The 108,337-nt window shown below is 44.6% G+C and overlaps 12 protein-coding genes and 3 long non-coding RNA genes across 17 annotated transcripts; 9 read left to right on the top strand and 6 right to left on the bottom strand.

The window, feature by feature from the left end:
- Positions 1–14,253: 14,253 nt before the first annotated feature.
- Positions 14,254–44,805, bottom strand: LOC5514923 (protein TALPID3). The gene is made up of 31 exons (XM_048729732.1): positions 44,275–44,805; positions 43,481–43,809; positions 43,095–43,170; positions 42,718–42,787; positions 42,491–42,653; positions 41,728–41,883; positions 40,463–41,123; positions 39,963–40,199; positions 39,559–39,739; positions 30,767–30,878; positions 30,449–30,496; positions 29,234–29,287; positions 29,002–29,053; positions 28,699–28,858; positions 28,034–28,103; positions 27,337–27,543; positions 27,027–27,260; positions 26,007–26,208; positions 25,682–25,878; positions 24,394–24,477; positions 23,935–24,027; positions 23,428–23,621; positions 23,016–23,152; positions 22,301–22,458; positions 21,577–21,819; positions 21,045–21,232; positions 17,999–18,191; positions 17,321–17,429; positions 16,261–16,424; positions 15,148–15,292; positions 14,254–14,937 (listed from the first exon to the last, which is right to left on the bottom strand). Exons 1-31 carry the CDS (start codon positions 44,690–44,692, stop codon positions 14,345–14,347), a joined length of 5,928 nt encoding a protein of 1,975 aa, XP_048585689.1. The 5' UTR covers positions 44,693–44,805; the 3' UTR covers positions 14,254–14,344.
- LOC116619580 lies at positions 16,898–22,141 on the top strand. Its single transcript, XR_004296753.1, has 3 exons — positions 16,898–17,029; positions 17,330–17,419; positions 21,903–22,141. It is a non-coding gene; the product is annotated as an uncharacterized LOC116619580 (long non-coding RNA).
- LOC5514965 (probable E3 ubiquitin-protein ligase IRF2BPL) lies at positions 32,548–35,391 on the bottom strand. Its single transcript, XM_032384496.2, has one exon. The coding sequence runs from the start codon at positions 35,005–35,007 to the stop codon at positions 33,178–33,180; it is 1,830 nt and encodes a 609-aa protein (XP_032240387.2). The 5' UTR covers positions 35,008–35,391; the 3' UTR covers positions 32,548–33,177.
- A 49-nt stretch (positions 44,806–44,854) lies between the features above and the next one.
- LOC125556788 (UV-stimulated scaffold protein A-like) lies at positions 44,855–48,076 on the top strand. The gene is made up of 2 exons (XM_048729729.1): positions 44,855–45,663; positions 45,880–48,076. The coding sequence occupies exons 1-2, from the start codon at positions 44,961–44,963 to the stop codon at positions 47,625–47,627; spliced, it is 2,451 nt and encodes an 816-aa protein (XP_048585686.1). The 5' UTR covers positions 44,855–44,960; the 3' UTR covers positions 47,628–48,076.
- A 138-nt stretch (positions 48,077–48,214) lies between these two features.
- LOC116619579 lies at positions 48,215–54,933 on the top strand. 2 transcript variants are annotated; one of them, XM_032384495.2, is made up of 7 exons: positions 48,215–48,958; positions 49,613–50,544; positions 51,078–51,197; positions 51,534–51,638; positions 52,224–52,402; positions 53,086–53,394; positions 54,512–54,933. In XM_032384495.2, the coding sequence occupies exons 2-7, from the start codon at positions 49,638–49,640 to the stop codon at positions 54,695–54,697; spliced, it is 1,806 nt and encodes a 601-aa protein (XP_032240386.2). In that variant the 5' UTR covers positions 48,215–48,958; positions 49,613–49,637; the 3' UTR covers positions 54,698–54,933. The 2 variants fall into 2 exon arrangements, with proteins under 2 accessions (XP_032240386.2, XP_048585688.1); XM_048729731.1 differs by lacking the exon at positions 51,534–51,638.
- Positions 52,413–52,944, top strand: LOC125568212. The gene is made up of 2 exons (XR_007312132.1): positions 52,413–52,534; positions 52,578–52,944. It is a non-coding gene; the product is annotated as an uncharacterized LOC125568212 (long non-coding RNA).
- Positions 54,934–55,885: 952 nt separating the features above from the next.
- On the top strand, positions 55,886–61,760 carry LOC5514924 (ganglioside GM2 activator). The gene is made up of 6 exons (XM_001635033.3): positions 55,886–56,042; positions 57,038–57,217; positions 57,577–57,714; positions 58,231–58,429; positions 60,738–60,921; positions 61,560–61,760. Exons 1-6 carry the CDS (start codon positions 55,964–55,966, stop codon positions 61,683–61,685), a joined length of 906 nt encoding a protein of 301 aa, XP_001635083.3. The 5' UTR covers positions 55,886–55,963; the 3' UTR covers positions 61,686–61,760.
- A 1,230-nt stretch (positions 61,761–62,990) lies between these two features.
- LOC116619635 (glutathione peroxidase 3) lies at positions 62,991–64,800 on the top strand. Its single transcript, XM_032384592.2, has 2 exons — positions 62,991–63,509; positions 64,178–64,800. Exons 1-2 carry the CDS (start codon positions 63,054–63,056, stop codon positions 64,433–64,435), a joined length of 714 nt encoding a protein of 237 aa, XP_032240483.2. The 5' UTR covers positions 62,991–63,053; the 3' UTR covers positions 64,436–64,800.
- A 1,825-nt stretch (positions 64,801–66,625) lies between these two features.
- LOC5514925 (WD repeat and SOCS box-containing protein 1) lies at positions 66,626–68,208 on the bottom strand. Its single transcript, XM_001635077.3, has one exon. It carries the CDS (start codon positions 68,120–68,122, stop codon positions 66,767–66,769), a length of 1,356 nt encoding a protein of 451 aa, XP_001635127.2. The 5' UTR covers positions 68,123–68,208; the 3' UTR covers positions 66,626–66,766.
- A 2,804-nt stretch (positions 68,209–71,012) lies between these two features.
- Positions 71,013–86,084, top strand: LOC5514926 (retinol dehydrogenase 7). The gene is made up of 4 exons (XM_001635035.3): positions 71,013–71,515; positions 83,902–84,084; positions 84,285–84,524; positions 84,993–86,084. Exons 1-4 carry the CDS (start codon positions 71,086–71,088, stop codon positions 85,211–85,213), a joined length of 1,074 nt encoding a protein of 357 aa, XP_001635085.2. The 5' UTR covers positions 71,013–71,085; the 3' UTR covers positions 85,214–86,084.
- Positions 86,085–87,675: 1,591 nt separating this feature from the next.
- On the bottom strand, positions 87,676–90,833 carry LOC116619601. Its single transcript, XM_032384536.2, has 3 exons — positions 90,730–90,833; positions 88,779–90,560; positions 87,676–88,641 (listed from the first exon to the last, which is right to left on the bottom strand). Exons 1-3 carry the CDS (start codon positions 90,735–90,737, stop codon positions 87,735–87,737), a joined length of 2,697 nt encoding a protein of 898 aa, XP_032240427.2. The 5' UTR covers positions 90,738–90,833; the 3' UTR covers positions 87,676–87,734.
- Positions 90,834–91,113: 280 nt separating this feature from the next.
- LOC5514969 (glyoxylate reductase/hydroxypyruvate reductase) lies at positions 91,114–92,960 on the top strand. The gene is made up of 3 exons (XM_032384547.2): positions 91,114–91,548; positions 91,900–92,062; positions 92,455–92,960. Exons 1-3 carry the CDS (start codon positions 91,147–91,149, stop codon positions 92,853–92,855), a joined length of 966 nt encoding a protein of 321 aa, XP_032240438.2. The 5' UTR covers positions 91,114–91,146; the 3' UTR covers positions 92,856–92,960.
- Positions 92,961–93,099: 139 nt separating this feature from the next.
- LOC5514928 (DNA-dependent metalloprotease SPRTN) lies at positions 93,100–99,483 on the bottom strand. 2 transcript variants are annotated; one of them, XM_032384537.2, is made up of 7 exons: positions 99,348–99,483; positions 98,822–99,098; positions 96,986–97,094; positions 95,113–95,157; positions 94,552–94,626; positions 94,423–94,446; positions 93,100–94,335 (listed from the first exon to the last, which is right to left on the bottom strand). In XM_032384537.2, the coding sequence occupies exons 2-7, from the start codon at positions 99,061–99,063 to the stop codon at positions 93,361–93,363; spliced, it is 1,470 nt and encodes a 489-aa protein (XP_032240428.2). In that variant the 5' UTR covers positions 99,064–99,098; positions 99,348–99,483; the 3' UTR covers positions 93,100–93,360. The 2 variants fall into 2 exon arrangements, with proteins under 2 accessions (XP_032240428.2, XP_048586025.1); XM_048730068.1 differs by having other exon boundaries at positions 98,822–99,483.
- Positions 99,484–100,373: 890 nt separating this feature from the next.
- Positions 100,374–104,821, bottom strand: LOC116613577. The gene is made up of 6 exons (XM_048730069.1): positions 103,787–104,821; positions 102,797–103,028; positions 102,393–102,594; positions 101,589–101,639; positions 101,348–101,416; positions 100,374–101,042 (listed from the first exon to the last, which is right to left on the bottom strand). Exons 1-6 carry the CDS (start codon positions 104,001–104,003, stop codon positions 100,809–100,811), a joined length of 1,005 nt encoding a protein of 334 aa, XP_048586026.1. The 5' UTR covers positions 104,004–104,821; the 3' UTR covers positions 100,374–100,808.
- On the top strand, positions 100,915–103,354 carry LOC116610159. Its single transcript, XR_007312208.1, has 2 exons — positions 100,915–101,056; positions 101,241–103,354. It is a non-coding gene; the product is annotated as an uncharacterized LOC116610159 (long non-coding RNA).
- Positions 104,822–108,337: the final 3,516 nt, after the last annotated feature.

Here is a 108,337-nt window from a genome sequence, read left to right on the forward strand (position 1 = left end):
AGGTGTACCAAAAATGTTTTTAGAAGCAAACATAATTATTGGCTGTTGTTGCATGTCTTTGCTATTAAAGGACTTATTGCTCTTAATGAAGGGTGCTACGGAAATCAGACCTCCCAGACAAATTCCTGAAGTAATTCTTATCAAACGTCCAATACATACTTCCCAGCGATTTCCATGCCTTTTCGAGATATTTAGAATATAATTACATGTGGGGGGGGGGGGGGGGGGGGGGGGGACTGGGGGCTTTCATAGAAACGAGTGGGAGACGCGAATCGCCCCTCCGGGCCTCCCAGCCCCATCTTAGGCTTGGGAGGGGCGCTGGCCTCCTCCCACCCCCCCCCCCCCAACCCCCTCCCCCCCCCCCCCTCCCCCCCAGCCCCATTCCAGTCTGGGGACTTTTCTTTCAGTGGCACCGAAACGCGTTTCGGGTAGATTAATAATTGCTGATTATTAATCTATGTCGGGGCCACTTCGCGTAGATGGATAATTAGCAGAAGTAAATCTACGCAAAACACACTCCGCGTAGATAAATAATTAGCAATGGTTAGCAATCATTAATCCGCTGTCTATCGACAGCAGCGCGACTGGGTCCTTTGATAGAAACGAGTGGGAACCTTGCAATTAGACCCCCGTCTGTCCTGTGGTATACCGAGCGTTCGAAGGATGAAGTGCGGAAAAGATTACTGCGGGTGGCTAAAGGTCGGCCATGTAAACACGTGCGGCCAGAGGTGCATGGACACCTACTGCAAGGTGCACCTCCAAAGGCTACATAAGGGCAGCCTCCTCCCCGTGCCGTGCAGGGTCTGCGGCATAGGGACGCAGTCGGAGACGCGGTTGTGCCGCCCCTGCGGAGCGAATCGTGAAGGGCAGAGGATGCGCGGCATCGAGAGGCGCGCTCGGGAATGGTTCGCACTCGTCCTGTCTGACATCGCAGCCCGCGGTACGGGCAATTAGAGACTGGTGGCACAAGGCATACCCAAACACTCGACCTGTCTGACATCGCAGCCTGCGGTACGGGCAATTAGAGACTGGGTGGCACAAGGTATACCCAAACATGGACGCTTACATAGAGGAGATTCTCAATAGCATGCCTGACAAAGAGGCGCCCGCCGTACTGGCAGGGCTGGTCCAGAACATCCTGGACGAGGGCATCCCCGAGGGTGCTAAGCGCAAGCTGCTTAAGCCGCTCATGCCGGCGAACTCGCGGCCAGAGGAAGTCTGGCGCGAGTTCGACCCGTTGCTGCTGAACGGCGGCAAGAGGGCCCAGAGGGCTTAGACCCCGAGGGGTACTATTCTCTCTTCGTCGGCGGCGCCCATCTTCGGTTCCCAAGCGTGGATGCTACTCTTCGGGGCCAAGACATAAGCGCCGGTGTTTACCAGGAGATACGAGATCTTGGTGGAGCAGGTGTCATTGCTCTAAAGCCGGTTATGCTGGGGCCTGACGCTAATGACGACGGCTCGGTGTGGTGGGTCTCGAACGAGCGAGGGTCTCTGAGGGCAAACGCAGTGCTGCCACTGGTGCTCGAGATGGTAGACCCCGACCGGCGTTACAGACTCTTCACGGTCGTTGGTAAGGCCCCCGCAGAGCCATTGGCGCCAATCACGGAGGAGGAAGGGCGCTCGGAGCACAAGATTGGTGAGTCGTTAGTCAAAAGAGGGGACCAAATCACAGTCGGCGCCCTGGAAGGTATCGATGCGGTATTTCGGAGAATGGACGAGAGTACCTCGTCTACGTGAGATACGAGCTTCGCCCTTTACCTGAGCAAAATGGGGAGCCTGGACCAATGTTTGAGCGAGAGGGGGGTGACGCCTTCGCTAACTGTGTTGTGAGTTATGTTGCCGACTTCTTGAGGAATCGCGGCACCTCGCGCTCCCTCGGTCTAACCAAGACACGAGGCAAGATCCTCGAGCGATATGACAAGATGCTGGCCACTACGGGATGCACCAAAGAAGACCTCTTTGAGATGGAAAAGAAGCTCGAGGTAAAGCTAGTAGCCCTGGGCAACGTTATTTGGGACTCGGGAAAGTACAAGACTAAGGCGAGGGTCACTATCCCTTGCCACAACAACCACGCCTGGGCGGAGCTTCCGACCGAACCACCTACGATCACGAGCGTCCACGGCCTAGACTTCGAGGCTGAGGAGGAGCTTCGTTCGTTATGTCAGGAGAAGGCAGCGCTTCGCGCTACCAGTGCCGCAACAAAAACGCGCGAGGCAAAAGTGCGAGAGGTGCTCATTCGCTTTATAAACAGGGCGATCCCCAGAAGCACGTGGATCTGGCTGTGCGGGCGCGTCATAGTCACGCACGAAGGCAAACTGTACCGATCGAGACAGGACGGAGCGGCTATAGACAGGGCGTTAACAGACGAGACAGGATATGACCCTCAATGGCTCCCTGATGATCACACAGCCTAGCAAGAGTACACTAAAGCTACGCACTCGATGGGCGGCGCAATAGGGTATCGCTTCAAGAAGTGGACCCAAAGAGAGAACATCAGGCCAACGCCTCTTAAATACAGGGACGTCTGGCGAGCGGCGCAGGTCCAAAGTGTGGAATAGCAAGGAAAACTTAGGGGCGCAGCCTCATGCGCACATCGACATGCGTGCGGCGTACCTAGGATGCGAGGACAGTGTCTTCGGCGGCGCCTCGGACGCCATTGGTTTGGTACGGAAATACGGCTCCCTACGAACGTGTAACGTATCGCGGATGTTGTGGGACGGCCATTGAGCGAGGTTCTTCAACTAACCGGGACCATTCAGCTGACCGAGTGGGCGTTCTCTGAGGCCTGCAGCCCATACACTTCCGGGAGGGTAGGGCAGCACTTGGAACAAAACGAGGGCTGGATCACAACGCCAGAGCTCAAAGACCTGTTAGACTCGGGTGAACTCGTCATGGCCACGGCGAGGGAGGTGTTGTATAGCGTCGGAAAAAAGGAATCCATCAAGTTCCCCCACTCCATCGCGTGCCGCCCCGGCGGCGAAGACTCGCAGTACCCTGACGGTCGAGGTCTCGCTGTCCGTTTCGTAGGCAAGTGCGCTCGCCATGGCGACGAGTCCTCGATCGTAGCCCGCGACCGTGAAGAAGCCGCGTATCTGACATACCTCCTTACGGGCACCGACCACTTACTTAACTTCGAGCATGCCGAAGGGGCTCATCTGATCCAATACAAAGACGGTGTCCGGCGCTCACAATGGTACCATATCAGGGCCTTCGTCTTGGCGTACAAAAACATAGCGTTGCGACGCATGTTGAGGCGGATCCCTCGCGAAGACGTCCTCCGAGTGTGCACAGATGCCATATACGCAAAGGCGGTGCCCAGTGGTGTAAAGCTCGTGGAGCGAAATCCGAGGTATGGAGAGTGGCTCCATAAGAAGCCTGGGTACGAGTGGCGACCCGAAGCGGCTTGGGGTCCGAAGAAGTCGGGGAGCTTGGCCAGGGAGCCAAGCACTGCGCCGTGTCTGCCGTGCGATCTAGTGGCCGCAACCTCTGCAAAGATGTATCTAGCCGGCCAAGGAGGATCGGGGAAGACCGAGTGGGCGGTGAGCATGTTCCGCGGCCGCAACGTTGTGGTGCTCACCCCCTCGCCCACGACCATCGCAACAACCCGCGCCTCGCGGTGAAGGCTCAAACCTACCACCACTACCTCTGCATACCAGCGGAGAGGCCGATAGAGGAGTGGAGACCTTCCGAGCTGGGGCACAAACTCGGCCGTCTCGCAGAAGTAATCATCATTGACGAGTGCTGTAAGGTACAGACTAAAGTGCTACGCGCCATCCTAGGGTATCTCGCCACGCGGCCGTGTCAGATAGTGTGTTGTGGCGACTATCGGCAGGTCCCGCCCTGGGGAGATAAAGAGGGGCCTCACGATATGCTCAAGGAGTGGGCACAAGGGAACATCCGCTGGTTCGAGTCCGACTACCGCTGCCTGTGTGAAGACTGCGGAAAGCCGTACAGTACATGCGACTGCGGCTCTGCCGCGCCCTCCTCCAGGCTTCACGACATAAAGGGCCGGATTTGGTGTCAGCCAGATTCCCAACAGCTTGAGGTGTTTCGAGAGGAGTGGGATGGGGTGGCGTTCGACGCGGCGATCGAGCAGGCCCACCCAAGCGATATGTGGGTGTGCTCGACCAACAAGATGGGGGCTCTTGTTCAGCAGCGATTGGTAGAGCACCACAGGAAAAGCTACCCCCGATTGCCAGCAACCATCCGCTTTGACCCCGATCCTAGCATCGCGCATCGTTATCGCAAGCAAGGGCGGCCGGTGCCCGTGCCAGGCAAAAGGGGTGAGAAGGTCGACGCGTACAAAGGCACGGTAGTCGAGGTTCCTCTCGACGCGGTCCTTAACGGGCTTCCCCTCGAGTGGAAATACGCGGGCTGGGGGACAGTCCACCGGGTGCAGGGCAAGACTATCCAGACTCCAAGACGTTTGTTTATCATAGACCACAGTTTAGAGGGCTGGATCACGAATGCTGTATACACCGGCATCTCCCGCGTGCGGCGCGCCGACCAGATAGTCCGCGTGATCCCCCCCCCCCCCCGATAACACCCCCGGTGCCTTGGTTCCCACAGGACTGCAGGCTACGCCCAGTGAAGAGCGCATTATAGCGCGAATCAAGCGATACGCTATAGACAACAAGCAAAAGGGTCGCACAAAGTACACGGGACCGCACCACGTTCTGACGGTAGACCACGTACTCGGCATGATTGCTGCATGCTGCTGCATGATTGGTCTGTGGTACTCAGCTTCTGCTTCAGGGGTACACCAAGAGTCATCCCCAATGCGTCAGTATCGACCGGCTGGACGACAGTCAGGGTCACTACAAGTGGAATGTCAGACTCACGTGCCTTAGCTGCACAAGCGCTGATCACGCTAGCGTCACGCTACGCAACTGCGAACGCGTGAAGCCGTGCTTAGAGTACGCCGTGTAATACAAAACTGGCTGTCCGGGCTCCATGACCCTCTTTAGTATTGGGTATGCCTTGCTTGTCCACCACGGGTCCGTCGCTCGCCGTCGGCCCTTGTCCTGAAGGTCTTCCTCGTTTACGGCGATGTACACCTCCGTTCCGACCTCTAAAGGGGGCTTTTCGGCTTTGAGAGGCACGCGCCTCAGCTTTATGGCGTCTTTAGGCGAAAAGCCAGTCATGCGAGTCTTCGTTGCGTTTATGTCCGAGATGACGATTGCCAAAGCAGTAACCCACTCGCTGTTTTTTTCTCGCCGGATGCAAGCTCCTTCGAGTACTGCGCACGAAATAGGCGCTGTGCCAGCCAGCGATGGAAAGACTCGGCGAAAGCTTGGCTCCTGTGGTGCCCTGGCTCAGCCCGTCGGACCTCCACCCCGTGGTCTGTTAGGAGCTTTGTGGTAGCACCCTTGAACTCAGTGCCGTCATCAACCATGAGGACTTTAGGCCATGTGAGAGGTCCCTCTGCATAGATGTCAGCGAGTTCGCGGGAGACGACGGCCGCGCTCTTAGTCCTCAGTGGGCGGGCGGCTTATATCGTGAAGCAACGTCAACGACAGTCAGGGCATACTTGTACCCGCGGTCGGTTGGCAAGAATAGCAGGTCCGACTGGTGGATACGGTTTGGTATCTGTTCCGAGAAGTGGGCGTAGGTAGTCGGAGGAGGGGGTGTCTGTGTGTAGCGATGGGGCTGCGAGCTTACCCACTTGCGCACTCGATCTATGGAGATTGAGCCCTTAGGAAGTTTGGCATGCAGAGCGGTCACTCCCTGGAAGCCACCTCTGGCGTAGTATATAGGACGAAGGAACGCATCGAGTTCTTCGTCGGACATGCGCTTCGCCGCCATTACGTGTCGGCAATGTACTGCAACAGGTGTATCAGTCTCAAACAGGCGGTTGCCGTCTGCTCGGGTAGTGCCGAGGTGGTCTTTCTGAGGTCGTTAGGCCCTCAGAGAACGACATTGGCGAGCCTCTTAACGCACTCCCTGTCTGCGCGCCACAACTCGAGGCTTCGGTTAGCAATTTCACCAAAGCTACATAACCCACCCATCGACGGCACCTTCGGTGTCGCTCGCTTAGCAGCGGCTGCTACCTCGTGCATAGCACTCCACAACTGGTCTGCAATCATCATATACGTATACGTATACGTATACGCATGCGCATACGCGCAGTATGGAAAAAGGCCGCCTAGATGCAGCGCCGGAACGGCTGCTTCACCGCAGCAAGCGGCTAGCTGTGTAGCCGATGGCGAGAGCGCCGGCGCCAATGTACGCCAACTCGGCGTTTTTCTGCGTTTTGCTGGGGATGTAGTAGTCGGACAGCTCAGGAGCCGGTGTTCACATGACGTGCTACGTGTAACGCACCGACGGCTAAAGCCATCAAACGACCGCAGCGTAGAGAAGGCTTCCGCACAATGTGCGGAGCTCGTTGTTGATGATGTAGTCGGACACTAGGTCATTGTGAAGATCGACCACACTGTCTATCGGCAGCGCCATGCCTACTAGCTTGGTCGTACGCTTCAGAAAGCTGTCTGCCAGGGCGTCTGCAGTCCGGCCTGCTAGAGCGGTCTCGTATCGCTTCTTGTACTTCCTCACCTCCTAGGCGCTCATGCGTTTGACGTCGTCGTGAGTCAGGGCCTTGCCTACCATTTCTCTCGACTTCCCCGAGGCTACGAGAATCGCGATTTTCTCCCTCGCGTCTGCTACCTCAGTTTGCTCACCTCCGGTTGCCGTTCCGGCAGGGCCGGCGGCGCCCCCCTCAAGAAGACTCTCAAAGTATTCGTCGCTCATCGTGCACCCCTGCCGTGGCTAAGGTGCAACACGTGTGATCAATGCGTTATGCCCTAGGGCATACGTGGGCGGTGGTTTACTGCGCTTACCGTTCAACTAGGGCGATGACATAAGGGTGACGCAAGCAAAACTCTAACTTCGAGAACTTTTTCGACTTGAGGGTCTTCATGTACTCTATCATCTTCTCTTCTGAGAGCTCCGCGCCGTAGTCATGCAGGATAGCTTTCATGTCCGCCTTGCTCGGGGCATAGAAGACCACCAAGGCCGCGATGTTCTCACGGAACGGCTTCGTGATGCTGGTGAGCTGCTGCGTGACCCACACGCTAATACCCACGTGGCGCGCGCTGAACGCCAAGTTGACGAGCTGGTCAGAGCGCCTCTTTACGTCTTTCGAGGCCGCAAAGTCGTCCAGTATGATTAGCGTATTAGTGCCTTCGAAGACAGCGGAGACAAACCTCAGCAGTATGTCGATCTGACCCGCCTCAGGTGTGATGACAAACAGACGATTGTCGCCCACGCCGAAGCCGTCGTATGTTTTGTTGTAGACAAAGGTAGGGCACATGAGTACGATGTAGTCAAACATGCCCCGGAAAGGGCCGCGCAGCCGGTCCACTATGAATCGGGTCTTCCCGCATGACGACGGGCCCACAATGAGAGCGTTAAATGGGATGTTTTTCGGGTCCATACCGCGCTGCCGCAGCGCTTCGCGCACTTCGTGTCTGTGCTCAGTATTGTATGGACTCTAGCTTTCCGTTCATAAGGTTCATTTGGGCGTCGGCCACCACAAACACGTGACAGTTTACGGTACCCGTGCCGCTTGCCGTGCGTTTTATCCCGAGGTGCACACCGTCGCGGGTATTGACCAATCGGAGACCACCCCCATGGATAGCACTGTCGTCCGTCGTTCGAAGGTAGATCCACAGAGCAAACTTGTTATCGCCATAGAACGACTCAGGGCCGACCGCCGGGGCGGCAGGTGCTCCGCTGTGCCCCTCGGGGAGGGGCGGACGAACTGCCTTTTCGCCTCCCTCCAGAAATCCGTGAGTCGCAGCCCCTGGCTGAAGACCTTGTTTGGCATGCCGTCGATTGTAACGCGAACGCTCTTGATGTCGGTGTAAACGAACTTCTCAGAGTCGCGAGCCCCTGCCGTGTATGGCTCCACAAAGAGGAGCAACAGACCACTCATAGACCTTCGGGGCAGGTTGACACTCTCGTTGATTATGCTGTCCGTCCCTTTGCTAATCGCGAAGGTCTTGTGGAGGTTCACTTGCTCGTAGAAGAACGTTGTGCCGTTTTGGTAGGCGGCGGCTGCAGACCGGGCGAGGTTGTCGTCCCTCAGGCTTTCGTATTCCAGCTCTAGATTTTTTATGCCATAGGATAATTTGGTAGCATCGCTTCCGACTACTACCTGGTCAACCGTTGCGAGCGTGATCTCGAAGAGCAGCGCCTCGGAGAGCGCCCTTGGGTACAGTACGCCGTGGTCCATCAGCAGAGAATGGTCTAGTGGGATGGTGTACTTCGCCCCGTAAGCTGCGTTTAGAGCGTTCTCCTTGGCGTTACTAGTCGCTTTATCGCCAGCCTTGGAGCGAAGCTTGCGCATGTTTTCTGACTGTATGCCCTGCTCCAGGCGGTCCTCTCTCCCGATCTTTGACAGGTGAAGCTCCTCATACGTCTTGAAGACATCGTAGTGGTTGGTGTCCTGGAGCGTTTCTCCTGCAAACGTGATTTTCAGGCAGCTCACGAGATTTCGACCGACGTTGTTCACGACGGTATTATTTGCTTGGCCTGAGATGGAGAGATCGAAACCGACCCTCAAGGAGCCAGGCACGGGCGTGACGCCTTCCGATAGCTTTTTGACCGCCACATATAGCGTTGAGAGTGACCCGGTGAACAATTCTTTCGGCTTTCAACCCCAGAGGAGGTCTGGGTGTTCGTTGGGGGTCAAGTTTATCGCTGACTGACATTCCTATTACGTATATTATATATACATAAAGTACGAAGCAGCGTGGCTATGGTGCGGACTGTTAGACATGTCTAATATAGCGTAGCACGAGTTATGCGCACGCATCATGGGTGATGTTGACGTTGACATTGACGATACCTTACCTGGTGTGTCCGCCGATCGCGGAGCGGGGGACGACGAGACGACGCCCCGGGTCCCGTTTGACCCCGACGATGGGGAGTCGATCCCAATGACGAGCACGTCATCGCGTATGCGCGAAGCGCAACGCAAACGAGCGCTGAAACCTCGTTCACCACAGAGGGTGCAGCGACAAGACTCGGTCTCCAGTCCCTTAGGGAGAAATACCCAGACCCTAACGAGAATCTGATACGGTTCCAGTCAGACCGGAGGGGAAAGACGCTAATACAGCTTCGCAACCTCGACAAAGGAGGTTGGACTAAACCAAGACAGCTGTTCAATGAGAACGGGGGCGTTCGACAGGACGTTGCAAAGCTGAAAGGCTTCAAGCTGGCGATGGGGTCCGTGGCAGAGATAGACGCGGTCATCCAGGAGAACACAGAACGAGTCCTAGAGCTGCAAGGGGTGGTAGCCACAGACAGGGAGACCATCGACGACCCTAACACGTCAGAGAGTCGCCACCAAGAGGCCCTTGAGCGCAACGAGGAGAGGCTATCCGAGATTGACGAACTAGAACGCGAAAACCGAGAGCTCGAGAACCAAAAGCCGCTAAGATAGCGCATCAAAGCCATTTTCAAAAAGTACGCTTTACCGTCACCGCTTTCGGGTTGGCCGTAGCGACGACGATCGCGGGCATTGTGACATCGCTCGGCAAGTCGCTCTCCTCCGTGGCCAAAGGGGTCGGTAACGGTCTTAAGGCTATCGGGAAAAAGCTAGGCGAGCTTCTACCTGGGCTAGTAGGCAGCATCGCGAACTTCGTGTTTAAGGCTGCAGGAGAAGCGGTGAAATTCCTTGGCGAAAATGCGTGGCTGCTGATTCTAGCCGTAGCCGCGTTCTTGGTTCGTCGAATGCAAAGCAATCATCGGAACAAGTAATACGCCGCGGCCACCGCGAGTGCCGACAACCCCGCCTTGAGGGCGGTGTGGTCACCTTTTTCGCCCGGTCCGAGCGCGCTTGCCGTTCCGGCGGCAGTCATGCTATGCGCAGCATGCATACGTGGAGAGGGGGCAGGCGCCGCGCCCTCTGCGTGCACTTTCGCAGGGGCGGAAGCCTTTCTTCGCACCTCGCGGTCGATCCCCGGATCAGTCACGTGTTGCACCCTAGGATACCCACCGGCCATGTTATGAGCACCGACTGGCTTTGTCTCGGTGTTGATCGCGTTTGCGCCGAGCGTCATGGAGTCTGTGGCTTTCTGCAGCTTATTGTTGTAGCCCACGACGCTTTGCGTGTTTATCACCAGATCGCTCGGCATCAGCCACACTCCTGGTGCGACCGCAAGACTCAGTCTCACCTTGGCCTCCTGCACGGCTAACTGGTACCTTTGCACGCTTTGAGCGATGTCGTTTTCTACGATCGCCTCTTTAAGCAGCTTCGTGAACTCCGCCTGCGCCTCCATGGCCGGCCCACCGGCCCCCGCAATAAAGGAACGGACGTTTACCTGCGCGCCAAGCACTGTGTAGACGAACGCCTCGACCGAGCGATCGAGTCTTCCTAGCCCTGCTTTTGTCAGCCCCTCACTTTTGGGAGGCGCAAACCAGCTATATTGCACGCCCCCGTGGTCGTCGTTGCGTATGAAACCCACCTGCTTCGCACTATTGTCCGTCCCACCTTCGTCGCTAAACAGATTCCGGCAGTGCTCGCTGTTTAACAGCTGGTATAATCTCGAGCGGGAGCATCAGATAACGACTAAAGCCGCCCTCCCGCCCGTCGCTACTCTGCCAGCCAGGCACCACACGGCCGAGTCCATCGTGGAAACGATCAACCGCGCTGAAAGCAAGATTCTGACCGCGAAGCTGGATCCCCTCAGCGGGAAGATCGCGCTCATGTCCAATGGCGTTGCGTTCTTGAATGCCGAGCTTTGCGCACTATTTGGCCTAGAGGCTAAAGACGATCAGTTGGGGGAGCGGGGCCTCGCACTGCCCTTGGGGGGGGGGGGGTGCCCCCACTTAAGGTGGCTTTGCCGAAAATAGAGGCCCTCTACATCTGCTGCGATATCGTAGACCGCACGCAATGCCTCTCCTTAGGCGAGCCTTCAAACGTTCCCGCTTGCCTAGAAACCCGCGGTAGGCCACACGAGAAAGTCGTCTATGGACCCGACATCCCCGTTTGTGCCGCAACATCTTCCTCTGAGTTTGTCTCGAGTATCCAAATATGGATCAGGGATGACCGCGGTAGACGGGTGGACTTTAAGGGCAACTCTGTTCGCCTTGTATTAGAGCTAACCTAAGTCCGACATAACAAGCATGGCAAACAGCGACGTTAGCAGTGGTGCCATATACCCCTCGCTTCCCAGTGTTTGCCCCCCGAAGGGTACGCACATGACGCCTGCCGTTTCGGCAAGCATCGGCGGCGACGTGCAAAGCTTCCGACTCCAGAAAATATGTGACACTCAGGCGGTTCTAGACAACGAGATAACGCATCATCGACAGGTGCGGAAGAAGTATAAGCGCGCCTTTGCCGTTACCCGTGCTGTGTCTGTGGCATCCGGCATCGCTGCAGGGGCGCTTTCCAGTGCCGGGGTGGGGGTCTCTTTGAGTGAGATAGGGGTTCTGGTCGGCGGTCCGCTGGCAGGGGTCGCAGGGCTGGTCGGTGTCGTGGGCGCGGGCGCGGGGGTAGTCTCTAGGGGTCTTACGAGCAAGGTGGCTAAACACGAAGACACGATGGTTTTAGCGGATAGTAAGAAAAACTCGATCAGCGAGCTGGTCTCTAAGGCTTTGCAAGACGGGCATATCTCAGACGAAGAGTTTCGGCTAATACTTCGGGAAAAAGAGAGATACTACGCGCTCAAGGCCGCTATCAGAGCTCGACACGGCCTCGCACCGCGTGAGAAAAAAAGCAGGAAAGGGCCCTCCCCGGAGACCCGCAAAAAGATGAAAAAGAGGCTGCGAGAAATTCGCGAGGAGTTCGGGAGCGAGGTGTTCGAGTAAAACTCAGGTTTAAACGCCACGCCAGCGACTTTGAATTTACGGCCGAAAAACTCCGCGATCCGCGATCCGTAGGCTGGCGGTACAATCCACGTTCCTCGTTTTCACAGCCCTCAGGTCCTATCACAAGACGCTAGCGTCCCCGACATAGATTAATGATTGCTAACCATTGCTAATTATCCATCTACGCGAAGTGGTCCCGACGTAGATTAGTAATTGCCAATTATTTATCTACGCGAAGTGGTCCCGACGTAGATTAATAATCAGCAATTATTAATCTACGCGAAACGCTTTTCGGTGCCACTGAAAGTCCCCAGCCTGGAATGGGGCTGGGGGAGGGGGTGGGGGGGTGGGGGGGTGGGTGGGAGGAGGCCAGCGCCCCTCACAAGCCTAAGATGGGGCTGGGAGGCCCGGAGGGGCGATTCGCGTCTCCCACTCGTTTCTATGAAAGCCCCCAGTCCCCCCCATGTGTGTTTTTCGGCTTGGAGACGGTAAAACCATGCAAGCTCGTAATCGTTTAATAATTTTAAAACCAGGTGGGTATATGTGCTCAGAGTTCACTCAGATTAAGTAAAATAACAGTTTTAGCTATGCTGTGAGTCTCGGCTTTTAACTTATGACTGGATGTACCAAAAATGTGAAATTTAGTGAGTTAGAACTTTTTCTCATGTGATTCATTTTCTTCAAAATATCGCCAAAATTTGATTCCTTAAAGACTTCTTAGGAAGTAAATTTGCTAACATGAGATAAGTTGACCCTTATACTTTATTATCATGATATTTTTTTGTTTAAAAAGTGTAACAGGCGAGCATACTATCTTATGTTAAAAATGTAATAAAACTTTGCAAAACATCGCCTTCATCAAAGCGTGGGCTGTTGTCATGACAAATGGCAGAAAATGGCGTCGCATGGAATCGAGGACGCCGGACAGTGGCTTATGCAAATGAGCATCTGTTCCGTAGACTGACTGAGATTTTGTTTGTTTTCACCAGAGCACGCGCATGCGCATACGTCAGCACTGTCTGGTAAGCCTTATCCCAACCTTTACCCTAAATAACAAATATGATCAACAGAATCATGGCGACTTAGGTCCTATTCATACGTCGCGTTCCTGCCGAGCCAGATCTAATTGTATACTTGTATCAACACCATACATTCGGTTCAACGTTGATTCAGACGTCGCAATAAATAGGTCGCGCTCGCAATAGGTTGTAAGTATGTAATAAAAGTTGACTTGATAGGGTAATTCTTTTGTACAAAATGAAAAAAAAGTATATATTTGATTCGGCACATCAGAAGCTCGACGTTTGCATTCGGGTCGTACTTTTGCCGTGCAACACGACTTGTGCAGCCGCGCTGGGTGCCGTAGCGAACCCGATTCTGCCGTGCCGAACTTATGATTTAGACGTCGAACTATTCATGTGCCGACACGGGCGTACGCAGGATTCTAACAAGTTGCAGTCAAAGCATTCAGAAGCTGAATGAAAGCGTGACCCCTTATACCGCATCCCCGTGAAGATTTCATAGCTCCCGCTTTTGGGTTTGAAATTGGCGTCAATGCGTCACACTTTGGGAATATTACTACATGATCCTCTGTCATCCTCGATCTGAAATAGGACTACAGTCGTCGCGTGGCACTGAACGACATAACAATATGTTTGGAAATCATCTGTAGACTACCATGATTAAGAAAATTATATTTTTTATTCTCACCATATATATAAAACTACGTACATAAAAATGAAAAGAGATTTTTCCCCTCGTTATGCAAATAATATCACCATTTTTTTTTTTGCAGTCCAGTGACTGCAGGCCTAAAGGCTGCGTACGCCCCTGGCCAATCAAGACAATTAGATTAGGCACGGAAAAACCGCGACATATGAATCGGGCGTAACTCCCCGCTACTAGCAGAGGTTTCTTCCTTCTTTAGCAATGGATATGTTTTAGATTTGTATGTAAATTTGAAAGATTGGTGTTTTTTTAAATATACGTCATCAACACGCCTTCATTACCTTTACGGTCGCCAAAAAGTGAGTTATTTCTTATTGAAAGGCTGTAAAAAAATATCCCTTTTATTTCCATAATACACCAAAAACACAAGTTTTTGGTGTATTGTATTCATTGTTCTGGTACGAGATCGCGACAGTTTGGGCTTTTTGATTCTATTCCTTTTATTTCCATGATACCTTTGACTGCGTACCCCCCCTTCTCATTAATTCGTGCGTACGCGCATGCATATCCACTTTATACCTTTATAGTAGGGATTTCCATCCAAGGACAGTTAAGAATTCGACACTATTGAGACCAGTTGAATTTCAAGGACTTGTTTGAGCCCTGCACGGCATAGTCAATAATGTACATTGAGCTACTTAGTTTGATTACCGGTGATTTTGTCTGTGGTTCGTACGGGTAGGTTCGCTATCTAAAGAAAAGAAACTAATCAACGTGAAAAATCAAAGCTTTTATTTTCATTTGCATTATAGTGTCAATCTTTCGAGTCCGTGCCAGTGGGCGAAGGTGCCTTCATCGTTTCCTAGAAATTACCCCCGGAAATTGAGGACACATCACCGAATGTATCCTCGTTACTAGGCCCTCCGAGTTCACTGTTAACTGGGCTCTCACTGACGTCCATCAAGGGAATAGTAACCTGGATACGCGTTGGTGGGGCCTGGGGTGAGTCCACATCCACGTCATCGGTAGGAGTGGTTACCATGGCGACATTGCCTTGTGTTGATTGCTCCGCGGCTGGAAGGTCGTCTCCCTCGGTTCCGCTTGCGACGCGTATGATCTTGGGTCTGGCTGCCACTGTATTCTTCTTGGTCGGCCTGTGTAGGTCGGACGTGTGGAGTGAACGACTCGATGTGTCGTCCTCACTCTTCCCAGGGCGTGGAAGAGGTACAGGGTCTGTCTCAACCGACGTCTGTTTCGGTGATTGCCTTTTGAAGGGGCCTCGACGGGGACGAACCACCAGTTGTTCAGGGCTTGTCTGGGGCACGGGGACAGTTTTGAGTTGTCTATTACTGGCTTCTTGGCGTCGACTGCGCGGGGTTTCGCCAGGTGATGGTGCACTTAACGGTACCTGGGTAGGCTGTACCTCTCCGGGGGATACATCACTAGTACCTGCAACTAACGAACAGCAAAACCAATTACTATAAACTAATTACTATATACTAATTGACTCCGTTAACTATGCCTTTTTATCAGTACTTTGGAGCTCAAATGAAAACGAAGGATAGTATATTTGATAACTGCACCGTGAGGCGCAAACCTTACACTGGAGGTCGCACATGGTTGTAAAAAGAGGCTAAATTTGGGTGTGCGATCTAGTGTTCGTACCTTGATCAGAGGGTCTGTCCCGAGGTGATATGTCAGTGGGTACCTCACCCTCACTCTCTAGGGCGCGTGCGCCTTGCGGTTGACAGGTAGAGGGTGGGGCTAAGATCAATTCACCCTCGCTTGGTGTTACATCAGCCAGAGAGTCCTAAAGAGATAAATGTATTCAACGTGAACATGTCTTATGATACGATGATTTTCGATTAATATATTATAATCAATCCAGATTCAATAAAACAAGCTTGAATATCAAATCAATGTGATCTGGTCACAGCAGGACTTGCTAGATATGGGCGCTGCTTTCACTGGCAAATAGCGGTTTTAAATGGAAAATTTGCAAAATCTTAGGATTTTTGCATACAATATCTATGCCTGCCCCCTCCCCTTCATAAATTCCAGCTACGCAACCGCATTTTCTTTCCTTCCCTCTCAAGTTGTTATTCAAGATTTATTCTGTTTCTTACGAGTGTGATACAATTTTTAGCCATACATTTCACTAGAAAAGCTATGGATGGAGGAGGAGAAAAAGCTATGTATCAGGGGGGGGACATACAAAGCAGATACGGGGTAGATAAGAGGGTTGGTACATACGGGATACAGGTTGAGGAGAGGGAATGTTGAAAAAGAGAAGGAGGATGTTGAGGAGGTAGAGAAGGAGCGACGGGGAAGGTCGAAAGGTTTAAAGGTCAACGCGAGGGAGAGGAGATCGAGGAAGAGAGATCTTGGTGAGGAGGATGAAGGTGTAATTGAAACCACGATCTTTTAATTTCTGTTTTTGAAGTGCCAAGGAATCGATAGCGTATCCATTTCTTCTCCTTCTCAACCTCCATCGCAACCTCCTCAAGGACGCATTCCATCGCAAAACATTGTCCGAACAAAAACAGACTTCTTTCATTTGGAAGTCAATATTTTATTGTATACTCAGAACATAGCCCCCTCCTGTTTTAGGTGAAAAAAGGCCATGACGGCATCGGAAATGCCGTGTGTATGCGCCTGGGATTTATTCGTTTGGGATTTATTCCCCGCGGATAATCCTTCTAATGTCTCCCAAAACAAATGCCCTATGCATTTGTCCACCCTTTACCCATACTTGTTGGTGTGTAATGTATACTCTACCTCTTTGATGTCAGTTGTATCGCGGAGGGTGCTGGCCATGCTCGTCGGCTCAGAAGCGTCACTGCTGGTGCTTGAGCCCTCTTTTACGCGGGTCAGCGCCCCTTCCTCTTTCCCGCGCTGCAGTAACCCACGTAAAGCAACACGGATGAGTTCATTGCGACTGTCTGCAAAGAAAATAAAAAGCGACACGGATAAGCTCATCACGACGGACTGTAAAGGAAAGCACGTTCATGATTGGGGAAAGTTCTGACGGAAGCTTATATTTAAAATAAATCATCCCCACATTATTACTAAGGTAGTAGCCGGCGGGACCCCCGAGCTTTTAGAGGAGCCGAATGCGCCACTTTTTCGAGGTAACATGTAGTACAACACAGCTTCTAAAATAAATAATGTATTTGATCCAGTAAGTACCTGGGTTTTGCATCTTTTCCATCAAGTATCTACCAAGCGGCGAGTGCCGGTCTAGTGGAATACGCCGCTTGCACCGCGGCCTGGCGTCCCCAGACATTCTCCCCACCCCTACCCTCTCTCGCGGCGCAACTTATACAACGCTCCAAGAGACACTAGAGCGCAGGCGCAGTATGGCGGTGTGCTACACACATGATGGTCATGCGCGCGCAGGTCATTATTTATTGTGACGTCACAAAACGCTCGTTTTACATCTAACTCTTAGCGCATCTCTCCGATTCTGATCGCGCGGACCTGTAGAGATGTGTTACGTACTATTCGACCAAGGCCCGGTTCCTGGAAGCTCAGTTAGAAGTCATAGGTAAAAAAATCTGCACTTTGTCCTCAGATAAACATATCTGTAGCTAAATTCTATTCCGGAAACGGTTGATAGTTATCAAAACGGCGCTCGGATTGGATCGTTGTTTACACCGTAGAGAATGACTTCAAAAACTCAGTTTTAAGCAATTTGTCTCTCTTTCTTACAAAGTCAACCATCAAAGGAACCAGACAAATGCTGGGAATAATTCTTCTCGTTTACAAATCAATGCACCGTACTCCAGTACGGTGAGAATATGAGGTCAATTCCTTAAATTCATCAAATTCTCCTTACCCTCATCAGGCCCCAGCATGGCTGCATCCCACTCCTCCTCAACCTTAGAAAGAAGGCCTGGGGCCACAGCGAATTCCCCCTCACTGAACTGATTAGCATGTACGTAGGGCTACAGAAAAGGATTAAACACTCAATGAATTAAACTACGAATCAAATCACTTGTAGGAGAAAGCAAAACACTTAAGGAAACAAGTGTTTACACAGCACCGCGCGCCTCGTGACTACACAGCATTTTGATCATGAGACGACGGATATTACTGTGGTGTATTAGAGTACATGCCACGGAAAACTATGAGAGATGTGTTTACGATTGACAAGTAAACTTTTATAAAGGTGCGGTAATACGAGCAACCAAATAATCCCGCCTTCAACCAATTACAAGCTTCAGAGATGTGGCTCGAGATGTGTTGACGTCAATTTCCTGCGAGTCAAGTTGGTTCGCTGTAGTTATACGCGCAACATTTAAAAGCATTGTTGTAAAAAGTAGAACGAACAATTTTGAGACAAGTTGAATGACATGAGACAAGTTGGAAGATTTTGTTGCTCGTATAACAGTACCTTAAAGCTGGTGTTGCCCTTACCCTAGCCTGTATAAGGCGGCTGTTGCCCTAAACATAACCTGTACAAGGTTGATGCTGCCCTAAACTGTATAAAGGGGTGTGTTTCGCAAACCCTAACCTGTATAAGCTGTCCTTCAGACATGTCTTCATCTGTCGCAGTCGTTGTTGAAGTCGCTTCAAATGTAGAGGTGCTTGTTGTTATGGAGGACGGGCTAGGTGACGCCTTTGGCTTGGATGACGTGCTTGGCTCACTTTGGAGAGGGGGAGGGGTCTGTACCGAAGGCTCTGGGCTTGGTGTCGGACTCGAAACTCTGTTCAATTACAAAGTTATAAGTATAAAGGATCACCCACAAATTCCAGAGATCAAGTTAAAAATAATAAGTTCTTTCAAGAGATCAAGTTGAAAATAATAAGTTTCTTCAAGAGATCAAGTTGGAAATAACAAGTTTCTTCAAGAGATCAAGTTGAAAATAACAAGTTTCTTCAAGAGATCAAGTTAAAAATAATAAGTTTGTTATTGTGCGAGTCGTGCATACACATACAAGAAAAACATATACAAAGAAGGCCAATCACGCCGCTATTTTACGCTCCCGCTCAAAAACGAGTCACAAAAAGCATCTATTTCCATCGACTTATCCAAGCAAATCAAACAACGTCAAAAACGTAACAGACTTCATTCGTAGCTAGTTATTTTGAAGTTTCCTTGTAGTCCGGCGGATATGTGTTTGAATTGCGCACTTTTTGCTAAAGCTACCAATTTTAGCATAGTGATGGCTTTTAATACCCTTTACAAGATAGGCTTTAGAGCCAACCTCAGATCGGCTTTATTTTCTGATTAATAAGGAGTATTGATTTGGCCGCCATTTTGAACCGAGAGTAAACGACCTTTTTCAAAAAAGTAAATAAACTTGCAAAGTTTGATAAAGTTTTGCCACTAGACGACTAAAATGAAAGTCACAAAATGTATTTAAACCCAAAATTGCTGAAAACAACCGCATATTTTTCATTCTTGGAACTTTCAAGGAGATAGTCACCTTCAACCGGAAGTAGTCGATAGTAAAACCTCGGACGTTTATTTCACCCCGCGCTCTCTAGCAAAAGGCACCAATTTTATTGCAGTTGTAGTTTGAAATAACCTTTATAAGATAAGCTATGGAGCCAAGATAAAATCGGCTTTTATCACCGATTAATATGGTTGATTAAAATTGCCGCCATTTTGAACCGGATGTTTGAAAGCACAGAAATGCACATCTTGTTTAAAAGTCTACGACTAACATATTCATGAAATCCATTTGATAAAGTTGTGGAAAAGGCAAAACTGATTAGGTTTCTGCTATTAATTTTACCGTTTTTTTAAACAGGAAGTAGTTTCCAAACCTGTTTCTGTACACTCTAATCAAACTAGCTTAATGCATATACGAATTAGCAATGAAGCATTATTTTTAATGGAATTGCACAAATGATAAATGACAGTTGTATTTTGCATGTGCATTAAATTGATTATCAATATTAAGAAAATATTTTCCTGCTATGTGAGCCTAAAGTTAGTTAAATCTCAGGCTGGGCGTTCTTAAAAAATAGATTCTTATAAAACAAAAAGATTGTGGTTTATATACGTCGGTCTAACGTAATTACAAGCTCCGATGAGAACTGCTATCTTCATTTAATGCAGTTCAGATATCTTACAGCCTTATCGTTACACGATTCAGTGGAGCTGCAAAGGGCTGAACATTGCTGGCTTGGGTGTAAGTGCAGCGTGCTGGGCACCCTGTCTTTTATCAAATAGCTCTTGGTTCTTTATCTAATAGTTATTTGGCTTCTTGGCACGCCTTGGAAAGCCTTAGTAGCGTTTGTCCAAAGCGGCTGGCAACTATTGTCCATTCTGCTAAAAAGACGGAAGTACTGGGGCAGGGAGGAGTGCTTTGCCCCCAACAATGTTCTGCTTGATTGGCAGCTTTCGTGGTGTGTTGTATGATAGCTACCTTCGTCAGTGAATGACATCAAATGCTGTTCCTTTCTGCACGAAGAGCTGCATTCTTGCCTTGTCTACTTTCGACTCTCTGTACTTGTTCGGTCGTATAAAAGCAGTGGAAAGCGCTCAAGTGTTGTCAAACATTCTGTCTTTTATCTCGACTGACCTAAAGGCTAACTTTCGAAAAGCCTCTGTGGCTTCGGGGAATACAGCAAGTACTGTCTTTTCCCCCTATCCGCACAACAGGATAAGTATCACGCCAGTAAATGCGTGAAATTCTACCAGTATTCATTGGCGAGATACTCCTTTCACTTTTCTGTAGAATAAGGAAGAAAGGCAAGGAGAGTGATAAGCGCGCACCCGAGGCCACCAGTTAAACGGTTCCTACAGTTACAAACTGTTCATCTTGTAGCACTTGCACATATTCATGTATGCGGTCGTTCACAGACGTTGAAGTCAATAGGTGGAGCGGCCCGCTCACCGGGTTCTTGGAATCCCCACCAGGCTTGTCACATAAGCAGTTTCTTTCGTCTTTTTTCTTTTCTCTTGATCCAGCTATTGAGTGTATATTTGGTATACTTGTGCTGGCTACATGTGGCTTTTCTATCATTTGACGACTTTTAGTGAGTATCGACGCGTGATTTTCACTTCCCGAAAATTATTGGCCATTTTAATAGCGCAAGATAATCCGTGATTTAATCAGATTTTTTTGGCTCCATAGCCTATCTTGTAAAGATTCCCCGAAACTACTCCTGAAATAAGTTTTTTTTTTTTTTGTTAAAAGGCAAGTGAAGCAAGCGTGCCGTTATTTATTCTTGACTTCTTCCGGTTCAAAATCCCTGTCACCGTAAAAGTTACAAAAATAAAAAATTACTTTCAGAAATTCCTTGGTATTAGGCATTCTTTGATGTATATTTTATTCGTCTATGAGTTAGTTTAAAGCCGAATTGAGCTTGGCTCTATAGCCTATCTTGTAAGGGTTATTTAAAGCTACCACTATGCTAAAATTGGTAACTTTAGCAAAAAGTGCGCAATTCAAGGTAAAATCTGCACATATCCGCCGGACTATTGCGTATAAACCATTGTATTTTCAATGATAAACAATAACAAAGAAATGGTTGATCAGCATTCTTTAAAGTTCGCATATGCGCGCTTAGAAAGTAGGTGAGGTAAAGCATGTACGCATACTCACTTGCTTGGCTCAGGTGGAGGGGGCGGAGTCTGCACTGTTGCTTGCGGGGTGGACACAGGAGTTCCCATGGCAGAGACCTCTGGCTCCTCTAACGAGGGCTCGGGTGTAGACCGACTACCAGGAGGGGTCTGGGTACCAGTCGATGGTGTCATCAGGGGTGTTCCCACAGGAGAGTGCACTTCAGAAGTCTGGTGCCCAGTGAAATAGAATAACCAAATAAGAGAATATCAATGACGTTTAGTTCTGAATGAATGAATGGTAAGCAAGCGTGCAAAAAAGGGCGCGGAGCTAAGGCCGTGAGAAATGCGTGGAAAAATATGGCATTCTTTCCTCCCAAACATTCCATACTTCTGCTATTTCCCATCCCCAGCCAACAGGAGCACCAAAACATCACATACCTCTCCCATCACCTCTCTCCGAAGGACCTCCCAAGCATCACATACCTCTCCCATCACCTCTCTCCGAAGGACCTCCCAGCATCACATAACTCTCCCATCACCTCCCCCAAAAGGACCTCCTAAGCATCACATACCCGTGATTCCTCTGCTGGTTGTGGTGGCATTTCTTTCGGTGGAGGTGTTGGTTCTGTTTCCATGGAGTCCATCTCTTGGCTCATACTGGACTGTGATGGAGTGAGGGCGGGGGTGACCAGTGCATCTGGCGACTCGCTTATCTCGGACTCGGGCGGAGTGTAGACAGGTGTGGGGATGGGTGTGGTCACAGGGGTTCCCTTAGGGAAGGAGTTGTTGGATGCCATCTCTTCCACTTCTTCTGTCTAAGAATCAGAAAGAAAGTAAGGCGATACATGATGATGCACCATTTAGTGCTTAATAAATTAACTTTTTCTTTTATTATTAGGTTTTAACATCACCAAGGGACAAGAGTTCCCTGTGACGCCACAACTCTTACCCGTCACAGGAAGCCTAATCAGAAATCAGGGTAAAAACGCAAGGGCCTAGGCTGATTTTAGTAGATTGAAACGTTGTAAAAAAACACCTTAGACTTGTAATATTCATTCTGTGAGGTGCAACTAATCGTTTTCCATACACTTGATAATGGCTATCAAATAAAGCAGTAAAAACTTTAAAATACAAAAACCTGTTATTTTGCAAAACTTTATTTGGCATCATTTAAGACATTCCATCTCCCAAATGGAATCTAAACTAGCCCAGATTAAGGTTTGCTGTGACAATGTTGATTCTAACATGCATTTAGTTGATTAACGGATGTCAGATCCCTTTTAACACGATACTCACCTTTGGAGTGCCTACGGTTGCTGATGGTGCTGGGTACCCAAGGGTCGCTATAATCTGATCGGTAATGACATCCTTGATGAGATGAGCGACCAAGTCTCGGTCCACAGGTAGCCCAGCATTAACAAACAGCTGTAAGCCATCCAGTCCTATAGTTGCAGCTAAAATGATGTGGTTTTATTTAGATACTGGTTTTGATTGGGTGATTTTGAGAAGTTTTTGTTTATTTTGATACTAGTTAGATAAATGTTTGTGCTTAGATAATGGTTTTGGATTGATTTATTTTGATAAAAGTTTACACTTAGAGGCTTAATTAAAAAAATTGACAATCCACCAAGTATTTCGGTTACAACAATCAATAGAATATAAGATAATTTGCACACTTAAACAGCCTCTGTCCGCCGCCATTTTGTCATCCTAGCAAAGAACTAAGCGTGAAAAAGCATCCATTTCCATCGGCTAATTTGAGAAAACCAAAGCGATGTTTTTTACTGAATTTGATACGTAAAGTGTAAAACTTTTTAGATAGTTATTTCGAGGTTTTAGTACATTATGTGCCTTCAAATATTAAATGAAAACAATAACAAAGGTGTGACTGACAAGGGCACTTTAACTGCCATAATAATATGGTGATGCGATTGTAAAAGAAAGGAATAAGGCAAGGCACCCTGAGAAAGTTTACCTGAGAGGCTTTCAAAGAAAGTTTAGAACTTCTTACCAAGTACTTCACCATCTTCAGACTCTGACACCACACTACTATCAGGGGTGAGGTCAGAAGGTTTGGTTACTGTCGTCGGGTCTGGTAAGGGTTTGTTCATCTCACTGACAATCCTGGCAAGCAGCTCTTGCTCAATCCTGAAAGTAAAGGAATGGTCCCTTCTTAGCATGCGTATATCAAGGGTTGAAAGCAGGCAGATAGTTTAAAGAGCATAATGGTAGCATAAGAAATACACAAGGCGCAGCTGAATCAAAGTTATCAGATGTACTTTAAACTATCCATGTTTTTATTTTATTTCTGGCAATATTTTATAACCTTCAATAAATTTTAAGGGGAAGTTATACTTCATCGTGCCTTCAAGCAAATTTTTTGAAGGCCTGCTCTACCCTAAATCACTCAAGTGAGAGCTCACCACTCTGCAGCTCTGTCCTCGATAGCCTCACTAACACGATGATCACTATCCATGACACCAGACACAACAGGAACAGTCAAGCTAGGTTGCTCAGGGGGGAACACTGGCCCATGGTACAGTCTGGGCGGCTCCAAGTGACCTTTGATTGTCAAGGGGTTGTCTGGAGTGGGAATTCTGCTGATATCATCATCATCCTGGAATCATGAATAACCAGTTTTAGGCATTTTGCCCTCCTTTGATGTAAATGATGTAAGCAATATCGGTTAATGTTAGAATAAGGGAAGGGAAGGCAAAAATGAGATCAGTGGTAATCAAGAGGCAAGGGAAGGGAAAGATGAGTCAATATAAAGGTGATTTTAGGAAATGATGAGGTAAGTTACAGATGTGGTGACACGAGAACATATAAGAAATGTGGGCAAGGCTGCGATTTAGTGGTAAGAGCTATGATGAAATAATCCACATCAAGATTTGCAATAAAAGCTAGATTAAAAAACTTGTCGTACTCACACTTAGCTCTTCTGTGGGTGCTGTATCTCTGACTGCAATAAAGTTCTGCATCTCCATGTATTCAGACTCATCAGGCCTTGTGATAGGTGGATCCTGAGGAACGACCAATAATTTAAAAAATGAAATGGCTTGTATGGAAAGGAATGGGTCTGAAGAAGTACAATACGAATCTAATGTGCAAAAGGTGGCTATGTGTGCTAGTGCAGTGGCCTTGAACTAATAATGTTCAACTTTAAGTTGTTTTTCTAATTTTCTTACTTTTATATAAGCATTTCAGTATAATTCAAGCTTGATATGGCATATTAGACTCAGGTCTTGTGTGGGCCACTAATAATTCACTTACATTTTATCTAATGGATACGTACAATAACTGTCAAAGCCTCACTTTTGTGCTCATAGTACACAGGTATCCACCAATCTTAGCTCATGTTGACTGGTGTTGTCTTCCAGGATACTCACCAACTTCACCTCAGCCTGACGGGGTGTGGTGGCACTGCTGACACTTGACTCAGTCAAACTGTCAATATCAACTTTAGGTAGCACCTGTCGAAGATTATATATGATTTGATTTTATGATGGTGTTTGCTCAAATCTAACCAGATTCAATATATGCACGAATCATTTCCATAAACACCAAGTGATCGTGGTATGGTGTGTTTTACTGACCTGTACCCTCCCCCTACCAAACGATACTCTTGACCTCCCAATCTTCCTGTATCCTTCACCCTCCATACCCATGACCTCCCAATCTTCCTGTACCCTTCACCCTCCATACCCTTGACCTCCCAATCTTCCTGTATCCTTCACCCTCCATACCCTTGACCTCCCAATCTTCCTGTATCCTTCACCCTCCATACCCTTGACCTTCCAATCTTCCTGTACCCCTCACCCACCATAACCTTGACCTACAAACCTTCCTGTACCCTTCACCCTCCATACCCTTGACCTTCCAATTTTCCTGTACCCTTCACCCTCCATAACCTTGACCTCCCAATCTTCCTGTACCCTTCACCCACCATACCCTTGACCTCCCAATCTTCCTGTACCCCTCACCCACCATACCCTTGACCTCCCAATCTTCCTGTACCCTTCACCCTCCATACCCTTGACCTTCCAATCTTCCTGTACCCTTCACCCACCATACCCTTGACCTTCCAATCTTCCTGTACCTTTCACCCTCCATAACCTTGACCTCCCAATCTTCCTGTACCCTTTACCCACCATACCCTTGACCTTCCAATCTTCCTTTACCCTTCAACTTCCATACCCTTGACCTTCCAATCTTCCTGTACCCTTCACCCTCCATACCCTTCCAATCTTCCTGTACCCTTCACCCTCCATACCCTTGACCTTCCAATCTTCCTGTACCCTTCACCCACCATACCCTTGACCTTCCAATCTTCCTGTACCTTTCACCCTCCATAACCTTGACCTCCCAATCTTCCTGTACCCTTTACCCACCATACCCTTGACCTTCCAATCTTCCTTTACCCTTCAACTTCCATACCCTTGACCTTCCAATCTTCCTGTACCCTTCACCCTCCATACCCTTCCAATCTTCCTGTACCCTTCACCCTCCATACCCTTGACCTCCCAATCTTCCTGTACCCATAACCTTATATACCCATGACCTCCCAATCTTCATGTACCCTTCACCCTCCATACCCTTGACCTCCCTTGTCTTCCCCTACCCCCACTATAAACTCTGCAACCTTCCCCTTCTACACCCTGCTTTCCTTTGGCCTACCTGAACTCCAAGGCCGCTCTTTTTTGTCTTTTTTGTTCCTTTTCTATGTTTGTGACACTGCTCACCAGCCCCCTCTTCCTTGACTGTTATCACAGCCACATTAGATGAAGCAGGCATTGAAACAGGAGGCTTTGGTGTCGAGGCTGGAGGAGCTTCAGAAATCGTAGAATCCATGGCATTAGATGTATTTCTTTCTGCTGAATAAAAATGCTTACTGTTGTTTTGTGTTTATTCATTCAAATTTGAAAGGTAACCTTCCAGTTAAGGGGAAAAATATTTCATCGCGCAAGGAATTTAAAAACAATATTGTGAGCAAATAACTCACCAGTGAATGAAGTCAGTGGCAAACGTAGGGAAGGATCTCTGTTGGGTTTCCCTAGAGGAACAGCCATAGGCACCAGATGTCCCACCACAGGAGCTTTGCTTGCCGTTGGTACATCATGAATGCTTGCATTTACAGAAGGGTGGAAATAAAATTTATCTTTGTTGACTGGAAGCTCTTTGATTCTTTCCTGCTTAGGCATTTCCTGTACAACCAAAAATATCACATAAAAAACTAAATACTATCCAATAAAAAAAGCTGGCTTCTTTTCAGAAAGTATTTAAGGGGCACAGCCTAATGCATATTACTTGAAGAAAAGGGCAAGATCTTTATCACCAAAGCAGTGATAGTTCAAAGTTCCTATTTTAGAGACAAGTCAGCCACCCCTTCACTAGACACATCAAGTCAGCCACCCCTTGTCCAATACTCTGACAAATTTATGCATGGGATTGTTCCCTTCCATTGTTCTACCTTGTTCTCTAATACACCCAAGTGGCCTCAATTGTTTCAGGCAATGCTATGCATAAATTTGTCAGATTATTAGGTGCAGTAACAGTTAAATTGCTAGGGACAATGTTTTTTACATCGGTACAGACTTCTCAGAAAAAGATAATAATACTAAACTATACTAGAGCTCATTAGAAAAAAATCTGCTTGTAGCTGCATGAAGAACAAAACGGAAACTTCCATTGACCTTTCTACAGCCACTACACAGACACCATAAGCCACAAGTCAGGGGTCGCCATGTGTGAAACTACACTTTATAAGACAGGCCAGAGATTACCATAAGAAGTGAAACTACCCATTATAAGTTAGACCAGGGATCACCAAAGCCCGTGAAACTACTCTTTATAATAAGACAACAGAGATCACCGAAAGACATGAGACTACCCTTTAGGCGAGAGATCACCACAAGACATGGCACCAACGATTCATTAGAAGTAGAAGTAATGTCAACCAGTTTGCAGATAGTATACCTGAAAATCACAACCATTTTAAATGCTATACATATCACATGCATACTTGCACTGTTGGCTCGATAACTTCCCCCCTAACTCCAAGCAGAGCTTTGGTAAGAGCTGCAGTCTTGTCAGGGATGGGTGACTGGTAGTGCAGGTAGGGGGCCTTGGAAGTGGTACGATGCGGATGGTAGGGTTGTCGACCATACACACTGGTCAGGTATGTGTCCTTGGCAGTAGTGGAGAGGGTACTACTGACTGGCTGTGTGCTTTGACTGCTTTTGGAGCTTGCTGTCACCTAAAAAGTCAAAGCATTACCATATTAGAGACTCCGGCTTTTGCCTAAAAAGGGACCTTGGATTACTGTTGAGTACCTTGTTAAGTTTAGGTTTTGATCGTGGCTTGTTTTCTTTTCCTGGCATTTTCTTGGGTGGTGGTTTGTTGGCTAGAACAGGCGGCTTTTTACTCACTGCTTTCACATGAAGTGCCCCTCTGCCTGGTCTCTGTTGTGGCTTACTAATTTTTCTATCTTCAGCTGCTTGTTTGTTTTCACTTCGTTGGTTCTCCATTAATACTTCTCTCTATATCAAGACAAGACAAGGTTCAGAGGACATGTTGTTCGTCCCTAAAAAAAACCCAATAAATTCTATTACTGCTGAAGTGGCACAAGAAACTAAAGGTTATGGGATGCCACTAAACACAGGGAGTAGAGAAAAGGGGAATACCTAACATCATCCTGTTTGTTTTTAGACTAGCTAAATCTAACACACTTGTTTTCATGCAATTGTTTCATGCAACTTCAAACCCCAAATGTGCTTAAAGTATTTGATAGATTAAACTGATATTCACTAAACCCTCTGAATGCACACTAGCGCATCTTAAGTTGGAAAAGCAAACACACAGTTTGGCATATATCAGCTCAACACAAAGGATTCAAATAGAGGGACAATGAAATCACACAAGTAAAAACTAATGGAAAAACTAAACGATTAAAAAGATGTCAAGTAGATAAAAAGGATGTCAAATATCTTCTGCTGCTGTATATAGAGAGCAATATTGTTCTTTTTTTACCTGTACAGTTGCTGTAAGTTCTTCAATTTTCTTGTCCACATCTTTTCTGATTCGAATAATCTCAGCTACACTATAGAAACATGCATTAATCTTAATTGCCATTTGTTAACAGCATGTATATTATTGCAAGAACCAACCAGGCAGAACAAAACCAATGCTCTTAATCATCATGTATAGGAATAAAATAAGGACAATAATAACATGTGCGTTCTCATTCATGAAAGGGAACAAAATAACAACAATACCTGTGTTCTTATTCATGCATGGGAATAAAATAAGGACAACGCATGTGTTCTCATTCAAGAATGGGAATGAAATGAGGACAATACCTGTGTTCTCATTCAAGAATGGGAATGAAATAAGGACAACACCTGTGTTCTCATTCAAGAATGGGAATGAAATAAGGACAATACCTGTCTTCTTATTCAAGAATGGGAATGAAATAAGGACAGCACATGTGTTCTCATTCAAGAATGGGAATGAAATAAGGACAATACCTGTGATCTCATTCAAGAATGGGAATGAAATAAGGACAACACATGTGTTCTCATTCAAGAATGGGAATGAAATAAGGACAACACATGTGTTCTCATTCAAGAATGGGAAAGAAATAAGGACAATACCTGTGTTCTCATTCATGGATTGTAATGAAATGAGGATGATACCTGTGTTCAGAGTTGTGCATATCATCTACTATGTGGTATAGCATCTCTTCATCCCTTTGCCGCAGCACTGCTGCCAGATTAGACTCAAGATGCTTCCTTCTAGTTTGTACATCTCGCAGAATGTGCTCAGCATCAGCAAGGTGCTGAACCTTTGGGCGTGCTAGGAAATTCGATTTTGTATTTAGTAGATTGATTTTACAAGTGAAAGGTCAAGATTATAGAATAACAATAAAAAAGCAATTATAGAAGAAAAACAAAAGAGATATAAATAAGTTTCATCACATGGCATACACTGTGACTTACATTCATAAGTTATGGGGTCTAAGGGCTCTTTAGTGGCGCTACTCTCTGTCAGCTGCAAATAAAAATATCACATACTATGAAGCTCCAGTCTGCAAAGCTCCATATTTATTCTGTTACACTAAACTGCTTAACAAAGACAGCTGTTATTGAGGAAATATTCTGAATCTGAAAGGTGCCCTCAATAAAGTATTACACTGTACCTGACTTACAGCAACAAAATCACCAAACTCACCAAATAAGCATCAAGAGGAGAGGGTCTAGAGGTGCAATGCGATGAAGCTACATCCTGAAAGGCGTAGAAAACCATAACATTTCCCCATCCAGGCTAATGTAGCACACCTATTCCACCCTAAATGTCCAATGTAACACACCTAGTCCACCCTTACTGTCTAATGCGACACACCTAGTCCACCCTTACTGTCCAATGTGACACACCTAGTCCACCCTTACTGTCCAATGCGACACACCTAGTCCACCCTTACTGTCCAATGTAACACACCTAGTCCACCCTTACTGTCCAATGTGACACACATAGTCCACCCTTACTGTCCAATGTAGCACACCTATTCCACCCTAAATGTCCAATGTAACACACCTAGTCCACCCTTACTGTCCAATGCAACACACCTAGTCCACCCTTACTGTCCAATGTAACACACCTACTCCACCCTTACTGTCCAATATGACACACCTAGTCCACCCTTACTGTCCAATGTGACACACCTAGTCCACCCTTACTGTCCAATATGACACACCTACTCCACCCTTACTGTCCAATGTAACACACCTAGTCCACCCTTACTGTCCAATGTGACACACCTAGTCCACCCTTACTGTCCAATGTGACACACCTACTCCACCCTTACTGTCCAATGTGACACACCTAGTCCACCCTTACTGTCCAATGCGACACACCTATTCCACCCTTACTGTCCAATGTGACACACCTAGTCCACCCTTACCGTCCAATGTAACACACCTAGTCCACCCTTACTGTCCAATGTGACACACCTAGTCCACCCTTACTGTCCAATGTGACACACATAGTCCACCCTTACTGTCCAATGTGACACACCTAGTCCACCCTTACTGTCCAATGTAACACACCTAGTCCACCCTTACTGTCCAATGTAACAAACATAGTCCACCCTTACTGTCCAATGTAACACACCTAGTCCACCCTTACTGTCCAATGTGACACACCTAGTCCACCATCATTGTCTAATGTGACACACCTACTCCACCCTTTGGCATAGTTTAGACACTGTTCTTGTTATGTAACATTCCAAATGCAAACATTTTAATTGTTTCATCACCATTTGCATGCTTTTCAATTTGGAAAAGCACATAGAAAAAAACAGCTACTAAAAACTTGGCTTTACTGTCCAATGTGGCAGGTCTACCTCTAATAAGGCACCCCTGTTCCAAACCCCTATCCATCACCTACCTCTTCATATCTCATTGTTTTCAAATCAGTTTTTAGCTTGTCAGCTTCCTTAAATCGCAACAATAACAAAGCATTTTTTAGTAATAAACCCGCAAGCCCCTCCTTCACTCCCTCAATTAGTAGATTAATTCTTTTTCAGTAATTCAATATTGTATCAATATTTGCAGTGTTCTAAACTAAGAAATTATGGACAAAACCATTGTTGTTAATTTTTCTACACTTCTTATGTTTTTATATTCCAGAACAAGTTTCCTATTCTCATCCCCTCAAGTTGACCCACTCTCTATGCCGACATGAATTTATTGTTGCAATCCTTACATGCATAACAGTCTTTAGGTCCTTGCTTATCCTAGTGAGGTTATCCAGCATTGCTTGTGTCTCTGCTGTCGGTCGTACCGTAGCTTGCTGGGGGGTGACAGAAGGCCATCTCCTAGGTCAGCCAAAATAGCATAAAACTTTAAAAAAGAAAATGTACTAGCCCTCTCTACACACATCATCAAATACGTATCGGCAGAGTTATAAACCCCTCTACACACATGATTAAATGTTACCAGATCATGAACTAGACCCTCCTACAGATATTATCATTGATTACCAGAACATGAGTATAGTTTTTCTACTATGACCATAGTAGCAAAGTATCATATTAGAGCGTTTAAGTAAAACTCTCTTCAACAACTCATATAAATAAAGTACATGAGAAAGACTCTCTGCAACAACCCACATACTCATGTATTTGCTTATGTATTTACTCATGTATAATATACAATTACGTTCAATATGCAACCTGAATTTTTAGGTCATTTTCCAAAAAAAAAAAGAAAACTGTATTTGTCAAATGTCGTAGATGAAAAATATGTTGAAAAATATTCAAAACTGGTAAAAAGTCAATAAATACAAGTGTGCTAGAGGCATAGATAAACACGAAAACAGTATTTTTCCATGAGAAAGACCCCGTGCAACAAATCACAACCTTGTTGTGCCTGACCTAATATTACATCCTATACCACTAAGCTCCTTCTGTTGTACCATAGTACAATAGTAGACGAAGAGAAAATACAATTTCAATTAAAATAAGAAAACTTAAAATTACAATACAAAAACCCATACTTTGGAACCAAAGTAGAGAAAGGTAAACAATTTCCGTTAAAAAAAGTCCATGAAACCCCTACTATAGTATCAAAGCAGAGAAAGATGTATTTTCATGACTAGATGAAAGAAATCATGTGAAAGATGTACTTCTATGACTGCATTGAAAGAAATCATGTGGAAAATGTATTTCTACAACTGGATTAAAGGGGTATGTAAAAGGTGAGTTTGTCGGTGACTGACTGACAGGATGAGGTAAAAGATGTAGTCTGTGAATGGTATGTAATAACCATAAAAATAATCAAACTGTAAGTTAGGCCACAATGGTGTACTCGGAATCATGTGGAAAATGTATTTCTACAACTGGATTAAAGGGGTATGTAAAAGGTGAGTTTGTCGGTGACTGACTGACAGGATGAGGTAAAAGATGTAGTCTGTGAATGGTATGTAATAACCATAAAAATAATCAAACTGTAAGTTAGGCCACAATGGTGTACTCATTTACTGTTATTTACCACACAACAACCAAATTCAAGTACTTGAACGTAAAGTATTCTTATATCTACATTCCCCTTCCCCATTTTTTCTACCCTACCTTTTTCCTTTCTAAAATTTTATTAAAATAATTAAGTCCAAAATTCTACAGCAAAAGGTTAAAAAAACCTTTTTAAACCATGTGCAAAAGTGAATATTCAAAAATATATGTTGTATTTGGATGCTTTTTTGCATGTGCACATACTAGCATATTTTGATTACATAATATATTCTATAAGGACCAAGTTAACTAATTAGCAATGTGACATCGGAAAAAACAACAACAAAGAACCTGTTAGATAACCAAGCATAACTAGATGTTTCTTGGGAATGCAGAGCGTGGGGTGCAAGTGGAATGCAAATTCCAAATAAGTGGAAAGACCAAAAACCCTTCCTGGGTTCAATAAACAATGTTTTTTTTTCTAACATTATTGGAACTTGCAAGTATTGCCAGGGTTTCTTGTAAGACACACAGACAAAATGAATTTTTTATTCGTTTTCAGTCAAATGTGCTTTTTGTTTGAAAGTAATGTCTGATCTTTGATGAAAGGATAATTTTTTTTTTCCTGTTGCTGTCGGGAAGAGGGGAGGGGAGTTGGGTTCAAACTCATGCTAAGCTATCTACTTTCAGACACAGTTCTATTGCTATTTCCAAACTGCAACAATGATATACATAATCACACAATAACACACACCATACAATCATCTTTTATGGGATTATTCTAAGTAGCTCTAGTTCTCACTAGGGAGCATCTCAAAGATGTTTTATGATGGTTGTTTAGAAATGAAAACACACTTACCCCTAAAACTTAAGCCTACTCAGCTTTTTTATGCAAGAGAAGAAAAATATAGAAAAGGAAGCAGTAGAAACAGTAAACAATGGTCAATGTGGACAAAATATGTTCCATTCTTGCCATCTGGTTTCAAGAGCGTAAAAAATGTTTACTCTTTCCCATCAAACCCATGGCACACTGACAAGCATGCATACAAACCAAGTAAAAGATCACTTTTTAAAACAAGGAATTCAATTAAGAGTTAAATTTGCATTCCAAATTTGCAACATACATGCTAACTAACCAGAGGATTACCATGACAACTAATCTACTTTACTGACTGTCTTTTTCTTTTTTTACAATGAATTCTGTTCCAAGGATTGTCTGGATTTCTCCTTGCATGAATGCCCAAGGCAAGTTGCTCCCTTGTAGAGGGCAGCGCTCCCCACTGGGACAAAACACCTCTGTCCCTGCTCCCTGCTTTTTAATGCTATCCCGCGAACAAGGAAAACAGAACTTGTGGTGCATGATTGAAGGACACTGGACAAAGTGTGTGTCTTCCAACTTGTCACGGCATAGACTACACCGGAGGATACTCTGCCCAGATGATCCCTTCTCTTTCTCTTTGCCATCTCCATCATTAGGAAGACCACTTTGAGTTTCAGCAGATTTTGAAAGGGGTCCAGTAGGAGGTCTAGGTGAGCGACTGTGAGGGGACATGTGACCAGCACTTACAAGGTTATTCCCTCTTCCCTCATCCCGCGGAGCCCCTGCAACCTCAAAGTGACTACCTCGCATTACAGAGTTATTAATGGGAGACTTGGACTGAGCACGCACATGTACCTCACTTGGGGGTAACTGCATGCTGGCGACTTTTGAGATGGGCGTGGTGACCATGGGAGAAACAGATGCAGATGGTATGGAGCTGACTGGAGTGCCAGGGGGGGCTGACATGGCAGTCATCACGAGCTTTCCCCCATCAACTTGGTTCTGTACCCAAGCAGGGTGCTGGTGCATTGTCTCCTCCCGCCCAGGGTGACCCATTCTATTCCCAGAGGTGATTTCATACTCCTCAAGATCCATGGTTCCTTTTCTCTTACGCCCATACATGGTTCCAGGCCTGGGGTTGAAGCTTAGGTTCACGTTAGGCAGAGGGTATTCAGAATCAAGCTGAGGTCTTGGTAGAAGCTCTTGTTTAACTGGCTCCTTGAAATAACGTACTGACTCAGGGAGCAAATCTGCCAGCATTCGCCAATCCCCTGTACCTCTGTCCTTTTCATATTCCAGGTATTTCACTCCAGAGGTATGCGTCCTGCCAATGTCTTTGTGAAGCTCTGAATGCATTTTTTTAACAACCCCAGCAACACTCTGAAAAACACATCCTGAACCGCGTGGGTACTCAATAAATATCTTGAGCTCAAATTCCAGGCCAGGCTTGTTATTGACATCAAAAACAAATATCCTTCCAATAGAGGTGTGATCCTTTTTGAAGCGAATATCAAAGGGTACAGACCTGTTAAGCAAACTTAAAGTAGCATGGGCCTGCATGTGTTCCTGCCTCGGGGAGTCCAAGGGGATGTGAGGGGGCGGTGCCAGGGGGCCGACAAGAGGTCCTGGATGAGGACGGGACACGATAGGAGTACCGTTAATCAGCGCATGACGTGCATCATCAGAGAAAGTAGACCCTCTTCGATCATCCTTTATACCTGGTACCATGCGAGAGCCGGGCGCTGATTTTGGGTCTGTTGAAGTTAGCTTATGATGTACAGTCGCGGAGTTATTAATTTCCAAACTATCCTCTGTTGTTTGCGACGCGTATTTACTGTAAGCCTGTCTCTGTTCGGCGCTTAAATAGTTCGCCCCGCCATTGTTGACGCTCTGATGCGCGCCGCGAGACGAAGGTGGTGGGCTCGGGGTCGAAGACACGGAAGATCCTGTCGAGTTCAGTCTGTCGTTCTTAACTCCGTGTTGAGCGTTCCGCTCGCTCTTTTCCCAGTTTTTTCGCAGTAGTCTGCTGTAGTGTATGATGTCTTCAATTCGTTCAGCCCCCTCGTAGTTACAACAACCCCGGCAGATAGGTTCGGAGAAATCGTGTAAGATAGCCCATGGTGAATGAGGCAAATCGCACAGAAAGCAGTGCTGCCTTTGGAATCGCGACGCCATCACTGCGAAATTTCGTACTAATCACTGTCAAAATCTCTTCATAAGAACATCATAATCGCTCCGAAATTTTACACAAAGTTCTTGTGTCGACGGCGGGCATGTATATTTCGATATATAACGTGTCTCGTTCTCCTTGGTAGTCGACGAATGCTATTTGTTTGAACACTGCGAAATTCGGTCAAGAAAAGCATGGAGCGGTGGGGCTAGCCAATGACTGCTACGTGCAGCTTTGAGGGAAATGTAAGCGGAATATAATCTCGGCAATCCAAGTAGATGACGCGAAATGTGAGCCGTATAGCACACCCGACCGAGCGAGCGGGGAAAACTAAATTTAGTGTTGGGGTGTGAATTAGCATACGAGAGAGAGCCTGCAGCAGCGACGTCAAGCCGACAAATCACACACGCTTCCGATTACGTCACACGTGATCACAATACACGCGGAAGATTACGAGTTCACCCTGCTTTCGAGCGCAAAGAAATTACACAGTTTTGCAATTGAAATCATCGACAGTCCACAGAATATCGTTAACATTAATAGACGCTTTAAACTTGAAATTCAATGAACCAGTTCGGAAGGAAGCAGACGAAGTTATTTTTTTACTGATGTCATTGTGTGATTGTTTCGTGTCAGACAATCGGGTAAACATGGCTACCACGTGACCAAAAATACTTTGGTCTCCTTGCTTATAAATGTACATAAATTACAAAAAAAACGGCGTGAAATCAACAAGATAGAAGCTTGAGTTTTAAAGTGGGGTGTGTAGCACCAGTTAAGGTCAAAGCAAGGTAGACAAGGGGCTATTATTTTTCAGTGAAATAGGATAACGACTTGTCTGTCGGCGACTCGATTCTTAACGCCGAAGGGCGGTGCAGTATTGCTCAATCCTATGAGCACTGCTTCCATTATCAATGGAATGTCGAATGACGTCAGAAGCAATAAATATACACGCTGTTATCATCACAGACGACTGGTTGGCTGGGGGAACGTAAAGTCTGGCGTATACCAAATTACAGTGCTTTACAAACAGGTCTTTGCAAAAGCACTTTTTATACGTATCCAAAAATACGCGACAGGATTTCGCGCACGGATGGGAAATTATAAACACGCTGTAACTAAGTTTCACTCTTTTCTTTCTGCGAACGAGAGGACAATATGTGCTAAGAGTCCATGACTACCAGGGCCCTACCAGCCATAATAAATCCCCTTCGAAATATATTTATAATACTCGCAAAGTGTTTGCTCGATCTATACTCGCGAAGTTGGTCTAGACATTATTGCCAAACACTAGTAGATATGCTTGCCGTTAGGCAGATACAGTGCTTTCACGCACATCTCGCGAGGCTCCTGAGGTAAACGGCATAGGGAGATGAAGGGAGATGTAGGGGGATGGGGCTATATAACATGGAGGGGGATGGGGCTATACGCCATATATTTGCCTCTATGATACAGGTCACGTTGTATCGACGTAAAGTAAGGAATCTTAGTTCTGTAAAAGAGTAAGCTGTGCAACCATTTGGCTTCATCGACAAATCAAGGTTATTATTCGCTTCAGCCCTTGAGTGTTGTTGCGTCATAATACCATCGCGAAAATCATGAAATTACAAAAAAAGATTTAGTGGATTATGTAATCGGAGTAAAAGCTGTAAAAATCTATGTGATTTCCAAGATGTGTAATAAAAGCGAGGGAGGATTTTCGAACATGCAGTGAGCGGAAGGGGACCTTGGTCTGTTTCTACGTGGGTATTGGATTTGAGGGAAGGTCATGACTTTTGACCCAAGTACACATTGCAAAATATGAGCTATGAAAGACTTTGTTCCCTAAAACAAGGAGCGGGAGTCGCAGTAGGCTTCTTTTCAGAAAAACCGCGCGCCACGTAAACACGGCTGGAAACCAAGTCTAAAGCCGCAGACGTGTGTATTGAATATTTATAGAACGGCGAATTGAACATTTTACACTCGCTTATAAACACAGTGCTATCGTAGCCAGGGAATATGGTACGCTTAGTTTAGTTTAGTTTATTGGCTTTGTCACACAAAAAAAAATACTACGGTTTACAATAGGAAATAAACAAGATAAAGAAAATAAGAAACAATGTGACGGGAGAAGAAAACAGGGCGTAAGCCCCAATTGAAATTCTTTCCCAACAAATTACAAACAATAAGAATTCTAAAACGAAAATAAAAATTGAATTACATAAATTTAAGATCTATGAAATTATGGCTTGTAAGGGTTGCAATATATACAGCCCTCAATGTAAAATAGGAAGGTTTTCGGAGCACGCCTTTTAAGCACTTCCCAGAGCCTCGAGTGATCATAATAAAGCTGATATACTGTGTTTTTATAAATGCGTTCCAGAGCGTGTCAGACAGATCAAGAGGCTACGTGCTCGAACACCACCCGACCACTTCTCCCACAAACACAAACACGACAGCTGTAGAGTGGAGGCAAAGGGGCATAGCCCCTCGAATTGTTTGCCGTGCGACGAATGGCTCAATGGATCAATTACACCATTTGATGACGCAAACGCCATCGATTTCATGAACACAACGAGCGGTGCGGTTATTAAAAAAACGTATCCGCAATCATTTAAATTTTAAAACTTATTTGATAAATAACACCAAAATTTGAAAATAAAAATTTTGTTTAGTCGGCCATCTGCGGCTACAGGCTTGACAAAATTCCATAGTGAGTAGAGCTCCATAATTGCCAACCTTGAAAGCTCAAAAACCGAGAGACTGTGCTTCAAATACAATAACTATATAAGAAATTCTCAATAAATTCTCCCGGGAGATAACACAGTAAATGTTATAGGAAGTATCGATCTTTTTGCCGGAAGATGAAGGGTAAACACCGGGAGTCTCTCGTGAAAACCGGGTGAGTTGACACGTATGGAGCTCTTACATTTTTGATTTTCTCTTGATAGAAAATATTGGAGCGATTCAATTTATACAATCTATGCTTTGTTAGGTATGTATAAATTGAGAACACCCTGTCCATTGAGGTTGTACGGGCCACGCCCTGTGTAGTCAGGTTCTATTAGCCACGCCCGGTGTAGCGAGGTTGTACTTGCCACGCCCGGTATAGCGAGGTCCTACAAGCCACGCCCGGCATGGTCTAGCATGTTGACATTGAGGGCGTTCCATGTCTCGGATGACATTGCAATCCTGCCAGCATTCATAGCTAGTTGACACGACAGACCTTAGAGCGGGATCATCTCGGATCACTTCCTCGATAACAAATCTCGTAAACGGACTTAGTTGATACGAGTCACGTGCGGCTCTGCTGACGCAGTGTTCGCTTATTGCGTTAAAAGGGCCAGAGCCCGTATAGGCCGTGGACTATCCGTGTGGTGGTGGGGAAACCAACCAAACAAACCTCGTGATGGTACAGAACATCTCGCAATCCCACGACCACGCAGACATGGCGTGGGGAAATCTGAGCCGTGAAACAGGATACGAGCTAGACAGGGGAGATACTTAGGAACGTGATATCCACAGTGGTGACGAGAACCGGAACTGGGATAGGTGGGGTATCTGTAAAATATAGACCGGACATTCGCGGACCGGACTTCGCTGACCGGGGTTTTTTTTTTAGATTTTCCGTAAAAAAATAGATTTTATATAAAATTTTAAAATATAATACAATAATTACTTTGTGTAATGGATAGTTTCCGAAATGCGTGACACTTTGATCCTAATAAAATAAGAATACCATATATATTAAGAGACCCCAGAAATCCCAAAGTTAGAGTTGATTTGGATAAATATTCGCTTAGTTATGGGCAGCCAATAATATCAAGTAAAACACGTGGGATTGAGTGCTTTAATCATTAAAACTGTAACAAAGATTAAAGATCTACTTTTTGAATTTGTGAACTGTGAGGCAGGGAACTGAGCTGTCAGTCGGTCTCGTGCAAAACAAGAGGTGTTAACGTGACGTCACAAACTACGCGCTTGTAGAACGCGCGTGAAACAGAAACCAACACGAGACATACAAGAACAACCCATGTTCCGTATTACTGTACCATCGGCCGTCAGTAAACGGAGGAGTTTCCGGAGTTTGGAGACGGGAAACGAAGTAAAGTGCGCGATATCGGTGTTTCCGTTCCGTAGATTATTTCGCGAGTTGATTGTCTCCTGGTCAATAAACATAATGGGAAAAAGTGCCCACATATAAGGCCACGATGTCATCAAAAGAGCATAAAAACGATATGACCTCCTACTGTAGGCGAGGATCAGTCTAGGCGAGGGACAACGAACAAGCAACGAGTATCTGGTGCCTATCGTATACCCTGAAGCCTCCACAGCACTTCCGAATTTAAACAAAGTTCAACCAGTAAGGGGTGGACTATTAAAAATTTGGGAGGGGGAGGGGGGTTGCAATTCCAAAATATAAACGTACATGGCCGATTTTTCAAAAAAATGCAGAACTCCGGGCCCACGAAAAAAAACATGCACAAAAAAATGCCACCCCCTCCCCAAATTTTTAATGGTCTACCCCTAATCCAACAAAAACAATTGCAAAGTCTTTTCTCTGTTGTCTCTCTCACCTTAACATATCTTGTCGCGAGTCATTGGCATCCAGCCGTGTGTGGTTCGTGTCCCATCTTGTGCCGTTTGTATCATGTCGGGTGTCTAGGACAGTTCGCCTTTCTTTCATTCCTAATGGTGTGTGCCAGGTGTCGGGTACTTTTCTCCGCTTTCCCAGGAGCTCCTCTATAATATCACGTGCTGAAAAACGGTGTCACTCAAACACGTCAAGCTCCTTACTCAACTCACCAACATTTCACACTGAAAACTCACCGACACCGCGCACTAAATAACCCACGAAAATCACGCATTAAATAGCGCACCGATATCACGCACTGAATGACGCATCGACAACACGTACCGAGTAACGCACAGACATCACGCACTAAATAACCCACTTAAATCGCGCACAAAAATCACGCACCTTTCCTAGTTTTCCTTTCGTCGTCCCTTGCTCGCCAGTGATCATCATCATCGAAGTGCACCCGTTTATCGTGGTGGCCAAGAGCAACGCGCTCTGTTGGTGGTGCAATGTGTGTGCTCGAGATGGGCACAGGAAGGCGCTTTCGAGGAAGGGGGGTATGGAGTGGTGATTCCCTATATTCCTGAGGGGAGGTCTGTGTCTTTGTGCTCTTGACCGCCATCGTCTTGTCTCTCTGGCCTGTACATGATTAGCAAGCACTTATCTGGGCCGCAGCAGGTGCGAGGCACATGTGACCCTCATCCCCCCCCCCGAAAAAAAAATATTTTCAAAAACTTAGAGGAAATGACCAGTAGGGGCGTGGCTGTGCCCCTAATATTTTCTTAATGTTTTCATATGATGCCCCCTCCAGCAAGATTTCAAGTCCTGCTACCGCACTGACTATATACCCTATGCTGCTATACTGAATATATATACTGTATATTATACTGTATTTTTCGCACCTTTAGTTGGTCTGTCGACAGGCCTGTGTTCTTTAGCTTGATCCGAAGCAGCTTTGTACACAACCTGTTGCTCAGGTTGTACCCAAGCTTGCTTCACCACAGGTTGGTGAGGGACAGATGAGGGATGGGGTGGAGGTACCCCATGTCTGGGCATGTCAGAGGGAGCATCACATGAGGTCCCATGGTGAAGTCGGTAAGGGGCAGATAAGGGATAGGGTGGAGGTACCCGGTGTGTCTGCATGCCAGATAGTGCATCACATGAGGTCACATGATAAGGTTGGTGAGAGGCAAATGAGGGATGGGGTGTGGGTTCCCTGTGTGTCAGCATGCCAGAGGGTGCATCACATGAGGTCACATGATAAGGTTGGTGAGGGGCGAATGAGGGATGGGGTGGGGGTTCCCTGTGTGTCGGCATGCCAGAGGGTGCATTATATGAGGTTGCATGATGAGGTCTGTCAGATGAGTGGTGGGGCGTAGGCACCAAATGTGTCGACATGTTAAGGTGTGCATCAGACATGGTCGCATGAGAAGGTTGGTGTGATGGACAAGCAGACACGGGTGGAGCTACTCCATGCTGCATTGTGCCAGAATTTCCTTGTGAAGCAGGGATAACAGGTCCTGTGAACTTGTCTTGCATGGCTGTAGTCTGTATTTGTTGTGACTATAAAGATGAATTAAAATGTGTGTATTAGTATTAGATATAAAAAAAATCCTACTAGAAACAAATTTAGTAAGACACTTGACTCCTTGACAAATATTTCAGTATTTAGCAACTGTATGGAATAGTGGTTTCCAGTTTTAAGTGTCATTCTTATAAGTCATGTAGGTTTCGGCTAGCATGTAGCAAACAGTTCATGTGGCACTGTATCATCACTGCAGTAAGGCAACATAACTTGACCAGGTTTCCTTAGTATACACAGAGGGCATGTAGCAAAACAAGGCCTATTCCAACAAAATTAGAGGTTGTGGTTTATTATCAGAATATTGCCTAATAAACTCTGATCCTCCTGCTTATACCTGCATCATTTGTATGTGAATTTCCTCCGCATTAAGTTTATCTATTCCTGAAGGTCATTTTATTCATTTTATCCTTAGGGACAAATGTATGACATCAAGAGTTTTAAATTACCAAATACCTGCATAGTTTGTATGTGAATCTCCTCTAGTTGTTGGAGCATGAAGTTTATCTATTCCTGAAGGTCATTCTATTCATTTTATCCTAAGGGACAAATTTATGACATCAAGAGTTTTTAATTACCAAATACCTGCATAGTTTGCATGTGAATCTCCTCTAGTCGTTGGAGCCTTAGGTTGATCTGTTCCTGAAGATCTTGCTCCTGTCCATGGTGAGACCCACCAGACTGCAAACCTTGCAGAGTGCTGACCAACGCCCTGATCTGTGACTCTAAACCATGCTGGATCTATACACACACAGACATGATGGAAACATGTTTTAAATAAGCTCATTTCACATCAAATATTGGCATCTCTTAATCTTGGCATTCGCTCCAGCATTCACAGTAGCATGAGAATAATCAAAATTTCAAAAAAAGGCCATTGTATGAAATCACACCCACAAGTATCAGTTTACCAACTAAGAAATTTAATATTCTTTGCATGCCATAATATTGCATTTTGAAAACCAAGGTGTCTTTGTCCGGGAAAATTCAATAGCAGATCAGTGTAGAACAAGACCCCTGCGGTCTCTGCCTCACGTTTGCATCACATGACCTTTTGTAAATAGCACCACTTGGGACAATCAGAGTGTGCATTAGAAATCAACTATTCTAGAATCTGTGATATTAAACTGGTATCCACAAACCATAAACAGACACACACAAGTATCACAGGTACACCAATCTGTGATATTAAACCATACTAAACCAAAATGTTGATTCACATTTTCATGCACATTCTGTGCACTTAGTGAAACAGTTCTTAACTTTGTGCCATTGTTATCATTTCCTGTAGTAGTGTATTGTTAACTCTAGTTAACAAGAGTCCCCCCTGATACTGCAGCTGTTTTACCTGCAAAAAAGGCACAGTGGCAGCTGACGCAGCAGCAGCAGCAGCAATGGCTGCAGCAGTAGACACTGGGTCATCAGGTTTTGGCCCAGATTGCTGGGTTCCCTGTGTTGGGATGACGGTTGGCATAACAACTCTCCTAACGGGAGCTGACTTTTTGTCTTGTCTGTCAATACAATTATATCATGAATATGCAGAAAATAGCAATAAACAGCAACTTTCATGCGTACCTTTGCATAAACTGTTCTTTCAATGAGCGTTCCTTTTCATTTAACAAGAATGACATTGCCTTTACCTTATCTAGGATAATAAACAGATAAATCATATGCAAAACATCACAACAGGTCACAATATTTTGTAGCGAATACAGGTTAATCCTATTTTGAGCCTCTTTGGATCTCAAATTATTTCAGCCCAGCAGAGCTCCTTGTAGTGCAGCCATGATATAAAACTATGCAACTCTCACTAAGAAATCATGCAACTTTTTGGGTGACAAACTCCCAAACGATCTGGCTTTTAGCGGCAAAATAACAACAAAAAGCAACTTTTTTTCAGTGGAGCCACTCAAAGTGGAGGTGGGGTACCAGTGTATGTATCAACAGCTTACCTGGTTCTGTATGGATGCTAGCAGTGTTCCTAGTGTTAGGATCTCCTTGCTGCAGCACTCTGTTATCTGTCTGCTGCTGGAAGAAAATAAAGGCCAAAAGAAGGATAAGATACTGTTTAAATAAGTGAAGGATAAGGCAAAGAACAAGTGAGGGATATAAATGAATAAGTGAGAGATAAGATATGGATAAGTAAATAAAATAAAATAAAATAAAAATATATCCAACACATGTTCAAGAGAGAAACTACCCTTGTAATATTGAATTAAAAAATGGATTGTTCTTGTGTAGCTACTGTAGCCCTACATTTTCCATTTTCACCTTATTTAAAAGAATACTACAGACTCACATGGATAAAATGCAATCTAAATTATTTCACAGTATCTACCTTTGACATTCTTTTTCCCAAATTAGGCTCCTCAAATTGAAACTGCTTCTTTGTAGGCTGAGTTTGATTGTGTGATAAGGCTGGTTCTTGCTGCCGCTGGGACACAGTTTGGCAGCCTATTTCACCATCTCTTGCTTCAGTAATCAAGTGTGACTGCATTGTGGTTGTGGAAACTGCTTCTGTAGATGGTGGCCTCAGTGAACATCCCATAGGGGGGACTGCTAGGCCAGGGTGATGATTGGAGGAAAGGAATACCTTTGCTGAAGGGTCATCAAAATGTTGCACAACAATAGGAGAAAAGTCACCCTGTGTTGAGTCACCAGTATAATCTAAAATATAACTTGGAATTAGTGGCGAATGACTGTTAGATACTGTTGATATCATATTTATCAACAATGTGGTTTTAACAAATTTTAGCTTTCAGTGTTTTGGTCAGCATATGAAAGATTTCATATAAGATATCGTATTATAAACATTACCTGGCCCCTTGCAGATAAATTTTTATCTTCTCAAGATAATGTCAACACTCATAGATAAAATTTGTATCCTTAATAGCCCATCCCAGCGAAAAACCTACCTCAACTACCAGAATACAACGTGCGCTTTTTAGGCTTGCACCAAACGAAGCACCGCTGCATGACGGTAGTTGAGGTAGGTTTACATGTCAAGTGTGTGTGCATGCTTATAGTTGGATTCGCCAAGTTTTGTCCATATTATCTTCTATTTATTTTATCCCCAACGTTCTTATTGTTACTGTTAAAATGATTATATATGTATCTTTGTAGATACAGTACCATGATGTGTATCAAGAGGAGACGGTATTTCTTTAAGTAGCCTGGATGGTACACGGACTCTCTGGACGCCGCTGAACGATCCACTCATTGTAGTAGTAGATGAACTTTGCAATTCATCTTTGGACGAAGTGGATAGCTGATGCTGATCAGCCTCGTCTTGAACTGATGTACTCTCAGGCCACCCTTCCTTTGCACCGGTACTATCCGATCCACTCGAAATCCTAGCAGTGTTGAGCCCTTCGACAGCAGCATTAGTAATGCTCAGTATTTCCCTTGGTCGCGTAGTTTCATGTTTGTTGTTGTCAGGATTTAGCTCATGGTAAACGATATTTGCCTCTTTTCCATCACCTCTCGCGTGTCTCTCAACTTTTGGAACTTTACAATAGTCGCCATATCGCTCTCTATTCTTCTCTTTCATTTCCCAACATTCAGTGTGTGATAATGGGGAGTATTTCGAGCGAGATATTATCTGTTTTCTGCGTGTTTTGTTTTGAGCTCGCCCGCCATTTTTCGATTTGAAAAATGTACCTTGAGCCCGCAAAATGTTTACATTTGGTCAGTGACTGACCGGTACCCAGTCTTTTTGCAGTGAAAAAGTTTGAGATGGAACTGGACAGAGATTACTCAAAATAAAAAAAGATGATTCTTCGTTCTTTGGCGAACAATTCGAAGTCTTTGAAATAGCTATGGCTGCAGTAGATACAGGGCTTCTTACTGAGCTTGGTGAGTTGATCGAAGATCTAACTACTACCGGGAAACCGACTCTAGACGAAAACCATATGAAAAAATTGAAATCAATATGTAAGAAGTCAGAATTGTACGTAGAACACGCATATCACAACCTGTTAACACAGTTAAAGAAAGACCACGCCGAAATAAGATTGTCTTGCCTGCAAATCATACGGGAATTATTCGGGAGATCGCACAGATTCAGAGAGCTCTTATTGGAAGAGTTCCAGGTCTTTCTTGAGCTGGTTGTTGGTACAAATTGCGATGAGCCACTACCGCCTCCTGATTGTTCAGCTAAAGTTCTCAAAGAAACAGCTATTAATTTGATAGAATGCTGGCAGCAAAAATACGGTCCACATTACAAGAAACTCGACCTTGGTTATAGATACTTGAAGAGGATTAAGCATGTGAGTTTTGATCAAATCAGAGAGAGGGCTTCCGCACAGCTACAAATAGAAAGGGAGAGGGAAAGAAGGAAACAAGATCTTCTTATGAAAAAGTTAGGAAACACAATGATCGAGATAGCAGATCACACAGAGGATATGGAGCTTTGTGTTACCGAAGTGAATAGCTGCTTTAAGTTGCTGCTGCCACGTCCTGAAGAATACGAGGTCCACTTGAGGGAGGGTGATGGTGTGGTCCACTTGAGGGAGGGTGATGGTGAGGTCCACTTGAGGGAGGGTGATGGTGAGGTCCACTTGAGGGAGGGTGATGGTGAGGTCCACTTGAGGGAGGGTGATGGTGAGGTCCACTTGAGGGAGGGTGATGGTGAGGTCCACTTGAGGGAGGGTGATGGTGAGGTCCACTTGAGGGAGGGTGATGGTGTGGTCCACTTGAGGGAGGGTGATGGTGTGGTCCACTTGAGGGAGAGTGCTGGTGTGGTCCACTTGAGGGAGGGTGATGGTGTGGAAACACCAACCAATAAAATAAATGAAGGGACATTGAATGATATTACTACCAAAGAAACAGCCTCTGGAAACCCTAACGTGACAGAAATAGGGATATCCAGTCTAGCAACAGAAAATCCACACCCAACAAACAATCATAACAACCAAGAAGGACATGGAAAGAAAGGTGGAGATGGTTGCCTTGATGACAAGAGCAATAAACAAACTGAGGGACAGGGTAAAAGGGACATTGATGTTTTGCCTGGATATTGTGATGATGGTAATGATGATGACGATGATGATTATGCTGCTGCTGATGATGATAATGAAATTGGTTTTGATGATTATGATAATAATGATGTCATACACCATCATGGTCTGGGATCTCATTCCTATCAAATAGAAATAGAGTTTAGTGATATGGTACCAAAAGTTATTGAAAGTGAGGACAATAGAGTTATTCTAGATACTCTAAAAGAGATGAACAGACAAATCTGTCACAAACATCTTCCTATGGTCGACAAGTGGCTCAAAGTTATGAGCAAAGCGGGCCAACAACAAAATGAGATCAAGAAAATTATAGACTTGAAACAAAAATTGGTAAAAGCTAAGACAAAGTTTGAAGAGCTTGCTATTGAACCTTCCAAAAAACATAGAAATGAGGCCAGTGGATCCAAAACTACAAGAAATGTGAGTGAGGACAGTGATAATGAGTTTGAAGATGTCCCTGAGAAAGAGGGAGTTGAATATATTCCTGTGAACAAAAGAGCAGAATATGGTCTAGACACTTTAGAACTGAGTAGGGAGGATGGTCAAGACCTCAGTGAGAGAAGTCGAGCTATATCAGAAGAGGAATCATTTCTTAGAGCCAATGGGTACACATTACAAGATGCAGAGGACCCCACTTCGCTTGCATGTGCTTTGCTGGAGTCTAGAAGACAGTATATCATGTCTCAGCCATGCTCAAGTAGAGTTGGTGCCAGTGTAGCGATGGTGGACAAAACACCAGAGGTCAGCATATCCCAAGTAGATGGTAAGAAGAAAAAGCACCTTGAAGTCGCTCCTGTAGTACCATTTGACATGGATCTCTACTACTGGGAAAAGGCAGATTTTGAAGCACCAAAGATAATCCGATCAGAGAACTTCAATAACAATTGGGCTTCAAAAGATTTTGAGGCAGAGCAGGTATTTGAAGGTGACAAGGGCTCATTGTTGAGGAGAACTATGGCATTCACTGGGAAATTTGAGCCGGTTAAATGGTCATGTCGGGCTCCTCTACCAAATGGTAAACTTTGCCCAAGACGAGACCGTGTAAAGTGCCCTTTCCATGGAAAGATCATACCGAGAGACGAACAGGGTAAACCGACAGGGGATCACACTAACCAAGCCGGGTCCTCCAATACAAAAACTACAGCTACAAGAAATTCATCAGCAGCTGAAGAATGGAGAGAAATTCAGCCAGAAATTGAAGCAGCCACTGGGTTTGATCTTGGTGGTAAGGGTAAAGGAAAGGGAAGAAAAAGAAATGAATCTGACAATAAGGGATTGTCCAAAAAACAGAAATATGGTCGTTTGACAGACCTCAACAAACAGACCAACACAGCTCGTAGTCGGCTGGAGGGCAAAGTGTTAAGCCGCAAAGCAGTCAAGCGAGTTACGCAGGAAATGGACTCATTGGCGACCAAGCGGATTAATGACAAGTTTGGGGATCAATTTAATTATCAATTGCAAAAATAGATGTGAATATTGAATATGATTTGTACTGAACCTGACATGATGACTGCTTTATATAGCTCATGCTGAAGCTATTAGACTATTCTATTACAATTAGACTACGAGTTCGAGTTTTCTATGAGTAATAGATAGTCAAATTGACTATTTGACTCATAGAAAACGAGAACGAGTAGTCTACGAGTAGTATAAATCCACTCACATACTACCTTCAAGTAAATTACGATTATACTACTTCTCAGTAATAAATAATATGTCTTCATATCAAGTATAATATTCAGAAAATACTTCAAACTAAATCATCAATCGGTAAGAAATTTTAATTTCTTACCGATTGATGACGTGTTTAAAAACACGTCACGAATAACTAAAAAAAAAGCCCAGTACGCGTCTATACTTCAGACTAAATCATCAATGGGTAAGAAATTAAACACGTCACGAATAACTAAAAAAAAGTCCAGTACGCGTCTTAAATGTAACTAAAAGTACTTAACAAGCCATGCGTTACTTTAATTTCGGGTGGAGAACGCTTATTGGAATTGGAGGTTGTTTTGAGGCAATTATGTGACAAGATAAAACATCATTAATTTTTTTATTGTAATTAGGTCTCTATACAGCAATGCGCTGTCCGATTTTTTCCAAACTTTGTCTAAGCTAGTTTGCCACAAAGTACGCGTTACACTACAAGGGAAAGGTAAACATAACGATCAATCATGTCTGTGGTAGCTTTTGGCCTAGGACTTATGCTGTAAGACTGAAGGCACTATTACCGTCACAAGGTGATGGATCCTTTTCTTGTTTTTATTCAATTGTTTCATTATGGAATATGCGCAAGTGATGGCGCTTGATCGTTGGCAAAAAAAAAATGTATTGAAACCCTGTGATAGCAGCTAATTTGACCATCGCTCACGATGGCAGGGTTAGTTCCCATGTAAGCGTACACCTATATAAGCCAGCGATCATATGGAAACCAGCTTTAGTGTCCACACATTTGACCGGATGACAGAACTGGGATTTTAAAATACCCTAACAGGGGTGTCCAAGGGCTGGTGTGGCTTCGACCGCGTTCGGGAATGGGATTGTACAGAACCAACTTGTTCCTGTTCGGTTTTCTTTAATAATCGAATGCAATAATTTAAATCCAATCACTCAATTGTGTCCAATTACCGTTTCAAACGGTAATCCAAACTTTGGATACCCGTTCAGGAATACATCTAGTATCAGGTACCTGTACCTTACTTTAACGGGAGTAAATAGAACAAACCACGTGGTTCTTGGAGGGACAAGAATAACAAACAATACAATGAACGATTATCTAAGGGAAATTCCCCTCAAAGGTATGGACATTACTTTGATATTGTTTTAGGACTATTTCTTTTTTTTATTATAATCACAGGGTTGTAGCAAGACAGATTGCTCCGGTCATCTCTCGCACACTCGATAGCTTATCATAGCATAGTAAATCGAGTTTAAAATTTTTATTATTTTCTCTTATACATACATAATGCCGTTCAGATCTTTATTCCTCGGTGCAAATAAAGGCACGTTTATACCAGATTATGAACGAGACCTATAAATCATGCACTAAAAAACATCCGTATTGCGTTGTCAGTCATCTTGAATTCTTTATGTAAATTAACGGAGAATCAATTGGAATCAATATCAACGAAAATGAATGAATTCTGCTTTCCAAACATTGTCGTCGTTTGTAATAATTGAATCTGTCTTATATAATTATTGCGGTAGCTATTTGTATATGCCTCTTGTTTGTCTAAGCCATTTTGCTAGCATAAAATCGCGATAAAATCACTGATTGGTTGACTAAAATATGCGTCTATCATTAGCTCGTTTTCTTTCTTCTTTTCACTGTTTTGCCCGTTTTCAGCACTCAATATTACGGCAAAATTTGACTCACCCAGCGCGCGGTAATTTTTCCATATATAATCATGTACCATTGGTTGCAAAGTTTATTTGCAATTTCCGATTTAAAGGTCTGGATGAGAGGACGCCACTAACATGATTAGAATTGTTCCTGGAAGACGAGTCGCCACCGACAACTCGAGGAGTCGGCAGATTCACTGTCTGGCGACCTTAGCGCGTGTCTCAGGTATTTACCTTGTACTCAGCGCAATACTCTATACCTACCTCCGTTGTTATCTAAACGTACCAGACAGGAAAAGCTTTATAGACCCAATTCCCTCCGCACTGCAAAAGGTTTCGTTGGCCTCGCTACAAGAGAAAATCGACCGGACTTATGTAGATCACACACCTGAGTTAGTTGCCCAGGGAGGTGTGAGCATTAAGTCATTTACGGACATAAGCACACGGACACAGCTATTTACAAACGGGCTGGTTAATGATATGAAAGGTCCGTTATTATATAAGACAAGGCAAAGAAATAACAATGGGAGAAAAGATCAAATTAAATCAAAGGGGATAATGTTTTTCCAAGAGCTACCAAATAACACTTTGTACAATGGTGTCAGAAGAGAAAAAATTCTCGAAGAGTTTAAAAAAGACTGGGACCGTCTGCATGGGGCAAGAGTCGACTGGGAACACATTCTACGTCCCTGTGCTAAAAACAGAACATGGATTAAAAACACAAAACAGGATAAAATGGACAGAAGCAATGCAAGCACGAGTCGAGTTGTCTACAAAGACATTCTCCCGGCCGGGGAATTTAGCAAGATTTTAATACAAAGTCGGACATCCGACGGCCGGATCAAAAGCCGGGGTGGAGACTCATGGAGAGTGTACGCGCGCGGCAGGGCCTCTACTGCTGCCTGTATGTGGGACTACGGCAATGGGACCTATGAGGCCCTCATGCTGATAGCTGACCCGGGAGTGTACCAAATAGTTGGCTTCCTGGACTACAGCTTGTGCGATGGATTCAGGGACCCTCCCACGGATTGGTTCGTTAAAGGTAGTATCCCATCACGTGACCCGTGATCGACGTGTATCCCTATAACCCAGGAGGGGAATCCGAGAACCAGCACCCCCCTTGATTTTAGGCCTCGGAACGGGATTTTAGCCATCCGGAAAACGGTAATTAAGCTTTAAGGAACGAGAACGGGATTTGAAGTGGTCAGCGACCAGAAAGACGTAACTAGAGGAAAAAATCCAGTAAAAGTAGTTCACCCCCCACTCCAATAAGATTTATTTGGTCTATACAGAGTCTGTACATAGTAGTCTATGAATTCAAATAAGATTGAGATTGTTTCGCATGCGTTGAAGGACTACAGCGTTATTGTGTTTCGTAACGCAGTGAATTTGGCAATAAAAAAGACCTAAATCGGACAAAAATTCCCAAACAGCAACAGAGGAAAAAATTATCCATTTCTGAAAGGGTTGGAAAAAAATATTTATGCGATTCTATCTTTGTATTGAATTCCACTATTTCTTTTGAATCATACAATGATATACGTGACCAAACCATTGTCTCGCACTCGTTCACAGGAAACGCCCAGGGAAAATACCAGTCAGAAGGGTTGTTAGGAGAACTGGACGATTTTTTAATGCAGTCACTTGATGAGCAGCTGTCAATCACAATCTATCCTTCAAGAATACCACCCTCAGGTAAAGATATAACTTGTCAATCACAGCCAATACCTCCCGAATTCTACCCTTAGGTTAATAGGTCATTTGCCAGTCACAGTCCGTTCATAATGAATAATCTCACATAAGATGCCAAGACCAAGGGATTTTGTGTACTCATCGGGTAAATATGTCATTTGTTAATCACAGTCCATACGGAATTTCATCCTTAGGTACATAGGTCATTTGCTATTCACAGGCCGTTCATAACGAATAATCTCGCAAATCATGTCAAATCCAAGGGGATTTGTGATGAATGACAAACAGACCGTAATTAATAGCACACCTGCTCTGATTCAAGTTCTCATCTGTCTCCAGAGTTAGCCATGGTAGCTTCCAAGCCCACAAACAGCTTAGGATGTGACACTCTTTGGGACGGGTATGGAAGGTGGAAGGATAACTCTTGGGAACCCTTTGTACATGGTATGATCACCGTTACTTTTAATATCTGTTTCAGTGCAAGTGAGGCGTCGTGAGGATGGGCGGCGAACCGGATGCGGCAATTGCCCTCCCTCCCTCCCTCCCTCCCTCCCCCCACCCCACCCCACCCCAAATAATTTTCTCGGTAGAAAAAAAAAATAATAGAGCCCATGGTGAACGTCAAACAGCATTACCCCTCTGACACCCAAATGGCGGAGAGGAAAATGCTTGTGTTATTTGTTCGTGTTCCTGTGTTTGCATGTGAGATAGATAGTGCTATAAAGTCAGAAAGGGAGGGAGGGTTGGTGTAATAGCAACTAGGCCCATTTTTTTTCGCCTCCGCCTCAGTACCAATCAGTTTGACTTAGACATGCTTCTTTGCTTCTGTAGTTAAGCTCTTGTGGTAATGTAGTCATGTCTGGATATAATTGCGCTGTTTATAATGTATGAGTGTGAATAACCATGTCCGAGACTTGAACGGCATCAGGATGGTACTGGTCAATCCGGACATGGCAACCAATCACAAAACGCTGCTGCTAAACGTTAACTTTTGTAGCTCTAATGAGCAGCATTGTTTATCATCCTCAGATTCCTTATCGTGGCATACATTGGCCAAAGCCCCCTCGTCAGGGGTACTGTGGGTATATGGAGACTCGGTAGCCAAGAATTTCGCGCTGTCTTCTCGACGTCGGTTGTTATGTAATGGACTTTATCAACGATGTGAATACAGCTATAACTGGATTTACCCTGTCAAGGCGGGTGAACAGGTACTCGGAAAGCAGTCGTAGTGTCGTTGAACACTGTGTTCGACTCGCGAGGCTGTCGGTAATACATCGAAAGGGGTTTATTAGAGGGGCCCTTGCAAAAACCAGGTGCACGACGCGATGACGCTAGACCAGGTGCATCTGCACGGACGGGCACGACGCGATGACGCTAGACCAGGTGCATCTGCACGGACGGGCACGACGCGATGACGCTAGATGAACGCACGCATCACAACCTTTTTGCCTGGCTTATTTGTTTCGTTTACAAAAAGAATGGGAAGCTTGAATGAAAAGAAATAAATTAATTAAGATATCCAGATTGAAAAAAAAGGACAACAACATTGAAATAACCGAGAAAGAAGAGAACGAAAATGAAATCATGTATTTGCAACTGTAGCGCAGAGCTCAGCAGAGACAAGGGACGGAGTTGATTAGCGCGACTGAGCCCCGTGTTTCCTTACCAATCACAGGGCCTTTTGTCATTATTATTTTTATAATTATCATATCATTTTATAAAAGCCACGATGCTTGTGGGCATACTGAAAGGCGTTAATTTGTTAGTAATGTATGACAGCGTTGATTTTATTTTTGGGTTATACAAAAAAAATGTATTTGCTTCTGTTATCATCCACATTTTAGCAAATATTGTAGTGAATTATCTAAAAGTAATCCTTGTTTGCGGACAGAGAGAAATTCTCGCCACAGACGCGAAGGACTTTGAGGCACACCGTGTGCTGGACAGCATCCGGACAGTACTGGTCCACCCGGACATGGCAACCAATCACAGCACGCTGCTGCTCAACCTTGGCCTTCACTTCACCATGACACTTAACTTTACTACATATCAAAGCTTGATTGACAGCCTGGTAGCCATGCTTATGCGGTATCAAGACAACGTCAGATATCCAAAGGTTATATGGCGGAGTACTACAGCTATATGGAAGGAAAATGCGGGTGTGCGAAATTTGACGCATTTTCGATTCCTCACCGAGCAGGTAGGTCTATTTTCAGGTCTGCGCTCGGCCGCATTGCTAAAGGAATATTGATATGACATACTCCCTTCGCTCTTATTACGGCAAAAAATACCACAATTTGCACAATAAGTCTCTTTGATTATATGTAATATTTCCTGCGCTTACAGATGATAAATAAAATCGTAATATGAGACCCCTATATTAACCCTTAAGTCACTCATATCATATCATAAATTGAATAATCTATATCTCAAAGGCGATCGGCAGTTTGTGGAAACATATCCTCCTATCACGTGCATACCCAATCATCACCTAGACACTTCTTGTGATTTGAAATTTAACTCCCAGGGGGGGGGGGTTCTTCCCATGTCGACTTGATAGGGATACTCGTCGTATTTTTTAAGGGGCCAAAATCGGGCCTCAGGTATTCTTTAGGGGGTACCCGAGCAAAAAAAATAGGCTTTTCTCTATTTTTAAGGCTCCTGAGGTATTTTTTGGTCGTGCAGGTATTTTTTAGGGGTATTTTCGAATTTTCCAACTAGCATCCCTATCACTTTTACCTTGAAGAACCCCCCCCCCCGGATTTAACGGCTTATTAGTTAATTAGTCTTTCCCCCCAAAGCCAAACGAATATTCAATTCCATAGGTCAAACAACCCCGAATAGAAGTGGAAACAGTTTTGGAACAAACTTGGTTTGGTCTCCACGGGACGTTTATTGTCGGATTCGGCTACATACCAGAGTTTATGATTTTTAGTTTTTATCCACAAATAGCAAGTCTATTGAGAACCAAAAGTGGACTTTCGGCCTGAACTTGTGCTACTTGGTTTAGAAAAGCAACGAGGGATTGGAAAGGGGACCCCAAAGCACTAATTGAAGACCTGGAAACCGCTGTCTAGATACAGCTTTGTTTAACTTTGACTGGCTAAAAAAAGAAAACTCAAAATAAGGGGGTGAGAAATCTGTTTTCGGTCTGATTTATAAATTCAGCTTAAAAATAGCCGGGGGCCAACAGGTCAAAATAAATAAAGAGCAACAGGTGAAGTATTAGATCCATTATCGTATGCTGTAGTATGGTACACTTTTTACTATCGGCCTTCTATTGCCACTTTAGTATGAATACTCTTTTGTCTTTTCAGCGTATTTTACTATTCAACGCTTACGCCAACTGGGCCATGTGCCGTGGCGGGGTTCCTATACTTGACGTTCATCCAATCACGGACTCCTATCCGCATGGACCCATAGACGTGGTCCATTATTACGGACTGGTTACGTATCCGGTGGAACAGAAACTTGAAAAGCTAAAAGCCAATGGGGAGCTTTGACGTCCTGGCGGAATGAAAGCGTAACCCAGGAAGAATAGAAAGCTCCCGAGCGCCAGAAAATTTCCTCTTTAAAAACTAGCGCATGTTACCTAAAAATCCAGCAAGCTCGAGATAATTCTTGCTGACTCCTTGCCAAACTATATAAAGGCCCTCAGCTTATGACATTATCTTGGGAAGGTTGCACGAGGCCTGGACAAGACCTCTCTACTTGAATAAATCAAATGGAAGGTCAAATACATACAGATACATTTTCCATTTGGTATAATACCTACAAGGAACTAAAACCCCTAAACACAAAATATTTTTTCTGCCATGATAATGCCTAATGCCATCACTGATTAGGGCAAGAAAGGTTTTTTTTCTCTCTTTTTTTTTTTGGGGGGGGGGGGGGGATAGACTCTCCATGAAATTAGACAGGGTTGATCTTTTAGGATGTAAAATTCCAACAAATGCCATCCCTCCGGAGGGGGTTGGGCTTACGCTAGCAATACAGAGTAACCTTGTGACCTTTAGAGGCGCGGTACTAAGAAACTCGAATACGAACAGATGGCACATTTGTTAAATCATCGAGGGGCATAAGCATTCGCCCGATTTTCATAAAATTTTGCAACAGGTACAACTAGAACTTGCTTCAATCAATTTTTGTTGCTGTCAAAGCACCAGAAATAGCCAAAATTTGATTATGGCAACTTTGAAATAAAATAGCATTTAAAGTAACAAGATAAAGATAAAATGACTAGATGTTTAGTTCTGTTATGAATCTGAGGATGTAACTTTGTTTACTATTACCGTCACCATAAGACAAAAGCGAGGCAAATTCTAATACCTTTCACTCGTGTTATTTACCCAGCACCACCAGGCTGCCACTCTACTGTATTCATTGATTTTTTTAAATCAATGATTAAATTTTAAAAAAATTACTTGTTAATGTATTGGAATATTCAAGGTGCTTTTGGCCAAGAAAAGTACTTTTAGCGAAATAATAATATATATAGTTTTACATTCTGAAGTTTTTGTTTTCGTTTTTTTCTATTGTTCCTGACTGGCAAAAAGTGCGCATGTGGCAATATTTGCGTTGCGACTGATTGAAAAGCTGGTTCGTTTCATTGTGTTAGTCGAATAGAAAGTTTATTCACCCGGATCGGGAGTATTTGTTTAGAGAACAAATGAAAGACATGTATTGTGTGGTTATACAATTTTATACGGGACTAAACCTGCTATCGGCTCGGCTGAATACAAGCAGCACGGCGCAGTTAGGAAGGAATTATGACAAAGAACTTTGGTTATTTGCTTGGTTTCGTCTTTATCTGTTCCTCTCAAGCCTTTTTTAAATGGGAAAACTGCGGTGAGTGTTAATACAATTTTGTTATTACTTTCAAGACAATATAAAATAATCGTGTAACATGGTTTTTAATCAATCTTTTCTGTCGCTTTTATTTTTTTCCCAATAAATATTGTTTTGTCTTCTATTATGGTTTGCCGTGTTCTACGGCATCTTTAAAAACCGAGGATTTACTTATGGAAACTCAAGCTTAGCTATAGGCGAAGGAAAATAGCATTTTGTAATCAAGTAAACAAATTCTCCACACTCCTTTTCCCCCCACAGACATTAGTGCTCGTTATGTCCCAATAAAACTAGGACCAATGAACCTGATATAGTTAAAAAACAAGGTATTCCATCGTAAGTCTTGAGAACAGTCAGGTCACCATTTGCTCGGTACTTTGCTCCTTTGCTCCATCTTTGGTTAAAAAACAAGGTATTCCATCGTAAGTCTTGAAAACAGTCAGGTCACCATTTGCTTGGTACTTTGCTCCTTTGCTCCATCTTTGGTTAAAAAACAAGGTATTCCATCGTAAGTCTTGAGAACATTCAGGTCACCATTTGCTTGGTACTAGCTCCTTTGCTCTATCTTTGGTTAAAAACAACAACAAGGTATTCCACCGTAAGTCTTAGAACAGTCAGGTCACCATTTGCTCGGTACTTTGCTCCTTTGCCCCATCTTTGGTTTAAAAAAAACAAGGTATTCCATCGTAAGTCTTGAGAGCAGTAAGGTCACCATTTGCTTGGTACTTTGCTCCTTTGCTCCATCTTTGGTTAAAAAACAAGGTATTCCATCGTAAGTCTTGAGAGCAGTCAGGTCACCATTTGCTTGGTACTTTGCTGCTTTGCCATCTTTGGTTAAAAAGGGGCAAAAGAAGGGTCGGGCACGGGGCAGGGGGGTCGGGAGAGTGGAGAGTCAAGGATGGCTGTTGTCTGGGTGGTTGTGTATTCGTACCATGCCATACCTCACCATGCCTCTTATCAACAATTCTACAAGTCCTAACCCTTTTTATGTGCAGGTAAATCCGACTCCAGCAAGCCCAAATTACACAGCGTGCATGGATGCGAGGATAAGGATGATGTCAACCTCCACTGCAAACAGGGCTACAAAATATCTATAGTCAAGGCTTTCTTTGGTCACGGAAAAGGCCAAAAGTCGACTTGCGACACAAGCATCGGCCAGAACTGCATGTCACGGGGTCTGTTATCTTTGCGTTATATTACTAGTACTAGTACTCCTTTTGCTGTCCATGTGGTTTTAAACGCGGTGCGGGACTTTAGCCGATGGATGGAGGGTTCCGCAATCCAACGCCATCTACCGCCTACCAAACAGTCCAATATACTTTTATATTTCTGTATAGCAGACTTTACTAGCTCTTTTATATACAATCTATTTCACAGAAAATGATGTAATGGTGATGGTGTTGAAAATGATCGTGATAATTAAAATAACATGGTTGGTACCTAGGATGGTAGATAAAGAATACATGTCAAAGGAAAACTAAAGTACTTAGTTATTAGTTATTAAATATTGAACTGTCTGTGTTTTACTTTTTAGAGGCAGCGAAGAAAATCAAGTTCTTATGCCAAGACAAGCAGACATGCACAGTTAAACCTAGTTCCTCTGTGCTTGGAAGGACTTCTTGCATATTTGGCTTGTACGCAGATCTGATCATAGACTACGTTTGCAACAAAGGTGTAAATTTAGCTCTACCAGGACAGGGGGCATGTGTATATATTTGATAATATTCTTTAAAAAATAACAATGATCAGTAGGGGCGTGGGTACCCCACTTTATGTTTCTTCATCGTGCCCCCCCTCCCCAAATATTTGGAGGCCTACTACAACTGTATCTAAGTTATAGATATGAGGGGGGCTCCGACAGAGCCCAAAATTTCGTACCCAGAAAATCACAACTCAACAAAACAACAATAGGATTAAAGACCAAAAGTGAGGTTACATCTCGGGGGGTTTATTTAGTTAGCGGCACGGTGTCGAAAGGGTCACCACTAAATCTGTACTAGAGCGTAAAGAAAATACGTTACATTGGTATAAACGTTCACTAGTTTCTGAGAGGTATTTGAAAACTGTTAAAGTTAAAACACCATTCTTCGATCAAATATCTTAATGATAGACTTTTCGGCTTTAGGCTGTAAGATAGAGTCTCCTTAAAGAATGCTGAAACTGAATGAGATTTTTTTTATGATTTCAGAGCACATTGAGGACACGATCGTCATCAACTCACTGGAGCTAGCCCCAGACCCAGTCTCGATGCCTGGAACAGTGAATGTGTCTTTGTCATTAACCGTCAAGCGCCACCTGCCCTCCTCCACCAAGCTCAGACTAGATGTGCAGAAACAAATTGGAAGTGCCTGGATACCAATACCATGTGTTGCCAGCTATGGGTCATGGTAAGACTTGGGTGATATTACCAATACCATGTATGGCTAGCCATGGGTCATTGTAAGAGATGGGTGATATACCAATACCATGTATACCATGTATGGCCAGCTATTGGTCATGGAATGACATGGGTGATGTTACCAATACCATGTATGGCCAGCTATGGGTCATGGTAAGACATGGGTGATATTACCAATACCATGTATGGCTAGCCATACATACATAAGAGATGGGTGATATACCAATACCATGTATACCATGTATGGCCAGCTGTGGGTCATGGAAAGACATGGGTGATATTACCAATACCATGTATATCACCCATCTCAGCTATGGGTCATGGTAAGACATGGGTGATATTACCAATACCATGTATGGCCAGCTATGAGTCATGGTAAGACATTGGTGATATTGCCAATACCATGAATGGGCAGCTATGGGTCATGGTAAGATATGGGTGATATTACCAATACCATGTATGGCCAGCTATGGGTCATGGTGAGACATGGGTGATATTACCAATACCATGTATGGCCAGCTATGGGTCATGGTAAGACATGGGTGATATTACCAATACCATGTATGGCCAGCTATGGGTCATGGTAAGACATTGGTGATATTACCAATACCATGTATGGCCAGCTATGGGTCATGGTAAGACATGGGTGATATTACCAATACCATGTATGGCCAGCTATTGGTCATGGTAAGGCATGGGTGATATTACCAATACAATGTATGGTCAGCTATGGGTCATGGTAAGGCATGGGTGATATTACCAATACCATGTATGGCCAGCTATTGGTCATGGTAAGGCATGGGTGATATTACCAATACAATGTATGGCCAGCTATGGGTCATGGTAAGGCATGGGTGATATTACCAATACAATGTATGGCCAGCTATGGGTCATGGTAAGGCATGGGTTATATTACCAATACAATGTATGGCCAGCTATGGGTCATGGTAAGGCATGGGTGATATTACCAATACCATGTATGGCCAGCTATGGGTCATGGTAAGACATGGGTGATATTACCAATACCATGTATGGCCAGCTATGGGTCATGGTAAGACATTGGTGATATTACCAATACCATGTATGGCCAGCTATGGGTCATGGTAAGACATTGGTGATATTACCAATACAATGTATGGCCAGCTATGGGTCATGGTAAGGCATGGGTGATATTACCAATACAATGTATGGCCAGCTATGGGTCATGGTAAGGCATGGGTGATATTACCAATACCATGTATGGCCAGCTATGGGTCATGGTAAGACATTGGTGATATTACCAATACCATGAATGGGCAGCTATGGGTCATGGTAAGACATTGGTGATATTACAAATACCATGTATGGCCAGCTATGGGTCATGGTAAGGCATGGGTGATATTACCAATACCATGTATGGCCAGCTATGGGTCATGGTAAGACATGGGTGATATTACCAATACCATGTATGGCCAGCTATGGGTCATGGTAAGGCATGGGTGATATTACCAATACCATGTATGGCCAGCTATGGGTCATGGTAAGACATGGGTGATATTACCAATACCATGTATGGCCAGCTATGGGTCATGGTAAGACATTGGTGATATTGCCAATACCATGAATGGGCAGCTATGGGTCATGGTAAGACATGTGTGATATGACCAATACCATGTATGGCCAGCTATGGGTCATGGTAAGGCATGGGTGATATTACCAATACCATGTATGGCCAGCTATGGGTCATGGTAAGACATGGGTGATATTACCAATACCATGTATGGCCAGCTATTGGTCATGGTAAGGCATGGGTGATATTACCAATACCATGTATGGCCAGCTATGGGTCATGGTAAGACATGTGTGATATGACCAATACCATGTATGGCCAGCTATTGGTCATGGTAAGACATTTGTGATATTACCAATACAATGTATGGCCAGCTATGGGTCATGGTAAGACATGGGTGATATGAAGAAATACCATTCGTTGCCAACTATGGATCAAGTGTTTACCAATGCCAAAGCATTAATGAAAGATTTTTTAGCTATACCAAATATTGTAATAACACCCAATCGCTGACCCACATTGTTACATGTTTTATGCAGTATATAGTTATAAAACCGTTATAAAATGTCTAGTATACATGAATAAGTCTTTTTTTTTTAGATTTATGTAAATGGCCTGGAAGAACACAAAGTGGAAGTTAATTATCTTATGTATTGTATTGCACTGAATAATATTACGCTATTAGAACTTATTTGAGCTGTGCTTCACAATATATTTAAACAAATGACAATTTGTTTTTTTTTTGTAGTACATATGACAACTTCTGTAATCTTCTGCGAGGGGTGATGTTCAGCAAGTGTAACAAAACGATGGAAGACACAGGGATCCCATGCGACTGTCCCATACCGACTGGCACATTTTCTGTCCCGACCCAGTCTCTCGTTATAACTCAGGAAATCGTTGATAAAATACCTGTGACTGGGTTGGTGGAGGTAATTTGAAAATCACCATATTATTGGTACCTAAAATGTATACATCAATATGGAGCGTTGTTGCGCGACCTCCAAGAATTGAAATATATTTCTCGTCTTGGACAAGCGTGTGGTCGATCATTTTTATCGCCATAGCAGGTCTCGAATTATTGGGGGGACCAAACAGAACCATTAAAAAAACATTGGGGGCACAGCCATCCCCCTACTGGTAATTTCCTTATAATTTGTTAAACTATTTTGGGGGGGGGGGGGGTACATGCTCCCAATGCCCCACTCCTTGCTACGGCCCTGATTTTACCTCGACGGGCCGTCACCAAGGTAAAAAAAATACTTGATATAGCAGAATAACATTAACAACAACGTTTTCATTACCAACGTTTCCAACTTATTGCAAAGTACGACTACCGGTCGGACTGGCTGGCCAATTTGTTTGTTGAGTGACCTAATAGCTTAATGAATGGATTTAGATACTATACACGAATTCCTTAAATGCTATCCTCGTCCCCAGCTTTCTAGGCTGCGTGAAACCCTTTAATGACATTACTCTTTGATTTCCCGCTTCCACCATTTTGAATGCTGTCTAAAAAACACACTGACAAAGCTATGTTTAACCAAAGAAACAATTATGTTTTTTTCAGGGACGATACTGGGTGAAAGCAGAGTTCCTTGATGTTTATGACCAGCATATAGGCTGCATGATCGTACAAGCCGAACTTGACATCGCAAAAAAGAAGAGAAACATCCGCAAGAGATGGCATGATTGATCGCGCGATATCGATATTGTGTAATAGTTTATTAATCTACCAGTCATGAATTAATAAAAAATGTCAAAAACGTGAGCAAATTATATTGCTTAAATAACCTTAAATAACTTAAATAAACCAATTATTTAGTTTATTAGGTGGGCACAATTTATTGTGCACCTTGTACATTAGTATAGCAATGTCCTGCAGCCGTCTGTTTAAGAGGGTAGGTAGCTTAGCCCGTTCGAGGAGGTTAGCGTAACTAGAGCTTTTGTCTTTGAAAACAGCCCTGAGTCCTCTTTCTTGTACCATTTCGAGCTTGCGCTAGTCACTTGATCGGCAAAAGTACGCAACGTGGTTCAGGGACCACACCATTGTGTAGTTCCAGAAAACTTCAATCCCCGCCATCCATGGAGGGGATTGGAAATTTGGAAATTCCTGGGGTGGGGGGTCAAACGCCCAGGAATTTCCAGAAGAGAGGGGAGGGGGCAAATGCCTCTTTTGCTTAACAGTTACTGTATTTTTTTTTCCAGGGGGTTGGCAATTCCAGAGGGGTGGGGGGTCATACCTCCGACCCCCTCCATGGGGGGGGGGAGTATGGATATTTTCTGGAACTACACATTTGAAAGATCGTTGGTATGAAAATAGAGGATGACAATGACGCCGTTAGGTCATAATTTCCTTTGGGATGCGGGTTCCCCGGACCTACTATACACGAAGCGTTCCTCCGCCCCTAAAGTTTCGTTCTATTTCTTAAATATAATATAGACGCGTTATCGTCGATATAACGTCATATAACGTGATCAAGATAGCTCAACCTAAGTTTGATTGCCTATCAATGCTCAGCTTGCGAGATATTAAACAATTTGGGGATGAGGTTTAAGTGATATCCGGAATAATGTCGAGACAAGTGGAATCAGGCGAGGCCGAAGGTTGAGTAGACTTATTTAACTTGGCGAGAAGTATGACAATTGTGGTATGGCACTTTTTCCAGAAAAAAAAATATATCGAAAAACGGTTCTCTAGTTTCTTTTGTTAGACAAAAAAACTTTTAGGCTAGGCCGACGCCAACCCATCTGTTTGCTCCCTAGCTTCTTGTTTTTACTATATTTTCGTGCTTTTCTATATTAATCAGGGCATCGGTTCAACAAGATATTGGCGCCTACTTTTGGACTTTTTGACTCGGTTCAAGCAAAGCAGAAGATGATAAATTCTACCAGTCTTAAAACTATTTATTTCCAAAATATCATTGTGACAAAGCATTGATTCATTGACTCGTGTACGGGTAACCATAACCACCCGTGGTCGTTAACACGGTCACCTGTTGGCTTCCTCGTGCAGTCAAACCTTCAAGTCAAAGTTCTCTCCAAGAGAACAAAAAAGGTGACGATGGCGGCGTTCACTCCCGCATTTCTGACCCTTTTTCTCAGCGCTTTTGCTCTAGCAAATGATAGAGCAAAATCGACAGGAAATTGTGTGAATGGAGACGGAACCTTTCATTCATTTAACTACAAGTTTCTAAACGGAACCGGCGTGAACTTGTCTGATTTTGAGGGCAAAATCGTGTTGGCTGTGAACACGGCAACCTTTTGAATGTACACCTACCAGTACCTCGCAATGAATGTATTACACGACAGATATAGCAATAGCTCGCGCTGTCCACTACAAATCCTAGCTTTCCCAAGCAACCAGTTTGGTCTACAAGAACCTGGAGACAACTATTATGAGATTATGAATGGGCTGACATATGTCCGGCCCGGGAAAGGCTACATTCCTCACTTCCCGCTTCTTGAGAAGAAAGATGTGAATGGTGAAAATGAGAATGAAGTCTACACGTTTCTCAAGGTAATCTATTGCTATGCATTTCTATCACAATTAATGGTTTATATGGATAACGCGATATAAATGAAATACTTATTTAATGTATTAGTAAGAAAATAACAATAGATCTGTCGATTATAAAAAAATATAAACACAATTCACTTTTGTGTTTATGTTTGTGTTTATACTATAGTATAGTATGTAGTCTATAAGAAACTCTACAAAAATGTTTAAATGAGAATGTTCAATAGACTAAATTGAATGCAATGTGAAATCACCTAATTTTGTGATAAACAAAATTTACTGAACATATAAGTTATGAAGTTTAAGTAACCTATTTTTCGGATTTTACTTGTTGAATTATTCATAAGTGGATTGCACTTTTCACATAATGAATACACGCGGTCCAGGTGGTAACGTCACTTCATAAGAGTAACCATGATGCATCGCTCCGGATGACGTACGTTTTTATTGTGACGTGGTCATGTAAAGGAAGTAGGACTTAATTCTGGTAAAAAAAAGGCAAGGGCCTGGAAGCGACCGTGCCAAAAAACTAGCATGATATGATGTGTAATTTGAAAATGATCCCGATCCCAGTGGCATAATTTTGGTCCCTGATCCCAAAATGAAGCTGATCCCCGATATATTACCTTGTTACTACCTAAATACTAACCATTTGCTTGTGTTTTCAGCGACGTTGCCCTTCGCCGGACGGTTACCTGGGAGAGCCAAAGAATCTTATCTGGTCCCCTGTACGCAGTAATGACATCAGCTGGAATTTCGAGAAGTTCCTCATAGATCACACTGGTCAGCCCCAGAAAAGGTACACTGCCCCTGTTGAGCCTCTTGAGCTCGAGCGTGACATCCAAGAGCTTATGAGAGCCTGCAGCGAGAAGACAAGTGACTCCGTCCGTAACAGAATATTCAGACAAAGTATACACAAGTTTTAAAAACAATGGTTTTCTCCCCGTAATAGCTCCCATGTTTCAGATTTTGTAGAAAACGTAGATAATATCTTCTTTAAGACAATGTTATACACCATTAAATGGTAATCGCACCTGCCGTTACAATAGCGGATGAGGACCAAGTCTCACAGTTTCGATACTTTAGGTCACAGTCTCCCCATTTGTATGACAAGCCGCTCAAAAACCAGAGGTGGAGCGAGCTTTGATGTGAACGCAACTCTTGCTTGGTCTTCAATACATTCAACTGACAAGAGCTGCTTCCGAGTATGGATAGTTGCGACTTTTTAAGTATGAAAATTAGAGCAGATAAGAAAACAAATTAATAAAATAAAGAAACGTTTAAAGTGTAACATTGGTAGAATTTAATGCGTGATGGCTGGTAGATGGTTAAGGTTGGTGGGTGATGCATATAAATGGGTAGAAGTGTCGATTTGGAGAGGTGACGCGGGATGGATGGGTTGAAGTAGAGTTGGGTAGTGGCTGGTGGTTGGGTAGAAAAGTTGGGTTGTGGTGGGTGGGAGTTGGTGAGAAGAGATGGGTGGCGGTGAAGGGTGGGGAGTGGAGAAGGGCTGGTAGAGTAAGGTGATGATTAACGGTTGATGGTATAATTGGTATTTGGCAGGGGAACGTGGCTATTAGAGTTGGATGGTAGTACGTGGGAATTAGATTTGGATGCGGTAAAGCGTTGGAAGCAGAGTTGTTGTGTTGGGTAGGTTGTGGAATTGGTTGGTGGGGCATGGGAAGTAGTATGGGGTAGTGGTGAAGAATGGGTAGCATAGTTGTTTTTTGTTGGATGGGTAGTAGAGTTGGCTGGTGGTGTGTGGGTGTAGAGTTGGGTTGTTGTGAAGGGTGGGTAGTAGAGTTGGCTGGTGGTGTGTGGGTAGCAGAGTTGGGTTATGGTGAAGGTTGTGTAGCAGAGTTGGGTTGTTGTGAAGGTTGGGTTGCAGAGTTGGGTTGTTGTGAAGGTTGGGTAGCAGAGTTGGTTTGTGGTGAAGGGTGGGTAGTAAAGTTGGGTTGTGGTGAAGGGTGGGTAGCAGAGTTGGGTTGTGGTGAAGGGTGGGTAGCAGAGTTGGTTTGTGGTGAAGGGTGGGTAGCAGAGTTGGGTTGTTGTGAAGGGTGGGTAGCAGAGTTGGTTTGTGGTGAAGGGTGGGTAGCAGAGTTGGGTTGTGGTGAAGGGTGGGTAGCAGAGTTGGTTTGTTGTGAAGGGTGGGTAGCAGAGTTGGGTTGTTGTGAAGGGTGGGTAACAGAGTTGAATGGTCATGTGTGGGGAGTAGAGTTGGGTTATGGTGAAGGGTGGATGGTATACTATATATCTATCTATCCCTCAAATTTTCAGATGGACATATAATTATTTTTTTGTGTGTAAGTCCTGTTGGGAAATGTTATAAAAATATTCCATGTTAGATAAATTAGCTATGGGATTCTCAAGAGATAATAATCCAGTTCAGAGTTTAAGGATGACCAGGAAGAAATGGGTCGAGTTGGCTAAAATACACTGGAAGACGATTGTTCCCCATATAAACCTCTGTATTTTTCAAGCAATATTTGGTGTATAAACTCGCCCCAAAAAGTACTATTTTGCGTAGGTATGGACCACAATGGGATGCAACATGAATCCTGTGGTTCTCTGATGATTATTATTACCTCAGCGGCAAGTCGTCGATTAACCTCCTCTTTTACAATGGCCATGTTTATAACACTGTATGCCTTTTCTTTAGTCAAAACTCTCAGAGATAGTCATGTATGCTTTATGATACAAACTTTCCGCCTCAGTGTATCATTCTCTGATATCTGAATAAATAGTGTCGATAAAACATGAAATAAGCCGCATACAGTACAGCAAAATAGTCTTGTAGTCGCTCGGCCAATGGCGCATTAAGCCCATTTATTATTGCTTAAGCCCATTTATTATTGCTGGGCGCTCAAGCAATTTTCGTCCCATAATCCAAAGATGCTCATCGCCAAGATTCATACTATCACTTCAGATTGCAACTTTGGTCGATATTTATGGCATGGTGGGTTTTGGTCCGATGGGTCAGAACTCCACCCATTCTTCCCCAGTCATTCCTTAATTTCTGAACTGGCTTATATGGTGATCCCTAAGGTGTGGGTACAAGGATGCTTGTCATATCTAAAAACTTATTATTAAAATATAAATATCATAGCATTCACTTTGTTGAAATTGGTTCTAATAAATGTTGATCAAATTTTAAAACAAAATTTAAAACCATTGTGTGATAATTAGGATCATCCTTGTTCCTGGGCAAGTACCCACCATGAGTAAACAACTATATAGGCCCCTTGTTTTGAAGTGTGCTATTGTTGGCTACTTGTTTGACATTCTGTGACCTCTCTCTCATCTAGGTTGAGAAAGGTGTAAAGCAAATAAGCCTTCAGCGACTTTGGCAAGGGTAGTTCATGGATTCGATTGGCTGGCACAAGCTGATTGATAACTATGCGGCAAAGATGCTGTAGTTCCATCTTGACAGGCAGCTGCCAAATACAGACATAGCTATTGTTGTATCCTACAGCAATTTGTTGACAGGTTTTGGGGAAACTGACAGAACATACAGACAAACCTCTGCCAGCTCTTGGGATGACATATTGATCTTGATTTACAATGTATAGAAATTTGTAAAATTCAGTATCATATACATGCACTGTACCATTAGACAATCCGAATGCTATGAGTGTTCCATCAGGACAATAGGAAAAAGAGGTTATTTTACATGAGTCCTCTGAGATGTTTCTGGATTTCATGCAGATATGATTGTCCTCATCTAGTCTCCAAACCTTAAATGTGCCATTTGAGAAGCAAGCAGTCAGCTTATTGAAAGCAAACCGAGGATCAAACTGGCAGAAACAACTTTCACCAACAGATCTGTCATGCTTTAAGGTTTGACAAATTTCTAGATTTGAGCTTCGTATGACATAGAGTTGTCCATGTGATGTGGAAAGAGCTATCAGGGAGCTGTCTGGTGAAAACACAAGACTTAGCAGTGAGCCCGAAAAATTGGGAAGTATTACCTCACAGCTCGACTTCCACCGACTTTGGAAGGTGCGCCCATCAACCCTCCATAAACAGATTTCATTGATTTCTGTGCCACGAGTAACAGAAAGAGTCACATTGCTAACTGTGACGGCAATAGTTCCACAAGGTGCAAACACACAACAAGCTGTCCTGGCACTCAAGTTTTCATCCCCTGTTCTTGACACACACTCTATCTTACATGGCTCAAGTGTGCATTCTTTATCCCTCTCTGCTATAATTAACTGACGTCTCCCACTGTTAAGTATCGCCCCAACAAGACCCCCGTCAGGCGAAACTGATAATGTCGGCTTTGGAGAATATGTAAACAGACTGTCATCATGACCTGACTCAGTGTCTTGTAGATCCCAACTTTGGACAAATCCCGCCCTAAAGGGTCTCGCAGCATCTTGGACTGATAACGTGCTTAGAGTTATCAACATGTTATCGTCATCAGGTATGAAACAACAAGCACTGATTCGGAAAGGTTGTTCAAAGCCAAGTGGACCTACATGTTTGAGTCGATGAATCACAGTAAATGGCGGGGGAATCGATGCTCCATGGGGCCTTAATGGACGATAAACTACTTTTGGTAAATGTCCAGCAAAGTCTTTTGAACACTTGCATCCCATATCGCTACTCATTCTCGTCTAGAATGTAGTATTATTCAGCGCTACATGTCCGCCATGTTTTTTTTTGTGTGTGTGTGTGTTTGTGACCGGAAAGAACCGGGAACTAGCAAATGACGACATAATGGCTGGATATGACGTCACACTTATTAGCATCCCGGAGGTCCAAACAAACCACAGGCGGCCCAAGTTCTAGGTCTAAACTGATCTCTCGGTGCCTAATACTTGCCACATGTGTCGCACGAGTCAACTGATTAAAGCTTCTGTAGAAAATATATTAATCAGCAGTTTTGAATAAAATACACTCTATCGTCGTTGATAGTTCACGTTTACGTTTACGTTTAATAATATACTTCACAAAGGCATATATGGCCATATCGTAAAGGTATAAAAAAAAAATAACTATAGACATAACTATAACAGACTGAATAAATACACTAAATAGATGCCAGGAAAGTATCGATAGTGGGCTGAGTGATAGTACTAACTGGAAGGCCATTCCACGTTCTTATTGCGTGTGGAAAAAAGCTTTCTTTGAAAACGTTAGTTTTGCAACTGACTAGTGCAAATCTTTGTGGATGGTATTGTCTAGTTGTTGTGTACATTTGGGGAGTTGCATAAGGTGGCATGGAAATTTCACTCAGCCCCTTATTTATTCTATAAAATAAGGCCAATCGTGCCTTTTCCCTCCTTTCTTTGAGTTTTGGCCACCCAAGTTCTTCCATTAGACGTGTCATTGTTCCCGGTTCCCGATCCCAGCATTGCTTGCAAAAGCGTGCTGCTTTCTTCTGCACTGTTTCTATGGCATCAATGAGGTATTCCTGGTGAGGGGACCAGACAGTACTAGCGTATTCAAGCTGAGGTCGAACAAGTGTCTTGTATCCCTGGGTCTTGACACTTTCTGGACATTTGCGAAGATTTCTTTTGATGAACCCCAATGATCTATTAGCTTTCCCTGTGATGTTTTGGGTGTGTTTGCTCCAGTTCAGGTCTTTGCTCATTTCAACACCAAGATATGGGTGACTGACGACAGAATCAATTAGTTTTCCACCCATATGATAATTAGAGATGATGGGATTTTTCCGCTTTTTTTACGCTTGACGTTATCCCCCCACCCCCCACCCTATTTATTGTGTATTTCCAACACGCTCTAGCGAAATAGTTACAGTCTCCGCAAGCACCACAGCCCTACAATCCACAACAAAAGTAAGTGGGACACTTCGCATACGAACAACCTCAATCTCTCCCCCGGATTATTATTGGTTAGAGGCGATTTTTCAGCTCAAAACACAAGCAGTCGCAAGGTGATTATTTGCCCTCCAACATTGAGGAGGGGGGGAGGGAAAGTGTCCCATTAGTTTTGTAACAGATTGTAGATAGTTACCACTTTAGAAAACTTTTTGCCCAACAAAGCAACTCTATGTAAATATTGATGGAGGAAAAAAAAGCGACAGCAGCGATTACATAGCGAGTCGTGTGAAAGGTCTTACGAGGTAAACGTAGCAAGCTGGCTCAACGATTAAAAAACGGGAAATCCTACGTTTACTCATTTCTAAATGTATTTGGAGTAAAACTACTTAAATTCAATAATCTTGAGGCCTAGAAGATATCATTTCCATGGTAACTGTTGCCATGAATGTGAACTATTTAGTCAACTTTATTCATAAGATATGCATAATATATGTATTCAGCATTTAGCTTCCGGACGATAGAATCAAAATATTTTTTGACAGTGTATTTCAGATTTCACACTTTCACATCCGTGATACATGACAGGCCCGTAGCCAGGATTTTGAGCGGGGGGGGGGGGGGGGGGGGGGGGGACCATTTTCTCTTGGATAGCTCGCCCTAGCTAGAGCGGACCTTCCAGTCCAGTTGGGTGGTTCTTCCGAACCCCCCGAACCCCCCCCCCCCCCCTCCCCCCGGCTACGGGCCTGCATGTTCCTAGTATAGCACAGTGTATAAAAGGCGCTTATTTCTTGTTTTGTGATTTTGTCTTTTAAAGAAAGTCTATCAACCACTCCTTCTTTTGTTTACATTTAGAAATATTTGCAAGCACGTTAAAACGTCAAAATACAACGTTAGAATACACCACCCACGAATAGAGTCTGATAATTTATTGACGATACTTGATTGGAAATATCCCAGATATTAGTTTGAATAGCCGATGAAAATGGATGCTTTGTGTGACTCTATATTGCACCAGAGTGCAAAATGGCTAAGTAATTGGCCTCCTTTCTTGTTTTGTGATTTTGTCTTTTAAAGAATGTCTATCAACCACTCCTTCTTTTGTTTACATTTAGAAATATTTGCAAGCACGTTAAAACGTCAAAATAAAACGTTAGAATACACCACCCACGAATAGAGTCTGATAATTTATTGACGATACTTGATTGGAAATATCCCAGATATTAGTTTGAATAGCCGATGAAAATGGATGCTTTGTGTGACTCTATATTGCACCAGAGTGCAAAATGGCGGAGTAATTGGCCTCCTTTCTTGTTTTGTGATTTTGTCTTTTAAAGAATGTCTATCAACCACTCCTTCTTTTGTTTACATTTAGAAATATTTGCAAGCACGTTAAAACGTCAAAATAAAACGTTAGAATACACCACCCACGAATAGAGTCTGATAATTTATTGACGATACTTGATTGGAAATATCCCAGATATTCGTTTGAATAGCCGATGAAAATGGATGCTTTGTGTGACTCTATATTGCACCAGAGTGCAAAATGGCTGAGTAATTGGCCTCATTGCTTCAGGCGCTACTTTTTACACTTGTCTTAATCATTCGCGGGTAAGACTCAAAAATTAAAGCAAAATTAAGTTATAAATCGAGCCGATCAGCGCTTATACAGCGAACAGTGTTTCTAGATTTATACGCACAGTATGTAGTACTATTGGCATGTTCTATAGCGCCATGCGTGAGTGTAATGATGCGTAAGAGGTTTATATCTTAACAGTGCACTTAGAGTGATGTATATATATGCAAATTTGGTGGATTTTTTTAGCGCCACCCAACAGATAGGTGGCAATAGTGCGAAACATTCACCGTTAGCTGACATGGACTGGGAACTGTGTCTATCTGTTACGGCTGCTATTGTCTTGGCATGGCTTTCTTTTCGATTCATAAAGCGGTTTGTTTATCCGCAAACCCTCCTGGGTGACTTGCCTAACAGACACGTGCTCATCACAGGCTGTGACTCTGGTTTCGGCCGAGCGGCCGCTATCAAGCTGGATGAGCTGGGCTTAAGCGTGTTTGCCGGTTGTTTAACTGAGTCAGGGGCCTCAAAGCTTGCAAGGCAATGTAGCGACAGACTGCAAACTCTTATTCTAGATGTGACCAATCCAGACGATATCAAAAAAGCACACGAGCAAGTAAAACAACACCTGCCGCAGCATACAGGTTAGACACACGCTATTCACATAATCAACTCATTTTTGGAGTTGTGTCTAAATTGAAACCTTTTTAACAAGCACTAATGTAAACCAAACACAAATTCATTGAATTTCTTATCGGCTCATTAATTTCGTTCACCGTTTGGCATATTGAGAAAGGTATTTAGGTTACACTAAAGAGAATATATCGTTTTTTTTCTAAACATTTAAAGCACTTTTGCCTAACAGTAAATATTATCTGTTTTCTCCCCATTGCGAGTCTTAAGAATACGCCCGCTTAGCACCACCCTTATTTGCTAATATTATATTTATATAATACAAACAGAAAGACGAACCGATGTTATCACTTACTCGATGGTTATGTCTTTTATTTCTCTTCACGGATGATGGATTTATTATCATCTCAGTATTGGTTTTGCTATTATTATGGGGGGGACCTTGGAATTTCATAGACACCGAAATACGGTTCGCGTAGATTAATAATTGCTAATTATTACGTCGAGACCACTTCGCGTAGGTTAATAATTAGCAATTATTTATCTACGTCGGGACCACTTCGCGTAGATAAATAATTGGCAATTACTAATCTACGTCGGGACCACTTCGCGTAGATAAATAATTAGCAGTGGTTAGCAATCATTAATCTGCTGTCTATCGACAGCAGCGGGACTTTGGAATTTCATAGACACCGAAACACGTTTCGCGTAGATTAATAATTAGCAATCATTAATCCGCTGTCTATCGACACTCCGTAGGGTAGCGGGACCGGGGCCACATGTTATGCCGAAGGCATACGCGCGCATAGAAACGAGTAGGAACCTTGCAATTAGACCCCCGTCTGTCCTGTAGTATATATATATGCATAGCATTCGAAGGATGAAGTGCGGAAAAGATTACTGCAGGTGGCTAAAGGTCGACCATGCAAACACGTGTGGCCAGAGGTGCATGGACACCTACTGCAAGGTGCACCTCTAAAGGCTCCGCGCGGTGACATGTGGGAACCTTGCAATTAGACCCCCGTCTGTCCTGTAGTATACACACGCACATACACATGTGCATAGCATTGGGTTGGACCGCCACCCTACGGAGCGCGGAATTACCGTTTTTCGACCGTAAATTCAAAGCCGCTGGCGTGGCGTTTAAACCTGAGCTTTACTCGAGCACCTCGCTCCCGAACTCCTCGCGAATTTCTCGCAGTCTCTTTTTCATCTTTTCGCGTGTCTCCAGGGAGGGCCCTTTCTTGCTTTTTTTCATGCTGCGCATACGCGATGCGAGGCCGTGTCGAGCTCTGATAGCGGCCTTGAGCGCGTAGTACCTCTCTTGTTCCCGAAGTATTAGCCGAAACTCTTCGTCTGAGATATGCCCGTCTTGCAGAGCCTTAGAGACCAGCTCGCTGACCGAGTTTTTCTTACTCTCCGCTAAAACCATCGTGTCTTCGTGTTTAGCAACCTTGCTCGTAAGGCCCCTAGAGACTACCCCTGCGCCTGCGCCCAAGACTCCGACCAGCCCAGCGACCCCTGCCAGCGGACCGCCGATCAGAACCCCTATCCCACTCAAAGAGACCCCTACCCCGGCGCTGGAAAGCGCCTCTGCAGCGATGACGGATGCCACAGACACAGCATGGGTAACGGCAAAGGCGCGCTTATACTTCTTACGCACCTGCCATGATGCGTTATCTCGTTGTCTAGAACCGCCTGAGTGTCACATATTTTCTGGAGTCGGAAGCTTTGCACGTCGCCGCCGACGCTTGCCGGAGCGGCAGGCGTCATGTGCGTACCCTTCGGGGGACAAACACTGGGAAGCGAGGGGTATATGGCACCACTGCTAACGTCGCTGTTTGCCATGTCTGTTACGTCGGAGCTAGGTTAGCTCTAATACGAGGCGAACGGGCTTTCCCTTAAAGTCCACCCGTCTACCGTAGTTATCCCTTATCCATATTTGGATACTCGAGACAAACTCAGAGGAAGATGCTGCGATACAAACGGGGGCGTCGGGTCCATAGACGACTTCCTCGTGCGGTCTCCCGCGGGTTTCTAGGCAAGCGAGAACGTTTGAAGGCTCGCCTAAGGAGAGGCATTGCGTGCGATCTACGATATCGCAGCAGATGTAGAGGGCCTCTATTTTCGGCAAAGCCACCTTAATGGGGGTCCCCCCAAGGGCAGTGCGAGGCCCCGCTCCCCCAACTGATTGTCTTCAGCCTCTAGGCCAAATAGTGCGCAAAGCTCGGCATTCAGGAACGCAACGCCATTGGACATAAGCGCGATATTCCCGGTAAGGGGATCCAGCTTCGCGGTCAGAATCTTGCTTTCAGCGCGGTTGATCGTCTCCACGATGGACTCGGCTGTGTGGTGCCCGGCTGGCAGGGTAGCGATGGGCGGGAGGGCGGCTATAGTCGTTATCTGATGCTCCCGCTCGAGATTATACCAGCTGTTAAACAGCGATCAGTGCCGGAGCGCCACGAAGCGTGGGCGCCTTATCGGCCGCTCGAAGTAGAGCGTCTGTTCGCCTTTGGTGAGCACAGTATGTAGGACCACCATTGTGTTGAACACAGCCCGCCTTCGTGTTTAATAGGACTGAGCATGGATTGGGAAGGCTGGCGGATGCTGAACAAGGAGGCGAAAGGGGTGGAAGAGACGAAGAAGGCGGCAACTGCGGCGGGAGCCTTTATAGCCGAACATATCAAACACGCTATAGCCGAACAAGTCAAACGCGCAAAACCCGGTTTCCCTAGGTCTCTTACCCTCAGGCAAAAGCTGCTCTACGCCGTGCCCGCGACCCCCGTGGAGAGCACGGCCTCAGACATCACCCCACTACTTACGCAGCTAGAGATACACGTGGCTGAGGACAAATCATTCACGACTAGGGTCCGAGACATATTCAAAGAGACAGTAGTCACGCACAAGTCCGCCAAGGAGTCCCGCCGGTGGCTATCGGAGCCTTCCTATGGGTACTGGCCACAGCAAGTCAACTTTGCGATCTGGTGCGCAACCGCCGGATGCGGGGTGTCCCTAACCGACCCAGCTTTCGCCACGCTCCCCTCTGTCATCAGGGGATTTGTAAGGTTTCACGTCTACTTTACCACGCGGAGGATACTCTACGAGCTCGGCGCCCCCCTGCCTGGCGACAGCCTGTTCACGCAAAAAGATAACCCCTACAAGAAAGCCGCTTTCGAGCGTCTATGAATAGAGTTCGGTCTGCCGCGTAAGCCGGACTTCCGATGGAAAGGCGGGCGGAACCACGGGCTAGGCGATGTGTTTGTGTTCTACCCGGGGGAGGGGTATCGCAACGTGCACGTGATCCTTGGCTACGACACGGCGGTGGACGAGTACCCGAGCCACCTCAATCTGTTTAGCGACGAAGGTGGGACGTACAATATGGGAAAGCAGGTGGGTTTCATACGCAACGACGACCACTGGGGCGTGCAATATAGCTGGTTTGCGCCTCCCAAAGGTGAGGGGCTGACAAAGGCAGGGCTAGTAAGTCTCGATCGCTCGGTCGAGGCGTTCGTCTACGCAGTGCTTGGCGCGCAGGTAAACGTCCGTTCCTCCATCGCGGGGGCCGGTGGGCCGGCCATGGAGGCGCAGGCGGAGTTCACGAAGCTGCTTGAAGACGCGATCATAGAAAACGACATCGCTCAAAGCGTGCAAAGGTACCAGTTAGCCGTGCAGGAGGCCAAGGTGAGACTGATTCTTGCGGTCGCACCAGGAGTGTGGCTGATGCCGAGCGGTCTGGTAATAAACACGCAAAGCGTCGTGGGCTACAACAATAAACTGCAGAAAGCCACAGACTCCATGACGCTCGGCGCAAACGCGATCAACACCGAGACAAAGCCAGTCGGTGCTCATAACAAGGCCGGTGGGCATTCTAGGGTGCAACACGTGACTGACCCGAGGGTCAACCGCGTGCCGTTCCGGCGGCGAAGCAAGGCTTTTGCACCTGCGGAAGTGCACGCAGAGGGCGCGGTGCCTGCCCCCTCTCCACGTACGCATGCTGCGCATAGCATGACTGCCGCCGGGACGGCAAGCGCACCCGGACCGGGCGAAAAAAGTGACCACACCGCCCTCAAGGCGGGGTTGTCGGCACTCGCGGTGGCCGCGGCGTATTACTTGTTCCGATGATTGCTTTGCATTCGAACCAAGAACGCGGCTACGGCTAGAATGAGCAGCCACGCATTCTCGCCAAGGAATTTCACCGCTTCTCCTACAGCCTTAAACACGAAGTTCGCGATGCTGCCTACTAGCCCAGGGAGAAGCTCGCCTAGCTTTTTCCCGATAGCCTTAAGCCCGTTACCGACCCCTCTGGCCACGGAGGAGAGCGACTTGCCAAGCGACGTCACAATGGCCGCGATCGTCGTCGCTACGGCCAACCCGATAGCGGTGACGGTAAAGCCGTACTTTTTGAAGATGGCTTTGATGCGATCTCTTAGCGGCTTTTGGTTCTCGAGCTCTCGGTTTTCGCGTTCTAGTTCGTTAATCTCGGATAGCCTCTCCTCGTTGCGCTCACGGGCCTCTTGGCGGCGACTCTCTGACGTGTTAGGGTCGTCGATGGTCTCCCTGTCTGTGGCTACCATCCCTTGCAGCTCTTGGACTCGTTCTGTGTTCTCCTGGATGACCGCGTCTATCTCTGCCACGGACCGCATCGCCAGCTTGAAGCCTTTCAGCTTTGCAACGTCCTGTCGAACGCACCCGTTCTCATTGAACAGCTGTCTTGGTTTAGCCCAACCTCCTTTGTCGAGGTTGCGAAGCGATACGTGATAGGAATGTCAGTCAGCGATAAACTTGACTCCCAACGAACACCCAGAGCTCCTCTGGGGTTGAAAGCCGAGAGAACTGTTCACTGGGTCACCGTGCCTGGTTCCTTGAGGGTCGGTTTCGATCTCTCCATCTCAGGCCAAGCAAATAATACCGTCGTGAACAACGTCGGCCGAAATCTCGTGAGCCGCCTGAAAATCACGTTTGAAGGAGAAACGCTCCAGGACACCAACCGCTACGATGTCTTCAAGACGTATGAGGAGCTTTACCTGTCCAAGGTCGAGAGAGAGGACCACCTGAAGCAGGGCATCAAGTCAGAAAACATGCGCAAGCTTCGCTCCAAGGCTGGCGATAAAACGACTAGTAACGCCAAGGAGAACGCTCTAAACGCCGCCCACGGGGCGAAGTACACCATCCCGCTAGACCATTCTCTGCTGACGGACCACGGCGTATTGTACCCAAGGGCGCTCTCCGAGGCGCTGATCTTCGAGATCACGCTCGCAACGGTTGACCAGGTAGTAGTCGGAAGCGATGCTACCAAATTATCCTACGGCATCAAAAATCTAGAGCTAGAATACGAAAGCCTGAGGGACGACAACCTCGCCCGGTCTGCAGCCGCCGCCTACCAAAACGGCACAACGTTTTTCTACGAGCAAGTGAACCTCCACAAGACCTTCGTGATTAGCAAAGGGACGGACAGCATAATCAACGAGAGTGTCAACCTGCCGCGAAGGTCTATGAGTGGTCTGTTGCTCCTCTTTGTGGAGCCATACACGGCAGGGGATCGCGACTCTGAAAAGTTCGTGTACCCCGACATCAAGAGCGTCCGCGTTACAATCGACGGCATGCCAAACAAGGTCTTCAGCCAGGGACTACGCCCCACGGATTTCTGGAGGGAGGCGAAAAGGCGGTTCGTCCGCCCCTCCCCTGGGGGGGGGGGGGGGAGGCACAGCTGCCGTTCCGGCGCGCCTGCCGTCCCGGCAGTCAACCCCGAGTCGTTCTATGGCGATAACAAGTTTGCTCTGTGGATCGAACCTTCGAACGACGGACGATACGGACGGACGCAAGCGCGGTATGGACCCGAAAAACATCCCATTTAACGCTCTCATCGTGGGCCCGACGTCGTGCGGGAAGACCCGATTCATAGTGAACCGGCTGCGTGGCCCTTTCCGGGGCAAGTTTGACTACATCGTACTCGTGTGCCCTAACTTTGTCTACAACAAAACATACGACGGCTTCGGCGAGGGCGACAATCGTCTGTTTGTCGTCACACCTGAGGCGGGTCAGATCGACATACTGCTGAGGTTTGTCTCCGCTGTCTTCGAAGGCACTAATACGCTAATCACACTCGACGACTGTGCGGCCTCAAAAGACGGGAAGAGGCGCTCTGACCAGCTCGTTAACTTGGCGTTCAGCGCGCGACAGTGGGTATTAGCGTGTGGGTGATCACGCAGCAGCTCACCAGCATCACGAAGCCGTTCAGTGAGAACATCGCGGCCTTGGTGGTCTTCTATACGCCGAGCAAGGCGGACATGAAGGCTATCCTGCATGACTACGGCGCGGAGCTCTCAGAAGAGAAGATGAAAGAGTACATGAAGGCCCTCAAGACGAAAAAGTTCTCGAAGTTAGAGTTTTGCTTGCGTCACCCTTATACCATCGCCCTAGTTGAAGGGTAAGCGCAGTAAACCATACGTATACGCATCGATCACACCGCCCTCAAGGCACGTGAATATAAATATATACACACGTGTTGCACCCTAGGGTGCATGATGAGCGACGAATACTTTGAGAGTCTCCTTGAGGGGGGCACCGCCGGCCTCCCGGCCGTCGAGTCGTTGGGCTGCTCGACGCAGCCTGCCGGAACGGCAACCGGAGGTGAGCAAACTGAGCAGACGTGAGGGAGAAACTCGCGATTCTCGTAGCCTCGGGGAAGTCGAGAGAAATGGTAGGCAAGTCCCTGACTCACGACGACGTCAAACGCATGAGCGCCGAGGAGGTGAGGAAGTACGAGAAGCGATACGAGGCCGCTCTAGCCAGCCAGACTACAGACGCCCTGGCAAACAGCTTTCTGAAGCTTACGACCAAGCTAGTAGGCATGGAGCTGCCGATAGACAGTGTGGTCGATCTTCACAATGACCTAGTGTCCGACTACATCATCAACAACGAGCTCCGCACATTGTGCGGAAGCCTGTCTCTACGCTGCGGTCGTTTGATGGCTTTAGCCGTCGGGCGTTACACGTAGCACGCCATGTGAACACCGCCGAAACGGCAAGCGCTGACACGCGGTGTCAACACGAGGTAGCAGTCGCGGACTCACCAGTGATTTGCCTGCAAACGCACACTGGCGAGTCTGCCTTTCATTTGAAAGCTTGCCACTTTTTCAGCAACCAAGTAGTTGCATCACAAATGGAGGAACCTCAAGGAAGTACTAGTGCTCAGCCTGCCGGAACGGCAAACGGGTCAGCGGAAGCTGATGATGATGAGCATCATCAAAACACTGCTCATGGACCTGCACGTACGCCTTCGGCGTTAGTGAAGAGAATCACGAGCCCCGAACCACCCGCGACCCGACCTAAACACCCTGGACGAGTCGAAGCTGGAAGGCGCTTGGCAAAGTGGAACCGACTTAACAGAGCGAAGAAAAAAGCTGTGCAACACGTTGAGTCACCGGTCGCTAGCGAGTCGCAGGGACGCGAGGGCTTGCGCCCGCGCGCCGAAGGCATTCACACACCAGTCCCGGAAAGCAACTCCGCTTGGTCGGCCAGCTCGGTTATCGGGGTCGCTGGTCTTCTAGTGTCATTGATCGGCCTCTACACACGTAGGCGAGAGCTAGCTGCCGCGTTCACTCGTACACCAGCTGTTAAACAGCGAGCTACCGATCCACTTGCTACCGAAGGTACCGACGACGTGGCTCCGCCCGCAAGGCCGGCGCTGGCGGCCGCACAGCAGATCAAGGATCGACCGCTTGCCGTTCCGGCGACAGCGCTTCGCGCTCCCGTACAATGCAAATCTCGACTGTTAGCCATGGAGTAAGCAGACATTTAAACACGAGAGCCCGACCAATATCCGCACGTCCGTGCATCGCAATGTCGACGACGCAGCAAAGCAAGATTACAAAGACCATCACCGACGCCGCAGTCATAATCATAACGGCCACGTAGCCGGTATCAGCTGGGTTGGGCGCAAGGTCTTGTTCGAACACTTCACCCCTCCGCGAACGCCATGAACTACGCAAAAATGACTGCCGCTGTTGCGGGTGCTGTCGCTTTGAAGGGTTACCTTGAGGACCAGAAGATTCTGCCCATGTAGTGCTGTGGCACACTACTACACGTGTAGGCCACGTATTAGACTCGTGTTCACGTTCACACACCACGTGAAACGTACACACTACTCGATGGCCGCCATCGCAATTTTGGTTGGCGGCGCCGTCCTAAACGCGACTGCATTCGTTGGTGGCAATAACCTCGCAAAGTTCCTGTCGAACGATGAGAGCCCTGCTTTAGCTGAGAAGGAGAGGCACGACAAGGTCCTCGAGAAATACCAACGAGACTATGGACGCTACCAACAGCGGCGACAAAAAATCCTCGATTGGCAAGCGCAAAGTCGCGAGAGAGGGGCCCTCGCAAAGCAAAACTTCACCGACACTAACTACGCGCTCAAACTCTACAACCAGACCCGGCCAAAACAATCCCTGGAGTCGATGCGGGCTCCTGAGCTGGCCGACTACTACACAGCCAGCCGCTTGCTGTGATGCAGCCGCCGTTCCGGCGCTGCATCTAGGCGGCCTTTTTCCATACTGCGCGTATACGTATACGTATACGTATACGTATACGTATACGTATACGTATAAGATGATTGCAGACCAGTTGTGGAGTGCTATGCACGAGGTAGCAGCCGCTGCTAAGCAAGTGACACCGAAGGTGTCGTCGATGGGTGGGTTATGTAGCTTTGGTGACATTGCTAACTGAAGCCTCGAGTTGTGGCGCGCAGACTGGGAGTGCGTTAAAAGATTCGCCAATGTCGTTCTCCGAGGGCCTACCGACCTCAGAAAAACCACCTCGGCACTACCCGAGCAGACGGCAACCGCCTGTTGGAGACTGATACTCCTGTTGCAGTACATTACCGACACGTAATGGCGGCGAAGCGCATGTCCGTCGAAGAACTCGATGCGTTCCTTCGTCCTATATACTACGCCAGAGGTGGCTTTCAGGGAGTGACCGCTCTGCATGCGAAACTTCCCAAGGGCTCAGCCTCAATAGATCGAGTGCGCAAGTGGGTAAGCTCGCAGCCCGTCGGGGGCTACACGCAGACACCCCCTCCTCCGACTACCTACGCCCACTTCTCGGAGCAGATACCAAACCGTATCCACCAGTCGGACCTGCCAACCGACCGCGGGTACAAGTATGCCCTGACTGCCGTTGACGTTGCTTCACGATATAAAGCCGCCAGCCCACTGAGGACTAAGAGCGCGGCCGTCGTCTCCCGCGAACTCGCTGACATCTATGCAGAGGGACCTCTCACATGGCCTAAAGTCCTCATGGTTGATGACGGCACGGAGTTCAAGGGTGCTACCACAAAGCTCCTAACAGACCACGGGGTGGAGGTCCGACGGGCTGAGCCAGGGCACCACAGGAGCCAAGCTTTCGCCGAGTCTTTCCATCGCTGGCTGGCACAGCGCCTATTTCGTTCGCAGTACTCGAAGGAGCTTGCATCCGGCGAGACAAACCGCGAGTGGGTTACTGCTTTGCCAATCGTCATCTCGGACATAAACGCAACGAAGACTCGCATGACTGGCTTTGCGCCTGAAGACGCCATAAATCTGAGGCGCGTGCCTCTCAAAGCCGAAAAGCCCCCTTTAGAGGCCCCCTTAGATGTCGGAACGGAGATGTACATCGCCGTAAACGAGGAAGACCTCCAGGAAAGGGCCGACGGCGAGCGACGGACCCGTGGTGGACAAGCAAGGCATACCCAATACTAAAGAGGGTTATGGCGCCCGCACAGCCAGATCCTCGTGTTTCTGGGGATCGCCCTGTTTATAAAGCGAATGAGCACCTCTCGCACTTTTGCCTCGCGCGTTTATGTGGCGGCACTGGTAGCGCGAAGCGCTGTTTTCTCCTGACATAACGAACGAAGCTCCCCCTCAGCCTCGAAGTCTAGACCGTGGACGCTCGTGATCGCAGGTGGTTCGGTCGGAAGCTCCGCCCAGGCGTGGTTGTTGTGGCAAGGGATAGTGACCCTCGCCTTAGTCTTGTACTTCCCCGAGTCCCACATAACGTTGCCCAGGGCGTCCACGGCTACTAGCTTTACTTTGAGCTTCTTTTCCATCTCAAAGAGGTCTTCTTTGGTGCATCCCGTAGTAGCCAGCTTCTTGTCAAATCGTTCGAGGATCCTGCCTCGTGTCTTGGTTAGAACGAGGGAGCGCGAGGAGCCACGATTCCTCAAGAAGTCGACAACATAACTCACAACACAGTTAGCGAAGGTGGCACCCCCCTCTCGCTCAAACATTGGCCCAGGCTTACCATTTTGTTCAGGTAAAGGGCGAAGCTCGTATCTCACGTAGACGAGGTACTCTCGTCCTTTCTCCCAAGTACCCGCATCGATGCCTTCCAGGGCGCCGACTGCGATTCGGTCTCCTCTTTTGACTTATGACCCACCAATCTTGTGCTCCGAGCGCCCTTCCTCCTCTGTGATTGGCACCAATGGCTCTGCGGGGGCATTACCAACGACCGTAAAGAGTCTGTAACGCCGGTCGGGGTCTACCATCTCAAACACCGGTGGCAACACTGCGTTTGCCCGCAGAGACTCTCGCTCGTGCGAGACCCAAAACACCGAGCCATCGTCATTAATATCAGGCCCCCGCATGACCGGCTTTAGAGCAATGGCACCTGCTCCACCAAGGTCTTGTATCTCCTGGTAAATACCGGCGCTTATGTTTTGGCCCCGAAGAGTGGCATCCACGCTTGGGAAACTAAGATGGGCGCCGCCGACGAAGAGAGAATAGTACTTCTCGGGGTCTAAGCCCTCTGAGCCCTTTTGCCGCCGTTTCGGCAGCAAAGGGTCGAACTCGCGCCAGACTTCCTCTGGCCGCGAGCTCGCCGGCATGAGCGGCCTAGCAGCTTGCGCTTGGCATCCTCGGGGATGCCCTCGTCCAGGATGTTCTGGACCAGCCCTGCCAGTGCGGCGGGCGCCTCTTTGTCAGGCATGCTGTTTAGAATCTCCTCTATGTAAGCGTCCATGTTTGGGTATGCCTTGTGCCACCCAGTCTCTAATTGCCCGTATCGCAGCCCTGCGGTACCAGACAGGACGGGTATTTGGGTATGCCTTGTGCCACCCAGTCTCTAATTGCCCGTATCGCAGCAGGCGGGAAGGGTGTTTGGGTATGCCTTGTGCCACCCAGTCTCTAACTGCCCGTATCGCAGCCGGCGGGACGGGTATTTGGGTATGCCTTGTGCCACCCAGTCCCGCCGGCTACGATATCAGACAGGACGAGTGCGAACCATTCCCGAGCGCGCCTCTCGGTGCCGCGCATCCTCTGCCCTAAACGATTCGCTCGGCAGGGGCGGCACAACCGCGTCTCCGACTGCGTCCCTATGCCGCAGATCCTGCACGGCACGGGGAGGGGGCTGCCCTTACGGAGCCTTTGGAGGTGCACCTTGCAGTAGGTGTTCATGCACCTCTGGCCACACGTGTTTGCATGGCCGACCTTTAGCCACCTGCAGTAATGTTTTCCGCACTTCATCCTTCGAATGCTATGCACATGTGTATATATACGTACGTATATGTATATACTACAGGACAGACGGGGGTCTAATTGCAAGGTTTCCACTCGTTTCTATGCGGGCGCGTATGCCTTCGGCATAACATGTGGCCCCGGTCCCGCCACCCTACGGAGTGTCGATAGACAGCGGATTAATGATTGCTAATTATTAATCTACGCGAAACGTGTTTCGGTGTCTATAAAATTTCAAAGTCCCGCTGCTGTCGATAGACAGCGGATTAATGATTGCTAACCACTGCTAATTATTTATCTACGCGAAGTGGTCCCGACGTAGATTAGTAATTGCCAATTATTTATCTACGCGAAGTGGTCCCGACGTAGATAAATAATTGCTAATTATTAATCTACGCGAAGTGGTCGCGACGTAGATTAATAATTAGCAATTATTAATCTACGCGAAACGTGTTTCGGTGTCTATGAAATTCCAATGTCCCCCCTGTTATCCATATTAGAAAAACTAACAATAACAAAACGACACCTCGAACACTGGTCACTTATTCACTCTGTTAAGTCCAAAAGTGTTATTTACTAATTTGTTGCATCAACAAATATAACAATTGGTATGACAATTGGCACCCTATCTCGTATCTGGTAGGCTTAGGGATGAATATGGCTTAACATATTTCACAATTTTAGAAAAAAAACTGTGGGGGCTAAAGGTTTTACGGAACGACACAGTTTTCTCTTAACAATTGGAGTCTGAAACCAGTAAGAATGTCTCTGGTGTGTAGCAGAAGAACGCAAAGCCAAGATATTGTTCTTACACGACTCGAGTTTGACATTAAACAATTGGACAATTGGCAATTTGACTCTTTATTGGTTTGACAATTGTACCGTTAGTGTAACAAAATGTTCGATCTTAAGGTTTGTGGGGTCTTGTTAACAATGCTGGAATTGCCATGTTCACGGCCGTGGAGCTAACTCCTCTGAGCGAGTACAAGAAAATGGCAGACGTGAACCTTTGGGGACTGATTGACGTGACACTTACCTTTCTACCGCTGATCAGAAAGTGTGGCGGGCGCGTTGTCAACATCTCAAGTATTGCAGGTACGTTATTTGATCTATAAGATATAAAGATATAAGATATAAAAAGAAAGTGTCTGTAAACGTTATGCTCAACCGATAATGCATAACATTCTTCTCAAACGTTATGCCGACGTAAACTATAGTATAATTACTTATTTCAGAGTCAATTTATTGTTATTCGCTGGTACAGCTTGTGTTCATTTTTTTTTCTGTTTCGCTAGGACGGCTATCTATACCGAATACTGGACCGTATTCGGTAACAAAGTACGGGGTGGAAGCGTTTTCAGATGCTCTGCGGCGGGAGGTATCTCCATGGGGGGTCAAGGTGACTTTGGTTGAGCCAGGGGGGTTCCATACACGCTTTCTGGCCGAGGGGGCCCTGGAAAAGAAGTTACAAACTCTTTGGGAAAGCGCGAATGAACAACTGAGAAATGATTACGGCGAGGACAACTATAAAACACGTACGTATGTCTGAAAAGGCTAGACCGATGTAGAATAAATCAATGTCTGGAACCTTAGCATGACCCACGCGGAACTAAAAAACATCCAAGTGTAATCAAGATGCATATATTGCTTCTCTGTAAGTCACGCGCATATGAAGAAGGCATTGCAGACAAAAACAACCAGACTAGTAATAGTGACACTGCTTGGACACTATGATGCTGTGTTGGATCCCCAACCGACACGTTGGTACAAGGACCAGTCAGATAATCCGAGGAATCATAGGAAAGGCCAGGCATTCGCAAACGGTCAGGGGAAGGGTGAACAAGCAAGTTATAATATCACATAAAACATCGTATCACGAAACTCGAAACCTTGGCACGGTAGTTTATCGAGGATAAATCATCCAGTTATCGCTGTTTAATATCTGTACGTTGTTTATACAAACGTAAACGCGTATTAACACAAACGGTCATTTCTGTTGACAGAAATGGCGTCTCTGAAAGCAATCTCGCTGATAGCAAGTTCTGACCTGAGTGAGGTGGTAGAGGCGATCGCGCAAGGTATTCTGGCTTCGTCCCCAGGAACGCGCTGCCTCGTGGGTAAAGACGCCAGGTTCATTTACTGGTGGCTTACCATTCTCCCCACTTCTACCGCTGACTGGCTGATAGCAGTTGGCTCAAGACTCGTCAGGCGTTTTTTGGCCTGACTGGTTATTAGTGGTTTGACTTGAAAATAATCTTGTCTTGTCTAAATGCTGTCTGATAATCAAAGTTTCCTTACGCGTTTTGGCATAAACCTTATTATCTAAAATGTTAGAGATAGGCACTTTGTACAGGCGCGCACCCAGGATTGGCCATGGGGGGTGCGCAGCCATAGGTATCATATGAAAAAATCATAGTATTTGAAGATTCCTTAATAAGAAATGACCCACTATTTGGCCGCCAAAGGGAGGTGCGCGCGCACCCTGCGCACCCCTCTGTATACGCGCCTGTTGTATTCTATCACATCGTGGCAGTATGGGAGTACATAATAGTAGTTACTGAAGTAGACGTCTCCTGGTTGAATATTGTTTTAATTCAATTCTAAAGACGTTTTAGAGGGAGTGAGGAAAAAAAGATTTTGGGGGATGGCTCCGTAAACTTTTAACCTCAAAGGGGACTGCGGAAATAAGCAGGCCTTCTAAGAAGGGGGGTGGGTCTGAATTTGTTTTATAAGTTGAACTGGAACCCTGGGGGTTGTTAAAGGGGTGGGGCCAATCATTTTTTTTACACTGAAGGGGAGGGAGGGCTAAAATTTTTCGGTGTGTTTAAGTCAAAATCTTTCCTACCCCCTCATGGGTATTTAAAAACACTCCCTTATATATGTGAATAAAACAATACCTTACGGTCAGACGATAATACAAGCCTTTAGCCTTTTAGCCTTTTGTTCTCCTGTGCTCAGTCGCGCATGTGCATTTCCTTTCGTGCTCAGAAACAAGAAAAATAAACTGAAGTATGTTGGAATGTGCGCGATCTATATATGGTTCGTGTGCTCATTTTAGACAAAAGTGATAGTGAATAAAGTAAACAGAAAACGCATTGTCGAGCTTGGTCGCGTTTTTTGGGGTTCTCACTTTTGTGCTTTGGATTGGGTGAGGGTTGAAATTTTGAACCGGAAATTTACCTTTGTAACTCTCCCCCCTACCTGATAAATTATGGTGTTTCCCTAATTCTTTATGTACTCTAGTCGAAAGCAATGTGCGGGGGGAGGGGAGGGGGTCTGATAAATAACAGTTATTTAAATTCTGGATGGCTAATAGCGATTGCTATCAACTTGGAACTATAATCAATATTTTCACAGCTTAAAATGTAAAAAATAACACTTGAAAGTATTGCCCCGAGATAAATACCTATTACAGTATTACGATCCTAGAGATGAGCTCACTCATAGTACCTATATCAAAGTTAAAATACGCTCCTAATGATTGGCTCACTCATAGTACCTATATCACAGTTGCACGCTCCTAGTGATGAGCTCACTCATAGTACCTATTTCAAGTTGCACGCTCCTAGTGATGGACTCACTCATAGTACCTATATCACAGTTGTACGCTCCTAGTGATGAACTCACTCATAGTACCTATATCACAGTTGTACGCTCCTAGTGATGAGCTCACTCATAGCACCTATTTCTCAGTTGTAAGCTCCTAGTAATGAGCTCACTCATAGCACCTATTTCTCAGTTGTAAGCTCCTAGTGATGAGCTCACTCATAGCACCTATTTCTCAGTTGTAAGCTCCTAGTGATGAGCTCACTCATAGCACCTATTTCTCAGTTGTAAGCTCCTAGTGATGAGCTCACTCATAGCACCTATTTCTCAGTTGTAAGCTCCTAGTGATGGACTCACTCATAGTACCTATATCACAGTTGTACGCTCCTAGTGATGGACTCACTCATAGTACCTCTATCACAGTTGAACGCTCCTAGTGATGGGCTCAGTCATAGTACCTATATCACAGTTGCACGCTCCTAGTGATGAGCTCACTCATAGTACCTATTTCTCAGTTGTAAGCTCCTAGTGATGAGCTCACCCATAGTACCTTTTTCACAATTGCACGCTCCTAGTGATGAGCTCACTCATAGCACCTATTTCTCAGTTGTAAGCTCCTAGTGATGAGCTCACTCATAGTACCTATATCATAGTTGTACACTCCTAGTGATGGGCTCACTCATAGTACCTATATCACAGTTGTACGCTCCTAGTGATGGACTCACTCATAGCACCTATTTCTCAGTTGTAAGCTCCTACTGATGAGCTCACTCATAGTACCTATTTCTCAGTTGCACGCTCCTAGTGATGAGCTCACTCATAGTGCCTTTTTCACAATTGCACGCTCCTAGTGATGGGCTCACTCATAGCACCTATTTCTCAGTTGTAAGCTCCTAGTGATGAGCTCACTCATAGCACCTATTTCTCAGTTGTAAGTTCCTAGTGATGAGCTCACTCATAGCACCTATTTCTCAGTTGTAAGCTCCTAGTGATGAGCTCACTCGTAGCACCTATTTCTCAGTTGTAAGCTCCTAGTGATGAGCTCACTCATAGTACCTATTTCTCAGTTACACGCTCCTAGTGATGGACTCACTCATTGTGCCTTTTTCACAATTGCACGCTCCTAGTGATGAGGAGATCTTTTCATATGGATTTGTTTTCGAGTGAAAAAATTGGAAAGTCAATCTTCCCAAGGTGTCTCAGTCAAATCCCCATACCTCACTCCTCTTTCTCTTTCGCTCTTTGACTTCAGGGTTTCCAGCCTCCATGTTCCTCTGCCTGTCTCTCTTCTTCCTATAGAAATAATGAGTCTTTTTACTAGACGAAACTCGAGCAAGATCCGGATGAAGACATTTGTAGTACACGACCATAATTACGAGCCCTAGAGCATAGCACAATGCGATAGTCAGAACGGCAGTGACCTCAAACCCCACAGAGACCAACGTAGTCGGCTGCGTGAACCACAGTGCTGTGAGTACAATAGCTTCCACAAATTCCAAAGTATAGTACACTGTTGCCCAATACCAGAGCCTTTCGGCCTCCACAAAGAATATACAAAACGTGTGAATGAGGGCGATAACAAGTCTAGTGAATCTTTGTTTCCAAGGTTGCCTCGGGAACAAGCCAAGTTTATGTTTACTGATGAAGGCGAGCACCAATGCGCTGTGCAGCGACAAAAAGAGAAATAGCCAATACGGGAACTTCGCCGCGAAAAATACAAGAACTAAAACCCGAGATGTGAACAAGAGTGAGCGCCACAGCCACATCATGCAGTACATGTGCCAGTGCAGGCGACCGCGACGTTTCTTGGAATCGCGAAGGCATTTCACGTAATCTACAACAACACGTGAGTACGAGATGAAAGAGAGGAAGATAGAGACCGCTGTCCAGATGTCCCGCAGGCTCGTCTCTGGTACCGTGCGTTGTATGTAGCGGCGAAAGAGGATGTAGAGCTGTAACGTGAGCTGCGGGGCGTCTTCTGTAAAAGCCATAATCACGTACAAGAACGTCACGTCCAGGTTCATGGAAATGTGTTCTTGGAAATGCATCACGCTGTACAGTTGGCGCGTTTTGATGCGGTAAGCTTTCACCAAGATTCGCCAGTACCTGTGAGTTCATAGAATTATAAAAAGAGGTTTCCAAAGAGGATTTTAATAAGTATTGTATCCATTGTCATCTGCAGAAATCTCCCTTGAATGACCGGGCTAAGAAAACATACAAGGCAAAATGTCTGTTACGCTCACCTCTCAAGTAATCCTAGCAACAACGAATGCGTTACCATGACAACACACCAACCACTCTCCGGTCGACGCCCATTGACCTCTTCCTCGTCGTCCTTGTAGCAAAGCACTGACATTACGTTGACGATAACCGCTGACACTAAGAGTAGCAGGATCGTCAGCACTCCGTAAGCGTAGTCGCCCGCAATGAAATGATCAGCGGTCACTTTAATGTCCGATGCCAAGTCTACGCCAAAAAACGCGACTGCAAGGAGGATCATAACTATCTCGGTGTAACTGGCATCTCCGCGGCTCTTCCAGAACTCGACCTCGTGTCTCTTCTTCCTGTTTTCATTCATGACAGCTTTGATAGCCCGACGGAATCGCTCTCGAGGGATTGTGCCATTTCTTCTGTGTAAACTATCCCTGTCGGTGTGTACATCGGCCATGAGGTCACTGTGGGGAAGAAGCGAGACGCTTCCAGAGTCGATGGCGCTTTTTAGATTGTATTCATTGTTATTAGTGCGTGACAGCGTATCACTTGCTTGTGTGACACTACCTTGCGCGAACTTAGATTGTGTGACACCACTTTGACTTACACATCCTTGCGTGACACCATTACCTTTGGTAGAATTTACCTCGATAGAAAAGTGCGTGACACTGTCAAGGGAGTCAAGAGAATCAAAAGAGTTCCCGGTAATGCATGACGTCTGGGGCTCTAGCGTCTCTCTTGCTTTCATGAAATCTGACGACCTTGCCGCGTCATTGCCTAACAATGGTCTACCCTTTTTATTTTCATTGTTATTATCCAAGGGTGACTTGTCGAGTAGCCTGACATTAGAAGGGTCACTTTCTCCGCCCTCATCGCGTGAATGGTTGAGTAGCGTGACATTAGATGGGTCACTTTCATTGTCGTCACCGCGTGATCGGTTGAGTAGCGTGACATCAGAGGGGTGTCTTTCATTTCCCTCATCGAGTGTCTGGTTGAGTAGCGTGACATTAGATGGGTCAATTTCTCCGCCCTCATTGCGTGACTGGTTGAGTAGCGTGACATTAGATGGTTCAATTTCTCCGCACTCATTGCGTGACTGGTTGAGTAGCGTGACACTAGAGGGGACACTTTCATTGTCCTCATGCCGTGACTGACTAAGTAGTGTAACATTAGATGGGCCACTTTTGTCATCAGTACGTGTCTTCTTGAGTAGCCTTACAGGTTGTGTGACGTCCCGTGGCGTATGGCTTAGCAAAGTCAATGTCGTTGGGTCCATGTTAGTCCCACTAATCCACCCAGTTTTGCGTTTTTCTAGTAAATAACCACGTATTCGTGATAGCATCGAAGTCATGACAAATCTTCCTTGTTCTACATCCTCGTCATCGTTTGCATCCCTATGAATTCTCTCCCTCTCTATCTTATTGCTAACATTACTTATGATCTCCCTTTCACTCTCACTGATCTCCACGATGAACCGACCCGGGCTGACCGACTCTATATAGCTTTCTTCAAAAGTCGCGGAGACGGAGTAAGAATTCTCATCTTCCCATTCATCGGCTTCATTCTCCAAGTCATACTCTCCTTTGTGTGGACAAATGCGTCTAAACGCGGCGATCACCTTGTATAGAATTTCGATCTCATTGCGTGTCACAGAGATCCACCTGGATCCTTCTCCACACGACGCCTCCCTCACGGCATCAACTGCGTCTAGCCCTTCACACAGATCACGGAGTTTCAATATCACTTTGATCTCTTTTTCACTTAGAATATCAGTGATGACTTCATTTCCCTCCATTGTAGCGCGTTGCGCTGACCTGCGAGTTATAGTAGTTTGTTGGTATGTTATGTAATCCTGTAGGTCATCCAACCGTAATTCGTAGAGCACAAACAACTTATTCTCCTTAGTGCAATAAAATGTTTCCTATCAATTTATAAGGGAGAATCTACTGCTCCTATTTACATAAAATGTGTATGTTAATTCACCTGTTCATTTTGCTTGGGGTGTGTATAGTGGGGAGAAACTTCAGGCTGGTCAGGTCTTGGAGTCGTGAAAGGGTTAATTGTGCGTTGTGGCTTGTCTCGTGGTTAATGCGTGATCGATAACTTGACAGGGAGAGTTGCACGGAGTGTTTGTTATCAAAACACTGATCGGTAAGATAAGCAATGATACTTCCAGGGTCAAATAGGGGTGAGGCAAAAAAGTTATTTTATTTTATTTTGTGTCTATTTCCATCTATTTACATGTGTGTGAGGGTTGGGCTAGTGACGGAGAAGGAAGGGGATGGTGTTAGCCTCTCGAAGTTTTGGGTTTTCTAAGGAGTAAAATGTCACCATGCAACCTTTCGCGCACGAAAGGTCATCCATGACGTTGGGTTGCCTGTGTGCTCATATCTTTTCAAGATGGCGGACGATCGTCTTTTTGTTCTTCGAGCACCGCCGTACGCGCTTGACCCAGAATTACAGCGAATTCTCGATAAGCAAAGCAAGATTCGTTTTATTCTCGAGAACGAGCTAACTGCTACAAGTAGAGCATTAGTAAAGGGATTGTTTATTTACGGCCCCTACAAATACGTGAGCAATTCCCTATTGGACGATCTCCCTTCTCTCAAGGTTATTTCTAGTATCGGTGCTGGGTTTGATCGTATAGACATCCCCGCTGCCACCAAAAGGGGGATACGAGTCGGTAATACTCCCGGGGTGGTACAGGATTGTACTGCCGACATGGCTATCGGACTGTTACTAGCTTCCGCCAGACATATTGTTACCGGAGACGCAAACACGAGAAAGCCTGGGTTCACCAAGGTGAGATTAGGACATTAGTGAAGAGGGTGATTCATCAGAGTGTCCAACATCTAGCCTTTCAAATCGCTATTTTTCGAGACTCACCGTCCTCGTCCCTTAACAAATCAAGTCCTCCCCCACCGAAAAACGCCCCCCCCCCTTAAAAGGATTGACATTCGTGACATAAAGTTCCTGTTTTCTTGTCTAGTGCCGAAAAAGACATGTATAGATAAGGATGCTGTTTAAAAAAAACATTATAATTCTATATCAAGACCCTATTATCATCTAAAGCAGACAAGAAAACAGGCATGTACAACTAAAACTTCCCACCCCACCCCCATCACTTTTCTTAAGGTGTTTTTTCCCTAATAGGAGTCAATATTCAACTGTTTTGGCACCAGAGTCACAGGCTCAACTCTTGGCATAGTCGGCCTTGGAGCTGTCGGCTTTGCTGTGGCGATGCGAGCCAAAGGGTTCAAAATGAGAATATTATACCATGGCCGCACCAGAAGGGAGGGCAAAGAATGCGAGACTGGTTAGTACTTAGACCAGAGACCCAAACTTTCTGTATAAAGATGGCTAATTTGCATTAAGCAGACGTTAACTTGGGAGATATGCAGGGTGCCAGAATTCTCCCTTTGGCACCAAAAATTAGCAATTTCCCATTGAAAGATTGTAAAGTAGAATCTAACTTTTTTCAATGATACCTTACTGCACCCCTTCCTTTACCCAACTGCCCTTTAGCAAATTCTGGGTATGTGCCAGTTAGGATATTATATCACCCAGCTCCCATCAATTAAGATTGCACTCTGCATGTCTAGGGCTCACATAAAGTTTTATATAACATCCCTCTTTTATCCCTACTACCCCCAAATGCTCCTCATCTTATAGTTATTATGTTCTTATTTCGGTATCTTCCATGTGTAGGTGCTGAGTATTGCAGTAAGCTAGACGAACTACTCAAGGAGTCAGACTTTGTTGTCTTATGCTGTGCTCTAACCAAAGAAACAAGACACTTGATAACAGCAGCACAACTCTCGCAGATGAAATCATCAGCAACACTAATCAATGTTGCTAGGGGCGGGATTGTCAATCATGATGACTTGACAACAGCTCTGCAAAATGGAGTCATTCGTGGTGCTGCACTTGATGTGACAGAACCCGAACCACTCCCCCACGGCCACCCCCTACTTGCGTTACCTAACGTGATTGTCACACCACATATTGGTACTCTGACTCTTGCTACAAGGAGTGCAATGATGGAAATGGGAATAGAGAACCTATTAGCAGGGCTTGGGTCAAAGCCTTTACCATACCCTTTAAACTAAGTGCTTAATATAACGACACATCACAAAATACTGTATGTGTGAGTCCAAACTATTACCAAATAATTTCTGATGGTACTTACAGTAGTATCACAACACATGTTGATTTTTAATCATTTTAAATATCATAAAATATAGGTCAATCATATATAATTATGTACATCTGGGTTCTTATATAGAGTAGTTTTTAGTAGCCCATGAAACATGTGCAAAATAAGCAATTAGCCAAGAGAGTCGCAAAGAGCAATTTGTTTTAAAAACATTTATTGAAGTGCAATGCAACATGGCAATATTGCGTGAACTAATGAAAAACAATCTAATAATCCTACTATATATCTTCTATGTATATTTCAAAAATACAACCCTGTTATTAGGGTTCAATGTAGCACAAATTAGATCTAGATAAGAATACTTAAATTCCATAATATACAGTAATTAAGTGTTCTGAGCCTACTGTATTATTAGGCTTATTTTGTAATAAATTGCATGCTTGGTACTTTTACTCATTCTAAAGAAGACATGAGTCTAAGTGCTGGTTGACCATTGCTTCTGGCATCTCTTTCTGACATACAGGGCAAGTAACATTATTACGGACTGTCTGGAGTGAGACTGGGGAATCCAACACTGTTATAGGTTTAGAGCAGCTCCCAGAAGGTGATTGAACACTTTCAGTCTTCTCTGCTTGCTTAAAAGCATCTTCAATTGTCAAAATGGAAGTTTTCCTAGCTGATTTGCCTGTACTTGTATTCTTTTCTTTTGGTGCGATAGAGCCTTTTGTCTTCTCAGAGGTTTTTTTGTCTAGCATGATCTTATCCTGTTTGCTTCTCTTGACTCTTATATTTCCTTCAGAACCCGAATGACTGTCTTTATCATTTGCCTTATTTCTAGCTCCCAGAACATATCCTTTTCCAGAAAATGGAACAATATGGCTTGCAGGATCCTCAGTTTTCCTTCGCTTAGATGCATTCTCATTTTCACAGTCAGAAGATTCTTTAATGCTGCCATTGGATAATTCCTTAATATCCACATGGCTTCCACTGGTGCTACTGCTATTTACAAGTGAGCTATTTTCTGTGTCAAAAGATGCAAGTTTAGGAAGTGCAGGGGTCCCTGAGGAATTGATTGTAACTTGACTAGTTGTTTCCCCATTATTTGTTGTGTTGTTCTTTTTCTTAATTCGTTCAAATAATGATGGCAAATTTGGTGTTCCATTATCCTTTGTTTTATTCTTGGCTAGCCCGGAAGTACCAGCCTTTGCTTTTGTTTCACTGTTATTATCCTTCGATTTTGTCTTTTTCTTCTTGTAATTGTCTGGTTCTTTCACTTTACTGAAAGTCCCTCCACATTTAGCTTGGTGCTCGGCCCACCATGTATCACGTGGGGCAGGTGCCCTGTTCATTGAACGCTTGACAACACCATAGAATGGAGGCCTGTTTTGGCACGGACCATTGCATTTCCACCAATGCTGCCGATAAACATCAACCTACAAGAATACAAAAAATATTCAAGGATTTGAACAGAAGGAAATGATACTGTGGCGATGACTGAAGTAGGAAAAGTTTGGACTTGCCTCATCATGAAAGTTGTGATACACCTGAAACACCATAAGGAGTTGAATTAGAAGTCATTTACACAAAATGGTAAAGTATCCCCTAGTAATTACAGTAAATTTTTATTTATTGACAGAATTGTCTCTTACTGTGATATTTGTTCCTGTTGCCTTGTTGATTCTGTACATGTGTTTGTGGAATTCTGGGCCATGGCCATCGTGATCCTAAAAAAATAGAAATAATATAAAATGAATACAGTGTAAACTCAATAAACTATAAGCAGCAATCAGGTTTCTGTTGAAATAAAGATAATGCAAAATTAAAAAAAACACAAAGTTATTCTAAATTTAGTGATAATTGGTAAATAAACCACTTCTGGCGATTGGAATATCGGTAGATAACGTCCAAGGATTAGATATGGTACCAAAAATAAACAGTTGGCCCAGAAGACAGGTATCACTTTGGCTGGACGTTATCACCTGATATTTGTCCTGTGAAAATGTACATTTGACCTGTATTGACAAATGAGCATACATATACCACTATGCATGCAAGAAAATCTGGTTAAATGCCACACACTGTTTTATTGTTCACAGCAGCACTATAAAAGCCCTTTTTTCAATGTTATGTTTATAAAATATTAAAACTTTTGTGTGCTAACACACAAAAATTCCCTCAATCCAAAGCCCATAGGATTTATCTGGATTTACCTTATTATTTTGAGTAACAAAAAGCAGCGCATGGATCATCTCATGCTGTGGGAGAAATTAAAAACTAATCAGCCCGTGCATTTTCCCAGAAACCCAGGTTGACAACTTTGGAACACAGTTACTTTAGACAATGGTTTTGAAGTTTGTTTGTAGCTATTTAACTTGCTGTTCTTTGTGTGTGAAATGTTGTCAACATAATTGCCTTAAAACTTATTTAATATCAGGGTGCAGTCTTATTGATTTCCGATTCCTGGATCAGGGGTGTTTTTAACAACCTGTTGTTGTTAGACCAAGGATTTAAAATTGATGTGTTGACTTTTGACTGATTTTGATACAGTGCGTAAAGGGACCTCTTGTGTTTTGGTTTGTTGTATCCACCAAAAGTGTATGTATGTATGTATTAGTATCCACCCACCAAAAGTGTCTATACTGGACTCTTCCTAGGTCTATCTTAAAGACTACCACCCACCAAAAGTGTCTACACTGGACTCTTCCTATGTCTATCTTAAAGACTACCACCCACCAAAAGTGTCTACACTGGACTCTTCCTGGGTCTATCTTAAAGACTACCACCCACCAAAAGTGTCTACACTGGACTCTTCCTGGGTCTATTTTAAAGACTACCACCCACCAAAAGTGTCTATACTGGACTCTTCCTGGGTCTGTCTTAAAGACTACCACCCACCAAAAGTGTCTACACTGGACTCTTCCTGGGTCTGTCTTAAAGACTACCACCCACCAAAAGTGTCTACACTGGACTCTTCCTGGGTCTGTCTTAAAGACTACCACCCACCAAAAGTGTCTACACTGGACTCTTCCTAGGTCTATTTTAAAGACTACCACCCACCAAAAGTGTCTACACTGGACTCTTCCTGGGTCTATCTTAAAGACTACCACCCACCAAAAGTGTCTACACTGGACTCTTCCTGGGTCTATTTTAAAGACTACCACCCACCAAAAGTGTCTACACTGGACTCTTCCTAGGTCTATTTTAAAGACTACCACCCACCAAAAGTGTCTACACTTGACTCTTCCTATGTCTATCTTAAAGACTACCACCCACCAAAAGTGTCTACACTGGACTCTTCCTGGGTCTATCTTAAAGACTACCACCCACCAAAAGTGTCTACACTGGACTCTTCCTGGGTCTGTCTTAAAGACTACCACCCACCAAAAGTGTCTACACTGGACTCTTCCTGGGTCTGTCTTAAAGACTACCACCCACCAAAAGTGTCTACACTGGACTCTTCCTGGGTCTATTTTAAAGACTACCACCCACCAAAAGTGTCTATACTGGACTCTTCCTGGGTCTGTCTTAAAGACTACCACCCACCAAAAGTGTCTACACTGGACTCTTCCTGGGTCTGTCTTAAAGACTACCACCCACCAAAAGTGTCTACACTGGACTCTTCCTGGGTCCATCTTAAAGACTACCACCCACCAAAAGTGTCTACACTGGACTCTTCCTGGGTCTATCTTAAAGACTACCACCCACCAAAAGTGTCTACACTGGACTCTTCCTGGGTCTATTTTAAAGACTACCACCCACCAAAAGTGTCTATACTTGACTCTTCCTGGGTCTATCTTAAAGACTACCACCCACCAAAAGTGTCTACACTGGACTCTTCCTGGGTCTATCTTAAAGACTACCACCCACCAAAAGTGTCTACACTGGACTCTTCCTGGGTCTATCTTAAAGACTACCACCCACCAAAAGTGTCTACACTGGACTCTTCCTGGGTCTGTCTTAAAGACTACCACCCACCAAAAGTGTCTACACTGGACTCTTCCTGGGTCTGTCTTAAAGACTACCACCCACCAAAAGTGTCTATACTGGACTCTTCCTGGGTCTGTCTTAAAGACTACCACCCACCAAAAGTGTCTGTACTAGATCCTTCCTGGGTCTGAGTTTCAAAAGTGGTTCACTAAGCCGGATGGAACAAAGTCCTCCTCTGCCCTCATAACAGCACAGTCCAGCACAGCTACAAGAGTATAACAAGTTAGACACCATAATATTATTATCACAGATTGCAATTAATGCAAGTTAGAAAAATGATCCTAAGACCACAATATTACCAAAGACTAGCAATTAATGCCTTTCTTTAGCATCTCTAGATGCAGGCCCTTACAGGGGGTGTGTTCAAAAGTCCACTTCAAGTTACTGTAGCAATATACATGTTTTTTATATTGGGTAAAAAAAGCTTACAAAACAGCAGCATGACAAGTGTCGCATAAGATGAAAATACTTTATTGTAGTGTGTAAATTATGAAAAATTAACATCCAGAGTGGCCGCCCTTGTTTTTCATATTAAACTTTTTATGCGCTTGGGCGTGTAGTGAAAAAGTCCTTGAAATGTATCCAGTGTAAGTAATGATAGATTTTGCCAAGAATGGAGGTGCCACCTATTTATAATTATTTTATTGTTGTCAGCTGTGGATCACAAAAATTTGACTTGTCCAAAATGCCCCCAAAACTTTTTATCAGCTCATGAAAGGATAGTTGGCTGGTCATTTGTCCTTTTCTATGGAATTTGGCAAGTTCTGTTGGCAGCATTTGATGAGTGACATTACTGTAGCTATGTGAACAGGAGTTCTGTTTTGTATGAATGTCATGTTTCAAATTTGCACTGGACACCTTTGTTTTAGTAGGATGTTGGGCATGGGAATTTCTTGAATTACTTTGCTTGTATATTGCTTGATAATCACATTTCGGGCTACTTTTGTCAGAACTGTTGGTCTCCCCCACCTGGCTTTGTCAACAAAATCTTACTGTGAACACCACCTTTTTGCACAACCCTACGACTTTTGGAGAATTTAAGCTTTTTATGTGCTAGATGAACAGGCTGGTGACATTAACATTGCTGCATGGGCTCTAGAATATTTCATTTCTCCTCCATTTTACATATCCCAATGATCCTAACGTTAGTCAACCCCAGCAACATAAACAACAAAAGTGGTGTGAAATGTGCATTGACTGACTTCGTCGCATGCGTGCAATATTTGATGGGGAAAAAAGTTAAAGTCTTTCAAATCTTAGTAATTACTGGTTTAGAAAAATTAAAACCAATATTCATTAAAAACCGGAAATAAGGTTTGAGATCAAATATTCAAGTTTGAAAGAATAAAATCAATGCAATTTAAAAAGTGCACAAACTTTTGATCCACCCTGTACAACGGCATAAATAACCGTTTTCACCGGCACAAGCCCTCATAACTTGGAGGATTCCATTGTGCTCATATTTGCAGTCAAGCATATTATTTGCCTAGTGAAGTTAATGTCAATCATTGGTCTTAATTCGTTTACTTAAAAAAAAATGAAGCCACATACAGAAGTATAATAAGAGGACTAACTCTATTTAAACAGGCTATAAAGACACATTAGGCTATAAAGACACATTTGTTCCTGCAAGCTTACAATGTATAATGTATATTCTTAATTATTCATTACTAAGTTTTTGTTTTCTCTGTTTCATTTTATTAAGAATGCTTTAGACACATAGTTTTACCGCTTTATGAATAAATATATTATTATCATTATTATGATAATGATCGTTATGCACGCTGTATAAACAAACAAAAAGTATCTTTCTTACATGCATATTAAGTGAAATAATGGATATCGTATTTCAGTTCCTTGTGGATTTAGTGGCGGATCCGTGGATTCCATAATTAGAAATGGGAGAAATGGTTTTAAGATAACTCAACTTACAGCGTCATCTTAGGGCTCCATCTCACTTCAACAGAAGCCAACTGTCCCCAGAAATACGCTTCGTTAAACTGCAGGAACATTTGACGGATATCGGGCACAGGATCAATCATCTCCCAGGCATCATCAACTATCGATGTCGGCAGTTTTTGGTTCGTTTGAGCGATCTTTGTATCATTTGACGATTCATTATTGAACTGCTCTTGTAGAAATAAGGCAAAGGCTAAGTCATCGTCTTCGCTCATTGTTTGATGATAATTGACTTTTCTATTATTAATTCCTATAGAAATTATCTCAAATAAAAAAAAGCTTTAGTAGAACTCGCCACCAGTAGAAATCAAAGATGGCGCTAAATTGATGTTGTTGTTGAATTGCGCGTGCGCAGAACAATGTCCCTATCCCCAGTCTCTCGCCACGAACGAGATACTTTTGTAGGAACAGAGTGTGTTAGGGCGGTAGGAACAGAGTGTGTTAGGGCGGTAGGAACAGAGTGTGTTAGGTCAAATTCTGATAATAAACCACGAATTACCCTAAGCTGAAATTTGCCTTGTTTGCGATGCGCTCTCCGTGTTTGATTAATAAACCCGGTCAAGTTACGTTGCGTAATCTCAGCTACTACCCCGTGGCGCGAACAGTCCCCGACGCGGCGCTAGCCAAAACCTGCCCGACAGGCTTGTCAAACAAGCTAGCGTATCGAGATCGAGTTTCCGACTTTGTGGATTTATATGTTTATTGTCTGTGCTTTGTCTGATGGAAAAATTTATTCGAATAGAGACGTTGTACAATAGACGCGATGAGGCGATGCCTTTTGTACGGTGTCTAAATGCTTATTCAGCAACCGAATAAATAATCATAGAACTCGGATTTAACTCGGGAGTGCAGGACAGGTTACTAGGTCCATATAGCAACAAGAAAACTCTGCAAATAAGGGTGAAGACCTCTACTTTACGGCTTTTACATTACCGATTTATACTATTAAAGGTAAGCAAAGGAAGGATCTACCATTCTTTAGGTGTTTTTCTTGATCAAACCGAGTTTTTAAGAAGAAATTCAGTGTTCTAGAAGACCGAAATTTTATTGCCATGCACAGGAAAAAATTCCGATTTTCCAATTTGGGAAAAAATGGGGAATATTTTGGGATTTCTATGGGTTTCTTATGGGATTTCCCAAAATTGGAAAAATGCTACCAAAACCAATATTGGGAAAATAAAATCCCAAAGACATCCCAAAATTGGTTTATTTTGTGGACAAGATTTTCCCATTGTTGGGATTTTATTGGGACCATCAAATCCCAAAAGTGGTTTATTTTGTAGACAACATTTTCCCATTGTTTGGATTTTATTGGGACCATAAGATCCCAAAATTGGTTCATTTTGTGGACAACATTTTCCCATTGTTGGGATTTTATTGGGACCATCAAATCCCGAATTTTTGGACAACATTATCCCATTTTTGGAAATTTATTGGGACCATTGAACCCCCAAATGGCTTATTTTGTTGACAGCAATACTGTATAAATTAAAATAAAAAATGAATGCAAAACAAAAGAACAATGTTAACATACTAGGAAAATTTAATAGAATTCAAACATCCCTTTTTGTAGAAACAACATAGTTTTAATGTAGAGTGCAAATAATTAAAGGTAAGTAACCTTTACAATAGTTTCTAACATGACAGCTTCAAGTACAGTAAAATGCTGTAAAATAAGTAAAATATTTAACACATTTGCCTGCAATTATCTTGTTGGCCAGCACTTCACACACTTGTGTGTGGGAGTAAGGTTCAATATGGTAGTGTTCTTGGGCAACTATCTACTAAATGCCAGGGAAAACTTTACCATACAGGTACTATGAGCTCAAAGTTTGATCTTTTTGTTAACAGTTTTTGTTTGGCTTTACCAAATATTCAACACATTTGCCTGCAATTATCTTGTTGGCCATGCAGCACCCACACACTTGTGTGTGAGTAAGGTTCAATAGTGTTCTTGGACCTATTGAAAAAAAGTGTTTTTTAAGGCATCAACTATTACCTCCCTATCCTTTGGGATACTTCCACATACCGCCTTAATGATAACCTTCACTGCTTTACTATGTAAGTTATTTATGACTGTAGGTTCAGTTTCTGGGAGAGTATCTGTACTTTTCTTGTCATCGTCAGAACCATCATCATCAGATCCATCATTATCAGATCCTTCATCATCTGGTTCCTCATCATCTTGACTGCCCTTCAATCAAAGGGGTAAAGAATTAATAAATTATTCAATTTTTTTTTTCAGTTTGAGTTTGTGAGGTTTGGTGTACAGTGCAACCTCTATCTGTATTCTGACTTATTATTATTTAAAAGCTGAACAAGTTGGTAACCTTTTTTAAGGAGATTAACAATGACCTGGACAAAAACTGAAGCATAACTTCTTGTGATTCAGCCAATTTTACATTCAACTATACAGAAGTGGCCCAAGGCAAGTGTATGAGCCCAGTGGGAATAGATGATAATGAATGCAAATAAACAATTAGATTGGAGATTTCCTACCATGGAAGGCATTTTAGGTAGCTTTGCTTGGGAGCATTGTAGTGAGAATTCCTCATCTGAAGAGCCAGCCTTGAAGAACACAAAAACAAATTTAATTGCAAGTTGCTTCAAAGATAACCATCACAATTTAGGTACTGTATTGTATTTTAGTTCTTCACAGTAGACAAAGTAGTAAATAAATAATCAAATAAAAAATAATAATAATTATCAAACTATGAAGCATGTTGAACAGTGTACATACCCTAGAAGAACTTGGTGTTCTAGGAGACCAGGAATCTGGAGGGCTTGTTCTCTGGAGAAAATAAAATCACTCATATTCATACCTTTCCAAAAAATCAGAACCAAAAGGATTCCTTTTAAATAGCAAGGTTTATCCATAAACTGGCAAGAAAGTCAGAAAGAAAAATAATAATTCTGATTATCATGCAGTTCACAACATTCCTCAGTGCAGTGACGTGCTTTTATTAGGTCTTACCATTCAAAGCAACCTAAAGTTCAGCTTGCACGTCAAAAGCAAATTAATTAAAGCCAACAAATGTCTCCATATTCTTAGGACCCTTAGGAAAGAACAGTATAGTCAACTAGAAATAGACCATTTATTCTTCTCTCTGGTGTTGCCATGTATCACTTACGGCTTATCCGTTTACGGGGCCTGCGACTCAGATCTAACGACTATTCAGTCATTCTTAGATAGGTGTCATAAACGTCGGTTCGTATCAACACCTGTTAGCATAGAAAAATACTCGCCAAGCAAGACTGTAAGCTGTATGAAAAAGCTGCAGCCATTCCGAACCACCCTTTACGTTGCTACTTACCCGCTATTAAAGAAACCAAATACAATCTTCGTGGTACGCGCTATATTACACCAAATGTAAAAACTGAACGCTTTAAGAACACTTATATCAACAGAATTGCTTTCAAATATCTTATGTAACTTAGTAGCTAGTTTTTAATTTTTCAGCATTATTTGTAACATAGGAGATGTATTTTTATCCTTTGATAATAAAGATTATTATTATTATTAATACATTTGCACCATACTTACTTTTCTTTCACGCCGCTGTTCACTGAAAAAATCCTTAGTGTGTTGCATAATGCCATCCACTGTGAATTTTATTTCAGGCACAGAACACTGGTCTTCAATTTCTTTAGCAAACTTTTCCAGTTGTGTTCTCATCATGGGAGTGTTGAACTTCGGGAGTTGCCCACCCCACTTTTCCATGGCAAGTGCGCCAATCTTCTTGCGCCTAAACATCAATCAAATTAATAAGGCTAAATGTGTTGCATAAATGAAGTTTACTAAACAATGCCAGAAAAAGGTGTTGCATGATAAAATAATGTAAAATAAATGCGCCACAATATGAATTGAACATCAGCATTTTGAAAAAATGTATAAATCAATTTACTTCAAAGGACATTCATCTATATCCAATATCAAAACACACTCACTTAGACAGGTACAGTCTTTGTATTTCAGGATCGTATGTTGACAACTCTGCCATTGTTGGTTTGCACTTGGGCAAGGCTGATGAAGATTTCTTTGGCAATTGGAACGACTCCTCAAAAATCCTTTTGAATTTTAGGGCCTTTCCATAGGTTAAGCCAACCTTTGAGTAAATTGGCGCATCAGCATCTTTAGATAGCAAGTCTACTATTGCTTCTGGGCATGTAATATCTTCATCTGCAGCCAAACAGAAGAAGAATGGATTCAATATTTGCATGCAAAAGATACATTTGAAAAAAGTTTTATTGATCTATTCTGTTGTTTTGTCGTTTCAATTTCTCTGCGAACCAAAGCTGCGTTTTATCTCTCTGACTTATTTATATTTTTGTTGTTCAGCATTATAAAATTAACCTCTACACAGAAATACCACATTTCCAGTTAAAAGCCATGCTTTCTCGATGCGATTTTGTGAAGGCCTATGTCGACGGGTTCCTCGCGCCATTTTCTTGCACATGTGAGAATGAGAAATTTCGTGCAGAGGCTACTTTTGCAAAGTCGAAAAACAAAGAAAGCAAAAAAAAAATATTTAGAGCAAGCGTTGTAATTGTGCGGCAATTTGGAATCCCAAAGAACAAATTACCTTTCTGTGGCCAGAAACAATAGCTATAATATGTTTACTATCCACGCGGCAGTTTTTGGCAAGTTCTTTTAGGCCGCCATGTTTCTTCACTTTCTTTGCCGAGTTGAAATTTGAAATTCCAACCTCATTTTCTTACTTTAGAAAGTACACTTAAATTAAAGATGATGGCCAAAGGTAAGTCAGACGTCCTTTATGAAAGAATTGTTCTGTTGCTTTGCGATTTCATTTCGAAAACGCTTTGAGATCCATTCGGCATTGCAAAAGCGAAAATGTGCGCGCCAAATTTACCCTACTCTGCTGACTTGAGAGAAACTTCCCCTTTTAGCTTTCACTGATTCAATGAAAGACTTCATACCTTTAAATCGCTGTGCAATTGCATCGCCAAAGTGCTCTGTCACTTTTGAAATAACATCTTCTTCTTCTGAGGGAGCTGGTGATGGATCCACAATATCTGGCTGTTCTTGTTGCTCTCGACTCATTTCAACGGCACAAACTGCAAACACTGAGCACACCCTGTCGACAGACTCGTACCCAGTCGCTTCTAAGGGGAAAGAGCGATGCGCGCAATGCATTGTGCATTGTGGGGCATGCAATTTTGGGATTTTCTTGTTAAAATTTTCCAATTATTTCCCAAGCATGGTTTCCTTTTGGATTCTTAAGAACTGTTGCATGCAATTTTGGGATTTTCTTGTTAAAATTTTCCAATTATTTCCCAAGTATGGTTTCCTATTGGATTCTTAAGAACTGTTGCATGCAATTTTGGGATTTTCTTGTTAAAATTTTCCAGTTATTTCCCAAGTATGGTTTCCTATTGGATTCTTAAGAACTGTTGCATGCAATTTTGGGATTTTCTTGTTAAAATTTTCCAGTTATTTCCCAAGTATGGCTTCCTATTGGATTCTTAAGGAATGTTGCATGCAATTTTGGGATTTTCTTGTTAAAATTTACCAGTTATTTCCCAAGTATGGTTTCCTATTGGATTCTGAAGAACTGTTGCATGCAATTTTGGGATTTTCTTGGTTCACATTTTTCAATTATTTCCCAAGTTTGGTTTTCTATTGGGTTTTTAAGAACTATTGTATGCAATTTTGGGATTTTCTTGTTAAAATTTTCCAGTTATTTCCCAAGTGTAGTTTCGTATTGGATTCTTAAGAACTGTTGCATGCAATTTTGGGATTTTTTTGTGAAATATTTCCCAATAAAATCCCAATCTTGGATTTTGTTGGGATTTATTCCCAAGATTGGGAATAAACTGATAATTTATTTTTTTCCTGGTTGCGTCTCTCAATATTTTCCCAATATTGGGTCCTGAATTTCCCAATCAGATCCCAAAATTGGGATAATTTCCAAAATTTTCCCAAATTTCCAAATTTGGAAAATCTGAATTTTTTCCTGTGATGGTCACTTGAATTGTACTTTTGATAAATCTAAAGTGCACGGGAACATGATCGCGACTTTTGAATAAAAAAAAATTACTAACAAGGTTTTGAAATGTTCGTTTACTCTTCATAAGGTGTTGGTTTACCGATACACAATTATTCGTGTGTTGTCTATCTGCATATGTAAACAAAACAATTAGATAAAACGTGCTCATTAGGATGATTATTATGTAGTAGTTGTCAAAAGTATGCATTTTTACTCTATCATATCGTTGTACAAATCATCAACAATATTTATTTGCGTAATAAAACCCACCCAAGAATGATAAACAATAACCGAAAATCAATCATTCAACTTTAATAAAAGGAGATCACAGTTAGAGCTAACAGAACAAAACCTTACCTAGGAAAATGTAAATTATACGTGTAGGTTATGGATAAAAATGACACTTAGAAGGCTTTTTATGAGGCAGATTTTTATTAAAATTTGATTAAAATTTGATATTTTTACAGTACAAATCTCATCCAATTGTACATATTACATTAAGCTTTTTATTACAAGTACATATCTAGAACCGTAAGCGTCAATATGCATGGATTAATTATTATAAAACTGGTTTTGTAGGTGGCTTTAGTGTAATATTTTGGCCAGTTCTTCCTCTTTAACTAGATTCACAACATCGTTTGAGTGTAAAACTAATTTTACCCTTTATCAGAGGATCTCGGGACCAACCCTCTAGTTTCGAATCACTTCTCATAATTTACTTTGTTTTTAACTCTAGTATACTCATTCGTTGTTTAATTGAATCTTCCATGGATACCATTCCATTTGGTTTCCCCACCGGCAACCTTCGTTATTAGACACTGTTAATATTATGCTGTGTTGTCAATCTCTAGTATTTCGTCCAATGGCATCGTCCGTGGAAAACATTCTGAAGCGCATCCAGTCGCACAAAGGCGTGATTGGCAGCATCGTGGTGAACTCAGAAGGCACGCCAATCCGCTCAGATCTTGACAACAGTACCACCCTCCTGTACGCCAGCAATTGCCACCATCTGGCCAAGCTAGCACGCAGCACAGTACGCGATATCGACCCTCAGAACGACCTGTCGATACTCAGAGTCAAGTCGAGAAAATACGAGATTATTATAGCCCCGTACGAGGAGTACATGCTAATTGTAGTCCAAAGTGACTTGGAATAGACGCAAGAAGTTAATGCTTTCTACTGCTTCTTCCTTTTGTCTGTGAGGGAAGGCGGTTAAAAGAGAGCATGACAGTATGTACAGTGTTTAAATGGTGTTTAAATGTTATTATGTTAATGTGTTGTATGATATCCAAAGAAACAGTGCAAAAACTCTGACCACTGAATGTTCTTGTTCACTCTTCACCAGCACATGCCCATTTGCACTCATTTTTATGACTCGTGACCCGAACAGACCCTCACACACTCATTATGACTCGTAGCCCGTACAGACCCTTGCGCACTCATTATAGTGACTCATATCCCGTACAGACATACGCGCACTTACTATGTTGAATCGTAGCCCGTACAGACCCTTGCGCACTTAGTATGTTGACTCGTTACACGTACAGATCATCAGGCACTCATTATAATGACTCGTAGCCCGTACAGACATACGCGCACTTACTATGTTGACTCGTAGCCCGTACAGACCTACGCGCACTTACTATGTTGACTCGTTAAACGTACAGACCCTTGCGCACTCATTATAATGACTCGTAGCCCGTACCGACATACGCGCACTTACTATGTTGACTCGTAACCCGTACAGACCCTTGCGCACTCATTATAATGACTCGTAGCCCGTACAGACATAAGCGCACTTACTATGTTGACTCGTAACCCGTACAGACATACGCGCACTTACTATGTTGACTCGTAGCCCGTACAGACCCTTGTGCACTCATTAAAATGACTCGTAGCCCGTACAGACATACGCGCACTAACTATGTTGACTCGTAGCCCGTACAGACCTTTGCGCACTTACTATGTTGACTCGTTACACGTACAGACCCTCAGGCACTCATTATAATGACTCGTAGCCCGTACAGACCTACGCGCACTTACTATGTTGACTCGTAGCCCGTACAGACATACGCGCACTTACTATGTTGACTCGTAACCCGTACAGACATACGCGCACTTACTATGTTGACTCGTAGCCCGTACAGACATACGCGCACTTACTATGTTGACTCGTAACCCGTACAGACCTACCCGCACTTACTATGTTGACTCGTAGCCCGTACAGACCCTTGCGCACTCATTAAAATGACTCGTAGCCCGTACAGACCTTTGCGCACTTACTATGTTGACTCGTAGCCCGTACAGACATTTGCGCACTTACTATGTTGACTCGTAGCCCGTACAGACCTTTGCGCACTTACTATGTTGACTCGTTACACGTACAGACCCTCAGGCACTCATTATAATGACTCGTAGCCCGTACAGACCTACGCGCACTTACTATGTTGACTCGTAACCCGTACAGACATACGCGCACTTACTATGTTGACTCGTAGCCCGTACAGACCTTTGCGCACTTACTATGTTGACTCGTTACCCGTACAGACCCTTGCACACTCATTATAATGACTCGAAGCCCGTACAGACATACGCGCACTTGCTATGTTGATTCGTAGCCCGTACAGACTCGCGCGCACTTACTATGTCGACTCGTAATCCGTACAGACCTACGCGCACTTACTATGTTGACTCGTAGCCCGTACAGACCTACGCGCACTTACTATGTTGACTCGTAGCCCGTACAGACTCGCGCGCACTTACTATGTTGACTCGTAACCCGTACAGACATACGCGCACTTACTATGTTGACTCGTAGCCCGTACAGACCCTTGCGCACTCATTAAAATGACTCGTAGCCCGTACAGACCTTTGCGCACTTACTATGTTGACTCGTAGCCCGTACAGACCTTTGCGCACTTACTATGTTGACTGGGAGCCCGTACAGACCTTTGCGCACTTACTATGTTGACTCGTAGCCTGTACAGACCCTTGCGCACTCATTATAGTGACTCATATCCCGTACAGACCTACGCGCACTTACTATGTTGACTCGTAGCTCGTACAGACATACGCGCACTTACTATGTTGACTCGTAGCCCGTACAGAACCTTGCGCACTCATTATAATGACTCGTAGCCCGTACAGACATACGCGCACTTACTATGTTGAATCGTAGCCCGTACAGACCCTTGCGCACTTAGTATGTTGACTCGTTACACGTACAGATCATCAGGCACTCATTATAATGACTCGTAGCCCGTACAGACATACGCGCACTTACTATGTTGACTCGTAGCCCGTACAGACCTTTGCGCACTTACTATGTTGACTCGTAGCCCGTACAGACATTTGCGCACTTACTATGTTGACTCGTAGCCCGTACAGACCTTTGCGCACTTACTATGTTGACTCGTTACACGTACAGACCCTCAGGCACTCATTATAATGACTCGTAGCCCGTACAGACCTACGCGCACTT

This window comes from Nematostella vectensis, chromosome 7 (genome assembly GCF_932526225.1).
Source record: "Nematostella vectensis chromosome 7, jaNemVect1.1, whole genome shotgun sequence".
Classification (NCBI taxonomy): Eukaryota; Metazoa; Cnidaria; class Anthozoa; order Actiniaria; family Edwardsiidae; genus Nematostella; species Nematostella vectensis.

Coding starts and splice junctions, on each gene's coding strand:
- LOC5514965 (XM_032384496.2), bottom strand. CDS start 35,007: ATGGCGTCGCGATTCCAAAGGCAGCACTGCTTTCTGTGCGATTTGCCT.
- LOC5514923 (XM_048729732.1), bottom strand. CDS start 44,692: ATGAAAGAGAAGAATAGAGAGCGATATGGCGACTATTGTAAAGTTCCA. Junction 39,740..39,962: donor CGAAAGGAAAACTAGGAAAG/GTGCGTGATTTT, acceptor ACCGTTTTTCAG/CACGTGATATTATAGAGGAG. Junction 16,425..17,320: donor CATGCTGGGGCCTGATGAGG/GTAAGGAGAATT, acceptor TTTTCTTTGCAG/ACAGTCGCAATGAACTCATC.
- LOC125556788 (XM_048729729.1), top strand. CDS start 44,961: ATGGCTGCAGTAGATACAGGGCTTCTTACTGAGCTTGGTGAGTTGATC. Junction 45,664..45,879: donor CCACTTGAGGGAGGGTGATG/GTGAGGTCCACT, acceptor GGGAGAGTGCTG/GTGTGGTCCACTTGAGGGAG.
- LOC116619579 (XM_032384495.2), top strand. CDS start 49,638: ATGATTAGAATTGTTCCTGGAAGACGAGTCGCCACCGACAACTCGAGG. Junction 50,545..51,077: donor CACGGATTGGTTCGTTAAAG/GTAGTATCCCAT, acceptor ACTCGTTCACAG/GAAACGCCCAGGGAAAATAC. Junction 52,403..53,085: donor CTGTCAAGGCGGGTGAACAG/GTACTCGGAAAG, acceptor GTTTGCGGACAG/AGAGAAATTCTCGCCACAGA.
- LOC5514924 (XM_001635033.3), top strand. CDS start 55,964: ATGACAAAGAACTTTGGTTATTTGCTTGGTTTCGTCTTTATCTGTTCC. Junction 56,043..57,037: donor TTTTAAATGGGAAAACTGCG/GTGAGTGTTAAT, acceptor TTTTATGTGCAG/GTAAATCCGACTCCAGCAAG. Junction 60,922..61,559: donor CTGTGACTGGGTTGGTGGAG/GTAATTTGAAAA, acceptor TGTTTTTTTCAG/GGACGATACTGGGTGAAAGC.
- LOC5514925 (XM_001635077.3), bottom strand. CDS start 68,122: ATGAGTAGCGATATGGGATGCAAGTGTTCAAAAGACTTTGCTGGACAT.
- LOC5514926 (XM_001635035.3), top strand. CDS start 71,086: ATGTATATATATGCAAATTTGGTGGATTTTTTTAGCGCCACCCAACAG. Junction 71,516..83,901: donor ACACCTGCCGCAGCATACAG/GTTAGACACACG, acceptor TTCGATCTTAAG/GTTTGTGGGGTCTTGTTAAC. Junction 84,085..84,284: donor CAACATCTCAAGTATTGCAG/GTACGTTATTTG, acceptor CTGTTTCGCTAG/GACGGCTATCTATACCGAAT.
- LOC116619601 (XM_032384536.2), bottom strand. Junction 88,642..88,778: donor TTGCTAGGATTACTTGAGAG/GTGAGCGTAACA, acceptor ATGAACTCACAG/GTACTGGCGAATCTTGGTGA.
- LOC5514969 (XM_032384547.2), top strand. CDS start 91,147: ATGGCGGACGATCGTCTTTTTGTTCTTCGAGCACCGCCGTACGCGCTT. Junction 91,549..91,899: donor GAAAGCCTGGGTTCACCAAG/GTGAGATTAGGA, acceptor TTTCCCTAATAG/GAGTCAATATTCAACTGTTT. Junction 92,063..92,454: donor GGGCAAAGAATGCGAGACTG/GTTAGTACTTAG, acceptor TTCCATGTGTAG/GTGCTGAGTATTGCAGTAAG.
- LOC5514928 (XM_032384537.2), bottom strand. CDS start 99,063: ATGAGCGAAGACGATGACTTAGCCTTTGCCTTATTTCTACAAGAGCAG. Junction 94,627..95,112: donor TTGTTACTCAAAATAATAAG/GTAAATCCAGAT, acceptor CTATTTTTTTAG/GATCACGATGGCCATGGCCC. Junction 94,336..94,422: donor ATCACAACTTTCATGATGAG/GCAAGTCCAAAC, acceptor GTATTCTTGTAG/GTTGATGTTTATCGGCAGCA.
- LOC116613577 (XM_048730069.1), bottom strand. CDS start 104,003: ATGCATTGCGCGCATCGCTCTTTCCCCTTAGAAGCGACTGGGTACGAG. Junction 102,595..102,796: donor CAAAGACTGTACCTGTCTAA/GTGAGTGTGTTT, acceptor ATTGATGTTTAG/GCGCAAGAAGATTGGCGCAC. Junction 101,417..101,588: donor GAACACCAAGTTCTTCTAGG/GTATGTACACTG, acceptor GTGTTCTTCAAG/GCTGGCTCTTCAGATGAGGA.